Source organism: Salvia miltiorrhiza, chromosome 8, assembly GCF_028751815.1.
Source record: "Salvia miltiorrhiza cultivar Shanhuang (shh) chromosome 8, IMPLAD_Smil_shh, whole genome shotgun sequence".
Classification (NCBI taxonomy): Eukaryota; Viridiplantae; Streptophyta; class Magnoliopsida; order Lamiales; family Lamiaceae; genus Salvia; species Salvia miltiorrhiza.
The window spans coordinates 37,734,413-37,860,984 of record NC_080394.1 but is presented as its reverse complement, the minus strand read 5'-3'; the positions used below and the strand labels follow the sequence as shown (position 1 = coordinate 37,860,984).

Here is a 126,572-nt window from a genome sequence, read left to right as displayed (position 1 = left end):
GAACTTGTTCTTTGTAAGTATAGTTGGCACTCGTTCAAACCTCCCCCCATAAGAGTGTTTGAGTGGTTCGGAGTTCAGGAAGGTACTCTGAACTCTGAGTGAAAAGTCTGAGCACGAGGTGTGCTTAGCAGGGAAATCCTATGCGAGGTGTGTGGGTGCTGAAGAAGGGTTTTCTTCAGTTTACGGTTGTGTGCACCAGGCAAGCACATGGGTACGATTTGCAGTGCACCAGTGAAGCACTTGCGGAGTGGATTGTTGGTCTGATCAACCAGCCGTGGATGTAGGAAAGGGTTTTTCCGAACCACGTAAAAGTCTCTGTGTTATTTACAGCTTTCAGTTTTACATTCTTACTTGCGCTATTTCTATTGATAAAACTGAACACTGACTAATAGCAAAGAGAAACCTTAATCCAACAACCTGCTCCACCGAGGCTATTACGAAACTAAGTTTAATTTCCGCTGCGTATGATATCAATCTGACTGAACTATCCTCTGATAGTAAGGAAGAGTGATATCATCTCTATCTTTGCAAACACGACTGAAGCCCTTACTTGGATCAGTTAAGTTCCAATAACTTAACTGATAACTCATTACTGAAGAGCTTTCAGTATCAGTCGTCAACCCTGTTGGTCAAAACTTATTTCAGTAAAACAGGAGTCCTTGTTTGCATGCAAAGTTTCGTTTTGATCTCTGACTGAGATCCCTCTGATTGAGGTCAGTAGATTAAGTTAAAAATAGCCTATAGGTGTATTCCCCCCCATACACCTATTCGAGACCCTCTGGACCTAACAACATGACACTTAGATTTAGCCCATCTCTCAGGACCAACCTGCATAAGTTTGGTATATGCTCCCCCGTCTTCGTTTAATGCCTTTAAGCTTGCCATTACCTTGTCAAAATCACTCTCTTGATATGCATAAGCCGCCTTTTGGTACAAAGCAACGGCTACCTTGCCATACCGAGTAATTTTATTCAACAAATGGTAGTAGCACAAACCGTGTGCAGCGTGCGGATAAACTTCCTTAACCCCATTCTGTATACTGATATGGGCATCGAAAACAATCAACGTCTCAGATTCTGGCCATAAGCCCCCTTCAACCGATTCAAAAACCACTTCCACGATTCATCATTCTCGATCGGACCAACCCTAAAAGCCATCGAAAATATTTGTTCGTTGCCGTCCTTTGTGACGGCAACAAACAAAATACCTTTATTGCGGCCCTTCAAGTGTGTGCCGTCAACAACAATTATTGGCCTCATGCACATAGTGTACGCGACTCTGCAAGAACCAAGTGCTACAAAGAGATGCTTCAACCAATCATTCTCATCAACTTCCAAGTCGGTCAACGATCCCGGATTGCACATCCGCAACATGTGAAGATAGCCTGGTAGCAATCCATAAGATTCTTCATGTCCGCCGTATATCATCTCTACCGCCACATTACGGGCTCGGATCACCACACTATAACTGGTTTGAACACCGTACTCTCTCTGCAGATCAACAAATGGACCTCGGCTTCACTATGTCCCCATCTTCGCGCATTTTCTTTGCTATATATGCTGCGATTACACGAGCTGGGACCTTCCTCACTCCAGTATTTACGAGGTTGTTAGTGCATGTGTGGGCAGGCCCAAACTTTCGAACCATCCAAAAGTCACCATGTTGAGTAGCCCGCAACAGAAATGGGCATTGAGTCCGATATCTGCATTTGAACATAATCCTATCCAAGTCCGATCGAGGAATGACAAATTATGCACGACGTTCTAAATGCCACAACCGCACCGCTAATTTCAGCTCCTCTTTGCTTTCGAAGATAGAACCTTCGCTTAACTTGTCGGGATCTAGTATGTTGTCAAATTTACCTGCAAATAAATTGACTGAAAAATCCTTCGGAACCACCGGAACTAGCCAATTGCTCATTTCCGCAGTTTGTTTGGGTCCCAACTCTTCTTCAAGCCCTCGCGGGTTTGTCTGCATTATCATGGACATAAGCTGACCGATTCCTCCCTCCCGACGAATCCAAGCAATATGCTCAACAAATGTGCCATAATCAACTCGAGCAGACTCACGCTTCTCTACTTCTTCATCATCCTCATCCTCTTCATCATCAGACTCTGTTGATGGAACATACTCTTCATCATCATTATTATCAGCAAACCAATCAAAAACCTCTGATGTGGTTTGAGATGGGCTCATCGAATGAAGTGGGCTGAGGAGGCTGCTCATCAGTAGATGCATACGGTATCTCGATCGAAGGTCGATAAACTTCTTGTTATGATTGGGAAGTGCCACCATCATGAGTCACATAAACCTCTGGCTCGACCTCAAAAGCACAAAGTCGAGAAAGTTGATCATCGGTACTTAAAAGAGATCGGATGATCCTGCCATTTCGAGATCTCAATAGATAGTATAAATTGTGGACGGTACTTGCCATCAAGTAATAATTGATATTTTGCCTTAACTCCAAAATGCTTATGTTATTTATGTGAACATAAGCAAATGTAGCACCTCCACCACAATATAAGACATCATTCCAATATCCTCCATATCTCACAAGGACGTTTTTCCACTCCGTCATCTGTAAATTACGAATAAAATAAATTAAAATACAAATAATGTATTCTCCTATAAATTAGCTTATACCACACGATGATATTTAACAATTATGCGATGGTGTTTATCAAAATTCCGAAGGTAATTAACTACTATTCGAAGGTATTTGCAAATCATTGAAAGAACGCTTAATTACAGACACAATTGCATGGACACTATCACGATAGAAATCGGACGGTATTAAATGTGTAAGCGAAGGTATTTACCATTTCGACGAGGGTATTTACATATTCGACGACAGTATTAATTTATTAATCGAAGGTATGTTTTCCACATTCAAATATCACCTAATAATAACAACAAGTTCTATGTACACTACAATGATAAATATGCAACGGTATTAAACTATTAGGCGATAGTATTAATCAAGTATTCAACGGTATTCATCAAAATTACGGAGGTATTTATCTCCTATGCGAAGGTATTTACAATACAATGAAAGAACACTTAATTAAAAATAAAATTGCATGGACACTAACATGATAGATATGCGAAGGTATTTACATATTATATGACGATATTTTACATATTATATGACAGTAATATGCTATTACTCAAAGATATATTTTCCACAAGCAAAAAACACCTAATATTAGCAACAATTTCTATGTACACTAGAACGATAAATATGCAACAGTATTAAACTATTACTCAACGGTATTTATGAAATATGTGACAGTATTTAAAATAAAAGTAAAAATTACCTTTAGTTGATAGATGATATGCGATGGAATTTCTTTTTCTCCCGACTTTCCAATGAAATGGCAGCGGAGAACCCGAAGGCTTCCAAGAAGAAGAATTATAACTCAACAAATATGGAGGCCTTTGAGACAACTTGTTTATATTGTAGTGTGTCGTATTTACTTCATCCTTTCAACATATATGGATGCCTTTGTGTTTAATTTACCCACCCGTAAATGTACTAGGAATAACTTTATATTCACATGAGTGTACTTGGAAGAACTTTACATTCACGTGAAAGTGAAAGTAAAAGGCGTCAGACATACTTAGAATACCGTTGGAAATAAATTGAATACCGTCGTTAAGAAAAGAAAATATCGTTTGTCATAATCCTTATACCATCTGAATATTTGAGAATATCGACTGGCGGTATTCTCATTGGTTCCGGCGGTATTTTAAGTTTTTTAGACAGTATCTTCTATGGTGTAAAGTATCTTTTGCATCATTTAAATCTGTAAATATTATTTTCGTGTAATATTAGATATGCGCGAAATTTCAAACTGATATCCGTTGGTGGTATTTTAGGCACAAAAGGTGATGGGAGAATCATAAGAGAACAAATGATAGAGAATCATAGTACACTGCTTCAACTAACACGTGAACAATTATTGGAGAATTCTGACAACTATAAATAACTGTGTAGATGTGTGATGACAAAATATATTAAAAAATAAAAATGATTAAAACTTGTAGATGATTGAAAAAGTGGTTAAAAATTATAGACATTTGCTAAGAGTTGGGTACTTTTGCAAATCCCCCTAATCACAAATACTACTCACTCCGTCCCGTTAATAAAGTCCCCTTTCTTTTGGGCACGGGTATTTAGGAGAGTTAAAGTGAATGTAAAAGTAGTAGGGACCACATAATTAGTACTCCCTCCGTCCCATGAAGCATGACACACTTCTTTTTGGCACGGGAATTAAGAAATTGGTATTTTGTGTGTTAAGTGTGGTAGGTGAAAAAGTGAAAATGTGAATAAAGGGTAAATTTTTTACTATTTTTAGAAATTGTGTCATGCTTCGTGGGACAGACCAAAAAGGAAATTGTGTCATGCTTCGTGGGACGGAGGGAGTACTTTATTTAATGTTATTTTATTTACTAATTCAATTGACTAATACAACAAGGAATATAGCAAAATTAAAAAAATGGAAATTAATCAAAATCATTTCCGGTGGTCTCTCACCGGCCACCTTCTGAAAATTTTCTCTCACAGACCACCTTCTCTCTCCGGTGGTCTCTCTCCGGCGGTCTCACAGAACACACGAACACACACCCATAGCAATACCTACATCATTTCCCAGATCTAGCAAAATTGAGTCCGGCGCATGGGCAGAGAACCACCATGGCCAGAGATCTATCCGCCGCCACCACCAGCGCCCTCTTCCTTCCCTATTCTCTCCCTGTCTCTGGCGACAACCGCACCACCCTCTGTAAATATGTCACCCCACCCCAACAACCAAAACCAGAAATCCCTAAATTATTTGAGCAGATCTGCCCGCGGTGGAAGGCAGCGCAGGAGGAGGTGCGAAGCGGCGGTGGCGTTGGAGTCGGTGAAGACGGAATCGCGAGGCGGCGCGAGTTGCGTTGGCGGCGGAGACGCGAGGCGGAGCAGGAGGTGTTGGAGGCGGTGGAAGGTGGAGGGGTGAGATGAACGGTGGTGCGGAGGTGTTGGAGTCCGGCGCAGTGGTGGCTCTGTTTGTTCGGCCGAAGAAAATGGTTGTAGAGGCGGTGAAGGTGGAGAGGTGGGAAGCGGTGGAAGAGGATGGCGGTGGAGGCGGCGGAGGTGCGAGGCAGTAGAAGGCGGTGAGATAGGGGGAGATGATTTTCAGATGGAGGCGGTGAGAGGAGAGAGGGGGAGATGATTTTCAGACGATTGAGAGAGAAGATAGAGAGAGGCAGGTGGGGTTGAGACGAGAGAGAGAGAGAGAGAGAGGGGGGCAGATGGGTTGGTTGGTGGGAGGAGAGAAACTTAATTAAATGCTTAATTGAGTCCTAATTAATGCCAAAAAAGGAAAGAGGACTTGTTACGTGAGACGGCTCAAAAAGGAATACGGGACTTGAATATTGGGACGGAGGGAGTATGAGTTAAGAGCTCAATTCAAATAAATTAGTCCAGCTAACCTTAGCAAGTGCTTGAACCGCTGGAGCAATCAAACGGCAGGGACCGCACCACGTAGCGACGAACTCAACAAGGACAGGACAGGTAGAGTTCAAAACGACGTCGGAGAATTGATTCTCGTCAATCTCTAATTCTCTATTAGAAGCGGCGGCGGATTTCTCCGGTTTCGCAAGCGAATCTTGCTGCGGTTGCAGAATAAAGAAAAAGAGTATAAGAGGAGGCGGCATTGTAGGCGGTGTTGGCAAAGGCGGTGATTGCAGGGCGGGAGAGGTTTGGAAGTTGGGGCGAAAGCGATAGCCATGTTGGAGGGAGTGAGAGAGAGAGAGAGAGGAGAGGAGACGGTTTTTGTGGATTGATGATGTAGGCTTCTCGAATCTGGAGTCCTTTTGAGTGGCGCTCATTTTCTGATCCCTAAAACATTTGGAGTGTCACCGACGGAGCAACCAGCACACACGGCGGCATGTCGAGAAACACAGCCCTCAAAAGATTCTCCAAACCCCGACACCACCCTGCACCACTGCAACACCCTGACCTTTCACCCTCCATCTCCGCCCTAACCTCCCCCACCACCTCCGCCACCGCCCAAACCCAATTAACCCGCCTCACCGCCTTCCTCCAATCCTCCCTCAGAAAACCCGCCGTCGCCATCACACCACAAGACCTCCTCCACTTCTTAAAATCTCGCCTCCGCCACCACCCCACGCTCAGCCACCTCGACTTCCACCTCTTTCGCTACGCCGCCACGCTCGATTCGTTCCGCCATGATCACTTCACGCTGGAGTACATGGTGCGCACTCTCGTATCCACCTACCGTCTCGATTCTCTCTCCTCGCTCCTGGAGTTCATATCCTCCAACCCCTGCCCGTGCTCCGACGGTATATTCTCTTGCCCTAGAATTGAGCCTATGTTCAGCGTTTCAATTAGTTCATTTTGTAGGGCAGGTAGATTTGATGATGCACTCCACGCGTTTGATATAATGAAACGGTTAATCGACGGGAAACCGAATGTTGCATTGTATAATATTGTGATCCATGGTTTTGTTAAGCTCGGGAAATTGGATAGAGCTGTGGACTTCTATGGAACAATGCTTAGGAATAGGGTAAATCCAGATGCAGTCACTTTTAATATCTTGATTAGTGGGTATTGTAGGAATAATAAGTTTGGTTTAGCATTGGAGGTGTTTAGGGAGATGAAGGAAAAAGGTTGTCTTCCAAATGTGGTCAGTTTTAACACACTGATCAAGGGTTTCTTCCGGGACGGGAAGGTGGAGCAGGCGGTTGGAATGGCTCGTGAGATGACCGAGCTGGGGTGTGAGTTCTCGTGTGTAACGTGTGAGATCCTGGTTGATGGACTGGGTAGAAGAGGGAAGGTGATCGAAGCAGTTGATTTGATGATTACCTTTTTGAGGAAAGGAGTTTTGCCAAAGGGGTTTGATTATTTTGTGTTGGTTGAGATGCTTTGTGCCAATGGGAACATGGAGCGGGCGTTTGAATTGGTGAATGAGTTGTGGGACAATGGTTATGCACCGAGCTTGATAGCTTGCACGACGTTGGTTGAAGGTTTACGTGGAGCTGGTAGGACTGAGAAGTCGGTTGATCTAATGAGAAAAATGCTGAATGAGGGCATGTTACCAGATAGTGTGACGTTTAGTTGTCTTCTGGAAGATATGTGCAACATGGGAGGCGCGTTGGAAGCAAATAAGCTGAGGCTGCTGGCTTCCAAGAAGGGTTTGCATCCAGATGGTATGGTGTACAGGATTTTGATATCAGGTTACGCGAGAGAAGGGAGAAGAAAGGAGGGGGAAGCTCTGGTGAATGAGATGTTTGATAGAAGATTCATACCTGATATTGCGACTTACAATGTGTTGATGAATGGCCTTTCCAAATCTAAAGGTTCTTTCGGTTGATGCCAAGAAATCTCAACTATTGGTTTCTATATTCAAGTTTTTAGAAACCAAATCTATTGGAAGCCATAGTCTATAAGCCATGAACGAAATTGCTCGTCGCTTTAGAAGCATACATTTCCCTCATGTTAAAAGGTATGTGTTGCTAGGTTGCAATTCTTGATTGTCTGAATTTTCTTGTCCAACACCTGGAACTGCATTGAATCTATTTATGATATTATTCCAACTATAATGCAGATCATGGTTCCAAAACTACCTCACTGCTGCAGTTTTAGGCTATGGCGGAGGTTGAATGATGCAGTTTCTGGCGATTATATCTTTACTCTGATGGATTGAGTTGGAATTTCTGATTATCAATGGAGATGGACTGGTAATCGAAGATTAAAAGTTATGCAAAACTGAATTTTGGGATGGGTGTGAATCGCCAAAGGACTCGTTTTTAAGTCTATGTATTTGTTTGGTCTCTTATAAAATTTCTTGTACGCATTGTAACTAGTTTATTTTGAATTTCAAAGAAAAGCTCGAATTTTTAAGTGTACAAAGATTGTCCACGTTAAGGGACTAAATGAAGATAAAACAACTAATCCTGTCATTATTGATGGAGATATTGGGGGTTATAACCTAAATCGGTTCATGAATGAGTTAATTGTAGAAAGCTTTCATAGATGAAAAGTATCAGAAATTTGAAGCTGCTGCAAAAACAAGTAAATATGTTACAAATATGAGGGTGAAAACGTGAAATGTTAGCGACTTTGACACCAGGAAAAATAACGATCTTCATCTACGGCGCTCATACAATATATATTCCACTACAAAAAATCTCCAAAAATAAAAAATCTGTCATCCATGGCCGAAAATCCAAGCACAAGGCAGTGACAGGCGCAAAAAAACTAAGTCATTTATGGCGTCTATGTCCGCCTGCTTCTTCTCTCCAACTCCAAAAACTCGCTCCTTTACCCTCACTCACAAACCATTTAAGCCTTCAGAATTCCTCTATTTTACTCCAGCTCCCACCCGCCCGACCAAATTCCGGTGCGGCAGAGCCTCCGGTTTGGTAATTAGGGCTAGCAGTAGCAACAGCGCCGGTGTCGATGTCACCACGGTGTCGGGGATTAGGCCCGGCGGCGCCGTCGAGAGCGATAAGCTGCCGACCGACGTGCGGAAGCGAACCATGGACGCCATTGATTCCAGCGGGAGGAGAGTCACCGTTGGTGACGTGGCGAGCAAAGCCGGCCTCAAGTTGAATGAAGCTCAGCGAGCTCTTCAGGCTCTTGCCGCCGACACTGATGGATTCTTAGAGGTAATTTTTTCTTTTTCCGCGACCTTGTTTGTGGATTCTAGGTTGGGATGGGATGGGATGCTTCTAATTTGGAAGATTTTGATCATTAGTTATTTGTTTTAGGTGTCGGATGAGGGAGATGTTTTGTATGCTTTCCCCAAGGATTATCGGTCCAAGCTCGCTTCCAAGTCGATTAAGATCAAATTCGAACCTTTGCTGGAAAAGGGGAAGGTACAGTGATTTTGTTATACGAGTAATTCTGGTTCGTGGTGATATGTTTTGATTGGATTGCAATTTTGGGTGGCAGATGGCAGCTGAGTATGTAGTGAGGGTTTCCTTTGGGACGGCTTTGATTGCATCTATTGTGATTGTTTATACTACAATTATCGCTATAGTCTCCAGTAGTCGGTACATGTCTTAATCTATGCATGTGCATTACTGAGTTTCTGAATATAACTGCTTGCTTATGCAACCTTTATGACTTACTTTCTCATTCCACTTTCTGCTTTTCATGGCTATGAACAGTGAATCAGATGATCGTGGCAGACGAGGAAGATCTTATGGCTCTGGAGTCAACTTCTTTTTCAGTCCGACGGATTTATTTTGGTAATGTCTCTCATGATTTATACCAAAATATATTGTGAGAATAGGGGTTGATTTAATTTATTGAACTGAGGTCTTGGAAGCTAGTTTATAGTTGTACTTTTTGTTTAAAAATTGGTGCAATGTTTCTCTCTGAGAAAAGCTTTGCTTATGATAATGGATTCTGGTTTTAGTTACATCATGGAAACTTACTTTCTAGCGCAGCGCTAAACATTATCACATAAGAAGTTTTAAGAGATTAGTATTTTTCATTTAGTTATTGGACATTAAACTAATATGTATAACACATATTTTCTTCTTTTACTTGTTAGAAATATATGTTAGTGCTTTGTACGCTGTATGGGCTCTCAGGAACCTTGGTTCCAGTTTAAGATTCTCATATTATATAACCCTTCAGTTTCTCTATCATGAAAGAAAACCATTTGGTCCATGAAACATTATCTTTATCTTTGACATTGAGGTTTTCATTAAGTAGGGACTGTTTATAGAAATTAAAACTGGGTAGTGAAGTTGATGGAGTTCAATGCAGAAAGGGTGCGGCTAAAAAGAAACAAAGAGTTAGTCTTCTAGGTCTCTTAGATTTGGTCCAATTTTAGCTTAAGTGTTAAAGAGGCAGTCTCAATGTTATCTTCCCATTAGGTTTTGTTATGCAGATGAACAAGGCCACTGCAACACAGGGTGAAATTCTTCTCTATTCTAGGCGACAACTGAAGTTCTTCTCCGTCTGACTAACAAGCCTACATTGAACCTGGATATCATATTATTTTGCGATTCATAAAATGGAGAAGACTGTAGTCAGTCTTTTCTTCTTTAATTGGATTATATTGCATTCTTTTTTCTAGAATAACTTATCTGGATTGGCTGTAAAATAACATGCCAGCTCATATCTGTGAATTTTTGGAGGCACCTTTGTGCAGATAACCCATCTCAGTTTCTCTTTCCAGGTATTGGGATCCAAATTATTATAGAAGACGTAGAGCAAGAGATAGTGATGGTGGGATGAACTTCATTGAATCTGTAAGGAAAAGTACTTTCTGATTGTAGATTGTATGTTTTGATTCCTTCCTATATTTTATAGACTAACTGTTGGTTTTCTTGCTTTTCAGGTTTTTTCTGTCGTATTTGGGGATGGTGATCCCAATCAGGGGATTGAAGAAGAGAGGTGGAAGTTGGTAATAATTGAGCACTGGTTTCAGTGGTCCGTTGCTTTGGGTTTTTAATTGCATCTGTTGATTTTATCTGAACTTCTTTACCTCATAGCACCAAATGGATGTAATTTGTTCATATTTTTTTCTTTTATGCGCAAGGCCGCCAATGTTTAGCTACTTTAAAGGCTCAGATACCTCTCGTATAAAATTACAGCTTGGAGACGCATCCCAAGTTATGCAACTATTATTTTACTCTAAAATGTTTTCCATATTCTAATTTTGTTCAAAAAAGGTTGATGAATAAAATGACTCTAAGTTGGAAACCTACCATACTTGTTGCCAATTGTTTGTCACTTAACATTTTAACTCCTGTTTAGATCATATATAAGTTAAATATGACTTTCTCTTTGCCTGCATCTGAATAGTCTTGAGTGGCCCAATGCTTTAGAGTGTTAGGGAAATCGTCATGATCTTTAGAAGCAGGAGTAGAACTGATAATTATGAGGGCAATGGTGTAGATGAGAAATTTGACATGGGATATAGGTGTCTCCCCGGAACAGAAGGCACTCTATCCTTTTCAGAACTAGAATCTAAAACCTGTATGTCACATACCTAATAGAGGAAACTAATGTAATTGAAGCCTATCTAAAGGTTGAAAATATGATTTGCAACTGATTACACTCTCAGGAGTACAAACACCAAAATCATGTAGCTAGCTAGAATAGATGTTGATCAGTCTATTTGTTGATGAGTTTGATTATCTGCAGTCAATCCAATTCTTCTTTTTTAGTGAATTGATGAATAGTCTGATATGAGCTAAGCTTTTATCTTTTCTTTGTTAAGCTGCTTAACCTTTCCTTTGGGTTCTTTTGTTTAAGTACATTCGTTCAGCTGGCTTCATGGGTTATGATCCTTTGTTTTCAAGTACTTGTTTGTGATAATTATGTTTTGCTAATTCATGCAGATTGGTCAATATATAACTTCTAATGGCGGTGTTGTGACAGCTGAAGAACTTGCTCCATATCTTGATGTGGAGACTACTGAAAAAATGGTACTGTTTCAACTTCACTTGCAATGATATAAAAGCTGGTAGTATTTTTGGCTCTTTCATCTTAGAAGCGTGTCAGACTTTTTACCTTCCCAGTTGAGAGTTGGTAGGTGTTGAGATATAAATCAAACTTGATGTATGTCATTTCATTTAACATTGAAGATTTGAATGGTTATTATTGCAGGAAGAATCAGCTGTACATTCACATATATATATATATATATATAGGGTTAGGTTCTATGGAGAAATTAATTATTTTCTGAAAGTTAGGAACGTTGAATGTGTTAATAGTTTTTGATGAACATAGCAATAATTTTATTGAACGTTTGGGGATCGAATCCTGGGGTGCGAAATTTTAAACAAATATATCTTTTCAACAAATACGCCCGTTCATAAAAAATTACTGACATGTTCATCACAATTATTGATATGTTAATCAAAATCTAGACAAGAGATTTATTCTTAATTCTGAACCGTTTGATGGATCATGATCAATGGATGATATTGTTTCTCACTTCTTTAAATATTTGTCTTTCTCAATAGAACTTTTCCTTATATATATATATATATATATATATATATATATATATATATATATATATATAGGGGCGCGCTCCAGTGAGACCCCCTATTTTTCGTGTAACATGAGTACAATGAATAAGACAATAATACTAATGAACAAAACGTATATCTAATGAACAAGATGTATATACTGATGAAAAATAAAATTTAAAAAATTCGTAATGAATAAGACATATATACTGATGAACAAGGCCTATATACTGATGAACAATGCAGTATATACTGATGAATAACAAAATTTAAAATATTCTGCTCCCTCCAGGATTCGAACCCTGTAAAAAAAAATCACCCTCCAGATACAATATCAACAATAGGATTGATAAAATAAACGCACCAGATCGTGCCCTAGATCTCACTAAAATTAGGGGGTCTCATTGGAGCGCCCCCCCCCCCCATATATATATATATATAGGAATGAGATCATGTAATACCAAGTTTTAGATAGTATGTAGTACCAAATTTGTACACACATTTTGTTTACGTGGACATAAACACGCGACACATGGTAGAGGTCTTTCAGGATAAAAAAATACATGGAGTATAGGAATACAAATTTCAAGAAAAAAAAAAAGAAAAAAAGCGTACCCGGTGCCCTCTGGGTATCCTGCGGCCGCAGCCCTGGCGCGAGTACGCCTCTTGCCACTGGTCACCGCTCGCCATTTTGATTATGTATATAGTTGAATACAAATATGTATATATTTAAACACAAATATGCATTAATAATTCTTAATATTTGTGACCCGGCGGCCTCACGGACTCAGCAAGAGCCATGTGTGCAACATCATGCATATTTGTATTAACAACATACATATTTATGTTTAGTTATATGCATATTTACGTTGTAATCAAGGCAGCTGTTGAGTGCAGCTCTCACCGTGTCCCTACGGCCGCCGGGTGCTTTTTTCTTTTCTTTTTTTTCTGAAATTTGTATTCCTATTTTGACCCTCTACGTTTTTTGTACTAATAGGCTCTGCCACATGTCTCATTTTTAGTGTGCTACATGTACAAAATGTGTGCTCCAGATTTGGTAATATATATACCTAAGGACATGATACTATAGGGAACTGACACTTTATATACAGGGGTTGGTTGTTGTGAAAACTGAGAACATTGCATCGAACGTATAAATATCCATCAACTATGAAAATTACTGCATTCATTGTGAAATTAACTGCGCTCGAAAATACATGAAATTTTCGTCCCTAATGGGATTTGAACCCTGGTGCTGCATTTATCCATCAAGGTGTTGCATTCACCATAGATCTTGGCTATTGAAGGTCGAATGGTTCTCAAGTTCACACTTTACTTAAGGGTTGTTATTTGAACTTTCTCCAATATACCTATATATATATACATATGTGTGTGTGTGTGTGTGTGTTTAGTTCTGTAATTTTGTTCTGCTGGTATTTGTTCATGTTCGTTTCTATTTCTCTTGAGGTTTCTTTCTTGCTCACTTTGTGTTATTTGTAAATGCTCCAGGATGATGACTCTTATATACTGCCTGTTCTACTGCGGTTTGATGGTCAGCCAGAAGTAGATGAACAGGTCAGCCTGATTTTTGGTTTCCTACTTTCGCAAGTTTTTATAGATGCATGTTGACTGAAATGAACTAGTGTAACAGTAGGGGGTGATATCTAATATGCTAGTGTAAGCTTTCTTTTCTTTATCAAGACTACTGATAATAAACCACCTTTAGTTTCTTATGTGGATTGCAGAATATTAACAGTATCGCCTCCCAGATTTTATAGTGGCAAATCAAAAAACAACCTTTTGGATAATCCTTAAAAGGCTCAAAGCTATCTTATGCTGGGCCAACTTAGAGGGTGTTTGGCTAAGCTTATTTTGAAGAGCTTATAAGCTCTTGGAGCTTATAACAAGAGCTTATAAGATGTAATTTTTAAGAGCTTATAAGTTGTCAAAGTGTTTGGATAATTGAGCTTATAAGCTAAAGAGAGAATTTTTTGCCTAGAGAGAGAAAATCGAAGAAAAATAAACTTGAATGATATATGATGAAAATAATAAATTATAGTTGAAAAATATTTGTAAAAGAATTGTTGCATATAAGATTATAAAAAAATAAGTTAGAGTAGAGGAACTTATTTTTTGGGGAGCTTATAAGCTCTTGGAGCTTATTTTTGGAGCTTATAAGCTGTTTAGGAGTTTATTTTGCCAAACACTTTGAAGGAACTTATAAGCTCCTAAGCAACTTATAAGCTGTTTTGAGGAGCTTATAAGCTGAGCCAAACACCCTCTTAATCTATAGGGGAGCGTTTACTTTGCGTGATGAATAAGATGCATGATTGAGTATTTTTATTCTCAAGAGTAGGATTTCTCCAATCCAGCCTTTCAATAGGATAAGAATCAAACAACACTAGCTTTAAATGATAGAAATAATGAAGGGCCTTGGGATATCCTAAAGTTTCAATCCATCTAAGTAAACAAGTGATTAGCCTTACTATTTTTATCTATCAAGGCTAATCCTTCAAAGTAAACGCTCTCTAAGGGAACATTTATTTTTGAGGATTAGCCTAGGTAGATAAAAATGGTATAGGCTAATCTGTTGTTTAAACTTTACTAAGATGGATTAGAACTTTGGAATATTCCAATGCGCTTGGTAATTTCTATAATTTGAGCCTTGAAAGGGTAAGATTAGAGAAATTCTTGTAATGAGGATAAAATACGTAATCGTATATCTTATCAATCATGAAAAGGATAAAATACTGTACTAGTTATAGTAATTCATTAAGCAGATACTGATTGCGCTAAATCAATAGTTCTTCTTTTTCCAAATGAAATAAATGTACATTATCCATACTGCAGGGAAATATTTTATACCGTTTCCCATCACTACAACGCACTGGTACTCGACAAAGGAGTGGGCGGAAGGAATACGTTGGGAAAAAATGGGCCGATTGGGTTGGAGAAGCTGGAAAGTACTTTAAGGAAAAGAAATGGAAATTCAGGTATTCTGTTTGTTCTTACTGTTTAGCTGGTCGATACCATGCTGATATTAATATTGTGTGCCACAGCAAAACTAGTGCTTCGGAGAGGGCAATGGCGATTGGTCTTGGTGGTCTAAATCTATTTGGGGTTATTATTCTTGGTACCATGTTGAAGTAAGATTCTTCTTGGGTTTCTTTTTGTGGGAATAATTTAAAACTTTTTGTGATAGTTTTCTGAGTTACTTCATCCGGATGTTTAACTTGAAGGAATACAAATATCAGCAGCAGTGGATTCATTTCATTTGTGTCTGAGATATTTCCCCTGCTTCAGGTATGATGTTGTTGAGCTGCTTTTTTATGTGAATATAACTAAAAAACGAGTTAGGAACGTGCCATGCTTTTCGAAGTGGATGGATGATTTAGAGGTGTGACATTGTTGCACCAACCTTGCAGATATATGCTGGCTCCTTTTTCGCAATTCCATTAATTCGATGGTTTTTGCTCCAAAACAAAAATGCCAAAATTATTAAAAGAAATGAAGCAAGGGAACAACGTGCGAGGTTACTGGAATCACCGGATGTTTCTTTGAGACGGAAGGTAGAGATTTGCAAAATTGAGTATTATAAGTATAAAATCCATTTGATAGTGTAATGCAGAGGTTTGTAATTTGAATGGTCAGCTTCTAAGCGCGCGAGACATGGCGCAAAGGACGTTCATCGGGCAGGACAGGATCGTTTATAGCACTGAGAGGGATTTGAACGAACAGGATTATGATTCCCAAGATTGGGATCGACGATTTAAGGAGCTTGAAAAGTCTGACTAGGCAACTTCTGGATGGAGTCTGGACTTTGTAATAGATGAGGATGTGCCAACAACTTCACCATAATAGATGACAGTTTTGTTATTCAATGCAAACCAAGTCGCAAATGCACTTGTCTCTTTTTCCTTCTTCATACAACCAAATATGTATTGTACAATAATCTGATTAGCCCGTAATACGAAATTAAATTTCACTTCTTCATCCCCCAAGGGGCAAGGGGTTGTGTGTAGTGTGGGAAGCGCAAACTTTAATACACCAATTCGTGTCCTAATTTGTTATTTTGGTCTATCCATCAATTCGTGTCTTAATTCACTAATTAATGTATTGACTTTATTAATTGTGGGTCTTTTTTTCCACTCAACAAATAAATAATATTATATTTTTTCTTATAACTTGTGTTCTCTTTTCCTAGGACACGAATTGGTGGATGGAGGAAGTAAATGTTTTAAACAGACAAAATTACTCATCAATTTTGATGTGTTGGTCCCTTGGCGTTTCATCAATTATTGGAAGGAGACGTTAGCTCGTCTACAGGAGATCACCTTTCGTGTTTCGCATATATATCGGGAAGGGAACGTCGTGGCGGACATTATGGCAAATCCTGCTAGACAGGAGGGCTCTTGGAGCAATGGAATTGCGGTCATTGAGGAAGCGGTCACCCGAGACATCACTACTCATAGCCATATTCGTCGCATTTAATTCTCGTCAGGGGTGATGGTGTTCTTTGCTGGCGTCGTGCCTTTCTTGGCCAGCACCGTGGCTACCTTAGCTCATCTCTGGGCTGTTCTCTCGCTAGCTTTTTGTACTTGTTTGAGCCGGAATTACTTGGGGACGATGGTCAGGCCGGAGTTCCTAAAGCAATTCCTTCCGCTCGTTTGCTTCTTCTGTACTGCTTCTGTGAGTACTCTTTTTCCTTTTTACGACTGCTTTCTCGTAGAAAGGTTTTAACGAGGCTCGGTCCATAGTTGGCGTCTTTGTTTTGTTCTTCTTTTTTCTTTTTTATAAAATACCGCCTTTTAATTAATTAAATTTTATTACAGGCCTTTAAATGTGGGTGAGGTTGGACGTCTATGATTAGCGACGGCCTGCATCATTCACAATTTTCTAATTCATGATTAGAGCTGGCCTGCATCATTCACATTTTTCTAATTCACAGTTGGGCGTACTGTTGAAAGTTAGTAAATTAACATGTATTGTAAAAACTAGTCCAAAATATATAACAAATTGTGTTTTCACATTAAAATTACAGCAACTCTGCTCGATTACAATTCGGTTTAGGAATTCAATTACAACAAATTTGAACTCACATAGTCACATTACAACATAATTCTTGAAGTCTGAATATAGATATTATTCATAATTATTTTAACACAAACAAAGTCCTCTGTCCCATTTTGATACTTCCTTATTATCACTTTCTAAATTTAAAATTACATTAAAATAACTTTAATTAATATTTACAAAAAATAAGAGCATAATTTATATACTCCTTCGTTCCATTACAATTTGTTCCACTTTCTGTAATAAAATATTAAATGTCACATTTCTTTTTTGGAAAAAAAATTAAAGGAATTTAATGAATCCACCCACCGTTTTTTCTCTATACTTACTTTTAAAATAATATTTAAATAATTTTCACTACTTTATCTACTAAAGTATCTACTAATTACACATGAACATTTAAAAATGAGATATTTGTAATGGGACGAGACGAGGGAGTATAAATTATAGTACTATATTTTTGTAAAATATTAATTATATTTTCTTAACTTAAAAATGAAAATTATTAAAGTAGAACGGCGAGAGTATTTAACTTTGAAAATCAAAACTCAAGAAGCAGTTTTTCCAGCTACTACAGACTTTCTAATACTTGAACCAGTTTTGTCTCAACAATCTTTAACCAGCTAGCATGCCAAAAAAGTGTTCCTAAGGGTCAAGATTGAGCAGAACAAAAATTCAAACGAAAAAAGTAACAGAGAATCGTGTGGAAAGTGCTGCTCATCGCACAACCAGAATAACTTCCGGCAGATGCTGCGACTGCACATCATCTTCTACTTTTTAATAGAAATCAACATTCCTAAATCCTAAATACTTAAACACACACATAAAATTATACCAAGAGGCACTCATAATAAACACGATGGAAGAAGATAAGAGTGGATGGCATCTTATAGTGACTTCACCCTAATTTTAAAATGGCCGCCGCACATAATAAACGAATGGCTGATTCTATTCATAGCCCAATTTTTACTCTTCATAGCCTCTTAATTAATAAATAATAAAAAATATTTATAAATGCACTATTATAACGATAGAGTTATCTACGTAGATTCAAAAATATGAACACAATCAAACACGCATAGCCCCATTAATTTAAAAAAGATAATACTTTTTCTCAAATAAAATCACAAGCGAAATGAAGTGTACAATCACAAAATATTAAGCTTTGGCCGCCGAAAAATTGTGGGAGAAAAGCAGGCCAGGGTTGCGGTGATGACCTTTGTCTTCGCCAATGAATACAATGTCCACCCTAATATACTCAACACTAATATGATATTTGGGATGTTAGCTATTCCAATCACTCCTCTCCTGTCTATAATCAGAAAAAGCTAAAAACTCGCATACAATTAATGCATCTTGCCGTAGAATTTTTTGGGCTTCCAACCGAAGAGGGAAATTAAAAGAATCATTGGAAAAATATTATAGTGAACATCATTGCAAATATGAAGAATTCCCTCAACATAAAATGATTAGGTAAGAAGGAATTCATCTGTTTTACTTCTTGAAATTTATGTGAATTACCATTCGTCCATTTTTTGCTCCAAAAATTTGACGAGATTCGTTGAATATCACGATGTATTTAAAATTATTATTTCTTTAACATGTATTATATAAAACAACATCATTATATGCCTTATTAATCTAAAATTCAAAGGGTGAAAAATAGATTAAGGGAACAATTGATACAAAATTATAGTTCAAGATTTTTAAAAAATATTTTCAATAGTTTAGAATATAATTGATAGTGCAAAAATAGTTTGAGAGGTTTAAAGTGATATTTACCCTTTATTCTATAGCTCATAACCCTTAAATTATAATGTAATAAATAATTAGGTTAATAGTTGCTTTTACTTTTACCCATTCTCACAGATAAAAAAAGGGTAAAGGTGTCACGGCCGCGCCCGCTAAGGATAGCGAGTTCGGGGAAATCGCGACAAAAGGGGAGGGGATTTAGGAGCGGGATTAGAAAGGGGCATATCTAACCTTTTGATGACTCAACATTATAAGACAACAATTTAAGAACAACAGATATTGATGGAGGTCAAAGGGGAAACATAATATTACCCAAACGGGTATTTGAGGACATTGTTGAATAGTACATATTGTTTGACGAATATCATGATATCTAGCAAATCAGTGTATGCAGCGGAATAACAACAACTCGGGCATATGTATGAAGACATATACCCTGCTCTGATGTACTCGTCCTAGCTCGACAAAAGCTCCACTTGCACACCACATTCCCGATCATCGCTCAACCTGCACATTTAGAAATACATGCAGGGCTAAGCACGAAGGTACTTAGTGGACACATGCCGAAATATACATACATACATACATTTTATTGTCAAGCCTTTCAACAGTAGTAAGATACGAGGGTTTTCCTTTAAAGACTCGTATTTACCAAAATATCATTTCTTTAATAAATATCCCGCGCAGGCATTTTAACATCATTAATCACCATATCAGTAACTCGTGCCGAGAGGTAGGCCTCCCTCTACGGACACTATGATCGGCCAACCCGCTAGATGACTCACGATCACAAGGGTGTACACTAATTCCGAAGGGATTTGCGGTCCCATTCAGAATCCGAATTCGATTAGCATCAGATAGGTAATTAACAACAAAACATAAAGCATTTAGGCATTGACAATATCATTCAAAAATCTTAGGCATAAAGTTGTAAAAATTTTATAATATGGTTTTAGTTTTCGTAAGAAAGCCTCACCTAGTAGTGGTGACTCACGTCTAAGCCTTAAACTCTTTGCGTTCAACCTTAATTGAAAAGAATAACGCAAGGTCTTAGACCGTGGAAAATCTAACATAAATGAGGATGCGTAATGTAATTATGCATGGCTCATATTCTGTTTATTAGACTAAGGTGATACTAAGGGAAATCTTATCTCTAGTCCTTGTATTAAAGCAATTAAACCAACTAGGTTTCGTCTCGTGAGATCTAGTGATTACTATATTGATTCGTTTTCATTAGGGTGTTCTAAACGGTCATTTTAAGAAAATAGAAAATCCCTTCGTGTAAGCAAGGGGAAAAGAAGTATAACGATTCAAACACCCAAAGTTCTTTTCTCTTTCTCTCTCTGCGATCTGCTCTGCTCTGGAAGTCAGCCCTGGCTTCTAGGTCAGCTCTGGCCTCTAAAAATAGCTCTGCTCGGGCATTTCAGATCTGTTCGGACATTTTAGCTCTGCTCGGACATTTCAGCTCTGCTCGGCATTTCAGCTCTGCTCGGCATTTCAGCTCTGCTCGGCATCTCAGCTCTGCTCGGCATTTCAGCTCTGCTCGGCATTTCAGCTCAGCTCGGCATTTCAGCTCAGCTCGGCATTTCAGCTCAGCTCGGCCTTTCAGCTCTGCTCGGCCTTTCAGCTCTGCTCGGCCTTCCAGCTCAGCTCGGCCTTCTCAGCTCTGCTCGGCATTTCAGCTCTGCTCGGCATTTCAGCTCTGCTCGGCATCTCAGCTCTGCTCGGCATTTCAGCTCTGCTCGTCATTTCAGCTCTGCTCGGCATTTCAGCTCTGCTCGGCATGTCAGCTCTGCTCGGCATTTCAGCTCTGCTCGGCATCTCAGCTCTGCTCGGCTTCTCAGCTCTGCTCGGCTTCTCAGCTCTGCTCGGCATCTCAGCTCTGCTCGGCATCTCAGCTCTGCTCGGCATTTCAGCTCTGCTCGGCATTTTAGCTCTGCTCGGCATCTCAGCTCTGCTCGGCATCTCAGCTCTGCTCGGTATTTCAGCTCTGCTCGGTATCTCAGCTCTGCTCGGCATTTCAGCTCTGCTCGGTATCTCAACTCTGCTCGGCATCTCAGCTCTGCTCGGCATCTCAGCTCTGCTCGGCATCTCAGCTCAGCTCGGTCTTTCAGCTCTGCTCGGCCTTTCAGCTCTGCTCGGCCGAAAGAGAGTGAAAGGGTGGCACAAAGGGGTTGAAGGGGAGTTTAAATAGGGGAGCTCGGCTGGTGCACTCGAGTGCCTAAGGGGGAGGGCTCGGCTGGTAGCCCTGCCATGCGTGGAGTAGGGGAGACTCTTCGGTTGCTCGCCCAATGGAGGGGTTGCTGCTGCTGTCGTGCTGAGCTCGGCAGGCGTGGAGGTGGAGTGTGGCTCTTCGGCTGCTGCCCAATGGGAGGAGCTGCAGCTGGCGTGGAAGTTGAGGGGGCGCTGCTGCTGTGTAGAGCTGCAAGGACAGCCTAGTCTACTCGGCTGTGGTTGGGCAGCGCTGGCGTGGAAGTTGAGGGGGCACTGCTGCCACAGCACACGTCCCTTCTCCTTTTCCTTTGCTTCACTCTTCCTTCTTGATTGGGTGCTGGCATGTGTAGGCGTGAGTATGGGTAGGTGGAGTGTGAGGGATTAAAAGGGTGTGATTAAATAAATCCTTCAGTGTTGGTCGTCCTGTTATTTAAAATACTGGCTCCGTGTCTTGCAATATCGTATCTAACAATTAAATTAAATCCGTAGATTTAATTCGCTCATTGTTCTAATACATAAATTAAATCCGTAGATTTAATTATCCTCAAAGTCGGAATTAATTCACGACTAAGTAACAATATGAAATAAACTTCATCTTGATTAATAAATAACACAACTTTGCTAAGTTGGCTATAACTCGGATTAATCATTCATCAACTCAAAGATTTTCATCGCGGTCTTAAACGCGCGAAAAAAATAAATAAAGCATACTGTTAACTAAGTGACTTTGTCACCAAGATTCATAAATTCAGAAACATAATAGAAAACATAAGACTTCAATTACTGCAGATAGGTAAATAAACACACAATACTGTAATTAAAATATTGATAAAAGAGCGGGTTACTACAAAAGGTCACTTATGTCTCATCGTTTTAACGAATTCTAAAAAATGTCTCAACTTAACGATAATACCAAAACGATACCCAACCTACAAAAAATTATTATTTGTGTCCTATTAAATTTTTTCGGTTCCCGAAAATTGACGTGGATTGCCGTATATCCAGCATGGATTGCCAAGGTGGATTTATTAATCTACATGGAATTATTCTATGTTCTCATTTTATTTTTTGAGCAAAAAAGAGCTTGAACCGATACACATCGAATTGATAATATGAGACTCTTTGAAGTGGAAATTTTTGAAGGAATCGAATTTCACTAAGGAAAAAGGCATAACCTTAAAAACTTGTTAAAACTCCAATCTTTAAAGCTTTCATCTTGATATGTGGCGTGAGTCCGAATGAGGCTGTGAGCAGGCCCGAGGGCGGTGGTGGTTGTGGCGAGCTATTAACGAGGGGGCTGTTGGTGGTGAGAGAGTCGGCGATCGAGAGGGGGAGGTCCTGCTGGCTGCCGACTGTTTGGCGAGGGAGGTCGGCCCAACGGTGATTACTGCTATGGGTCGTGGGGAAAGAGAGAAAAAGGAAAAAGGCGGCGGATGAGAGGAAGAAATGGGAGATTTAGGGATTTAGGAAGAAGAGATTTTAGGGCTTTGACATTTTGATGGGCGAGATGGAGACGAGAAAGGAGGTGACTGTCGATGGAGACCCTCGCCGGAGATGGAGGTTGCCGGATTTTGTGAGACTGAGGAAGAGAGGGTTTCTGTGAGAGACATGGTGAAAGACGAGGGAGAAGAAGACCAGATAGAGGAACAGGACGCGAGAGAGAGGTGACCGGCTGGCGACTGTTGTTGTTGAAGAAGAGAAGGAGTGAGAGAAGGCGGCGTGTCGTGCGCTCGTGTGTGTTATGCGTGTACAGTCTGTGTGTTTTGAAGAATGCCATCTTGGCAATCCATGCTGGATATCCGGCAATCCACGTCAGTTTCGGGGAGCCGGAAAAATTTAATAGGACACAAATAACAATTTTTTGGTAGGTTGGGTATCGTTTTGGTATTATCGTTAGGTTGGGACATTTTTTAGAATTCGCTAAAATTAACGATAGGACATAACGTGACCTTTACCCTAAAAAAATAAAGAATACTCTATAAAAGAAACCTACAAAAACTACTCATTTTGAGCTTGAAATGGTAAAATTGTCTTACTTAAATTGCAAATTTTGCTGAAATCGTGAACTTTGCTCAACCAATGCAAGTCGAGCATTAGTAGTTCGGGTTGTAAACGAGCCGAGCCGAGCCGAATACTAGCAGGCTCGAGCTCGACTCGTTTAAATATTCGGGTGTTCGAGCTCGGCTCGAGCTCGATTCGAGCTTTTATCTTGATGATCGAGCTCGGCTCGTCATCCACTTACTAAGCTCGGGCTCGGTTCAAGTTCGGCTCGGGTGATGCTCGATAATATCGAATTCGAGCTTGAGCTCGAGCTCGGCTCGTTAGATGTTCTATATATGGTATTCAAGCTCGAATTTGTTATAAATTTAAGAAAATCTTCTTAATTAATATGTTACACGAGTTCGAGTTCGACTCGTTTAAGACTCGTGTACTAACTCGATTGAAGGCTCGACTGAAGGTACGTGAACAGGCTCGCGAACATGTTCGCGAACAATCGAATTCGAACATGTTCACGAGCTCAATGAGCCGAGCACTGTCAGGCTCGAGCTCGGCTCGATAAAAATTTCGAGCTCAAAATTGGGCTCGAGCTTGGCTCGTTTATTATCGAATCGAGCTTCGAACGAGCTTTTTTCGAGCCGAATCTCGATTAGCTTGCGAGTAGCTCTGTTCATTTACAGCCCTATTAGTAGTAAAGTAGAGCAATCAAACATTAGTGATCGTGCATTCTTAGAAATCACACCAATGGATTTAATTAATTAACTTTATTAAATTCAAAAGCTCTAAAATTAAAGATAAATAAAAATAAAAATAAAAATTTTCATATGAAGCCACGTGGAGTGAATTAAAGAGAATCCAAGTATCACTAATAACTATAAAAAGTGGGGCCCTTTTCAATATCTCAATTTATTCAATATTACTCGTAAAAACTGGGTTTATTTATCTAATTATAATACACTCATCTCATATTTATTACAAAATAATATCAATAAAAATAATGAACATTAATCTAATGAAACGGAGGAAATTAATATTATTTTATTTATGTAGAGGAAAGAACGTCAATTGTGCCCGGTGCAATTGCCCACATTTGCATAGATGTGCATTTTCTCACTTCTCTCTAGACTCTAGTTGCTGGAAATATTGAAGTCAATTTCCAGAAAATTAATTTATTTAAGTTCAAATATACGAGCTGAAACAGAAACCAATTCTGAACATAAATTATATGAATGAAGTTGAACTAGAAATAGTTTGGTTTGGCAGCATATATAGGCGATGTGGAAGTATCCATCTCCATCAATCAACACGTAAAATCCAAGCATTCAATTCTTGTACAAATACCCATCGTCTTCTCCTTCACCACCAACAAATTAAATTACACTCCCATAAGTAATGGCGAAGAAGGCGGCACTAGCAGCAGCTCTCCTGGTGGCCGTGGCCAGCGCCACCACCTCCGACGACGAGGAGTGCAGCCAGCACGTGCAGGGGCGGGAGTTCCGCTCGTGCCAACGCTACTTGCAGGACCCGCGCAGCCGCTTTGTTGATGACTGCTGCGAGGAGTTGAGGGGAATGGAGCGCCACCAATGCGGCTGCGAAGCCATAAGGCACGCCGTGCAACAGGCGCAGCAGGGAGGCAGCAGCGAGCACATCTACGAGAGGGCACGTGCCCTTCCCCGCACGTGCGGCTTGACCCACCAGCAATGCCGCTTTAATGTTGTCTTCCTCTACACATCTCACTCTTCATAATTTTCTACCTACTCTGCTCATGTCCATCCTAATAAATTTCATGAAAAAATGTGCTGGAATTTGATAAGATATTGAACAAGAACAACAAGAGAAATATATGGTGGAATTTCTGCTGTTACTTTATGCAGACATATATATTTGTTGTAACTTAATTGAAATGAGTACAAGACTTCTCCTTATACTACTGTAGGGATCAACAGTACCTGTACTTGGATTAAATGAAATACATGGAACTTTGACCATAGTTTCATAAATCTTATAGGAAAAGACATTAATCTTCAATAAGATCTAATACTATTTTGCCATTAATCACTACAAAAAAAACGGAGATTACCGACGGCGATTTGCCGTCGGTATTGACGGCACGATGGCCGGTAAAGTAGTTTTCGGCGGCGTTACCTGCGGCAAATCGCCGTCGGTGATTTCCTCGTCAGTAACGCCATTACCGACGACGATCAGCCGCCGCCAACATTTCCGCCGTTGAACGGCGAAGAGTTGCCGGAAAATTACCGACGACAAATGCCGTCGCTAATTAGTGGCGGCGCCACCGCCGTCGATAATGTTGACCGGACGACGGTGGCGCACTCGCCGGACTTGGCCGAGGAATTACCGACGGCAAAATGCCGTCGGTAATATTTTTTAATTTATTTATTTTATTTTATTTATTTATTCATTTATTTTATTGTATATCCACAATTTATTTTTGTATTTATACAGTATTGCATAAGTCAGACGAACTTCTCAATCGGTCACCCATCTTAGTTGTGCTCTAAGTCAAACACGCTTAACCTTGAAGTTCTTTTCGAGTGGTCACAGTACAGAACACTCGTATTATTAATATATCTAGTACATATTAATTCATTTAAATCTACTTCAATATACAATATCATATATATTCATAACCTTAGAATATGTCGAGATGATATCCAAAAAATATTGTTAATTACGGATTGGGCTCGTTTCCATCCTTATTTTTATGTCAGAAAAAATATTTATTTATTAATTTATTATTATTATTATTATTATTATTATTATTATTATTATTATTATTATTATTATTATTATTATTATTATTATTATTATTATTTTATCAATCTAGTTTATACATCATAAGTATTTTATCAATCTAGTAAGAATCTTGAATTCTTACTAGGAATATTATCTTAGATTAGTGATGAGTGAATCACCAATAAAATTAACATTTTAAGTTATAATTATAAGTTTCTTACTAAGAATCTTGAATTCTTAGTAATAATATTAGATTAGTGATGATTGATGAGTGAATCACTAATCAAATTAACATTCTTAGGGCTAGTTTGGTTGCATTGGTTACGTTAGTTTGTTTATTAAACTGGTGTGTACACGGTGTTTGGTTGCTTCGGTAAATAATCAATGCGGCCCGCATGAGCCCGCCGGCCCGCATTAATTCTCGGGAATGAGCTCGTTTAATTAACTAGCGGTAGGTGCCAGTTAAAATTAATCAGCCGCTTCTTCCCTCTTTTCCAAAAATTCAAATTTCATATTTGCCCTCTCATCAATTATATTGGGAACATAACATCATTCAATTTTCATCTTGTTCGTCGCGCAGAAGGGCTCCTCCGAATGAACTGGTACGATGGTGAATCATCTTTACCTCCTTTTCAATTTTTTTTTCTTCTCTGAAATTAATCTCCGAATCTGTATTTCATTTTGTGATTCTTGCAGTTTCCTTTTCTTGTGGTTCAAAGAAAATTTTGGTTGAAGACTCGGTATTCATCTCGAAGAAGGGCTCCGTCGAACTGGTACGAAATGCATCTTTACCTCTTTTTCATTTCTTTCTTCTCGAAATTCAACTCCGGTTGATTTCTTCCGTTTCATTTTGCTGTGATTGAAATATTTTTCTCGGTGAAGACTTGTATTAATAATAGCAAATGCGCTTGGAGATGTATTTTTCTCGGCCCGCATTAATTCTCGGGAATGAGCTCGTTTAATTAACCAGCGGTAGGTGCCAGTTAAAATTAATCAGCCGCTTCTTCCCTCTTTTCCAAAAATTCAAATTTCATATTTGCCCTCTCATCAATTATATTGGGAACATAACATCAATCATTTTTCATCTTGTTTGTCGCGCAGAAGGGCTCCTCCGAATGAACTGGTACGATGGTGAATCATCTTTACCTCATTTTCAATTTTTTTTTCTTCTCTGAAATTAATCTCCGAATCTGTATTTCATTTTGTGATTCTTGCAGTTTCCTTTTCTTGTGGTTCAAAGAAAATTTTGGTTGAAGACTCGGTATTCATCTCGAAGAAGGGCTCCATCGAACTGGTACGAAATGCATCTTTACCTCTTTTTCATTTCTTTCTTCTCGAAATTCAACTCCGGTTGATTTCTTCCGTTTCATTTTGCTGTGATTGAAATATTTTTCTCGGTGAAGACTTGTATTAATAATAGCAAATGCGCTTGGAGATGTATTAACATAATTTTTCCTCACCGTGCTCCCAATTTTTTGCTTATCTAGTTTGTGTAACTTTAGGTTTACTATGACATTTATGTGGTTCTGTAATTTCAATTGCATCTGAGTTAAACTGAACAATTTTTATGTATTTCTTCTGCAATATTGAACTTAAACTGGAGGTTCTAATACCATATGGGAGCTTTGTGATTTCTATTATCCCCTGTTTTTTAATATTTGTTTCATTGGTGATTTGTTGTGTTATTCTTTTTTCTGGAAATCCATGATTTGTATGGATATTCATTGTGCCTATAACATCTTCTCTCTTCTTACAAATTGCTGTGTTATATCGGATTGATTGCAGATTCTATATATCCATTAAACTGTTGTTGAATTTGCTGCTACACAATGAGAAACACATCAATTAACAAGAAAGTTGTGGGTTGGTTGATTGAGGAAGTTATGCGTCAATTTTACTATCAACTAGTCATGTTAGTAGATGTAATTCTTAGGCTGAAATTAAATCTCGTAAGAGAAAACGTGTGTGCGAATCCCAGCCTTACAGCCTGTTACTTCGGATTCCTGACCAAGTAAAGCACTTAAACCGGCTTACTAATGTGACTGATGTTGATTGTTTACTCAATCTAAGAATGGACCGCAACACATTCGGTCGATTATGTAATTTGTTAAGGGAATTAGGCTCTTTGAAGGACGGTACATATGTAACTGTTGAAGAACAAGTGGCGATGTTCTTGTCAATATTAGCACATCATAAAAAGAATAGGATTGTTCGGTTTGATTTTTGGAGATCCGGGCAGACAATATCACATTACGTGCATATTGTTTTGAAAGCCATTTTGAAGATCCATGTACTTTTACTGGTGAAGCCGCAACCCGTAACCGAAGAATGTAATGACTCGAGGTGGAAGTGGTTTAAGGTATCTAATTTAACAAAAAAAACTTATATTAATGTAACGGTGAATATGCTGCCATTTATAAAAGAATATGTCATAGTTGTATCTAGTTTACAAACAGCCTGTTTTGTCCTATTTACAGGGTTGCCTCGGTGCATTAGACGGCACATACATTAGTATGTTGGTGCCCAATATTGACAAGGGCCGGTATAGAACGCGTAAGGGCCAAATTGCGACCAACATGCTAGGAGTTTGTGATTGCAATATGAAGTTTGTATATGCATTGCCGGGTTGGGAGGGCTCAGCGGCTGATTCTCGCATACTACGGGATGCAATCAATAGGCCTAATGGATTTAGAGTCCCCCGGGGTACGTTTTTAATTCGAGATTTTGTGTTCTTCTTTTTAATAAATTATGAATCGGTCTTTGTGTTTTCAATTGTGTAGGGAATTATTATTTGGTAGACTGTGGATATGAAAACAGTGAAGGCTTTCTTGCACCGTATAAATGAGTCTGTTATCATTTGAAGGAGTGGGGACCTAATAATGCAAGGCCTCAAAATGCTGAGGAGTTGTTTAATCTACGACATGCCAAAGCTCGGAATGTTATTGAACGTGCATTTGGAATCTTGAAGATGCGGTGGGCTGCACTAAGAAGTTCGGCGTATTATTCCATCAAGATTCAAATTAGGCTAATGATGGCGTGTGTGCTTCTTGACAACTTCATTCGTTCCAACATGGCTATTGATCCGATTGAGCAGCAGTACGATCTACTCCTCGAAGAACTCGAGGTCACCAATGATGAGTCGGAGGATTTTGTTGATACCATTGACTCGTCTCAAGCGTGGAACGCGGAGAGGGATGCCCTCGCACAGACAATGTGGCAGCAATATTTACATGCTATGCTATGAACTAATTCTGTGTTTAGTGCTTATGAAACTGAAATTAAAAACCATCTATTTAAACTTGGATTTGTTACCAATGCTACTTTCATGATTTTGGTATTGATATGCTGCGATATACTTGCTGTTTTTTGCTTATTGTTTGGAATTGGAACGTTTCTATGTGTGTTGGAATTTATTAATGAATTTGATTGCTTGCATTTGATTTACATATATAATTTTATTGTCTTATGAAATCATCGTTTTTTGACATTGCTTTTGCAGTAGAAAATGCAGAATTGGCAGCAGTATGCAAGCAACATACCGATGTGTGAATGTGGAAATGGCCGGATGCATCTAATCCGTGCGGGGCACCAGTCGAGGAATCCGGGAAGATGCTTCTACAGATGTCCATTGAGAGGTGGTCACCCGAACGGATTCATATGGTGTGACGAATATCACATACCGGTAGAGGTAAGGAACTTCATTCAGCACGACCAGGCAGCCACCTCACAATCCACAGCCTCGTTTACTGCAGAGACACGCGACGTAGGAATGCTGCCGGTGAATCATTTCAACGCACGCCTACCGAATCTGAATGAAATTGTTATCGGCTTCATGTTCATGACTGTCGTCATTTTGTTACTTGGTGTTTTGATTGGATTTGTCGTTGCTAAGATGGCATAGTTTAGGAGTTATCTATTTTGTAGACCCATGATCCTTGGAGATTTATATTTTGTGGGAGTTTTGGTGTCTTACTTATGTTGGATTCTAGGTATAAAAAATATATCAAGAACCATAAGTTTTATGTTAAGAATCATGTGTCCGCCCGGACAAGTGTCCTTGAAAATGTGTCCGGCCGTGTGTCATTACATATTATGTAATACACGACCGGACACATTTCCTCGGAAACTTCCCCGGACGGACATATATTTTTCGAGTGTATTAACATGTTATATGTTGTATTTTTACATTTTATTCCCTTTACATCACATATTTATTTATTTATTATTTTTTCTGTAGATGAATGAATATGGGAGATACTTTGTGGTTAATTATGGAGGTGCCTTCAATGGTTATGAGTACATCGGCGGATCTTCTAAGAGTTTGCATATTTTCGGAGACACAATGGCTACTACGTTGTACATGATAAATCACCTGATGTTGGAGAATTCATTGAGCACTAATTACAGCTTGTATTATTTGACGAAGGGATTAAATGGCAGGGTATACAGTAAAAATCTTCTTGCCGATGACAATGATTTGCTTCAGTTGTTGGTGTCCCAGCCACATTTTCCTGAGATTTATGTTGTCGAAGACGAGTATAGTGGAGGAGTGTATGTTCATTCGTTCGATCTCCCTCAATCTTCCGCATATGGAGGTGAATCTAGTGCAATATTCGAAGGTGGGGACGGATTGGAAGGAATCCAAAGATATGCTTATTTAGACCTATCAGCCGGAGATTCACCGGCGCAAGAAATTGTTGAACCGTCGGTCACTTGGGGTAATCATCAGTCAACGGGTTGGCCTTCATGGGATGAGCCAAATCCGTACAATTACGATCACCTAACAACTGATCGTTGTTGGGGTCCAGCTGATGATCAATATACAGACGAGCCTTAGTTTGTAGAGAATGCTGGTAATGTAGATGAAGATTATGTTCCATCGTCTGAAGCCGAGACTGATACAAGCGCCTCTAAAGACTTGTCGGAGCTAGAGAACGTGAGAAGGGCGGGGATTGAATATGCAGGTTGGCAGAATTTGCAGATCGATGACGATGATGACGAACAGGTTCCTGGAGCAGATGAACTAACTAATTGGTTAGTTCCGGTTATCCCGTTGGACGCTGCAGCGGCACTTGTGGATATTGAAGATTATCAGCTACTACCTCGGGAGTTGTCAAAGAATTCTTATTTCAATAGCAAAGATGATCTGATCGTTGCAATCGGTCTGTGGAACATGAAGCAGGGCAAGGAATTTTCTGTCACCAAATCAGACAACAGACGAATTTACTTCAAATGCAAGCATTCAGATACGTGCCCCTTCAAGCTCAATGCATCATCTCAAGATGGATCCATTTGGGGAGTGTATAAGTTAACCAATGAGCACTCATGCGACGGTGATCTAGGGCGCATAGCGCGAATAAAGGCCCCCGCAAAAGTCGTTGCAGCATATTTAGCACAGAAAATACATGACGATTGTGAGATCTTGAAGCCGAAGGCCATCCAGCTGGAGCTGCGACGTGAGTTTGGCGTACAGATCAAGTACGATGTTGCATTGCGAGCCAGTAATCGAGCGACTGAGATGGTTTATGGTCGACATGATCAGTCCTTCGAGATGCTGCCTAAGTACTTATACATGTTGAGACAATCCAATCCCAGTTCGATGGTGGAGTGAGAAGTTGACACTGATGGCCGATTCAAACACTTATTTGTTGCTCTTGCAGCTTCGGCTAGTTGTTTCATGTTCAGCTTACGGCCAGTTGACTCAACCTAGAACACCTCTAGTTTGACTTGCAATAGGACAAGGACATTCTAGTGATGGTAAGTTGACCCAGTGTCATCTCTCAAGGAAAGTCTTAAAGGGCTTTTAGTAGTATCGTAGGAAAAAACAGTAAAGGGATTGATTATTAAACTAAAACTTAGAATTAAAAACTTAAGTAAAAACCGAACTTAAAATTAAACTAGGCAAATTGAACTATTAAACCCTAGGCAAGATTTTAAAGAACTTAAATTAAACCTACTTAAGAAATTAAATACTTGCAAATTTAAAGACTTCTAATCTAGGCATAACCTAAAGTGCATAATTTAAATTGCATAATTAAAAAGGAAGCATAAACATGAACGAAAAACGTAAACATGATTAAACAAAAATAACTTGAATTGAAATACGAAATACCGTAAACGTCTTGAACGTGTAATTGTGTCACTCAATCACAATCCAAGAAACTAAACTAAAAACTAAATTGAAATCTAACTTAGAACAATAAAAACTCGAAACTATGAAAGCAATTAAATTCCTAAGCTTCGGATGCCAACAGATCTCTAAGATGGCATCTAAAACTAGGGCAAGGGATTGATGATTACAATGAAAAGTATGGCCCTATTTATAGACTTCAAATCCTTCTGGATCACCATAAAAGTTGCCATGCAAAACCGAACTCTAAAGGCAATAGAATCGTGCAAAAGAAGGTAAGTCCAGCTGTGACGCGATCCACAAGTCATCTCCACCCTAGCGGAAATCGCGGCTCTCGCCAGCGGAATGGTTCGCCAGCGAAATGGCTTCTGCTCTGGCTTTCGCCAGCGGAATGGTGATTTGTCTGGCTATTGCCAGAGGAACGGTGATTTGTCTGGCTTCTTGATTCCGCTGTAATGGACTTCTATCCCCTCTGCTCTGACTTTTGACTCCTCTGGTGATTACTTGGCTACACTGGCTTCTTGATTTCGCTGACTCCAGAGAAATGGTGATTTCTCTGACTCCAGAGAAATGGTGATTTCTCTAGCGTTTGATTCCTCTGCACTTATGATTCCAGCAGCGAAGTGATTTCTCTGGCGCTTCCGCGCTCGCTTCGATTCCTCTGGCGCTTCCTCGCTCGCTTCGATTCCTCTGGCGCTTCCTTGCTCGCTTCGATTCCTCTGGCGCTTCCTTGCTCGCTTCGATTCCTCTGACGCTTCCTTGCTCTGGGCATTTCTCTAGCTTCCCATTTCGCTGCTCTGGCAAGCGGGGCTTTGCTTCTCTTACATGCCAGAGTATGCACAAAAACACGATTCTTAGCCCAAACTCTCCAAAATTTGCACTCTTCATCTCGAAAACCTAAATCTCCTGCAAAGCATAAAATAGACCATAAAATGCACCAATTTCCAGAAGATTTAACTTAAAATATGCACATGCAAACCCCTAAAATTAGAACAATTAAGCATAAATCAACCCCCCACACTTAGCCTTTTGCTTGTCCTCAAGCAAAATCCATATGAATCCTAGGAAGAGATTGATTTCAACAATGCTAATTTCCATCCAAACATTCTCAAAGTGAATTCAAAATTTTACAATCAACACATATCTCTCGATCATGCAAGTAACTCAAAGTTTAAGAAGCAACAAAAGAGTAATGTAAGTAATTCGATCAGACCCAATTCTCCGCTAGAAGTGAATTCCCTAATGTGATCGCCTTTATAATCAATATCACCATTTTTCACACTTTGTGTGCTTAAGATTTTCGACAGTTGAGCCATAATTCATGAAATAAAAACCATTTGGATGTAATCCAAAGTCTTTTCACGTGGTTTCCCATGCTCATAGTTAGACTAGAGGAGCAGAGACTCAGAGCTATCACATTTCAGAACAAGCCAGATGTTTCAGAGCTGGCGATTTTGAATTTTGAAGTTGGCAATTCGTCCAACATTTTCACAGATAAGATACGATCGTAGGCAATCACAATGACAACAGTCCTTCTAGCATCTATCGGACAAATCATGTTTTACTAACTTACAAACATGTTGCAACAAAACTCAAATCCTTTGCACAATCAAGAGACATATATCAAGAGTAAAACAAGAATAACCACCATTCATTCACAAACCCGAAATTCGCATTGAAAACCATCTACTCTTCCACAAATTCATAAAAATTAGCAAGATTCGAGACAAAAAACTAAGCATAGAAAGACTAATCTCGCCCAATTGAAAGCATAATCACAATAAAACACCCCCCCACACTTAAAGCATGCCATGTCCTCAGGGCACAAAAGAAATAAGAAGAGTTGAGAAAACGTCCCTGATTATCGCCATGGTAAAACTGAAGCATCGTGAGAGGTGGTGAAGAGGGGAATTCGCGTCTGTGGCAGAGTGGAGAGTTGCAGTGAGCGCGGAGTAGAAAGTGGCCATGCTGAATTAGGTCAGCGCTGGCAGAGCAGCGCGGAAAAGTGCAGCGGTGGAAAGGTGCAGCGCGGAAAAGTGCAGCGGTGGAAAGATGTAGTGCGGAAAAGTGCAGCGGTGGAAAGGTGCATCGCGGAACAGTGCAGAGACGCGCTGGCGCGGCTGCGCTGTCGACAGAGTTAGAACTGCAGCGCTAAAGTCAAAACATGAACACCACATCAAAGTATCCGCGCAAGCAACCAAAACTTAGGAAAGACACAAAACAACAACGGAAAACAAAGAAAAACAAAAACTAAAAACAAACCAACGGTGGGTTGCCTCCCACCAAGCGCTAGATTTAGAGTCGCCAGCCCGACTTCAGTTTTGATTCATCAATGAGGATCGTGCAGAGTGTGAGACTCCGCCACCATCGAAGTATTCAACTGCCCATAATCGGTTTTTATGCGATGTCCATCTCCTCTGAAATTTTCCTTAGAAGGAGTTGCACCAGGGTCAAACACGTCCTTTGGCAACACACCTTCTTTATTCAGGGACAACGCTACCGATCTGAACCTCGGCTTCTCCTTTTTCTCTTCTAAGAATACGTTCTTGAGATTGGCTGGGAGTTCCTTCAGTGCCGGCGCTGGCCTCTTGGTTCTCATCTGTTCATCAATGGGCAGCTCCGTATGGCAGGGCAGCGCTGAGCTCAGCAGAGCTGGACTGGACATGGCTGAGCTCGGCATAACTGGCTGGGCAGAGCTGGGCAGCACAGAGCTCGGCAGAGCTGGGCTGAAGGGTGCAGCGCTGGGCAGTGGAGAGCTAAAGGTTGCAGCGCTGAAGGGGGCAGAGCTGGCGAGTGCACAGCTGAACTCTTCAGCTTCCTGAGCTAGCTCTTCCATGTCTGCCGATCCAGCACAGACTTCCACACACTCCTGCTCCTGTAAAAATACCTTCTCAACCAAGCCATCAATCGGGTCTATAAAGGAGCATTCGTTGATAAAATTTGCAGAAGGCATAGCACGACTATCATGCACAGAGAAAGACACTGACTCCCCTAACACGCTCATTTTAATATTTCCATCCTTAACATCAATTAAGGTGTTAGTGGTTGCCATAAACGGTCTTCCTAACAGTAGTGTGTGCTCGACACCGTTTTCATGCACCTCTCCAATCTCGAGAACCACAAAATCTACGAGAATAATCAAGCCCCCAACATTCACCAAAACATCCTCTACGATCCCACGGGGGTATCTAACGGACCTATCGGCGAGTTGTAGACACATGCGAGTGGATTTCAAATCACCTAACTCTAATTGTTTAAAAATAGAGTAAGGCATAAGGTTAATTCCAGCACCCAAATCTAACATTTCCGTAGCATCCTTACCATTTCCTAAAGCAATTTTAATCACGAAGCTACCTGGGTCGCGTTGCTTTGGTGGCAGAGGCTGCTGTATGATCGAGTTCGCAATTTCTGAGACCAAAACCTTCTCATTGTCCTCGAACTTCCGCTTGTTGGAGACTAACTCCTTGAAAAACTTCACATACACCGGGACTTTTCTGATCACATCAAGGAGGGCCAGATTCACGTTCACCTTGGCAAGCATGTTGTAGAAGTCGGCGAACTGTTTATCCATCTTTTCATTTCACAATCTGCCCGGAAAAGGAATTGGTGGCCGATAAGGTGTAGTGGATTTGTGTAGTTTGGCCTCTTTTCCTTCTTCCATCACTCCGTCTTTTGGCTGATCTTCCTTCGCTCCTTCCTTTTTCTTCTGCTCTGGTCCTTCTTCTTCATAAGGGCTCGTCAGAGTGGAACTTGGCAGAACTGAACCTTGTGCGGCGGAATTCTGCAGAGCTGACTTCGCCAGAGGTGACTTTGGCATCTCTGGACTCGGCAGAGCTGGCTTCGCCAGAGGTGACTTCGGCATCTCTGGAATCGGCATAGCTGGATTCGCCAGAGGTGACTTCGGCATCTCTGGAATCGGCAGAGCTGGCTTCGCCAGAGGTGACTTCGGCAGCTCTAAATTTCTGGTATGCTCCGGATCCTTCACGTTGTTGTCCACCATTTTGTCGCTGCGAAGAACAGTGACAACTTGAGCCTGGTGAGTTTGCAGGGGTTGGCCATGAAATTTCCCGGGCTGCTGCTGCTGTTGAATTTGGTTCAAAGTGCCCGAAAATTGCCCCACGGTAATCTCAAGTCTTTTTATTGTGGCGGATTGAGACTCAAAATTTTGCTTAGTCATCTCCGTGTTCTGCTTGCTGATCTCCATGAAGGACTGCATAGTCTCCTCCAATGATGGCCTCTGCTGTGGAATTTGCTTTTGAAACTGCTGCGCGTTCTGTAATTGTTGAGGTTGAAAGTTCCCTTGCTGCATTGGGGACGATTGATACTGCTGTGGGTATTGTTGTGGAACGCTCGGCTGCGGTGGGAAGTATTGTTGCTGCTGTTGATATCCCATATGGGATGGTTGGCGGAATTGACTCCCTCCAGAGTTTTGATTTACCCATCCAGAGCTCGGCTGACCTCTCCATCCACCATTCACGTTTTGTTGTCCTTGATTAAAATTTTTGAAGTACGGTCTGCTCTGCCCTTGATTGTAGCCTTGAAATCCTTGTGCTGCATAGACCTCAGCTTGTCCTTCCGGAGTAAACTCTTCCATTCTATGGCATTCATTGGCCCCATGGCTGAAATCTCCACAAATACCACACGACTCTACGTACTGCATGGCTGGATTCGGCGGGGCTGACATTGACAGAGCAGGATTTGGCTGAGCTGGCATCGGCGGCGTTGTCATCGGCAGAGCTGAATTTTCCTTCTTGTCCATCGTAAGATGCTGCACTTGTCTCACAAGATCAGCTACTTGCTTCTGCAGCTCAAACTGGTTTGTCACGGCACTAGCCTCCACTCTCCGTCCACGGACTGACTTTTGTTGGGAGCTCTCGGCCAAAGTCTTGAAAATCTCTTTTAGCTCTGTTGCCGTCTTCCGAGCTATGTTACCTCCTGCCGTGCTATCCACCATAAATTGGGCAGTTTGCACTAACCCATCGTAGAAGAACTGCATCAACATAACATTGGTGAACTGATGTTGAGGGCATTGACGGATGAGTTCTTCATATCTCTCCCATGCTTCATGCAATGGCTCGTCCGCTCCTTGTGTGAACTCCATTATCCTCGTTCTCAGTTCCTGCGTTTTGTGGCTTGGGTAGTATTTCAGCACAAATTTTTCACAAGCATCTCCCCATGTAGTGATAGAGTTGGGCGGCAGAGATAACATCCATGTCGTCGCCCGGTCCTTAAGTGCATAGGGGAAGCACTTGAGCTTGAGTTGATCCTCTGTGAGAGTAAGCAGAGGAATCGTTTGCACTTGGGTGCAAAAATCCCGAATGAATTGCAGAGCGTCCTCGCTTGGCATCCCATGAAACACCGGCAGTAAACTTGAGTCATTGGGTTTGAGATTGTAGTTTCTCACAGCAGTGGGGAGCACGATTGCCGACGTGTTGGTATCTCCAATCACTGGCCTGGTAAAGTCTCCCATGTACTCCATGTTTTGGGCCATCTCCTTCTTTTCTTCGTTTAAATTCTGCTCAGGGTTGAAATTGGCGGAGCTGGCCTCTTCCTCCTTAGCTTGTTCTGTCGTGTCTGTTGTCTGCTCTGTATGGTCAGAGCTGGCTTCAGAATGCACCTCAGAATCAGTCAGAGTATAACACGTCTGCTCTGGTATGTGTGCGAGTGATATCCAGCGGGGAAGTAAGTTTTCTTTTCAGACTACGGCGTCCCTGCATACACAACACTTAACACACGGATTAAATGCACCGGGTGGGAGGAAAAGAAAAGTAAAAACGAGAAAAATGGAATTTTAAATAAAGCTAGAAAAACGACACAACTAAAACGCCTAAAACTTTCCCCGGCAACGGCGCCAAAATTTGACTCAACCTAGAACACCTCTAGTTTGACTTGCAATAGAACAAGGACATTCTAGTGATGGTAAGTTGACCCAGTGTCATCTCTCAAGGAAAGTCTTAAAGGGCTTTTAGTAGTATCGTAGGAAAAAATAGTAAAGAAAGCAGTAAAGGGATTGATTATTAAACTAAAACTTAGAATTAAAAACTTAAGTAAAAACCGAACTTAAAATTAAACTAGGCGAATTGAACTATTAAACCCTAGGCAAGATTTTAAAGAACTTAAATTAAACCTACTTAAGAAATTAAATACTTGCAAATTTAAAGACTTCTAATCTAGGCATAAACTAAAGTGCATAATTAAAAAGGAAGCATAAACATGAACGAAAAACGTAAACATGATTAAACGAAAATAACTTGAATTGAAATACGAAATACCGTAAACGTCTTGAACGTGTAATTGTGTCACTCAATCACAATCCAAGAAACTAACACTACTACAAAAATGCACATACATAACACTTCATACATAACGGTTTTTTTCAAAAACCGTTATGTATGAGCGCATTTTTTGAAAAGATAACGGTTTTGACAAAAAACCGTTATCTATGTACTGTTGTCCATGGAAATAGATAACGGTTTATGTTAAACCGTTATGTTTTTGCGTTATCTATTAATTGCATACATAACGGTACTACAAAACCGTTAAGCCGATCGTTATCTATGAGCATATTTTAAAACGGTTTATTAAACCGTTATGTATCATTCTTTAAAAACTGTTATGTGTAAAAAAAAAAAAAAAATTTTAAATTATATTATCTGAAACTCATAAATTCTCTCCCCCTTCTCTTTCAAGCTGAGCGGAGCAGCTAGGGCTCCGCCGCCGCGGTCGCCGAAGTTCCAAATCGGAATCCTCACTGCAGCGGGTGATGCCGCCGCCGACGAGCAGTTGTTGCTTCCGATTCTGGCGTCGCATCTACTTTCTCGGACCCTCTCTCTCGATTCTCCTCTCTCAATCAAAGAAATCAACTGAAACAGGAAAGGGAAGGAAGCCCTAATTTCGCCACCCCTGTCATCTGCTATCCCTAGGCGCCGCTACTGCACCGCCTGCCACGTCGCGCCGCCCTTCTTGTCTGCTAACCCTAGCCACCGCGAGCAGCGCCACCTGCTCGTACCACCTAAGTCAAAATCTGATTTTCAAGCTTCTGCACCAACACTCCTAACACACCCGCCGCTTCCCCCCAATCTCCCCCGGTGACGCTGCGTCGGATGACGCTGCACGAGCAACCGGACGCCGGTGCCAGTGAGTCAGTGACCGCCCCCACCCACCCCGCGTCGCGTCGCCTCGGACACCGCTCTCCTCCGCCGACGCCGCTATTCTCGCAGCAGCAGATCGGGCGGCGGAGCACCCTTCTCCCCTCCTCCGAGCACGAGCAGACAACCCTTCTCCTCCGCCGACGCTGCTATTCTCGCAGAAGCAGCAGCATATCGGGCTTTTTACTTCTCCGTCTGCCACCTACCTCACCCGTCTCTCTCTCCGTCTGTTAACCCTAGCAGCTACCTGCCACCGCTGTCGTCGCCGCCTTCTACAATAGCCACCACCAAGGTAGAATCCCTAATTTATTCATCCCTTGCGCAAATCTCATTCCAAATCCCTAATTTTTGAACTTTATTGGTAACAATATGATTTAGATCAGGGCTTTTGCTCGAATTTTTTAAATTATCTGAAGCTATTTTGCTCAAATTATTTAATTTTCTGAAGCTATTTTGCTCAAGTTTTTGAATTATCTCGCTGTTATTGGATTATCCGTCAATTGAAAGAATGAAACTCATTCTCATACACAATCACTTTCATTTCTTCATACTGTTACTGATACCAGGAGTATTCTGATTACAATGTTTATTCGGAGATCAAATCTAGTTTGGATGAGGTTGAAATCAAAACTTGAGAAAGAAAGGTGAGATGAAGATTATTTGGACAGTCACGTTGTCATCATAATTTTCTGGTTATTGTTATTGCTTGGTTGAACTCAAGTATCCTTCTTCATAACATTTGGCAGGCAAAGTTTTGGTAAAGGTCTCTTGAAGAGCTCAAAAGAGGTCTTGACGTGCACTAGTATACAAAAGTGAACTATTTGGATGTTGTTAATACCTTACCACTTCTCATCATTGAGACTTTAACTGAATGTATTTGCATCATTGAGCTCAAGTCGAGGTCTCTTGAACAGCAGAAAGGTATAACTATACCCTTCTGCAATTGCACTAGTTTTTTGTATATGGGATTTTAGTATTGTATTATTTTATTTCTGAGTTGCCTGAGCGAGTTTTGGTCATTCGTAGTCATTTTTATTTGATTTTTTGGGTGGAGTTTAAGTTTATGATTAATTGAGGTTTGAGATTGAGATCTACGATTGAAGGTTGCAGATGTAGGGAGTTAAGATTTTTTTAATTGAAATTTATGTTTTATTGATTGGGATCTAGATACAAGTCGACAACTTCTGTTAGTTTATGTTTCTGGGCAGTGATTGGCGTGATTCCTGTTGATGATAATCTCTGAACTGCTATATGCGAAGTATTGCTCTGAATCTCTGAATTGATAACTTCTTATCTCATTACATATGGAATAAAGATTTCTCGCAGATAAAAAATGAGATGTATAACCAAATGTGACAGATTTTTCCATTGCCTTAATGCCTTTCACAAAATTTACTATCATATTATAAACTACTATGAGAATTAGTCTCTGATAATTCGTAGCTAAAACATGAGGGCTTTTGTTAAAGACTTTGAGGTTTAACTTGCTAAATTCATTTTGCCCTGAATTCCTTTTATTTTATTCTAATATGGGTGCTAGATTGCACATTTATCCACATCTATGCTTAGTGGGTTCAATTTGTTGTGTAGGATTTGATAGAAAATTCCTATTTATTTCTAACTTTGTGATTTTTCTCACTGTCAAAAATAGGAAAAGGATTATAGCATTGGTGATGTGCATTGGGATGACTCCATGTTCTACTGTCATTGCTAGTGGTTTTCCTACTATCTAACAAAGATTGATTAATCTGAGATGATAATCAGTAGCTTCATCAATGTTCACTACATTTTGCTTCTGGTAAAACAGGTGATATTTTTCATGCGGCACCAAATATTGATCATTCACAGGATTTTGTACAGAGAGACATAAAAGAGTGGCTAAACTGGCTCCAAAATGATATTGGGTTTGACGGATGGCGCCTGGATTTTGCCAGGTGAAGAATTTCTTTTAATTGTTTCAATGTGACTGAATCTGCCACATGCCAGCTCAGTTTCTGTAGTTTAGGGGTAATTACAAAACCTAATTACAAAACCCCATCATTACTATATGAACTTTTCTTCTTAACATTTTGCCACATATGCACTTGAAAGTCTACATTTGTTAAAAATTTGAGCAGATTCCCTCATGTGCATCGAATGAATTACCTTTCTAACCTTAATTCTTTAAAAAGTGCAAGGATGTTAGCAAATTTCATAGGAAATTTCAGAAAATACATGCTTGTAGTGTTAAAAAAATACATGCTTGAGGTAGTGGGAGAAATGGTGGAGACGATAGAGAAAGTGGGGAAGTATACTGATTTCAGACTGGTATTAACAAAGATTTGCTCTTTTCTGGTATTAACATACATACTGGTATTAACAAAGATTTGCTCTTTTCTAGGCATCTAACTAATGCAGGCTCATCAAGAACACTATTTTCATCAACTCCAGAAATTTGCTTGAATTTTGCCAGAAGATCCACAACTTGCTGAGTGGCATTCTTTCCCTTCGCCTTCACGAGCTTCCTCACGGCCACACTCTCTGCTTTGAGCTCTGCGGCGGTATGCAGCTCCAGCTTCTTTGCTAGTTTTTCTATTATAGCATCATCTGCATTTCGCTCGTCGTTTCTAGTGAAAACGACCATCATGTCCATTGCCAGCTCCATATCCTGTGTTTCTGTCCTCCTTTTAGCTCGCTTAAGTTGCATATGCATTAGCTCGACCTGAGGACGTCGGTATATAAGCACAGATTGAAACAAAACCATACATATAGATCACATTACTAGATATGCAAGTGTTTTCTTCTTGAGTTAAAGTGACAAGAAAGATTCATTGCAGAGGAGCGGAAGTACCTGCTCTTTAACCTCTTCTGAGATGTCAAGCTTCTCATAAGGTATGGCGTTGAGCGCCTGGTTAATCTTGTCGTAGACTTGATGAAATCTGCTCATCACAGCGTCGCTCTCCAGGACCTTGAAAACAAGTAAACACAGAGCAATCAGAGAAGAGAGAGAGAGAGTAAGCTAGAGAAAAGAGAAGAGATGGAGGGGCCTAACAAGAAAAATCTTGCTGCCGGAGTTGCAGGTCTTGAGCAGCTTCTTTGAAGCCAACAAGGCCTTGTTCAAATCAACCAAGTGATTGAATGCGTCTGCTGAAACAGAGGTATGAAGCTCCCTAATCTCTTCGAGCAGCGGCGTCAGCAGCTTCAGCCTTCTCACCAAGTTCATACACTCTTTCCTCTGCGTTCTTCTGAAATCAGTACACTCTTTCCCTCTTTGAGTGTACTGTTGCTCTCTTGGTATTTTTTTTACCTTGGACCAAAAATCATATGCTTGTTCTTGCATCAATTTTGGGTACTTTTAGTGCTTAGTAATATTTCCTAAAAACTGTGAAATGGAGAAGTTTTTAGTGCTTAGTAACTTGATAGGTTTTGTCCATTTTACCAATCACTTTGATATGCTTTTTAAGTGTTTATCATGATGCTCTATATTGTGATTCTTGGTTGGCTCTTTGTATGATTTTGTGGCAGGTTTATGGTGGATTAAATGAGTCGTACGTTGAGCTGAAGAGGCTTGTGAATTCACAAGAAAAGTTGTATCATATGGCTAGCTAGTTGCATATTTAATATGTTTAGTATTTTTGTAAGGCATAATAGTATAGATAGAGCAGTTGTTGAATTTTGACTATATTCAAATCTTGTATGAATTCTTTTTTATGATAATAATATAAAATTAAATATTTTGGATGATATATAATATTATTATTGTTGGTTTTATCATTTATACTGTTATGTATAAATTAATAGATAACGGAGAAATAAAAATCTAATTACGGTAAAAAACGTTATACATAACGGATTACCAAACGTTATTAATATCAAAAAACCGTTATGTATAGGTGTGTACATAACAGTGAATATTAAACTTTCATGACGGTTTGAAACGTTATGTATAATACTATAGATAACGGATATAATCCGTTACGTATATATAAACAATCGTTATCTATAATAGAATAGATAACGGATATAATACTATAGATAACGGATATAATCCGTTATGTATAATAGAATAGATAACACTTAAATCTCCGTTATGTATGAAATCCACATACATTACACCATTATATATTACGGATGTTTTCGCACATAGATAACGGATAAAATCCGTTATCTATGAGCGAATCTGGCGTAGTGTAAACTAAAAACTAAATTGAAATCTAACTTAGAACAATAAAAACTCGAAACTATGAAAGCAATTAAATTCCTAAGCTTCGGATGCCAACAGATCTCTAAGATGGCGTCTAAAACTAGGGCAAGGGATTGATGATTACAATGAAAAGTATGGCCCTATTTATAGACTTCAAATCCTTCTGGATCACCATAAAAGTTGCCATGCAAAACCGAACTCTAAAGGCAATAGAATCATGCAAAAGAAGGTAAGTCCAGCTGTGACGCGCTCCACAAGTCATCTCCACCCTAGCGGAAATCGTGGCTCTCGCCAGCGGAATGGCTTTTGCTCTGGCTTTCGCCAGCGGAATGGTGATTTGTCTGGCTATTGCCAGAGGAACGGTGATTTCTCTGGCTTCTTGATTCCGCTGTAATGGACTTCTATCCCCTCTGCTCTGACTCTTGACTCCTCTGGTGATTACTTGGCTACACTGGCTTCTTGATTTCGCTGACTCTAGAGAAATGGTGATTTCTCTGGCGTTTGATTCCTCTGCACTTATGATTCCAGCAGCGAAGTGATTTCTCTGGCGCTTCCGCGCTCGCTTCGATTCCTCTGGCGCTTCCTCCCTCGCTTCGATTCCTCTGGCGCTTCCTTGCTCGCTTCGATTCCTCTGGCGCTTCCTTGCTCGCTTCGATTCCTCTGACGCTTCCTTGCTCTGGGCATTTCTCTGGCTTCCCATTTCGTTGCTCTGGCAAGCGGGGCTTTGCTTCTCTTACATGCCAGAGCCCAAACTCTCCAAAATTTGCACTCTTCATCTCGAAAACCTAAATCTCCTGCAAAGCATAAAATAGACCATAAAATGCATCAATTTCCAGAAGATTTAACTTAAAATATGCACATGCAAACCCCTAAAATTAGAACAATTAAGCATAAATCACCAGTGATTGTCGTCGACGGCACACACTTGAAGGGCAATAATAGGGGTATTTTGTTTGTTGCAGTGACGAAGGACGACAACGAGAGTTTATTCTCACTCACGTATGGTGTTGGCCCGAAAGAGAATGATGAATCGTGGATGTATTTCATGTTGCACATTCGACGTGTTTATGGCCAAGCCAATCCACTTTTGATTGTCTCTGATCAACATATCTCCATTGCCAATGCTATCAGGAATGAGTTACCAAATGCCACCCACGGCCTATGCTACTACCATTTACAAAATAACCCTAAGCATTACGGTAAGGCAGTGGTAGAGGTGTATCGACAAGATGCATTTGCGTACGAGAAATCTGACTTCACTAGGGCTATGAACGCCCTAAAGGTTATGAAGAGAGCCGCGTACGATAAACTAATGGGGATTGGGCCGGAAAAGTGGGCTCGTTCGATGTGTCCTATGCCTGTGTGACGCTACAGTTTTATGACATCAAATGCTGCTGAAGCTTTTAATGCCAGATTGTTGTGGGCAAGAAGACTTCCTATCTGCTCAATGTTAAAGGCAATCAGACTTGTTATTGAGAAATGGTTCAGCGAGCGACTAAGGGCTGCACAACAAAACGAGGAAGTCTTGTCTGCTGAGGCCGGTAAAAGGGTAGCTATTGAAGTCCAAAAAAGTCGTCGATACACTGCACAAAGGTTGAGTGGCCGGAAGTATAAGGTGCAAACTGCTGACAGAAGCTTTAAGGTGGATCTGGAGAAGAAAAAATGTGAATGTCGAGCATTTCAGCTACACCAACTGCCCTGTTCTCATTCAATCGCTGCAATAAGGTACGAGCATTATTTCTAAGGCGGGTTCATTGAAATGTAAATATGTTCTAATGTTCGTTATATCGATTATTGTCGGAGTTTGTTTTTATAGTGAGGCAGGTGATACGATCGCGGAGTATGTAGACTCTTACTACACGAATGAATTTCTTATCGATACTTACTATGGCGAAGTTAATAATCTCCCGTCGAGACACCAGTGGTTGGTTCCTGAGTACATCGCTGAGAGTGTTGTATTACCTCTGATTGTAAAGGTCAATTGGGGCGCCCAAAAGAAGGTAGACATCGAGGTGGTGGTGAAGGCAGCAACATACAAGCAGATGAGTCTTCTAGTATCAGGCGTCGTAAACCAAAGAAGTGCAGCATCTGCCATGAAGAAGGACACAACAAGAGAACGTACGCTGGCAGGGCGACTGAGCCCAGGGAGTAGTGGTTTGTATTTGTGTGTTGTAACAGTTAATGATATTGATTGAATTTACTTATTCTTCGATAAGCTGAAATGATTAACTGGAAATAAAGTTCGTTGAATAACCAAATAAACCACACATGAATATAACAATATACAACACTATGTAAAACCAAGTCTAGTGAATCGGGCCTTCGCAGTTTCACACAATCCAAATATAGATCTAGCAATCTTGCTCCTATATGCCCTCACGTTTCTATTACCCCACTCAATGGATGGAGAGCCAGATATCAGTCGTTCAGCATGCATGCAGATGAAAGGCCCGCAGCTGACAGCGTCCTGCTGCTGAAACTGAACCTCCGGTGGAGCAAACTCCGCCGTCATAAGTGGCCACTTCTCCTTTGCCACTGTCGAATAAATGGATGTGTCGTCTAGCCACTTCGACAACTGTAGGACACGCGACAACAATCTCAGAATAGGTAGTAGGTCACCAACTCGAGCACTTTAGTGTTGAACACTAAGATTGTGGAATACTGGGTCATACACCTCACAAACGGCTTCGCCCAACCGAATCCGACATAGGAGAAAATGGTGGCCAACTATGACTGGCATGAGAACCTATGACAAACCACAATGAATTGATTTGAAACTCTGATAAATCACAAATGATTAATGACAAATAATTGTTTAATATATCTTTAATCATTACCTGTGAGGCATTCATCCATCCGGTTTGACCAGGAGCAAGTGCATGGCCCGGAAGTGCTTTGCCACGTACAGCGGAGATCCAGTCTATCTCAGGCTCCCAACCATCAGCTATTCCTGTATGCGTCAATACATGCCACTCCCTGGGAGAAAACTCACTTCCTGCCCACTTCACCAATAAAGCTTCCCACTCTTTCTTGAGGTATATCTACATATCAAATAAGTAATTAATAATTTATATCCGCACCAATGAAAACATATAAATAATGAAACTTTACTTACAAACCAATCCATATCTACTATGACTGTGTTATTCATATTTACGTCATCAAGTAAATCCCCATAATCTCTAATTCTATGTCTCAAGGTCAAAAAATACAAGTCAACATCCTGCAACAAAGTTAAAATCAAAAAGTTAGTAGAAAATAATTTAACAAAGTTAAAAGCAATAGATTATTTACCCCAGTTGTGAATTCCTGTCTGACATTCTCCACCCGCGCGAAGTCGTCGTACACCCGCAAACCACCACTGGCCCTGACATACACCTCACCACCCTTACCAGCTCGACAATTAGCCACCCACTTCTCATAAGTGTCATTGCAGTGTTCTGTCACTGGACGTGGCTCTGGGCTATTAACCCAAGGCGATCTCCGTAATTTAGACGAACGTCTCACCCTCCGGCTGCGACGCGGTGGCTGCTCTGCCTGTGGCTACTCTGCCTGTGGCTGCTCTGCCTGTGGCTCAGGCTCCTCCGTCTGAGCCGGCCCTGCAGAACTAGACTGTCCCCACTCATATGGTGCAATTGAAGTGAGCGGCTCAGCAAAGTATATCGGCTGCTCTGTCCTATACTCCGGTCGCAGGAATAGGGAAGAGGCATGGGGGTAGACATAGGTCGACCAGTCAAAATTCTGCATAGCCGGTGTGTAGTCGCTCTGACCCTGTATAATGGCCTGCCACTGCTCGTTGTAATCCCGGGTCTCTGCTGGGTGAGAATCATAATCTGAAGGGCGTGGATCATAATGCTGGGTCTCTGGATGGCGTGGTTCCTCATCGCGGGGGTCGTCGTCGCAGGGACGTGAAACGCTTGGCCCTGAAGCGTCGGGCCCTGAAATGCTGGGATCGGCTCTGTTCTTTGGAGGAGACCGTCGCTGGTAATCATCAGGGGAGTCAGACCCTCGAAAATGTTTGCTCTTGCCCCTATCCTTTTGCCCTTGCCCTTCAGTTTATCCATGAATTTGCCGAAGAACTTCTTCATCTCTTGACGGATCGTCTTCTTGACCCATTTACGGTCCACCTCACCCTCGCTGGGACTGGATACAGGCCGAGATCCGCTCGACGATGAAGAAGTATACGACGCTGGGCGCTTTCCCAGATCTACTGAATGATGAGCCGGCTCGTGGGGTCGAGCATCCCTCATAGGGCCCCGAACACTCTGACTGCGAGTCATACGAGGTTGTCTACGTACATCCTCCTCGTCCCCGCGCTCGTCCACAACACGGGCTCTGGTGTGCTGTGGAAATTGGACACCCCGAGCTAATGGGTTCTCGGGGGATTTGAAGCTCACCGAGAGTTCGCCCGGTGTCAGCGCTGATATGAAGTAGTTACTCGCCATCTCGTGCTCATCGGGGTCCAGACCCAGGACACCATCCTAGAAAGCAACATAGATAATATCTTAGAACATAAGTAAAACCAGTAACGGTGAAACACTAAATCTGAAATAACTGATTACCTGTCCCTCAAATAGATCTCGCAAACCGTGAAGCCGGGGCTTACCCCTGAAATTCCATCTCAAACATCGAGGGTGCGCTGTCGGATCACCACTAGATGCTGCCACCATCTGTCCGAAGCCCGGGACGCGCTCCAATGCCCAGACATATAAAGCCCACGAAGGACCGTAGAAGTGATACTTGTCGCCGGTTCCTATCTCTGTCGTATAATGGCATAACATCTTATATGAATACGCGCCCCAGGGGAATCTATCAAATGCATCCAGATCATCCACCAACACCCAAAGCCACGACTGTACCCGCGTATCCAACCCAAGAACAATGGTATGAGCCACACACACGAGGACAACACGAAGGTACAAGCTCCCATCCTCATCATCCACTCGACGATCCAAATTGCACACGCGTTTAATGAGCGCATGTATGGTCATGGTTCACCCACCGCAGAATCATCGGTATGCCTCCACGCAACTGCAGTCGTGCTGTAATGTCGCATCGAACATCGTTGGACCGAAATTGAGCCCAGTCACTAATGCGTAGTCCGTGGGGGAAAATCTGACTCGTGCTCTGCACAGAAAGAAGCACATCTCATCGTCTTCTGACACAATCTGCCTCGATATAATCTGGTGCAATGCTCTATTGCTCTTCATGCCGGGTCTCTAATCAGTAAAATGCCCAAAACATGACTCTCTAAATCTTCCCAACAACCCTTCATTGCACTCATTGCCGACCACAATTAAAGTGCGCATCAGATCCGAAAAAGACGAATCCCTATAGTATGTGCTGATAGTGACCTCCGTCTGGTCAATAGTGTCGGGACGAAGATATGGGACATCCGCCTATTCATTTACAAAATGAAAACCATATTAAATTCAGTAAAATATTTAAAAATAATACAAATAGAAAAATGCATAAAAAACAGTAAAATATGCAGCAAAAACATGTGTCCGGCCGATGAATTAATTAACAAACACTGTTAAACAAGGCGATCAACACTTAAACAATTTAATTCATAACCAATACTAATTCAATAATTAACACTTAAACAATATAATTAAATTAAATTCAGTACAATAGTTATAATTACTATAAACATAACAGTAGATAAAGTAGACGATTTTCTGCCGATATATAATGTGTCCGGCCGGTGAAGTTGTCATAAAAATGTGTCCGGCCAGGAACATTTTTTCTAAACAATGTTCTGGTCGGACACATTTTTTCGGCCACTTAGCCTGCCGGACACATCTTTTTTATTCGTGTTTTCATGTTTTATACACAATTTCAAAGTTAAAAGTTAGAAAAAAACAAATACTATATCAAAAATGCCTAATTCGAAACTCATCTACATCAAAATGCACAAACTAACATCTCATCTATATAATTTCATAAAGCAATACTAATTCTCGAAAAAATAAACATTGTTAACTCCATATATAATTTCATACCAACCAATATATATAAAACAATTCATACCAAGCAATTATTCGTTCAAAAAATATTAATTAATTAACTACTCATATAATTATTCGTTAAACAATTATGAATTAATTAACAAACACTGTTACACAATATATATATAATTAACACTTAAACAGGAGTCTAAAAATTAAACAATATAATTCTCCAACCAATACTAATTCAATAATGAAACACTTAAACAATATAATTAAATTAAATTCAGTAAAATAGTAAATAATTAATTTGGAGATACAAATAGAAAAAATAGAAGTGTTTATGACTATAAAGTATCTGTCCGGCCGGTGAAGTGTTCGGAAAAATGTGTCCGGCCGGATACATTTTCGGTAAACAATCTACCGGCCGGACACATTTGTCCGGGCAGATCCCCGGTCGGACAGATTCTTTATAGGCATAAAATAACCTATATTTTTTAATTTCAATACCTGTTGAGAAGATGAAGCTGCCATGGATTTGTTCTCGGACAGATTCTCTCGCGTGAATGAACTCCAAATATCTCTCTCACAATGTGTCCGACCGTTCTTTCACCTCTCTCTCTCGGCTATATTGTGCTGAATATTAAAGGTTGAGGAAAGTTAATAATATTAGATGAATGAGTAGATTTGGCCGAGATATATGGACAAAAAAAAGGAGTGTATATCGGCTATTGTTTTACTTGTTTATCACAAGCGAATCTTTTTTTATTTTCAAAGATTCAATCAAGAATTGATTTGGTCGAGATACAATCTATCGCCTTGGAACTTAACAAATAAAGTGGTCAAATATTGGCTTCAAACACTCAATATTTTGTCATTTTATGGTCGGCTACATGCTACAAAGAATATACTAATAATTAAAAAAAGAAACAAAAAGATATTTATGTATACACGACCGGACAACACTAATTCAATAATTAACACTTAAACAATATAATCAAATTAAATTGAGAAAAATAGTAATAATTAATATAAAGATACAAATAGATAAAATAGAAAATTTTATGTCGATAGAGGATCTGTCCGGCCGGTGAAGTGCCCGGAGAAATGTGTCCGGCCGGATACATTTCAAGTAAACAATGAACTGGTCGGACACATTTTTCCGACCAAATTACCGGCCGGACAGATATTATTTAGGTATAAAATATTCAATTTTATTCAATTTCATAAAAAAAAACTGTGCTTTGAACAAAAATGTTGGGAACCTTATGGAATATCCTAACCCTTGTTTTGATGATACCAAAATTCATAGGACTTATTTGTAATAGACTAGAATCGTTTTGAACTCAAGTGTTAGAGTTCGTTTCTAGTTTAGTTGCGGTGTCGAAGACTGAAGACTGAAGACTGAAGAACGAAGACTGAAGACTGAAGACTGCAGATACCAACTGAAGTATCAGTTGAAGAATCAGTTGAAGACTGATTATTTAATGCGCGCAATGGACTGATACTAAAGTCAAGTATCAGTTGAACATTCCTCCTAGGACTGATCTTCCAACGTTCAGAGGAATCCACGTACGCACAAGTACAGCCGCATTAAATGCAGAGATCTCAATATCTTATCTCTGCAGAGGTCATTCCTATCTGGTGGTTACTTTTCAGAGATGTCACGTCTCCTGTCCATCAAAGAGAGCCGTTTCCACACAGACAAGGAACCTCGAAGATTGAAGCCTCAGCCCAAATTCGAATTGCTCTCCAACGGAAGAAATCTTGAGTACGATTTACGCCAACGGATCTATTCAAGAGTTCTCCTACAAATAGCGCTCGAGGATCACTTCAACCTTCACCGATTCAACGACATAAGCTGAAGCTCTGCCGAAATTGCTACTCAGCCTAAAGCTTAAACCGCCCAAAGCTTGAATCGAAGAAGAGAATTCCAAAGCCAAAATCAGTCACTGCTGATTACATACATTCTCTTAGACCCTAGGCATATATCTGTTTACCCAGAAGCCAAAGGTCAAACTTGCTTCAAAGAACTTGTTCTTTGTAAGTATAGTTGGCACTCGTTTAAACCTCTCCCCCATAAGAGTGTTTGAGTGATTCGGAGTTCAGGAAGGTACTCTGAACTCTGAGTGAAAAGTCTGAGCACGAGGTGTGCTTAGCAGGGAAATCCTACGCGAGGTGTGTGGGTGCTGAAGAGGGGTTATCTTCAGTTTACGGTTGTGTGCACCAGGCAAGCACACGGGTACGGTTTGCAGTGCACCAGGCAAGCACTTGCGGAGTGGATTGTTGGTCTGATCAACCAGCCGTGGATGTAGGAAAGGGTTTTTCCGAACCACGTAAAAGTCTCTGTGTTATTTACAGCTTTCAGTTTTACATTCATACTTGTGCTATTTCAATTGATAAAACTGAACACTGACTAACAGCAAAGAGAAACCTTAATCCAACAACTTGCTCCACCGAGGCTATTGCGAAACTAAGTTTAATTTCCGCTGCGTATGATATCAATCTGACTGAACTATCCTCTGATAGTAAGGAAGAGCGATATCATCTCTATCTTTGCAAACACGACTGAAGCCCTTATTTGAATCAGTTAAGTTCCATTAACTTAACTGATAACTCATTACTGAAGAGCTTTCAGTATCAGTCGTCAACTCTGTTGGTCAAAACTGATTTCAGTAAAACATGAGTCATTGTTTGCGTGTAAGGTTTCGTTTTAATCTCTGACTGAGATCCCTCTGATTGAGGTCAGTAGATAGTCATAAAAATAGCCTATAGGTGTATTCCCCCCCCATACACCTATTCGAGACCCCCGGACCTAACAATTGGTATCAAAGCAGGTTGTTTGCAAGAACTATCTGCATCTGACTAGGTTCTATTTGAACTAGATCCTTTTCCTTAAAGGTCTCGAAAAAGTTTTACTCTTTTCTTTTTGTGCTTGCAATTTGCTCTATCTGCCATTATCTGTTCTCTCTTTTTTGATGGAGACTAACCACAGCAGATTATCTTCTCTACCTATGTTTAGTATTGAAAAATACGACATATGGAAGTTTCGACTTGAAAGCTTCCTCACCGCCCAACATTGCCGAATGTGGGAAGTCATCACCAGCGGACCGATCACCATCACCGAAACCATCAAAAGGGTTCCTGCTGATCTCCGACAGGATCCTTACGATGAGGTCCAGCCCAAGTCAAAGGCAGACTTCACCACAGAAGAAAGGAAGCAAGATGAGTTAGACAACCTCGCCAAAAGCATCATCTCTGGCACCGTTCCCGACAAGCATGTCATGAAGATCATCAAGTGCGGAACAGCAAAAGAGATGTGGGACATTCTGGAAAGAATGTGCGTAGGTTCTGAGGAAATCAAGGAGAATAAGCTATCCATAGCCTGCCAGAAGTTCGACTCCTTCCTCATGCTCAAGAATGAATCTGTCGAGGAAATGGAACAAAGATTCAATCTTATCTTGAATGAAGTTCAATCCATTTCCAAAGACAAATACACTCAACGAGAAATCAACCTGAAGATTCTTCGAGCACTGCCACGTGGAGAATGGCAGATCTACTCAGTTGCTCATCAACATAAGCCAGGATTCAGTCAGCTCCCGACAAACAAGCTTTTCTCCGATCTCATGGCAAATGAGTTCGACCTTCTGAGAAATCTTGGTAACAAGAAGGTTGGAGGATCAGACAAAGATGGTCCATCAACCTCAAGAGGAGTTGCACTGAAGGCCTCAACCAGAGAAGGCAAGAAGCAAATCAAGGAGCCAACAGAACTAAACTCAGAGGACTTCTTCAGTCAATATGCTTTGTTGACTGAAAGATTTAACAAGATGGAGTCCAAGTTCCGGAAGTACAGAAGGTTCCACAAGCAACACTACAAAGGAAAAGAAAGAAAAGGGAACCTCAGACATTCCACAGATCGTAGCGGAGAAAGGAAGTCAGCCGCTTACGACATCAAAGACTTGGAATGCTTTGGATGTAGAAAGAAAGGGCACTTTCGACATGAATGCCCTGATCTGACTCCAGCTGAGCGCAGGGAACTGAAAGCTAAGAAAGATCGTAGCTTTTCAAAGAAGAAAGCGATGGTTGCTGACGATGCTGACTCTTCCAAAGACACATCAGAATCATCCGACCTCGACAGTTCCAGCTCAGATGATGAGAGCCGAGCCCTGATGGCCAATGAATCAGAAAGCGTGGCTGACAATAGCTACGACAATGGAATGAATGGCCCAGAGGTAAACTCTCACTCAAAAACTCCTTATACTGATAACTTCCTGATGCTTTCAGGAGACCACTCAGAATCTGGAGATAGCTCATCCGATGAAACTGACGAGTTTGATCAGCTCATAACTGATCACTGTCAGCTGAGGAAAATGTTCGAAGATCTCCTCAAGAAGAATCAGAAAATGGACAAGGAGATCAATGATGAACGAGCTAAGAATCAGACAATCATCTACTTTCCGGATGAAACGTGTCTTGATCAGCTAATCATGGAGAACAGTAGACTGGAAGAAGAGCTCAGAATCTCCAACTCAGAATGTGAAAGAGCATCTCATGAAATCAAGAGGCTCAATCACAAACTGGAAGAAACAGTCAAGAACTGCATGATGCAGTCTCCCATGATGAGCAACTTTCCATCGAAAGGGCTGGTCAACAGCATCGGAGGAAAGGTTGCAGCTACTAAATGAAATGATATCATGATCATCTCAAATGATGATCCTTCTGAAATCACAACCTCAGAAGAATCAAGGGATCATGATATGGATGAAGTTCGCAAGCGCAGACTGATGACTAGATCAAATGTTCCACCTCCACGAAGCTACAGACGAGCTAAGGAGGCCCCCAACCAGATCATTCTATTGAAAAGGCTGGAAAGCAGATTTCAGTCAAAGATCCGGGAAGGAACATCAGGAGTCAAGAAGAATCTTCCTCACCAATCCAGGGGGAAGAAAAGCCACATCAGTCAGAAACTGACATCCACCGTTCAGTTTCAGAAAGAACAACATCCGTGGAGACCAAGTAATGCTGAGTCCAGACGAAGCAAGAGCCATCCTCGACAACAAGCTACTGGACATCAGCCAAGTCTCCAAAAGTCTGCAAAGACTCGAGTATCTCAGGGAAGATACTTCGCCGAGCAAAGAAGACCTCAACCACTCATCAGACAGAACTGCTACAAGAGTGAGGCCTTCAAAAGGATTTCTCAACAGAAGAATGCTCATGTGCCACCTGAAGCGCCAACGACATCAATCAGACATTCAACAAAGCGCAAGAGATCAGCCAGACCAATTCTGAAGCAGATATGGGTTCCAAAGGGAACTCGAGCTAACATCGAAGGACCCAAAGCTTGATTGGGTGCCTGAAGCAACTCTTCCTTGCAGGTCAATGTCAGGAAACATAAAAAGAAGGAAGAGGCCAAAGCTTCAATCAGAACGTGGTATCTGGACAGTGGCTGTTCGAAGCACATGACGGGCTACAAAGAATATCTATCTCAGTATGTTGAGAAAGCTGGATCCAAAGCTGCATTCGGAGACAACTCAATTGGAGAAACAAAAGGCTACGGCGTGCTCAACATGGGTAACGCCAGTATCAGTAATGTTAGCTTTGTTTCTGGTCTTAAACATAATCTGTTGTCTGTGAGTCAATTTTGTGACAGTGGTTTCACAGTGAAGATCAAGAAGGATGAATTCACTGTTAGAAACAATCAAAAGAAGGTGGTTCTGAAAGGATTCAGAAAAGGAAGTCTCTACGTCGTTTCTTGGGAAAACAGCCCACCAGAAACGTGCCTCATCAGCAAGAGCAGCTCGGAGCTCAATTGGCTATGGCACAAGAGACTCAACCATCTCAACTTCAAGACGATCAACAAACTTGCTAAGCATCAGCTGGTAGAAGGTCTTCCTTCTATTGTATTCCAGAAGAAGCAAGAATGTGAAGCATGCCTCAGAGAAAAGCAAACGCGGATATCATTCAAGTCAAAGTTAGGACACTCCTTTGAAAGGATTCTGCATCTACTTCACATGGATCTGTTTGGCCCGATCACTCCAAGAAGCTACAACGGTAGGAAGTACACCTTAGTAGTCGTTGATGATTACTCACGATATACTTGGGTTGTATTTCTCTTCAAGAAGAAAGAGACACTGGAGGAACTGTCAAAGCTGCTGAGAAGACTAAGCGTTGAAAAGGAAGTCAACATCATCAGCATCAGATCAGATCGTGGGACTGAGTTCCTCAATACTGTCATTCGTAAGTATTGTGATGAACAAGGAATCAGTCATCAAACTTCTGCAGCAAGAACTCCACAACAGAACGGAGTTGCAGAAAGAAGAAATTGGTCTCTAAAGGAAGCAGCAAGGACGATGCTAGCCGAGTCAAAACTCCCCTTGAAGTTTTGGGCCGAAGCAGTCAACAACGCATGCTACACGCAGAATCGCTCCTTCCTCACTCAGAGACATGGAAGAACTCCATACGAGTTATGGAAGAACAGAAAGTCATCGATTGCCTACTTTCATGCTTTCGGTTCTAAGTGTTTCATACACAACAATGATCAGAAGAGGTTAAACACTTTCGATAGCAAGGCTGATCCAGGAGTTTTCCTTGGATACTCTGGAACAGAACGTTCAAGCAAAGCCTATCGAGTGTTTAATACTCAAACTCTTTGTGTTGAAGAAACACCTCATGTGATCTTTGATGAGTCTACAGATGATTTCAGGGAACAAGATGCTGAAAAGTATGTTCAGATCGCTGAAGGTTCCAAAGCTGAAATCCACAACATCGAGCCCTCTACTGTCTTGGTGTGGGGACCTGGCAAAGATGAAGATACTGAAATGCTTCAGTATCAGAAGATCAACCAAAGGTCTGAAGTTCAGACTGGAGCCAATGCAGATGACATCAGTCAAGGGGGAATTCCAGTTGCTGAAGATCGAGTTGAACGCGCAGAAGCCGCTCCAGCTCAACTCTCCCCTGCTCCAGAAGGTACTCAACACCCCAGAGCAATTCTGACCGATGAAGCCCCACTTTCCTCAGATGAAATCAAGAAGTATCGAAGATGGTTTGAACTCCACTCGAAGGAAAACATCATTGGAAAACCATTAGATGGCGTCAAGACTCGGAGATCAATGTGCAACCTCGTCTTCGACATCAATCAAAACTACATCAATGAAGATAAGAATTTCAGCTGTTTCTTATCAACTACAGAGCCCAAGGATATTGAAGAAGCTCTGAAGTCTACTGAGTGGGTCATCGCAATGCTAGAGGAACTCAATGAATTCAACCGGAATTTAGTTTGGGAGCTTGTGGATCGACCAGACGATGCAAACGTGATTGGCTTGAAATGGATTTTCAAGAACAAGGAAGACGAAGAAGCAAACATTATGAGAAACAAAGCAAGGCTAGTGGCTAAAGGATACAGTCAAGAAGAAGGAATCGACTACGACGAGACGTTCGCCCCAGTTGCCAGATTGGAAGCAGTCAGACTCTTCTTAGCCTTCGCAGCTCACAAAGGTTTCAAGGTACACCAAATGGATGTCAAGTGCGCATTTCTCAATGGAGTGCTCACAGATGAAGTCTATGTAGAACAACCTCCAGGGTTTGAGGTTGCTGGACCAGAAAAGGTGTACAAGCTGAAGAAAGCGCTCTATGGGTTGAAGCAAGCACCAAGAGCGTGGTATGATACTCTCTCGGAGTATCTGGTTGAACAAGGCTTCAAAAAGGGATCTGTGGATAGAACTCTGTTCACTCTCAAAGAAGGAGATGATCTCTTGCTTGTTCAAATTTATGTCGATGACATAATTTTCGGATCCAAATCCGAACGCATGTGCAAGAAGTTTGCTGACATCATGACCAACAAGTTTCAAATGTCCATGATGGGAGAAATGAATTTCTTTCTCGGATTGCAAGTCAAGCAGACCAACGAAGGAATACTGATCAGCCAGTCCAAGTATGCCAAGGAGCTGATAGCTAAGTTCGGTATTCAGCACATGAAGTCAGTCAAGATCCCGATGAACACAAACTGGAAAGTTGATCCAGGTTTAGAAGGAAAATCTATTTCTTCGAAGAAGTACAGAGAAATCATTGGATCTTTGCTGTATTTGACTGCGAGCAGACCAGATATCGCATTTGCAGTCGGGGTATGTGCAAGATATCAATCAGATCCTAAGGAAGCTCATCTGGATGCAGCTAAGCGGATTCTGAGATCTCAAAGGCACGCCCAATCTAGGATTGTGGTATCCAGCAGACGACGACATCAAGCTCACCGGATATTCAGATTCAGACTTCGGTGGATGCAAGCTTGATCGCAAATCAACCTCCGGAACATGTCAATTCCTAGGCAACAAGCTCATCTCTTGGTTTTCAAAGAAGCAGACTTCAGTCGCCACCTCTACAACTGAAGCTGAATATGTTGCTGCCGGAAGCTGCTGCTCACAAATCCTGTGGTTAGTCCATCAACTAAAGGACTATGGGATCGACGAAAAGGAAGTTCCTATCTTTTGCGACAGCTCCAGTGCTATTGCAATCTCCCAGAATCCAGTTCATCACACCAGAGTAAAGCACATTGAGATTCGACATCACTTCATTCGTGATCATGTCGAAAAGAAGAATGTCTCTGTGGAATGGATTCCCACTGCTATTCAGAGAGCGGACCTGCTGACCAAGGCTCTTCCAGAAGAGAGGTTCAATGATCTTTGTGCAAAGATCGGCCTCATCAACCCTGAAGAGTGATGCTGTGTTTGAAGATTTTCTCAAACAGTCATGCTGACTGGTGGTCAACCAACTGCTGCTTCTACGATCGCCGACGTGGAAAGCAATGAAGTCTGAATACTCATCTGAAGAAGAAGTCATCCTGTTGAATCAACCAGGATCTCGTGGTATCAACTGACTACTATGATCAGTTGATCAGTAAGTATTTTAAATGCTTACCTTTCAAAATCAGTTATTTCAGTTATGAGCTTTAAGTTTTTAGTTCAAAATCTTTTCTCTAACTGATCAATTTCTTTAAAAAAAAAAAAACTTTAACTGATTGTTGGATTTGTTGGAAAATGGAATATCCGTGAAGGACAAGATTTTTATAAAGTGAAAATCTGTTTTGATTGAACTTGTCCTGATCTTTTTGCCAAAAATCCTTCCAACCTTTTTGCCTCTGCAATAAAATTTCTTGAAAAGCTCATTGACATGACAATATGTAATGATGCCTTTCAACTTTTTAGAAAACACAGTCCCTCGCAGTGACGGCGGACGCGAATTTTCTCTTCAATTGTATTTTAGGCACAGTTTTCGAAAAACCTTTCATCTTCTACATGGTTCACTTTTTGTCTATTTATACCATGTTGTCTTCACGATTTTTCTGCATCAACTAACAACTCTCCATCTTCACATCTTCTTCTCTCCCATGTATGACAAGGCGCGTTTTGATCCTTTTCTTTCATCAACGCCTCGCCATGCATTTCCTTCGTTTCTCCTCCCCTCCTCTCCCACTTCTATAATTCTTCTCTCCTCGTCTGTCTCCCCGCTCTCCGGATAGTATGTATAGCTGCATCTCATGATTATCTCTAACGATGCTATGCATACTTTCCTTTCCTTCACACTGCTTCTCATCATTCCTCTGTCTCCCAGCCTTCTCCGTCCTCTCTTTTTCATTCTTCTCCACACACTCCTGACGTCCCTCTCCTTCTGCATATTCGGGACTCCTCCCTTTCTCAAGTCATCACCACAACTTGAGAATTGGAGTTGAAGCCTCATTTGATTTCAGCTTCCATGGTCATCTCTCTTTTTGATGTTGCCAAAAAGGGGGAAAGTTGGGAAAGTCAGAGTCAGTGAACAACCTTTTGAGAAGGTTACTCCTGTCCCTATTTCTTGACTGTAGATGGGATAGCTATGGATCATCAGAAGGATGACGTTTCAGATGAGACCTCAATTCAACGGAACACAAGTGAGAGTGGAACAAGCTTAGGAACATGAAGACACGAAGACAGAAGATGAAGATCAAGAAGTTCAAGGCGCAGCCAAGCAGACTGCTGGAGTCCATGGGTTTTCCATGATGTTTTTGTTTTTCTTTTTACTCCAATGTAAGTCTTGCTCTGTACCTCGACTGATGGCTTATCAGTCTTTATTAATGAAATGAACTTCTTTTTTATCTCAACCTGAAGACAATGACTCTTTGTCCAGGCTCTGATTATGGTTTTTCTGTCTTCTTTTAGTTCTGTTTTTAGAACTGTTTTCGTTCTAGCTCTAAGTACAAGTTGTTTAGGTTCTATTGTTAAGGGGGAACTGTTTTCACCCCTTGTTTAGAACTTGTGCTGTGAGTTCAGTCTTTTTGTTGTCTAGAACTGCTGTGTGGTTTTGGCATCATCAAAAAGGGGGAAATTGTTGGGAACCTTGTGGAATATCCTAACCCTTGTTTTGATGATACCAAAATTCATAGGACTTATTTGTAATAGACTAGAATCGTTTTGAACTCAAGTGTTAGAGTTCGTTTCTAGTTTAGTTGCGGTGTCGAAGACTGAAGACTGAAGACTGAAGAACGAAGACTGATGACTGAAGACTGCAGATACCAACTGAAGTATCAGTTGAAGAATCAATTGAAGACTGATTATTTAATGCGCGCAATGGACTGATACTAAAGTCACAGTTGAACATTCCTCCTAGGACTGATCTTCCAACGTTTAGAGGAATTCACGTACGCACAAGTACAGCTGTATTAAATGCAGAGATCTCAATATCTTATCTCTGCAGAGGTCATTCCTATCTGGTGGTTACTTTTCAGAGATGTCACATCTCCTGTCCATCAAATAGAGCCGTTTCCACACAGACAAGGAACCTCGAAGATTGAAGCCTCAGCCTAAATTCGAATTGCTCTCCAACAGAAGAAATCTTGAGTACGATTTACGCCAACGAATCTATTCAAGAGTTCTCCTACAAATAGCGCTCGAGGATCATTTCAACCTTCACCGATTCAACGACATAAGCTGAAGCTCTGCCGAAATTGCTACTCAGCCTAAAGCTTAAACCGCCCAAAGCTTGAATCGAAGAAGAGAATTCCAAAGCCAAAATCAGTCACTGCTGATTACATACATTCTCTTAGACCCTAGGCATATATCTATTTACCCAGAAGCCAAAGGTCAAACTTGCTTCAATGAACTTGTTCTTTGTAAGTATAGTTGGCACTCGTTTAAACCTCTCCCCCATAAGAGTGTTTGAGTGATTCGGAGTTCAGGAAGGTACTCTGAACTATGAGTGAAAAGTCTGAGCACGAGGTGTGCTTAACAGGGAAATCCTACGCGAGGTGTGTGGGTGCTGAAGAGGGGTTATCTTCAGTTTACGGTTGTGTGCACCAGGCAAGCACACGGGTACGGTTTGCAGTGCACCAGGCAAGCACTTGGGAAGTGGATTGTTGGTCTGATCAACCAGCCGTGGATGTAGGAAAGGGTTTTTCCGAACCACGTAAAAGTCTCTGTGTTATTTACAGCTTTCTGTTTTACATTCATACTTGTGCTATTTCAATTGATAAAACTGAACACTGACTAACAGCAAAGAGAAACCTTAATCCAACAACTTGCTCCACCGAGGCTATTGCGAAACTAAGTTTAATTTTCGCTGCGTATGATATCAATCTGACTGAACTATCCTCTGATAGTAAGGAAGAGCGATATCATCTCTATCTTTGCAAACACGACTGAAGCCCTTATTTGAATCAGTTAAGTTCCATTAACTTAACTGATAACTCATTACTGAAGAGCTTTCAGTATCAATCGTCAACTCTGTTGGTCAAAACTGATTTCAGTAAAACAGGAGTCATTGTTTGCGTGTAAAGTTTCGTTTTAATCTCTGACTGAGATCCCTCTGATTGAGGTCAGTAGATAGTCATAAAAATAGCCTATAGGTGTATTCCCCCCCCCATACACCTATTCGAGACCCCCGGACCTAACAAAAAATGAGGAAGCTAATAATATATTCTATCTCTCTCGGTTAAATTGGTGAGTTAAAAAAATGAGGAAGCTAATAATATATATTATATAGATTGAAGGAGTAGATTCTATAAGATATATGAACAAAAGAAATAAATAGAGTGAAGCCGATACAATCGGCTTTATGTTTATCACAAAGAGAATCAAATTTTTTCAAAGATTGTCTCAAGATACCAATAATACCTTCTTTCATTTTAAAGATATGAATATGAATATATAAATATATAGTAACGTTCAAAAATATATATACATACATACACACGCTCGGACACATACAAAGTGATAATGAATGTTGTCCCAGGAAAAGGAAAAAAAGAAAAGAAAAAAGGAAAATAAAAAAACGCATGCATGCATGCACTTAAATAAATGCATTCGGTCAACATCAGTCATTCTTGTAAAAAAATGCATTGAAAGTGATGAGTGTGTAAGAGTGTGTAAGAAGTGTGAAATGATTACATTTGATGTTGACCCAATTAAAGGTAATTTAGTCTTTTAGGGCATAGATTGCTTGCTATGATAAGAGAGGGCATTTTTCAAAATACACATAAGGGATGGGGCATTTTTGCCCATTAACCTTTAAATTAGGGACTGTTTTGCCGTCGGTAATGGGCCGATAATAGGCAAAAGCGGGTCGCCGTTTTTGCCGCCGTCACTATTTGCCGTCGCTATTCACGCGTTTTTTGTAGTTTTTTGTAGTGTAATGTGATAAATATTATACATATATTTGGTTTAGGCTTTATGTATAAAAAATATTGGACAACATAATTCATTGTCGACTCTATATTATATTAAAAAGTGAAAGTTCAATTTCAAATTAGTTTCAAACTATTAATTTTGTGATTATAATAATAAACGAGGGCAATTTATATATTTAAAATTATAAATCTTTCAACCGTTTATTTCATCTAATTCTAACAAATTTTCCTAAATTTTAGAATTTTTTGTATTTTTCTCTTTTCTTTTTTCTTCTCAATTTTTCTTTCTTTCGTCCTTCCCTAAACTCATGCAATTTGGTTAATAATAAATTATTTAATATACATATCAAATTAAAAATCGAGACAAGAGCTTTACGGGTAAGTAATAATCATATACTCCCTTCGTCCCACAAATCTTGACACGTTTGATTTCGGCACGAGAATTAAGGAGTTGTAGATTAGTGTTTTAAGTGTGTAATTAATAAAGTATAAAAATGATAAAGTATGAGAGAAAATGTAATAAAAGTAATAAAGTAGGAGATAGAATGTAATAAAAGTGATAAAGTATGAGAGATAAGTTAATAATTATTACCTTATTTGGAAACAATAAATCTATGCAGCCACATTGTGGCCACCCACACACTAGTATAGTAAAGAAAATTTTGATTTATTTTATTTATTTTTTAAAATAAAAATAGGATTTAGTTATTTTACTATATTCTCTACATTGAACTTATTTTTTTATATTTTTTTGCATTTTTTATTTTTAATTTAATTTTTAATAAAAATAAAAAAGTTACCAAAAAATTACAAAAAAATAATTACAATGTAGAGAATATGATAAAATAAATAAATCTTATTTTTATTTTAAAAAATAAGTTAAATAAATTAAATTATTTTTTATTTAAATAAATTGTGGGTGGCCACAATGTGGCTGTTTAGCATTACTCATTTGAAAATGTGTCAAGATTCGTGGGACGGTTCAAAAAGGAAAACGTGTCAAGATTTATGGGATGGAGAGAGTATTTTATTTAGAAGATTGGAAATTGGAACTTGACTTTTGTAAGAATACTTATGATATGAACTTATGAGTTGAGTTTCTCAAAAACAAAAACCTACTGTATGGAGGTCATCTAGGGAAACATAAGCAAATTTTAAAATTAATGGAATGAAATTAGAAAGACATTTTTCAAAATCTCCATGTAGATCAAGTAGTCCTCGAATTTCGTCTCTTTCATCCCAACAGCCATTGTCGCCGTCCACCACAAACCAGATCCGCCGCCCCTATGCTGCCTTTACCACCACCACCCTGCAGATCCGTTGCCTCCCTCACCACCGCCTCCGGCACCCGCACCAGATCCGCCGCCATGCCAGTCACCTCCGTCCCTCGTTCTTCTTCTTCTCCAAACATCCATCGCCGCCGTCGACTTCTCCTCCCTAAAAAAATCTTTTTCTTCCCCAGATCTTGCGCCGCCGACCTCACACCGCCCCTCTGTCTCCGCCGCCCTCCCCCACCACCTCGCAGATCCGCCGCCCCCCTCCGCAATACCAGGTGGTTAGAAGAGCTCTGCCCACGGAGACGGAAAACCTTCTTTCCGGCGAGCTCGACCACTAACACAGAGAGAGAAAGTTTTGGGCTCAAAACGACGTCGTTTTGATTCACCGCCGGTGACGCCATGTCACTTTTCAGGGTCACTTAAAAATGCCATGTCAGCACTCAATTTGGGGATTTTTGAAAATCATGGAAAAATTGATCAGCCCCTTAAGTTCATGGAAAATTGGATAAAAAAAATAGTTCATGGAAAGTTTTGAAATCGCACCAAAGTTCATGGTTTTTCACGGCATTAACCCTTTAATCAAAGTATCATATTTGAATTCAAATGTTATTTCGACGGCTAAAGTGTTATTTTCCGACGTCTATGTTAGAGAAAATCGATGTCCGGGCATAAATTAAAGAAAAATGAAAGATTATGGATCATAATAATAATAAAAAGAATAAAGTGCAATTTCAAAATTTTTGAAAATATTTTAAATTTTAAGGCATAATTTTTTTTTAATAGGACAACCTAAAAAGAAAAATAAAAGACAGTTAAAATGAAACTTGAGAAATATATAATAGAGAAAACGAAACACTCTTGAACGTACACCATGTTTTTTTTTTTTTGATAAAATGAACACTATATTTAATAGCAAGGTAATCAATTTTTTATTTTCTCTTGTAAAATCATAAAATTATACTTAGCGAAACTCGAAATTTCCGGAAAGATGGACCAAAATAGTTTGTTGTCATAGAGCACACTAGGTCCAGCTATTCCAGCTGAACACAAAATTCAATTAGAGATAATTTAAAATGTGATAAAATTAGATTATTTAGGGAATAGGAAAGCAATACGGAAATCTCTCAGTAGAAGTGAAAAAGTATACTCCTACTAAATTAATTGGTTGATACATATCTTACCCACGTGTAGGTTTGGCAGATATGCATGTAAATCGATGTGGAAGGTCGAAAACGCAAGGCCTCCCACTCCAATCCATGAATCAACACGTAAACGCCATGCAACCCTTCCCACCCCCCTACAAATACCCCCAATTCCTCCCCATCACCACACACCACACACCAACGACAAACCCTACTAGCTAATTCCCCTCACTCGATCGATGGCAATGAAGGCGGCACTCGCAGCAGCTCTCCTGGTGGGTCTGGTGGCCCTTGCCAGCGCCAGCAGCTTCACTACCACCGTGACCACCGTGTCCTTCGAAGAGGAGGCCAACCGGCCTGCGAGGCAGCAGTGCAGGCAGCAGCTTCAGGGGCGGGAGTTCCGCTCCTGCCAGCGCTACTTCTCGCAGAGGAGCAGCCCCTACGAGGAGGAGGAGGAAGTCCTCGAGATGAGCACCGACAGAGAGCAGCGCAGCCGCAGGCACTCACCCCAACTGCAGGAGTGCTGCGAGCAGCTCAGGGAGATGGACCGCTACCAATGCGGCTGCGAGGCCATCAAGCACGCCGTGCAGCAGGCGCAGCAGCAGCAGAGAGGCAGCCGCCGCTACCAAACCGGCCAGAGTGAAAGCGAGCAGATCTACCAGAAGGCGCGCTCCCTTCCCCGCATGTGTGGTCTGCGTGAGCAGCAATGCCAGTTCCGTGTTGTGCTTGTGTAGAGCGGATCGGAGAGAGGCCCATCGGCCATCTGTCTCTGAGTTTTCTGTATTTCTGTCTTCCATAAATAAGCTTCATCAATAAAGTTACTGCTGTTTATACTACTTGTTTCGTAATAATTGAGAAGAAATGAAGGTCCACGAGATATGGGTGGCCTTATAATAATCTAGTTTTTAATATGCACATAAATTTTTGACGTTTCGAAGTTGTGAATGATGGAACTTTACCGACGGCATTTTTCCGTCGTGTAACCGGACACGGCCGCCGGTGATAACCATTACCGACGGCGAAGCCGCCGGCAATTCGTCGTCGCTAATCGGCTCGTCGGTAACGGCGTTAACGACGACGACCGCACGCCGCCAGCAATTAACGACGGCGATGCCGCCGCCACCTCTCGTCGGAGAACGGCGGCGCTGTGCCGTAGGTAGTTAGCGACGGCAACTGCCGTCGGTATTTAGCGACGGCGTGGTTGCCGTCGATAAAATTGGCCGGACGGTGTCTGAGATCTCGCCAGAAACTAACGTGGCTACCGACGGCAATCGCCGTCGGTAATCAGCGACGTTGCCGTCGGTAATTTTTTATTTTTTATTTTTTATTTGTTTTTTTATTTTATTTATTTATTTATTTATTAATTCTATTTATTTATATATTGTATTTCTATAATTTTTTTCCGCATTTATACTGTATTGCATAAGTTACTCGAACTTCGGAGTCGGTCACCCAACTTCTCAGTGGGTCACCCATCTTGCTTGTGCTCTGTTTCAAGAGCGCTTAACTTTGAAATTCTTTTCGAATGGTCACCAGTACAGAACACTCGTATTATTGATATATCTACACCTATTAATTCATTTAAATGTTATATACTCACTCATATATTTATAATCTTTGAATATGTGGAGATAATACCTGAAAGATGTTGTTAATTACTAATCGAGTTCGTTTCCGTCCTTATTTTTATCATCGGTAAAATATTTAATTATTAATTAAATTTTTTATTTTTTTTAACATTAATACACCAAAAGTGTTTTAATATGGTTATTGTAATGTGATTTGAATTTATTTGTTTATGTTAAATGCAATCATCATCATCATTGCCATAAATATATAAAACATATATAGTTTTAATAAAACACTTGAAATATATAGTTCAATAAAACATAAATTTGAAAAGAAAGTGCAAATATAATTTTGTTTGAAAACATATATAAATATAAGTCTAGCATGGTCATCATCAGGGAGAGTCCTAAGCATCATCATCGGCATCAGGGGATGGAGCTTGCTGACCACTATACATCCTCATAAACTGCTCCATTTGAGCCATGCGCTCCTGCATGGCTTGTCGTTCTGCTTGCTCTGCAGCCAATCGCTCATCCAGCGTGGAGATTCGTGTCTCATAAAGCTGCTGAGACACCGCAGAAGTGCCCGTGCTACGGATAGACCCCCTACTAGCCTGGCTCTGCCCGACACTCCCGACGCTGTAGATCCGTGACCTATCCGGCTGCACCACATCCAAATACAGCTCATCTAGCCGGTGCTCTCGTCCTGTGGCAGCGGCAAGTCGATGAACCTCGGCCTAATTCATACATAACAATGCATAATTGTTAGAAAATAAATACATTCACTAAATATTTGAATAAACTTAAACACTTACGTCAATTCTTGCATATCTCTCCGACGTATAACTTTCGTCGTCGTACATGTGGAGGCGGAGGAAGGTGGCATAGTTCGGGGCATCCTGGGGAAAATCAGGCTCCAAGCTCTGTTCATGCATTTATATAAGATAAATAAGTTATATTAGTCGACTGAGAACTTAATTATTTGTTAATTACTAACCATATACTGCTGCAGGATACGAGTCGACTGAGACCCGCCCACGTGCCTACTGATCCCTGTACTCTCCCCATCGAGCTCGGACATCAGGTTGGCACGTGCTCGTGTAGAAATAGCCTGAACCTCGGGACACTGCTAGTATTCCTGGAGTCCAGTTCAGAAATCAGGAGTCATCCAGGCGGGTCTAGACATCTCTCTCCCTTGGCGGGTACACTCCTTGAGCTCTTTCTTGTAGTCGCTCATCATGTCGGAGTACCTTTTGCGGGCGTTTTTCTCCCACATGACCCTCACGTCATGCTTATCCTCGGGCTACCAATAAAACTCTTTCTGTTGAAATAAAGAGAATGAATTTAATATCAAACATTTTAACAATTTAATATGATACATATAAATTTAATTGTACCTGTAATTCACCAAAAAACGTATCCTTCGTCGCCGGGGGCGTCAACTTCCATGTGTACCCGCCTGGGTTATCAAACATCTTAAATGCTTGCGTGCAAGCTTTGGACAGGCCTACTGGCTCCAACAACACACTGTGTACAAGTAATTTTATCACTTAATCATGGTGTACGAGAAACAGTAATTTAAACTAAAATACTTACCCAGTCGTAGGATTCCTCTGAAATATAATCCTCCCTTTACTCTCCTTAGCCGATCTCTCTCTTATCACGGAAGCTGTAGGGCCCCTAGACCTTCTAGCCCGTGAACTACTATCAGAGACCTGGGGAGTCTCGGGAGTCCCAAAAATATGCGTCCCGGACCCATCAGATGTGTCTCCAGTAACTTCCGGCGCATTACCGCCAGATTGCCTCCTAAATCCCACGAAACCTCTACGGGTAGACATGATAACTGTTGCATACAATTACATTAACAAATATATAGCCAAACATAACATTAACAGTAACTAACAAACATAACAAATTTATTGACAAATTCAATCAAAATGTGCATTTACATTTATTCATAATCATCACTACTATCATCATCACTATCGTCAAATGTCAACGGAGGATCCTCGTCTTCTGGTTCATCGTCATCTTCAATCTCAACGACTCCACCGAGGGGATGAAGAAGAAGTGGTTGTTCAATGCCTACACTTGTGTGAGTAGACATAATAGTAACCACTTCTTCTTGAAATGGTTGATCTAATGTTGATGTAGATGCTGCAGTAGATACTTCAACCTTTGATCTTGCGTTCACTTTGCATGTTGACCACCAATTTTTCTTTGATTGGTTCGTACTGGGATAGGGACAGTAAAACACTTGATCTGCCTGACTCGCCAAAACAAAGGGATCATACTTCTTATATCTTCTTGTGTGGTTCACTGAAACTAACTTGAAGTCTGTATCAATAAAAGTTCCCTGAGCCGACAAATCAAACCATTCACATTTGAACAAGACTGTCTGCTTAATTGGATACCCTGGATACTCCAGCACGCAAACCTCTTGCAGATGCCCATAAAAGTCTACCACATCTCTATCACTACCGTAGACCGAGCCTTTTATGCAAACGCCACTGTTCACAGTCGCACTCTCTCTATCACGATCAGTTGTGTGAAATCTATAGCCATCCACGAAATAGCTGGAGTATGTTTCAATCTCCCTTAATGGTCCAGCTGCAAGCGACCTAGTATACGGGTTCAACTCGTCGTTACAAGGACGACAAACCTGTTACACACATTAATTTAAGTTTGCAAGCCAATTTTAGAGTAAGTAAATGTATATTTAACATAAATATATCGTCTCTTACGTAATGGCTAAACCACACAATAAACTCGTTGTCAAACGCGACCTCAAACTCTGCATCGGTCATGTAAGGATTTGCATATCGCTTTTCCTCCTCGAAGATCCTTGGATACAAAGAAAAAATTATATATATTACTACCTATGTATGATGAATACTTCTTATACATAAATTGAACGAGAATACTCACTTGCTATATGTCTCTGCAACCTCTGCACAATTGCTCAAAATATACATGTGTGCAGCAATGTATTCGCGCTCATCCATGTATCTCTTTGTCCCTCGGCCAAGTGAATGCCCAATAGGTTTGAATATGGCGAGACAAAGAGGATCATCATTTTCAGCAACAGGCATCTCAATATTGCGAGGTAAAGTTGTCCACTTTGTAGATATTTGATCTTCAAAGTAAAAAGAAGAGAAGGTTGACATTTCTGCAAGTATGTATGCATTGGAGATGGACCCCTCAACCTTGGCTTTGTTTTTTATATGATTTTTTAATGTCCTCAAATATTGTTCAAAAGGATACATCCACCGATATTGCACTGGACCAGCCAATCGTGCCTCATCTGCCAAATGAACTGGTAGGTGCTCCATTGAATCAAATAAACTAGGAGGGAAGATACGCTCAAGTTTGCAAAGAGTAACAGCTATCTTCTCACTAAGTATTCCCATATCATATATGGCCACGTTGCGGGATGTTAATTCTCTGAAGAAGAAACTTAACTCTGTAATTGCCTCCCAAACATTCTTAGGAAGAAGTTCTTTAAAGGCAACAGGCAGAAGGATTTGCATGAACACGTGACAGTCGTGACTTTTCATGTTGTGCATCTTCAGGGCGTTCATGTCAACGCATCTACTAATATTTGACACGTACCCATCGGGAAACTTAAGACTCTTGATCCATTGAAGTAAGATCTTTTTCTCTTCCCTGTCAAGCGTGTAACATGCTTTTGGATACTGTCGGGTTCCATCCACTTTCTTCAACTCTTTCCGCTTGCAGAAGGTGTTCAATTCTTCTCTGGATTTTTCTGCATCTTTTGTCTTTCCCTTCACATTCAGGACAATATTAAACACGTTATCAAACACATTTTTCTCAATGTGCATGACATCTAGATTATGTCAAATCAAAAGATGTCTCCAATATGGTAGATCCGAAAATATGTTTTTCTTTTTCCACCCAACATGTTGATATTTTGCGAGTTGAGCGTTCCTGCCATCGAAGTCTTCGGTAACCTTCACGAAGCCCAACCCCTCAATTTGATTCAAGATTTCTATTCCTGATCTTTGTTCTGGTGGACCAACATTGCAGGTCTTATTCTTCAAGAATGAAGTTTTGTTTCTCCTAAACACATGGTTAGGAGGTAAGAACTTTCGATGATTATCAAACCACGATTGTTTTCCACTCCTCGGTAAAGTGAACGCTTATGTATTCTCCATGCAGTTTGGACATGCCAATTTCCCAGCTGTACCCCACCCAGACAACATAGCGTACGCTGGAAAATCACTGATACTCCATATCAGAGCTGTTCACATCTGGAAATTTTGCTTCAACGATATGTCGTAAGTGTTCACACCAACCTCCCACAGAGATTTTAACTCTTGTATCAGTGGCTGTAAGAAAACGTCCAACTTCATCTTTGGGTTTGATGGCCTAGGCACGAGGACTGTGAGAAACATGAATTGTTCTTTCATGCACAACCACGGAGGCAAGTTATACGACATGACAATAACTGGCCAAGAAGAATATTGACGCCCTGATTGTGCAAATGGGGCAAAACCATCTGTAGAGAGGCTCAATCTCACATTTCCGATCTCCTCGGCGAATGATCACTATTTTTTTAGCAATAAAAATACCGCAACTAACACAGTGTAATCGTAGTATAAACAACAATCGAGTATCGTATCCACAGGGACTGAAAAACCGAAATCACTCTAGCTATCTCCTAAACAAACTTAAACAGTAGACAGGCAGCAGAAAGTAGAGGTTGATTGACTTAAACCAAAACGCAAATAGAAACAAATAAAAGCACGTAGAAAAAATCAAATATTAAAGACAACTGATCCTAGGGTAGTAAATTCATTAACTAAATCGACGCAATTAATCTATTAATCCTATGTACCAGTTTAATCCAGTTATGATGAGAGATCACTTAATTAATCAATCACTCTCGCTAGAGAAGCAACGATCGTAGATTAGTAAATTCTCTATCTCCGTTAGGTCTCAAGAAAATCTACTAACTCCCAATAGCTCCTAAGAATAGCTCCCTATGATCCACCTATCTCCACTAGGTCTCAAGGTTAAAATCATATCATACATTCCTGAATCCGCTAAACAGTTATCTCCGCTAGATCTCAAACCGAATAGCTAAACATGCAAATTATTGGCCAGATAATCCACAAGAAATCAAGCACCAGGAATTATGAATCATAAACTGGAAGACACAAAGGTATTAACAAAAAAAATCACATAAATTCAATCAACTATTTACAAACCCTAGAATCAGCTAAACGAAACTAGCCAGACATAATAAAAGAAGGGTTGGAATTAAATCTACCCACATTGATAAAACATCTTACAAAACTACCCACACTGAAAGTCAAAGACCGAAAAGTACACTTGATGGTGATGGCTTGCTTGGTTTTTTGTAAAAGTTCTTACACTTTTCTTACACAAGTACAATTGTGTAAGAAAATGTGTAAGATAGGTAGTTAAAAATGCACAAAACCAGATAAATGTGCAATTATTGTAAAGCCACGTGAGGTAAAATGCCCTAAGTTTGAAAATAATGAAGGTAAGTTTGTGTATAATAAAACAGTAATACGAGGATGTAAAAAATTGTACTTTAACTATATTTGGAAACAAAAAAAAATTCTGAACCTAATGCATACAATACCCGCCAGTAAAAAATAGCCGCTCGCAAAAGCCGCCGGTGTTTTATCCCGGCGGCTTTTGCGAGCGGCTATTTTTTACTGGCGGGTAATGTATGAATTAGGTTCAGAATTTTTTTTTTGTTTCCAAATATACTTAAATTACAATTTTTTACGTCCTCGTAGTACTGTTTTATTATACACAAACTTATCCTCATTTTGTATTTCTTTTTTTAAAATATATTTTATGAAGTAGAAATACATAATAGGCTTGTATTTTGACAAATTTGGATTATAGTGGTGTAATAAGTCTCGAATTTTTTATTTTATTTTATTTAACATGAATTAATATAGCTTAACACATAAAATAATAGAAAATGTTGGATAAAAAAAATATATAATCATATATTATGAAACAGTAAAATATTAGAGAGCCTACCACATACATATCCGCCAGTAAATCGTATCCGCTAGAAGTAGCCGCGTGAAAGAAACCCGGAGCGGCTACTTCTAGCGGATACTTTTTACTGGCGGGTATTATTACCATGTCATTTATAACTGATTTTTATATCACAATATATATAAATTTTATTTATTAGAGTTCATATTAATGGTTGTATTTTTTTCAATTTTGAAGAGCTAAAGCTAATTCAATTGTGATTGGACAATTCAATCGGCTAGGGGGAAGCTTTATAGGGTGGGAATCTATAGGCTTTGCAGCAAATTAACTCACGGGTATTGGAATTGAGCGGGCACGGCTTTTGTGGGATTTGTTTGAAAAAATTGAATATTTGATAAGAGAGATAAATTGGGTAGGGCCCATTTACACAATATTTTATGTTAAATTAGGGTATTGGGGTAGAGAAGCAGCCGCACTATCCATCAAAGAAGCAGCCGCTGGTCATTTTGCGTGTGAGAAGGAAAAAACGGCAATTGAGAGAGGGAAGGCATATACGCCATTTTCAAAGACAAGGTAAGGTTTCGTGTGTTTGTATGCAATTTTTTGTCGAAAACAATAGTCATGTTCTAACATGTAATATTGTGTTATGAAATTTGAAGTGTTTTTGGGGGACAATTCACGGTTATTGTTCGTCTTCTTCAACATTGTTCACGCCATGGCTTCTTCTTCAAACCAAGTAAGTATACTACGTTTTTAATTATTATTTGGTATATGTTTGGTGAATACATCGGTGTATATGTTAGATGAATTTATTTGTTCTTTGTTTTTTATATGTTAGATATATTTATATGTTTCGAATTTATGTGTTAGATATATAGTATTGAATTTTGTTTTGTACTTGTAAGAAAATGTTAGATATATATGTTAGTTATATATGTTTTGTATGTGTTAGATACATTTGTTGAATTTATTTGTTTTGTATTTGTATAGTATTGAATTTTGATTTAGATATATAGTATTTATTTTTTATTTCGTATATGTTAGAATTTTATATGTTTCGAATTTTTATATGTTTTGTATAGTATTGAATTTTTATTTAGATATCCCTCTGATTGACCAACCAGACAAGGATAAGATTATCCTTGCAATGGAAAACGATCTTAAGGTGGAAAGGTTTAAGCATGAAGTCTTGGGCTCGAGCTTACCTAAACGTGGCAGAGGGCGTCCTCCCAAAAATGATCAGAATGCTCGCAATCATAATAAGGCTCTTCTTCTTCAGCAAGAAATTATTAAGAGTCGTCTTCGGAAGGCTGCTGATGCTGGGCATCAACCACGTGACTACATTGTTGATTATCAGGAGTCGGATAGTTTGCAGGCTATGGATAACGTAGCTAACAAACGGTGGGATAAGGAAGCGGAGCTGGGGTCGTCTCAGCCCAGAATCAACCAATAATTCTTATGAATTTTCTGGTTTGGAACGTCCGGGGCTTTTCGGACGAATCTAAATCTCTTCTTAAGGAGCATTGTCGTTCCTTCTTGCCTTTACTTGTAGGCATTATTGAGCCTAAAAAAAGCCTTCATAAAGTACGCAAGAGTTATTGGAGATCGATCAATCTGGTCCCCCGCCATCAAAATTGTCGACAGCCTCGGAAGTCGAACATCTGGTTGCTCACTAGTTCGTCTGTTCAGACAACAATCTTGCTCTCTTCGGCTCAGGTCATTATTGCTGATTGTGTTTGGCAAACTTACTGCTTTAGAGTCGCGGTTGTGCATGGTGCGAATGATCACGTTGCTAGGCGTGCCTTGTGGACTGATCTTCTTTCTTTTGTTGATGGGAACATGGTTTTTATTGGCGACTTCAACGCCGTCAAGGGTGCCCATGAACGCCGTAGCTTGGTGGCGCCTTTGAGAAGCTCGTGCAGTGAGTTTTGCGACTTCATCGAGGCTTCGGATATGGTAGAGTCGCCTTCCTCTGGCATTCGTTTTACGTGGTCTGGTCGGAGATTACTTCCTCGGCATGTGGAGTCTCGTTTGGACAGGGCGTTCTTCACTATTGGCTTTGCTAATTTGTGGGCTTCGATTAACACCCATGCGCTTCCAAGGCTTACTTCTGATCACTCTCCCTTGATTTTCCAATGCAGCGATGATATGGGTAAGGGGAGACGTTTCAAGTTCTTAAATATGTGGACTTCGCACCCCAACTTTCTTGAGAGAGTGGCGTCTTCTTGGGATGCGGCGACTGATGTCTGTTGTCCTATCTTTAAAATCATGTTCAAGCTCCGTCGTCTGAGAAATGATCTCAGGGCGTGGAATAAAGAGGTGTTTGGGCAGGTTGATATGCAGATCAATTCGGAGCAAATCTCGTTGCTCGATGTTCAGAACAGGATTTCTGACCAGGGCTACACGGACATTCTTTTTTAGGAGGAGGTCATTCATCAAGCTCGGTTGTCTTCTTTGCTTGCCAGGAAAAATAGTCTTTTGCAACAAAAAAGTCGTGCGCACTGGCTTACGGACGGTGACCGTAACACTTATTTCTTCCATCGGGCTATTCGCTTCCGAAAGCAAAATCACAGGATTGAGCACTTGAAGATTGGCGATGTTGTCTCGTACGATCGGGGGAATATTCAGCAGCATATTCTTGACTTCTTTTCCTCTCTTTTTAAAGAAGAAAGCCCAGTAACGTGAATTGGGATCTGCTGGAAGGTATTATTGATCATTTTGTGTCTGAGGATCAGAATGGGAAGCTCACGCGTATTCCTGATGATGAGGAGATTATGGCTGCGGTTTTTAGCTTGGATGCGAACAGCTCGCCGGGTCCGGATGAGTTTTTTCACAACTGCTGGAGAATTATACGTTTGGATATTCTTTCTGCGGTGCGTGCTTTCTTCCTCAATTCTTATTTTCCTGCAGGTTGCAACGCTAGCATCTTAATTTTGATCCCAAAAAAAGATGTGGTGGAGACGGTGGCTGATTTTAGACCTATCATTCTGTCAAATTTCTTCTTCAAAATTATTTCCAAAATCCTCGCTACCAGATTGGGTGAAGTGGCGGCCGTTGGGGTGTCGCCAAACCAATTTGGCTTTATTGGAGGTCGTTCGATTCATGACTGTATCATGCTTGGCTCTGAAGGTTTTAGCTGCATGAATCGTACGGGCAAACGCTCGAACATGGCGTGCAAAGTGGATATTCGCAAAGCCTTTGATACTATGCGCTGGGACTTTATTATGAATTTCATGGAAAGTTCATTGAATGGATTTCCATTATCTTCAGCTCTGCCCGGATTTCCATTCTTTATAACGGGCAGTTGAGTGGCTACTTCGCTTGTTCCAGGGGGGTTAGGCAGGGTGATCCTCTCTCTCCTATTCTTTTTGGCATCGCTGAGGATGTTTTGAGTCACTTATTCCTCAATTGTGTGACCTCTCGCCACATCACTTCCATGGATTTCAGCAGAAGGGCTAGTTTTCCTTCTCATTTGCTTTATGCTGATGACATCTTGATTTTCTGTAAGGCGTCGATGAAAAATGCTCGCAAAATCAAAGAAATCTTGGATTTCTATGGTGAAATTTCAGGACAAATTTGTAACCCTGCTAAGTCTCACGTTTTCTTTGGGAGGGGCGTTTCTTGCATTATGAAGAATCGTGTGATTAGTGAGCTTGGTTTTGCGATGGGATCTTTGCCGGTTACTTACTTGGGAGTCCCGATTTTCTCTGGCCGCATGCGTGCTTCTTACTTGATTGGTATTTATGATAAGATTGTCAATAAGTTTTCAAGCTGGAAGGGGCTACAGTTATCTATGGCTGGCAGAATTTGCTTGGTTCGTTCTGTGATCCAAAGCTCGGTGACACACTCTATGATGATCTATAGATGGCCTAAATCTCTCATTTACAAACTGGACAGGAAGTGCCACAACTTTATATGGTCGGGACATGTGGACAAAAAGCCTTCGTGCCCGGTGAGCTGGTCTAGGGTCTGCGCTTCTCGGTCGGAGGCTGGCCTCGGAGTCAGGTCATTCTCGGCTATGAATAGAAGTTTCTTGATGAAGATGGCCTGGAGGCTTGTGCAAGGCCGTGATTTCGCCCCTTCGATCCTGGCTACGCGCTACTTGTCAAATTTTGGATATGCCAAGATGGGCTTGGCTTCTTCGCCGTTCTAGACTGGCGTGAGGGAGCATGTGAACTCCTTGGTGATGGATTCTTATTCCTATATTGGCACTGGAGAACACATCTATTTCTGGCATGACGATTGGCAGGGTTACAAGTTGGCGGACAAGCTTCATATTCCGCCTTTTATGAGAGACTTCCTGCAGCAAGCTGTGAGTGATTACTTCTATGATGGTGTCTGGCATTTCACTCTGGATTTTATTATTCAGTTTCCTGATCTTGTGGTGGATATTTTGTTGCTTCCGATTGGGGAGGAGAGTGACACTCGCTTCTGGAAACCTTCGGTTAGTGGGGAGGTTTCGGCCTCTCTTGCCTATGTTTAGCAGTCTCCGCACTTCCCCAAAGTCCTTTGGGGCACCTGGATTTGGGAGCGTTTTATTCCTGACAGAAGATCTCTTGTCACCTGGCGGATTCTACATTTGAAGATGCCGACTTTGGATGGTCTGATCAAAAGGGGCATGCATGGCCCCAATAGATGTGTGATGTGTGGGTTGGCTGAGGAGTCTATTGACCACTAGCTTGTTCTGGAATTGCAGTGTCATTCGGCAAAGTTGGGTGGTTTTCTTTGGTTGGTTTGACAAGGCGCACCTTCTGGACTGCTTGGATATTCATAGCATGCTGGCTGCTGCCTGGAACACGGATTTCAATCCGCTGGTTCGGTCCTATTGGAAGGCTGGGGTGATTAATTTTATTTGGAAAATCTGGGATTGCCGCAATCAAGTGACTTTTAATGATGTTAGTTTCCATGCGAATATGATTCTTGGATTCCTTAAAGTCGCGTTTTTAAGGAGATGGATTCCAATTTCCCTAAGCTTGGGCGTTCTCATAACTCTTGGCAGGATTATTTGGTGCTTAGGCGGATTGGGGTTGCTATGCGTGCGGTTCCGCCTCCTATGATGATTGAGGTTCATTGGTGGCCGCCGGCTGGGCAGTGGATTAAAGTCAATACTGACGGCTCGGCGCTTGGGAAACCTGGGAGCATTGCGGCAGGCGGTGTGTTTCGTGATAACTGGGGTGCGGTTTGCGGTTGTTATCACTATAAAGGGGGTTCGGGGTTTGCTTTTGAAGCGGAGCTTTTGGCGGTCATGCATGCCGTTAGAATTGCGAATTCTCGTGGTTGGCACTGGCTTTGGATTGAAGCGGACTCGTCTTATGTTGTCCAGCTTCTGCACTCACGTTCTCTGAATGTTCCCTGGTGCTTTTTACCGCTTTGGAAACAGATTTTAAATTGGCTTTCGAATTTTCGTCTTCAGATCTCGCATATTTATAGAGAAGGAAACAGCGCGGCAGATATTATGGCTAATCATGCCCGGATCGAAGGGTGGTGGCCCTTTGCTATTGAGGATATTAAGATTGCGGTGTCTTTAGATATGGCGACTCATAGTCGCGTTCGTATGAAGACTTCTTGACATGGGGCTGTTTAGTACCGGTTTCTCTGCTCTGGCTTTCGGTTCCGCTGCTCTGGCATTCGGTTTCGCTGCTCTGGCATTCGGTTCTGCTGCTCTGGCTGTCCAGTTTTGCTGCTCTGGCTTTCGGTTCCGCTGCTCTGACACTCGGTTCCGCTGCTCTGGTTGTCCGCTGCTCTGGCTTTCGGTTCCGCTGCTCTGGCACTCGGTTCCGCTGCTCTGGCACTCGGTTTCGCTGCTCTGGCTGTCCAGTTCCGCTGCTCTGGCTTTCGATTCCGCTGCTCTGACACTCGGTTCCGCTGCTCTGACTGTCCGCTGCTCTGGCTTTCGGTTCCGCTGCTCTGGCACCTGTCCGCTGCTCTGGCCTTTGGTTCCGCTGATCTGGCTGCTTTCTTTGACTTTTCGCTTCTCTGCTCTGACTGGCTTCTCTGGCTTCTCGGCTTTCTTTCTTGGGGTTGCTTTGGGTGAGGGCGAGAGTTTTGGCGATGGCGTATAACCGGCCAAACTTTCTTCTCACTTGGCGTCTTTTGGGACATGGGCGACTGCGTCTTACCGGCCTATGTCTCACTTTTTTGTGGTCTCTTTTGGTTTACTCAGCGACGACGTCTAACCAGCTGAGGTTTACCTGTTTTTTCTCTTAGTTGGACGATGGCAACGACATTTTTCGGCCATCGTCTTTGTTGTCTTGAGTTTTCTTGTTTCGGTTGTGACTGGTTTGAGCCGGGATTGTTTTGGGACGATGGTTAGGCCGGAGTTTCAGAAACTTTCCTTTCCGCTCTTCTGGTCGTGGTTTTTGCCTTTAGACGATGCACTCTTTTTCCTTTTCTGGTTTTTCCCACGGGGTTTTCCATGAAAAGTTTTAATGAGGCTCGGCCCTTAGCTTTGTGCTTTCAAGGGTTTCTTGTTCTTTTTTCTTTTTCTCTTTTTAATAAAATCGCATTTTAATAATGTTTCGTATATGTTAGATATAGTGTACTTGAGTGTTGTTACAAGTTTGAGTATAGTTTGAGTGTTGTTAGAATTTTTATTTAGTTGAAGCATATTTAGATATATTTAATCGTGTTTATAGATCATTAGGTTAATTTTACTGTATTACGCATAAAATAATAACGTTTTTTAGGTTATTCAGAATTTAAAAATTTATAACATATTAATAAAAAAATATAGAACCACAATTCAGCAATATCCGCCAGTAAATAATTTTTTTAAGAAGTAGCCGCTGAGCCCGGCGGCTACTTCTTAAAAAAATTATTTACTAGCGGATATTGCTGAATTGTGGTTCTGGCTACTTCTTAAAAAAATTATTTACTAGCGGATATTGCTGAATTGTGGTTCTATATTTTTTTATTTATGTTTCTAGTAATTTAATAGTTAATTATGCATTATTATTAGTTGATGTTTGTTAATTCATTATGTTTTGTAAATTGAGTTATTTTTTGTATTGAATAGGTCCGTTATTCGAGGCCCGAGACGCTCAATCGTCCAAAAATTGAGATCAGTACGTACTACAATATTAGGTACCTGTCGACAGTAGCGGGGAGACTACAGTAAATTGGCGGTTTTGCACTGGAGAATATGTTCAGGTAGGGGATCTTTGGTGTGATGTTGGATTGGGAGCCGGGCTATAAGTGCAATGCTGCATTGCACCATATTGTCTCTCGTCATCTTAAGATGACGAGAGACAATGAGGATGATGAGATCTGCTTCTACATCAACGGACGGAAGGTTGACTTGACTCCGAGAGATTTCGCTCTCGTGACAGGATTGGCCTTTGGGGATGATCCTTTTGATACTTTGGCTGAGCACGATCTGAGCGAGGCTCAGACATTTATACAATTTTGCCGCGGGAAGCAAGTGTCAGTGCAGGAGCTGGCGGCTATATATTTCGACACCGCCAGTCCAGTGGTTGACCCCGACGGCGGGTTCTACCTCCGTGTGGCCCACTTGTTGGTGCTACACGCATTTGTATTAGGAGTGGACGTGCGATGACCCGTGCAGTCCTGGACTTGGAAGCTGGTGGATGATTTGACGGCTTTTTCCAGATTTCCTTAGGGATCGTGCGCGTATAGGAGCTTGAACTACAGGCTGAAGAACACCACAATTAATGTTGATAAGCCCAAGTATCACTTCTACGGTCCTTCTTGGGCCCTATTCATTTGGGGTCTTGAGGTTATTCCCAACTTGGCAGCAGCCATAGCCATATGCAATGCGGGAGTTTACCCTAGATTCAGGAGGTGGACGTTCGTGAAGACCAAGGTCGCTGGGTTACAGAGTTTATTTGAGACAGAGGTAATAATTTAGTTGTTTATTTGTTAATATTATTTTATTTTATGAATATTAATGTTTAACTACATTTTTTTTGTTTCTAGGAGAACGGGATATGGGAGATGATCCCCGATGAGTACGAGGCCACGATGCATTACTGGCTATCGGTGGTAGGCGTCAATGCCGGGATAGGGATTCGAGTACCAGAGCCGGGAGTCTTTGGTCATAGGCAGCCTCGGGCGCGCTACAGTGGTGGGAACCGCAACGAGCCTACTATTGAGCATCAACCACGGCGTCGCAGTACGAGACAGGATACTGGCAAGCGCCCGAGACGACTAGTAGTGGACACCTCATCGAGCAGCAGCCATCACGGTCAGAGCATTGGGGGCGATCACCCCGTAGATTCTGGTCGAAGGTCTCACAGTCACAGAGCCCCGAGGCCTAGGCACGAGGATAAGAGTAGAGCTCCTGCACCATCACAGTGGAGCGAGCAGGATTGGCAGCGCATGCAGCACATGATGCGCGAGAGTGAGGGACGGATAACGAGGAATGTGGAGGACAGCCTGTTCACGAGGATTAAGAATTGGTTCGAGGAGAAGTTGGATGCTATGCGTTGCCGATGCTCGCATAGCACTGATGTTCATGTGCCCAGACCTGCTCCACGATCTCACCCTGACAGGAGACGCGAGCCCGAGCCCGAGCCCGAGTCTGATCCGCCGCAGCGTACATCCTCAGAGGCCCCATCGCATCACCGATCCCCTGCACACGAGTCTCCTGCACGAGAGGCGGGACATACTACTGGTGATGGCATGCACACCCCGCAGTGGCAGCATGATCCGTTTGGTGGCTCGACTAGTTTTGGGGATGTGCAGACTCCGCACATGGGTGTCCACCACTTGCCCACATTCGATGGCTCGAGTTCTTATGGTGGGCCACGCTACTCGTGGGCTGAGCAGGGCATGAGTTCAGCATACCCGCTTGAGCCGCCCCGTTCTTCGATGCCGATCCTTAGAGATGCCGGATATTTTCAGGCAGAGATGCACGAGTATTGGAAGCAGTATAGTGGGGTATGTTGTCGTTGAATTAAATTTACAAGTATGTTAAATTAAGTGAACATTGTTTAACTTGTGTTGTTTTAAGTGAATTATAGGGAGTTTCTGAGGGAGTTTCTGAGCCAGTAGCTGCTGTTCCCCTCAGTATTTGTGCACCAGAGGTTCCACGCAGAAGCCACCGACAACGGAACCCGTCGGCTGCACTTTGATCACCATACGTGCACAGCGCCGTGCCGAGACCCGTCGAGCAACAGTATGTTGACGGGTTTGAGCATATGATGGAAGCTGGCCGCCGTGGACACTACCAGCCGGTGGTGGTGGTAGAGAGCGAGCACCCTCTCCCATATAACTTTTGGACCCAAATGCAAAACACGAGGACTGACCTCTTGAGCAATGTCGGTTAATTTATGAAGCAGTTTTTATCATGTAAGTCTGGTTACTTATTACTAACATTTAAGTACGTGCAGGCTGTTGATATGTACATGATGACGATGAGATCGAGGTTGATGAGGGGTGCTGACTTGATAGACGGTGTTGATGAGAGGACCACTATCATATTGGATACAGAATTATTCGTAAGCATTTAATCAAACGGAATTTCCCAATGCTCTAAGGGAGGCAAGTGATTTACTGAACCGGAGTATGTTTGAACCAGTGAACTCCGCAGGTAGTAAGCTTCCACGTAATCTTCCACTGGCTCTTTCGCCTCACTGCGAAAAGAATGATTATATTTAGTAGGCATCTAATAACTGTAATTTTATAATAAAATAGATTTAGCATACGTAATGGTTGCGATCGCATGAGAACACGGCATGCCGTCCAGGTCGAATTCATTGCATTCACAGCTCTTTGCTTGAAGGTCAACCATGTAGCGCGATCACCAGCACGAACCCTGTATTTTCTCTCGGAGGTCCTCTTCGCAGTGTAACGACGACTCTTTGAGATCTCCGCACTTATCTTCTGTGTTGCCTCTGGAGTAAGAAGATCATCGCTCTCTTCCGCAGACGCAAGTCTGTCATTGAACCACTGCTCCAGAACTATCCTGATTACCTCCAGCATGGAGCATATAGGAAGGCGTCTGGCCCACAACAAACGGGCATTCAAAGCATCGGCAGCATTAGATGTAAGAAAACTATAACGGGTCACCGGACTTTGTGATCGTGCCCACTTCTCAGGGCCTACGCGCATCAACTTCCCGTACGCCGTCGGCTTCAATTGAGCCATAACCGACATTGCACGTGAAAATTCTGAGTCCTCGTAGGCGTATGCAGCCTGGCGGAAAAGCTCAACAACAGCTTGCCCGTAGCCCTTAATTTTGTTCTGCAAGTGGTAGTAGCAAAGACCGTGAGTAGCATTTGGTAACTCGCTCTTCACAGCATTAGCAATGGAGACATGCGCATCAGAGACAACTAGTAAGTTGTCGGGCTGACCAAAAGTTTGTCTCACATTTGACAGGAACCACTTCCATGACTCATCATTCTCGATCGGCCCGACACCAAATGCCAACAGAAAAACTTGCTCGTTTGTGTCTTTTGTCACGGCGACGAACAAAATACCATTGTTCTTCCCCTTCAAGTGTGTGCCGTCGACCACAATCACTGGTCGAAGCGAAAAGTAGAAAGGTGAGATGGAAGCCGCAAGAGCAAGAAACAGATGTTTGAACCGGTTGTTTTCGTCTACTTCCAAATCCATCACGGTGCCTGGATTCGCTTGACTTAGGGCATACAAATATTTGGGCAGAAGAAGGAACGAATCATCAATTCGACCGTATATCTTCTCTAAGCTGAGATTTCTTGCACGCAGCGCGGCATCATATTTGATTCTGACGCCAAATTCACGTAACAACTCCGCCATAATAGATTTCGGCTTAATGACCTCTCCGTCATCGCGTATTCTTTTTTCCACATAAGCTGCAACCACATTCGAATGTGCCTTTATTCGTTTCAAAATGCCCAATTCCCCTTGGCAAGAGTGCTCTTTAAACTTATGCACTCCCCACATCCCTCCGCCGTGACAAGATGCACGCACATCGAACTTGCACTTATCAGAGTGCTTGCACTTGTAATAGAGGCGTCCCTGATCTGAGCGTACAACTTTTGCCTCAGCCCCTTGCTTCATATTCCAGAAGCCAACAGCAAGGACCAATTCTTCTTTACTGTTGTAAAAAGAGTTATTTCCCAAATCAGCAACTCTGGACAGGTCACTCTCGCGAGCAACGAGCGAGATCGTGGCGTCCACTGGAATCAACGGAACTATCCAATTAGATAGATCACCGGTCGAGTCTGTCGGATTTCCGTGACGGGTTCTACTTTGTCGGATCCAACCTGCTCGCTCGGTCGCCGTGAACTCTATCAGATCATCATCTAATAAATCCTCAGAGGCGGTAGAATCTGTGCCCGACTCGTTCGTTGGATCGTATTCTTCGTCTTCTTCATCAGAATCGTCATCAGGTTCTTCGGCTTCGTCTTCAGGTTGTACGGCTTCATCCGTCCGCACCTGGTTGAATCTCCCGCATATTTTATTCAGATTCCATGCGGATTCGTCCAACGGTTGCCCATCCCATGAAAAGTATTGTGTTGAAGGCGCGCCCTCGCGACCATGATACGACGTCTCATACTGACTAGATTGTGCTTCATCATCTCCGTATCCCAAAGCCTGGGCAAAATCAAAAGTAGGGATGTACGCTTCTTCGGCCAGGTCGTTGTTGTGCTCAACGTACACCATGGGATATTCGGCAGTTTCCAACAAGCGTTGCACATCATCGTCGTCAGTCAAGCCACATTTCGTCTCCCTTCCAAATCGATTGGTCGCTAAATAATACAATTGATAGTTCGGGCTCAACGAATGCGTTGTCATTACATTGTTGATGCTGTATATCAAGCTCGCAACTGTTTCATTTAAGAGGGGAAGGACCTCCGTAGCCCCGCCAACATAGTATATACCATCGACGACTCTGTTGTATCTCACATATATGTATCTCACGAATTCCATCTATAAAACCACATAAAATATAGTATTAAAATACGCTTAAAAAGTTCAAAACATCACAATAAGCACGAACAATGAAGTAGCCGCCAGAATATTGTTAGCCGTCACCAGTAGCCGCTGACCTTGTGGGGTCGGCGGCTATTGGCGTCGTCTAATGAAATTCTGGCGGATACTTCATTTTTTTGGTTCAAAACATTCAATTATATTAGAAACAAGTTTAATATTTCCCTAACATGCTTTTAAATTTCAGATAATAAAGAAATTCATTAAAATAACGTAAAACATGCTCTCAACGTTAAAACCAACATACGATTAAACATGCAAACTATAATTTTTACAAACAATACAGCAGAATCACCTTTCGGGCTGAAATTCAACACAAATTGCATGCTCTCGCACAAAACCACTCAAATCTTTAGGGTATATATTCTTAAATTTCTTTTCTGAAATTCAGGGTGAGTATTTCAATTTGTGTTTTGGTCATTCACAAATGCAGCCTTATAAGGACTAAACTTGATTCCTTAGAAAAAGTTCACGTGAAGTGTAGTGTTCATTCAATACGGCTTCAATCTATTATTGCATGTCACATCACGCATGCATAAAATTAGCATTAATGCCCCACTACAACCAAAATTTTTGCAGAGTCACCTTCTCAGTGTGTACTTTTAATTTTTTACTAAAAAATTAACAAAAAAAAAACAACAAATACAAAAGAGGAATGCGTATGTTATATTGAAACATTCATAACAAGCCGAAAAATTAAAAATTATACATATTTTGACACAAAATAATATTTTCTGCCTAAAAGACCCAGTACCCGCCAGAAAATCGTACAACGGAACCAGTAGCCGCCCTATCTTTTTGTTAGCGGCTACTGATGGCGAAAAATAATTTTATGGCGGGTACTTTACTTTTTGGCTATAGAATATTATTTCATTTCCGAATATATGAATTTCCAAATAATTGGTATATATTTCTTATTATTTTATGTGCAATCAAATCATGCATAAAGTGAGTGTTATTACCCCCACTATAATCCAAATTTTGGCAGATTCACTATCTCTCATATTTCTCATCCATGTGTACTTCTTGTACTGTAGATATTTCACTATCTCTCATATTTTCCCTTGTAAAATTAAATAAAAATCTAAAAATAACGGTACATATGTAACAATAAAAATTCACGAAGGATAAAAATTCACAATCATATTAATTATGAACAATTTGTTTTTTTTAAGCGAATAACACAAGTACCCGCCAGTAATTCGTAGCCGCTGAATAGTAGCCGCCAGTCACAAAAGTGAGCGGCTACTGCGGCCGGCTACGAATTACTGGCGGGTACGTGGTTCATTGGTTTCAAAAAAAAATTTGCTTAAGAATTGACATAATCGTGATTTTTTTGGCCTTCGTATTAATGTTTGTAACACACAAACGTCCCCTAATTTATTCAAAATTTTCAAATCTATTTAATCTTATAATGCATGAAAGTGACGTGAGTTCACATTTTCTCACATTTTGTACCAATTTTAACTGTTTTCTTACACAACTCTTACACAATTTTCATCATCATCAACTTTTACACAAAAAACCAAGCAAGCCATCACCATCAAGTACACTTTTCGGTCTTTGACTTTCAATGTGGGTAGTTTTGTAAGATGTTTTATCAATGTGGGTAGATTCCCCTATTAACACATAAAAGAAAGCATAAACACATAATTAATAAGAACGCAATTGGAAGAACTGAATTATTTAAAAACTGAATAAAAACGATTGTAGCAGCTTGAATCTTCAATCTTGATCCAAGCCTTGAAAACTGGGAAATAAATGTAAAAACTAAAGCTATAAAACTGAAAAATTAAGTCTAGGAACTGAAAAACTAAAGCTGGGACTGAAAAATAAAAATTGGGAACTGAAAAAGTAAAGTTGGGAACCCTGAATAGGTCAAAAGATGACCTATATATAGGCACACGCCAATTCTTGGGTGCGACCGTCGCACAGGTGTGCGACGGGTCGACCCGGCTCCAAACCCGCCCTCCTGACCCGGAACCCTGACTCGCGTGGGTTTGATCCATACTCCTAATTATTACATTTATTTATAATAATTGTTACTTTTAATAAACATAATATATACATTTGTTCATATAAATGTATATTTATATGTATAATATTTTATATTGAATGAAGGTAAATATTTATATTAATATAAGTATATATTTGTGCGCACAAATGTATATCTTATGCTTATTAAAAGTAAATACTCATATTAGGGTTTAGTGTTCAGGCATAGGGTTTAGTTTACAGGGTTTAGGGTTTAGAAAATATAATACATTATATTAAATGAAGGTAAATACCTATATTTATATAAGTATACATTTGTGCGAACAAATGTATATTTCATGCTTATTAAAAATAATAATTATTATGAACAAATGTAATAATTTAGGATTCAGGATTTCGGATCTGGGCACGGGTCGGGTCGGGCGCGGGTCGGGGCGGACCCGTCGCACTGGAGTGCGACCGCCGCATGCAAGACCGGCCCATAGGCACAGGGGATAAATACAGTATAGAGCTCGAAAATACTGATAAAATCCGAAAATCCTGCAAAATCCCGAAAATTCGGAAATTCCCGTCGGGCACTATTCACTTCTAGGGGTGGTAATCGGTCCGGTTCGGTTATAACCGAACCGATTTTTCGGTTAACCGGAACCGATTAACATCAAAAACACTAACCGAAAACCGAACCGGTTTTTAATTCGGTTAATCGATTAATCGGTCCGGTTAACCGAATTAACCGGTTAATTACATGGCTGAGCAGAACTTAGCCTTAAACTTGGTGATTGTTGTCTCGATTGAGTGATTTGGGGCTAGGGTGAGAATCACGGCGGCAGCGGGGGTTGACGGACTTTTGCTGTCCGACCGAGTGAGAAGGGGAGGGGAGGGGGAAGTCCCGCTGGTTGCCGACTGTTCGGTGAGGGAGGTCGGCCCAACTGTGATTCCTGTTATGGGTCGTTGGCCAAGAAATTGGGGAAAGAGAGCGGGAGTTGGTAGGTGGGGAAAGAGAGAAAAGGGAAGAAGGCGACGGCCGTGGGGAGGAGAGGAGAAGGCGGCGGCGATTCTCGCTATTCGCTGAGAGAAGAGGGGGCGGTGGCTGTTCACGGCGACCGGTAGAAGAAGGAGAAAATTAGGGACTAGGGATTTGATTTAGGAAGAGCTGAAGAGGGGTTTTCTTAAATTGGTGAAATTTTAGATTTTTGGTGTTTTGAGTCAGGGTAGGAGGAGAAGGAGCCGACGCCGGGACTGAGAAGTGGCGGAGGCGGCGGCGGTCGCCGCTGTACGTGCTACGACGAGGAGACAGAGAGGGAGAGAGGCAGTTGGCGTGAGAGAGAAGAAAAGAAAGAGAGAGAAGTAGAGAGGGGGTGAGAGGCGAGGGGGGAGCCCGGGGAGGCGACACGCCGGCGGCGATGTCGCCGGAGGTGGAGGTTGCAGGCGGCTGAGAGTCTGAGAGAGAAGAATGGCTAGGGGAGAGAGAAAAAAAGTTAGAGGGAGAGAAGAAGCTGGAAGCACGAAGCACGAAGTTGTTGCCTTTTTGTTTAGGAGAGCACTAGTCACTATTCTTTTAGATTGGTGGCAGAGAGCACTATTCTTTGTTAAACTTACTAGTACAACTTAATAAAAAATATATATATATATTATTTAATTATATAAACCGGTTAATTCGGTTTAACCGGTAACCGAACCGGTTAAACCGATTAACAGGCAAACTCATAACCGATAACCGAACCGAACCGAAAAAAACCGGTTTTCGGTTAACCGAAAACCGGTTTTTTCGGTTCGGTTACGGTTAAAACCGATTAACCGGAACCGTTTTACCACCCCTATTCACTTCTGCACGCGACTTTCTTGTTTCGGCCATATCTTTTTCGTCCAAACTCCGATTTATGATTTGTTTGCGCCTACGAACTCGTATCGAGACGAACTACAACTTTTATTAAGACCAACAGTCCAAATTCGAATTCCATATTTTTGTAAAAATCATCAAAGTACGACCAAGTAACATATTTCACAAGATAAAGCAAATTAAGCACAAAACAATCATCAAACACTCAATTTCCTATAAAATTATCATCATATGAACAATAAAAACCATGGAAACATGAGTGTTATCAACTCCCCCAAACTTAAGTCGTTGTTCGTCCTCGAATAATGAGAAGAACACAATCAATAACACGAATGGGTAAGAAATCTAGCTCATCGATGCCTCCGAAAGATAAAGAATGATAGAATTCTCAAATCCTCAATAATTAAGCACAAAATTCACCAATAAACATAACCTATTGCAAAATCAACCTTAGCATTCCAAACAATTGAATCTCACAAGGTATGTGTATCACTCAACTCTCAATTTGATGGAATATATAGGACGTGTATGCTCTCATCGAATTCAATACAATATAGATCACTTACCATAAGCTTGTCAATCGTCTACAATCTCCATCGCTAATAGTGTGCCAGGACTAAGATCAAAAAAGTCTTTTTCTTAGGGTTATAATGTAGGGACATTGGTTAAGGTAGGGAAATATAGGCTAAGTGACTCAAATATATAGATTAAGAACACCAACCTTATAGCTTCACAAATCGAGCATGGAATAAATTCCATCTTTCTCCCAACTATGCCGCCATAATCAACAAAACTCAAGGGATTTAATCGTCACAAAACAGAACTAAACACTCTTTTATGCTCTCCATTTACTTCCAACAAACAAAGTCGATTTTCTAACAAATTTCTCAATAAACACTCGACTTCACACTTTTTTCTCTTTCTTTTTTTTTCTTTTTTTTTCACACAACTTTTTGGAGCTTATAAGAGTAAATAGTATCACAATATCATCCCTTCTTTTTTCATGACCCACTATGATATTCACCACACAGAGATCCCCATATACTACATCACCCCCTATCATCCGGCTAAAGAATAAAAGCTAAATAGGCTCAAAGTGGATAACAAAGGATAATTTTTTTTTCAAGGACAGTGTTTGGGATAATAATGTGGCTAACAAAAGATGGCCTAAAATCATCTTCTAATCCTGGGCACAACAGCAACCTCGACACAGAAACCATGGCAAGTTCTAGAAGATCACCACATGCATGACAAAACTCACAACAAAGAATAAACTGTGTATGATAAACAGTTATAGCTCAAAATCTCACAGGTTTATTCAACGTCTAAAAGTCAAGGTTAAAATCACTCTAGAATTATGCAAATTAGTTCCAATTATGCTCAAATCATCAAAGAAAATCAAACTCCAAATTTTTTTTCACATAAATCATCATTAGCATCTTACCAGAAATCTAATGGAGCAATAATCAACTCAAAAACAAACAACACACATCACCAACCAAGCAGGATAAAACAATAAAGCTAACAAAAAGATAAAAGTGATACACATATCTACTCTCACCTCTCTCCCCCAAACTTATTACAGAACATAAGTTCGAAAATAAGTTTGGAGGGATGATGATATGTGTGTCACTACTTACAAAAAATTTATGCTCCACGGTGGTGGTATGAACAAGGCGCGAGTTCCCGCATCTTCCAAGCTCAACACTGCACTAAAACCCCAAACAAAACAACGAAACAAAAAGAAACAAAACAAAACTAAAAGAACGAAAAACAAAACAAAGTAAAACAGTTGGGTTACCTCCCAACAAGTGCTTAATTTAACGTCTAGAGCTCGACGATACCTCATGGTCTCAATGAACATCAAACGCAGCGGGCGTGACAGACCGCCTAACACGAACAGAGACAGAGAACTCATGCGCATCAGCTGAGTGAAAGATAACGCTTCCATTCGGCACATCTATCATAGCTCGCCCCGTAGCTAAGAATGATCTACCAAGAATCAACGGCGGATTTGCATCTTCAGGAATATCGAGGACCAAGAAATCCGTAGGGAAGACGAGCTTGTCAACCTTCACAAAGATGTCTTCAAGCTTTCCTCTTGGCTTCACTCTTGATCGGTCTGCCATCTGAATCTCCATCGAGGTTGGCTTGAGATCTCCAATTCCCAACCGCTTGAAAACAGAGATGGGCATCACATTGACACTAGCCCCAAAATCACAAAGAGCCTCTGGAAAGAGCTCTCCTCCAATCTCACACTCAATGGTGAAGCTACCCGGATCTTTCTTCTTCGAAAGTAGCTTCATTGGCAGCTCAGTGCACACAGCTTTCGCCTGCGAGATTTTCTTATCCTCATCCCCCATCTTCTTGGTGTGAACAATTGCCTTTTCTTCTTTATCCTTGGGATCCTGCAATTGTGAGAGAATTTGAGGCTATGCACGTCGGTCCGATTCTTCGAGTAGTCTCTCTAGCTCATCCACTATACGTCTATGCTCTGTCTCCTCAGGATTGGCAATTTTTTTTCTCATTCTTGCAATGGGGAACCTCCAGCTTGATTTCCTTGGCATCCACATTTTTGCTCGGCTTCACAGCACATTGCTCTTCAAGCACCTCCCTCTTTATCAGCCTACGGGGGAATGGAACCTTTGGGATGTATTCCCTAAGTGGAACAGGAGCCTTGAACAGGAACCTTTGGGATGTATTCCTTGCTCATCCTCATCTCTTTTGGAGACAGAGTGCCATCGAAATAGCATTGCATTGGCCCCTAGGATTGACAGTAGTGTTGCTTGGGAATTGGCCCGGCTTGTGCTGCGCAGCTGCTTGGTTGGCCATCTGACCAACTTGAGTCTCCAACATCTGCACTTGCTTGGAAAGTGCTGAGAAATTATTTTCTATGATAGATATCTTATTTCCCACATTTGTCTCCATCCCAGTCATCTTCATGAGCATCTGCTTCATCATGTCCTCCATCGAATCTTTCTTTGGCACATTGATTACTCTCCCACTAGAAACAGAAAATCTTGGTGGAGGTTGCACAGCATTGTTTGGGTTGCCATAAGAAAGATTCGGATGTGTAGGTTTGGCAGATATGCATGTAAATTGATGTGGAAGGTCGAAAACGCAAGGCCTCCCACTCCAATCCATGAATCAACACGTAAACGCCATGCAACCCTTCCCACCCCCCTACAAATACCCCCAATTCCTCCCCATCACCACACACCACACACCAACGACAAACCCTACTAGCTAATTCCCCTCACTCGATCGATGGCAATGAAGGCGGCACTCGCAGCAGCTCTCCTGGTGGGTCTGGTGGCCCTTGCCAGCGCCAGCAGCTTCACTACCACCGTGACCACCGTGTCCTTCGAAGAGGAGGCCAACCGGCCTGCGAGGCAGCAGTGCAGGCAGCAGCTTCAGGGGCGGGAGTTCCGCTCCTGCCAGCGCTACTTCTCGCAGAGGAGCAGCCCCTACGAGGAGGAGGAGGAAGTCCTCGAGATGAGCACCGACAGAGAGCAGCGCAGCCGCAGGCACTCACCCCAACTGCAGGAGTGCTGCGAGCAGCTCAGGGAGATGGACCGCTACCAATGCGGCTGCGAGGCCATCAAGCACGCCGTGCAGCAGGCGCAGCAGCAGCAGAGAGGCAGCCGCCGCTACCAAACCGGCCAGAGTGAAAGCGAGCAGATCTACCAGAAGGCGCGCTCCCTTCCCCGCATGTGTGGTCTGCGTGAGCAGCAATGCCAGTTCCGTGTTGTGCTTGTGTAGAGCGGATCGGAGAGAGGCCCATCGGCCATCTGTCTCTGAGTTTTCTGTATTTCTGTCTTCCATAAATAAGCTTCATCAATAAAGTTACTGCTGTTTATACTACTTGTTTCGTAATAATTGAGAAGAAATGAAGGTCCACGAGATATGGGTGGCCTTATAATAATCTAGTTTTTAATATGCACATAAATTTTTGACGTTTCGAAGTTGTGAATGATGGAACTCAAAGTTTGAGAAATATATTTTAGTTTAGTCCTAAACTAAAATAGGAAAGGAGAATAAGTTGAAGCGGCAAGACTAAAGAAAAGATCGAATTGGCAAAATATTGGGATTTGTTTTAGGGGAAGAGTTGAAGTGATAATAATATTATCACATAATAAATGAAAGGATAATATTATTTTATTTTTATAGTGAAAATGAGGAATGAATAATGATTACATTTTATAAGAAAAAATAAAAAAAGAATTTTGATGATAAGTTCAATTCACCGTAGGAAGTATCGAAGAGTACAGAAAGGAAAGTCGTGTATTGTTCCGTCCTTTCCGTTCTGGAAGTGAAGTCATAAAATAGGATATGATGTCCATACCATATATATATATATATATGGATAGGGGTGTAAACAAACCAAGCCGCTCGCGAACTATTCGGAGCTCGGCTCGAAAAAAGCTCGTTCAAGTTCGATTAGAGAAGCTCGATAAATAAACAAACCAAGCTTGAGCTTAGTAGTATTCGGCTCGTTAGCTCGTGAACATGTTCGTCAAGTGATTCAGCTTGAAAAATATAAATTATTAGTGGATACAACTTATATTTATCCACTAAAATTAATAATAATTGTATTAAATCTCTAATTAATTTTATTTGTCATAAGAAAATAATTAATATATTTATTAATTTTTTTAAAATAAAATAATCAATATTTTGAATATAAATATAAATTTAGAAAGTTCGCATAGGCTCGATTAGGCTCGTGAGCCGCTCGTGAGCCTCAAAGTATTCGTTAAGTAAAGTTCGGGATTCGATTCGATACTAAACAAACCAAACTTGAGCACACCACTATTCGGTTCGCTCGATTCGATTACACCCCTATATATGGAGCATTGTAATTTACAGAAAGCAGTTGTCTTTTAACTTATTACACCTCAAATCAAATTAAGAGGGCGTTTGACTAAGCTTATTTTAAAGAGCTTATAAGCTCATTTTAAAGAGCTTATAAGTTCTTGGAGCTTATAAGCTCTTGGAGTTTATAAGATGTAATTTTTAAGAGTTTATAAATTGTCAAAGTGTTTTGATAATTGAGCTTATAAGTTAGAGAGAAATTTTTTTTGCTAGAAAGAGAATATTTTTTTAGAGATTTAAGCTTATTTTAAAGAGCTTATAAGCTCATTTTAAAGAGCTTATAAGCTCTTGAAGCTTATAAGATGTAATTTTTAAAAGTTCATAAATTGTCAAAGTGTTTTGATAATTGAGCTTATAAGTTAGAGAATAAATTTTTTTGCTAGAAAGAGAATATTTTTTTGGAGAGAGAAAATCGAAGAAAAAAAGAACTTGAATGATATATGATGAAAATAATAAATTATTGAAAAATATTTGTAAAATGATTGTTGCATATGAGATTATAAAAAAATAAGTTGGGGTGGAGGAACTTATTTTTTGAGGAGCTTATAAGTTCTTAAAACTTATTTTTAGAATGTATAAACTGTTTAATAGCTTATTTTGCCAAACACTTTAAAATAGCTTATAAGCTCCTCAAAACAACTTTCTCTAAATCACATTTACTGCCAAAACAACTCCAACTCGATTCACATCCGTTATATTTATGGGATTGCCAGTAGTCAACTATTGTGATTCATGTCCGCCTCCTGTTGTCGGGACTCGGGTACTTCAATTATATTTATGACGTCCACCGATTCAGTTTTTTCATTTTCTTTAGTATGAAAAAGAAAGTTTACATCTAAATTTCTCCATCCCCTCAATTTTTTACCCACATTTTCTTTCTTCTCTTTTATATTTTATTTATTTTAATTCTTTCAAAAAATAGTTAAACGACTTCGATTCATGAAAAAAATATTTAATATAAATATTAAATTACAAATTACGAGAAAATCTTTAATTCAAAGTAAAATATAAAAAATAAATTTAAAATAAATAAGTTAAAAATCAAAATTAATTTTATTCTCTCTTATTTATCTCAAATGTTATATTTTTTTCTTATTTTATTTTTGGTTAAGGCGGTTCTGACCAATACAGATTTTTTATGATAAATACCACAATCTGAGATCTGAGTATGGAACACCGGTTTCTTTAGCTGCTATTGACCAGAACCGAACTTTGCCTTTTCTTTTCTTGATGATAATCTTTCTATTGTTTTAGATATTTGATGATGTTGTAACGGTTGTATTTCTCAAACTAAGAGGAATATTCAAAGGAAAACTGATGAAACACTGAATTTGACATATATTTGAATGAGCGTTCCCTTTACAATATGAATTTTTCTACTATTTATTATAAGTGAAGGGCATTTTTGTAATTCTAGCTCTGAGTACAGAAGGGTATTTCCGTAATCTTCAATCTCTTCTTTCGCCTATTCAAGGGTATTGACGTCTTTCTGACTTTTCGAGGCATCCTCCACATTAGCTGACAATGTGATAGCTCAAGGTAGCGGATCCTGCAAAAGTTGAAAGTACTTCATGCAATTGAGTTACAACAACCCTCCTTAGTAGGGATGTCAATCTAGCCCGAAACCCGTGGGCTGGCCTGATTAACCCGCTACCCGAGAGGGTTAGGGTTGAATATTTTCAACCCGATAAAAGTTACAACCCGATTAGCCCATAACCGAATAGCCCGACACCCAATAGGGCTGGCCCGACTAACCCGATGGGCTAACCCGAAACCCGAATACTTAATATTAAATATTTAGATATAAAAATTAAAAAAATGACAAAATATTATAAAGTCTCATCATTTCACTTTTCTGTATTTTTGAGATGCTTTGCTTCTATGAATTCAAACTATTGTTGGATATTTTATTGGTTTTTCGTTAACAAAGTTGAACATTTTATTGTTACCAACTTATTTTATATGTTATGCAATCTTGATGTTTTTTTCAATATTTTATATTTTTGCATTTCATCTATATAATTTATATCTTTGATTTCTATGTATATTTTATACATTATACATTAGATCATTAAAAATAATAAAATACAAATGATTATTTTATTTTACGCATTTAAGCCGACTAGCCCGATGGGCTAGCCCGAAACCCAAACGTTTAGGGTTAGGGTTGATAATTTATAACCCGACAAAATCTCCAACCCGATTAACCCGAAATCCGATAGGGCTGATCCGAAACTCGGTGGACTGGCCCGATTAACATCTCTACTCCTTAGGTGCACCCCTTTTAGAGCTACAAAAAGGATCTTTCGTATCCATATTCAGACCTTTTATCTTCATTCCCAGCTTCTCTGCAAAAATAAATATTATGTTCTTCTCTGAATATTTCTCTACTCTGCATCCTTCTTACATGAACCATTTCAGTTGTGGACTTTCCGCATTTCTCCTCCTGTTGGGACTTTGGGATAGAAATTAGATGGGCTTGTATGAGATCCCTTAGAGCCCAATAGCCGCATTCATAGGTCTCAGTATTTGGGCCGCTTTGGGTTCTTTCGACAGAGAGTCAGCGACCCAAATACCATCCTCATCAGTTTTCATTTGTTGGTGAAAAACATATGTAGATGCTATTTTTTCCTTTCAAAAAGTTTACATAATTATTCAATTATAATTATTATAAATTTAAATATTTTTAAATTATAGTAATTTTTAAGAGTCATTATATAAAATTATCCAATTTCATATAATAAAAAAAAAAAATATCCACTAACATAAAAAAGTAGCCAAATTATATATATTTAGACAATTTTACCCTTATTATTAATTATTCAATATACAACTCTCTCTTCTCTCTCTTTTTCTTCTGATCTATTTATTCTCTCTACTGATCTCTCTCGCCTCTTTCCATTTTCACCTTTGTTATGCACATCCACCTGGTGACGTAGATTTATCCACTGCAAACTCTAAATTTCCACTTATCGAAAATCTCAATTGCAAAATTCAATTGGTTTTTTTAGTAGCTTACTCCCAAAAGGAGATGATGGACGTCCTATATGTAATGTTGTCTTCCACACTATTAGTGCGCCTTTAGATTTACAATTTCTCTGAAAAATGAATCCAGATTTACTGTTTGAAACTGCAAAGGATTACAATACTATACAATTATTTTTTATTAATTATTTTTACTTGCATATTCGATGTCGCCAGATTCTTTTTAGTGGAGTTAATGGTTTTGTTGACTTTCGTTGGTTGGATTGGAGAGAATGAATTGCCAGAAAGCAAGTAAAATTAATTATTAGGGTTTGACTCCAGTCCTTGATTGACAGAGCAGTGGCTACAGAACTTGTACAGCCAGCGGTTACTGGCAAAGATAAAATCGTCATTTCACATCTCCAATACACAGACGACACCATCTTTGTCCTGGAAAAATAATGAAATGAATGCAGGCGCTATCAAGATTATCCTGAGCTTGTTTGAGTTGCTGTCAGGGCTCAAAGTTAACTTTGAAAAAAGCAGCGTGATGGGGATTGGCATAGACCAAAATGAGCTTGTGAGGATGACTAGTGAACTTCATTGCACAGTGGGATCTCTCCCCTTCAAATACCTTGGAATCAAGGTAGGAGGGAAAATGAAAAGTGTGATTGACTGGAACTTCGTTGTTGATAAAGTGAAGAAGAAAGTTACAGGTTGGAGGAAGAGGAAATTGTCCTTGGATGGATGTATAAAACTGATGAAAGAGATTTTGCAAGTGATTCCTATCTATCAACTCTCCTTCTCCATCATCCCAAAATCTACTGTAAAACCTTTGTTTTCTATTTGCTGCAACTTTCTTTGAGGGGGGGGGGCAGCGGGGTGTCTAGGCCGATCCCGTGGATCAAATGGAGCGACTTATGTCTTAGTAAAAAAGAGGGGGGTTTAGGTCTTAGGAATGTTGAATTTTTTAATCATGCGTTGGTGGTGAAATGGCTATGGAGGTACTTGAGTACGAGAGAGACGCTTTAGGTTAGAGTGGTGAGATCGTTGTATGGTGAGCTTGTGTGGGGGGAGGAGGGAGTTACTTTGCCTTATAGAAGTAGGAAGAAATCTGGCTGGTGGGCGAAGATTGTGGCCTTGGGTAGGAATCAATCGGGATGGTTCGTGCAAAATACTAGGAGGAAATTAGAAAATAGGGCGGACACAAAATTTTGGCTTCAATATTGGGCTAGGGAAAAACCTTTAAAACTCGTTTTCCCTCGCCTTTTCCACCTAATTGCAAATAAAGATGCTATAGTTGAAGAGGAGAGGAAGTGGGTGGACGGGGAGTGGGTTTGGGAGCTACAATGGAGACGTGAGTTACGAGAGAGGGAGTTGGGGGCGGTTAATGTCATGATGTCTTCTTTCTCTTCTGTTGCTTTGCTTGCAGGTGAAGAAGATGGCTGGTCTTGGAAAGCATCCACAGAGGGCAATTACTCGACTAAGTCCGCCTATGACATCATGATGTCAACTAAAAACGAGGGTGCTCCGCGGCCAGACAATTCTTTACTTCTCACGAAAATTTGGAATGTGCAGGCTCCCCATAAAGCAACCGTGACAACCTGGAGATTAGTGAGGAACAGACTTGCAACGTGTGACAATTTGAGGAAGAAAATGATTCTTATGGGTGATGATGAAACAAGATGTAAGTTCTGCAATTCTCAAGAAGAGTCGGCAAATAATTTATTCTTGCTCTGTCCTATTATCGGCGAGGTCTGGGACGAAATTCAACGATGGCTGGGGTTGATTACAGTTCACCCTTGCTTGGTGGCAGGACATCTTGAGGCTTTCGTGAACTTGGGAAGAGGTAAAAAGATTGAAAAATTCTTAGAGGCAACTTGGATTTGTACTATCTGGACGCTGTGGAAATGGAGAAACAACTGCAAATTCGAAGGCGTGGCTTGGGATTTTAGAAAATTCATCACTGAAGTTAAGGTTAGACTTTAGTGTTAGAACAAAAATTTTGGGATCATTGGGGTGGATACCACCGTTGCCGAATGGTGCTCTAATGAGCTACTCTCACGTTTTTTGTAATGTTTTTTTTGGTACCTCTAGTACCTTTTATGAAATTCACCTTTTATTGATAAAAAAATACATATAATCAAATATATAATAACACAGTATAATCAAATATATAATGGTAGGAGGTTAATCTCCAGGACCTGAGATTTTGGGTTCGAATCATTCGTTGCTTTGAATTTTATTTATTTATTTATGTAATCAAACAAAATATATATTTAAATGTTATGTCGAGAGATGAGAAAAAGTAGAAAACTTTTAATATTAAATTTTGATATTATTAAATCACATTAATAAAGTTTTTCATATATATTGCACGGGATACTACGCTAGTCCCTGTGCACCGCGCACAAGTGGTATACTAGTTTCAACTACACGTTGATGCGAGTCACCTAAATTGATTATTGGCAGAGATGGATCCGTGCAAATATATGTGGTGGAGATATATGAATCGATTTTATGTTATGGGCGGTGGGTTTGAATCAACATTTTTTTTTTTTTTTTTAATATTTTGAGTGGAAGAAGGGGACGGTTCGATTGAGAAAATCTGTTAGATAAACGGGGCTTTTGTAAAATGAGGATGTATTAAGAAGACAATGTTGTAGGGTTTCAGCAGGCTGACAAACAGTACTCCCTCCGTCCATTAATTCGTCTCTTAATTTGTCATTTTAATTCGTCCATCAATTCATGTTCTAATTCATTAATTAATTTATTAATCTGTACTAATTATAGGTCTCCTTCACCACTCAACAAATAAATAATACACATTTTTTAAAAACATGTGCCCCTTCTCCTAGAACATAAATTGGTGGACGAAGGAGGTACAATTTACAGGACGCGCTGAAACGATTACCATACCTATTACTATTAGTATCATTTTGTATATATAGCCAATTAATTAAAAACAAGAAACCTGAAGTACCTACTCGATTCTTTAAAATGATTAGGATGCTAATTGTAAGTGTAGATAAATGATTTCTCAGTAAGCAGTGTTTCATCACAGTTAGCAGGATAAACTCAGAATTTAATCTCCAACAAATGAAATGAGAATAACTGAAAAAACAATAACGAATTGAAGGCACTACAGAACAGAATACATATGTATCAGAGAGCAGAAGACGTGGTTTTGGCCAAATTTGCATGTGAATCGATGTGGAAGCTCGGACGCACAAACCTCAACCCCCACCAATATTATGCATCCGCCTATTTCATTCTTCGCTATTCAATCAACACGTAAAATCACATGCAATCCTTCAAATCCTCTATATAAACCCCCCTCGCCCACGAATCACCAACAACTACTAACCTACATTGCATTCTCTCTCTCACATCCCAATGGCGATCAAGGTGGCACTCGCAGCAGCTCTCCTCGTGGCCCTGGTGGCTCTCGCCAGTGCCACCACCTTCACCACCACCTCCTTCGACGAAAACAGGCAATGCAGGCAGCAGGTGCAGAGTCGCCGGTTCCACTCCTGCCAGCGCTTCTTGCAGCAGAGGTATGCCAACGAGGAGGAGGAAGACGCCAACTTTGAGCAAGGGTCCCTTCAAGCCTGCTGCCAGGAGCTCAAGCAAATGGACCGCCAGCAATGTGGCTGTGAGGCCATCAGGCACGCCGTGAGGCAGGCACAGCAGAGCACCGGCCGCTACCAAACCGGCCAATCCGAGCATGTTTACCAGCGCGCACGCTCCCTCCCCCGCAGATGCGGCCTTCGCGAGCAACAATGCCGCTTCCGCCTTGTCGTCGTTTGAGGAAATAGCTAGATCGATGACAATGTTTTTTGTCAATGAGCTGTGTTTATTCCTTCCAAATAAATGTGTTGTGATGAATAAAAGTTCCTTCTTTTCTTCGAGGGCTTCTTTCCCCCATCAAATTTCAAGTAAAACAAAGAGACATCAACTCTCTAACCCAATTCCAACAAACAAACCAACTTAATTCTCAAGAACCAAAGTACTTCACCATCTGAATTTCCTTCTGCTTGAAACCACACCTCTCATAAAACGGTATGTTGTCACTGTTACAATCAAGAATCACCTTGTAACACCCCATCGAGCGAGCATGGTAAGACAGGAATTCGATGATCTTCTTTCCTAAATGCTTTCCTCGAACGTTAGAATCCACAACCACGTCTTCGATGTGACCAACTTTGCCACAATTCCTTATGAATTTCTTCTCTATGAACACACTCCCGGTTGCAACGATCTTCCTTGAATCTTTGTCTTCGATGACGCATATGAGATGGTCGTTCCCGTACTTGGCCACCTCCCTGAACCGTTGGTCAAATGCTTCGTCGGAGATGGAGTCGCATACGGTCAGCTGCTGAAGTAGCTCCACGAAACCCTTCTTCTTGTCCGAGATCTCTAGCTTCCTCACTTCAAATGCCTTCTCTTCTGTGGAAGACTTTGTTGTTTCCATCGTTTATATTGAAGCCAAATTTCTGAAGATTGAAAAGGATGGGGGGATATGAGGTTAGATTATGGAAATCAGCATCGTGATACGACTGAACTGATAATCATGGATTGATTTAAAATTCAATTGATCGTTATTAAAATTCACAACTGCTCGTGACTGACAGTACACGGAACTACAGAGTATTTAGCTAAATCTCAATTTGCGTGTAATTATACATGTTCGACAGAGTAAAGTTGAGGAATTTGGAGAACATAAACATATATCGCCAGAAATATCAAAATTCAATACCGATCAAGATAACGAATCAATCTGCAAATTCATAAGCACACACACCCAGAAAGATCAGACAAAATGCCTCGATCTAACAAAAAAAATGCCTTTATTTGATATCGAAATGAAGGCAAACAATTCGAATCCTATTTAAGAAATTTCAAGCATGGCAGCAGCAGCAGCACACCATTGAGACAAGTACTACAAAAATTAAAATAAAATCGAGTCCTATGACTAAAGCCCTAAGTCCTAAAATTGAGACAAAGCTTAACCGGAAGTCGGGTAAGGAACGGCGGAGGAGAGTGATCCGAGGCGGTACGACCAGCGAACGCCGACAGCGTGAGCGATGTGACAGCAGTGAGGACGGGGGACGAGGAGGCGAACTGGTCTGGCCGAGAAGTCGAGAACGGAGCTGAGTGTTACGTTGTTTTCGTTGAATCCATTTTTTTTTGGGGGGTACTATTTTAAGTAAAATCCATAATTTAGTTTCAATAAGTTAGTTTTCTTTTCCCCATTAATAATACGTTAACCTTTCTTCTACTATATTAATTTGATTTCTTTTTTATATATTTTTTATGTTTTTAAAGAAAAAATAAGTAGATATCATGTTTTGTGTTCACATATTTTTTTAATTATAATAACTTAAAATGTAATAAAGGCAAAAAAAAATTATTGATTTATTTTATAATTCTTTTTTTAAAATATTTTTTTTAAATTTCAATATAACTTTGTAGATAAATAATTAGTTATATATATTAAAATATAATTTAATATAACTTTTTTCATGTTTGTGTATGAAAATATTTATTTTATTTATTATGACACATGATACTTTATAATAAGGGAAAATTACACCTAAATACACAAACTTTGCCAAAAATTCATATTTGACGCGAAGTTAGGATTTTACATTTTAATACACCAACTTTCGTTGTCGTCCAAATTTGACACGACTTAATTCTTAAAAATTCAAAAAACAATCCATTTTTGTAAATAATTATACAAAGACCCACTTATGTTATAATTTGGGACATTTAAACCAAAACAAGATATTTCCTTATGATGTTTTCTTTTAAACCATTTTAGGCGCGGATCAAAGATTAAAAGAAAACATCATAAGGAAATATCTTATTTTGGTTTAAATGTCCCAAATAATAACATAAGTGGGTCTTTGTATAATTATTTACAAAGAGGGGTTGTTTTTTAAATTTTTAAGAATTAAGTCGTGTCAAATTTGGACAACAACGAAAGTTGGTGTATTAAAATGTAAAATCCTAACTTCGCGTCAAATATGGATTTTTGGCAAAGTTTGTGTATTTTCTCGCAATTATCCCTTATAATAATAATAATGTTTAAGATTAATATTCATTATCAAATAATTTAAAATGATTTAATAACTATAATTATCATTACATTTTGTACTATTGAAAATGTACATTTTCAAATTTGAGTTTTTATTGAGTACTTGATGTGAATTATTTATTTTATTTTCAAACATATTTTTTCTGAAACATTTTTAAAATATGTTTTGCATTTGCTTATATTTAATTTTATATATTTTTTTAATATGTAGTTTAATTTCAATATTCGACGTGCATCGCACAAACGGATATACTAGTTAAACTTTAATAAATTAGTATATCCTCCATTGCAATGTGAGACGTTCTAGATCGAGCCATATGTTCATATTCCCACTGTCTCTTAAAAATATGCATTTTTTGTACTCCATTCGTCCCAATTTTAATGACACGTATTCTATTTTAGGTTGTCTCAACCTAAATGGTACGTTTCTATTTTGGAAAATAATAAGGGCTCACTTAGGCCTTAATTTAATCACTAATTATATGTCTAAAAATAATCCGTCCCTAATGAATTAATTTACGAACTTGATGGAGTCTCTAAAATTTGTGGCCTTTTTGTTCATTTTCAGTTCCGCCGCTATGAACATTAACCCTAATTCTACCTCTCTCTCTCGAATGTTCCGTCAGAGAGAAACCGCGCCACATGCCCTCTCTTCGCCGGCCGCCGAGGAGCAAACAGTGCCTAGCGGCGCCGTCAGCCGCCTCAGTCTACTCTTTCTCTCTTGCTCTCTTCTCTTGCTCTCTTCCACAATTTTGCCTGCCGCCTCCAGCTGCATTTTTCCATCAATAATGACATAGTCGGCCCCGCCGCCCTCTCCATCTCAACTCCACCCATATGCATCGATTTGCGCGAGGAGAAGCCCCGAGTGAAACCCTAGTCGCGGTGCAGCGAAGTGCGATCGGCGGAGTTCGCCGCCTACACCGACTTCATCGCCTCCTAGGGCTCGTACCAACGGCGCGGCTGCTCCACAGACTTCATCCTACATTAGATTTGATTTTTTGGTTCATGGAATTGGGGATTTGTGGATTTGGTGATTTGGCGGCCGGAGATGAAGGGAAGTTGGCGGCCGGCCGGAGATGAGTGTGTTGTCTGTGTGTTGTCCGTGTATTAATTAAAATAACACCACATTAGTTTCTCTTAATTCTACTCTCCTTAATCTCCGTGCCCAAAAGCAATGTCTCATAAATAATGGGACGAAGGGAGTAATTTTTTGTCATTTCACAAAACATGCAATTTCTATTTTTGAGTGTTATCCCATCACAATACCTTTATTTTTTTATCCATTTTTTTCATACTTATTTACAAAAAATCATCATGGCCCACCACAATACACTCTCATCTAACGGTTTGTTCCATCTTGTACCTAGGTGCAGTGCACTCATGGACCACCGCCTCTTTGTCCTTGCCCCGAGCAGGCTCCGTCTCGCCCTCTTGTGGCTTCTTAATCTTTTTGCACTTTTCAATAGCATGTCCTGTTATCCTGCAATGACCTCTTTGTCCTTGCCCAGAGCAGGCTCCGTCTCGCCCTCTTGTGGCTTCTTAATCTTTTTGCACTTTTCAATAGCATGTCCTGTTATCCTGCAATGAGTACAATAAAGCGGTAACTATTCATAGTTAAATTCAACATGAAAAGAAACATCATCATCGGCAATATGCATCGACTCCTATAACATGAAGGAACCTAGACCTGGCAAAGCGAAGATACCGCCTTATAAGGATCGAAGTTCTTAACCCAATCACGTACCCAAAGCGACCCCTTCGATAGTTCCCACAAAGATTGTGTTTTCGCTGATCCTTTACCCTCCGAATTCTGGAACTTCAAAGTAAAGAAGTCCTTACACATAGGAATCAGTTGTCACTCCGATTTAATGCCCCATAACGCTTGAAGTTCCTATTTAATCTCAGCTGTGGGATGTGGCTTATCCTCTTTTCTGAGTAATAACCGCCCAGTAACAACATATTTGAATTTTTCCACCCTTTTTCTGGTAAAGAGCAGTAGGTATAGTTAGGGAATACCCATGAGAAGTTTTCTGGGGTTGCAGCGTCGTGAAACGATGGGCTAAAACATCCAGCCGCCACACTAACTTGGGAGAAACAGCGATCGCATAAGAGCAGCGGTTGTCTGCCACGGGAGTATGAGGCATCACCCCTCCGTCTGGCCCGCTAGGGATTTCGTCAGTTCCGCTAGGGTTAGGGTTTCTAGGGTTGCTCGTATCTCTCTTCTTGATAGCTTCAGTCACAACTCCTTCAGACGTCAGCGTGCGCTGAATATTTGCCAGGGACTGGACGACCCCAGCTTGAGTGGGGGATGCCGCGCGCAGAGAGTTATTGGAGAGAGGCGGAAAATTCATGGGCGTGTTTTCCAGCAAGGGTTGAGTGATGGACTTGGTCGTCATAGAAACATGGATATCTTGAGTGATTATTGCCATCTGAAGCGTGACAGCGGCGGTAGAATCCTCCGTCGGCGAATGCATGGTGGCGAACGTAGGGTTAGGGCATGTTTCTTTTCTTATGTTAAATAAATATTTTATTGTATTCAATTCATGTTTGGTAAGAAGTAATACGAAACACACGATCCTTTATAAATTAAAAGCCCAAATATATTATACTGATTTGAGGGATTCTGGGAGATGGTATACGTAATACAAATTTTAATTATAAGTATTATTAACTTTATATAATTTTAATACATCGTACCAAACAACATATTATATTTTACAGATATTTTAATATATTTACCAAACATAGTATTAATATGACATATAGTAAAGGATATTCTAGATAATCATATTACACCTTATCTCATACCGCATACCAAACGAGCTACATATACTAGACAAGAGTATCCAAAGTAAAATTATTCATAATTACTAATCTATATAATACATAAAAGAGGAGTTTTCTCCCTCCATTTTTTTCCACCATTTTTTCTCTCTCTTCTCCCATCAATTTTTTCATTATTTTTCATCTCTTTTTTCTTTTACTATTTTAATACTTTTCTAAATAATATTTGTAACAAAATAATATGGTACTCCCTCCGTCCCAATATTCAAGTCCCCTATTCCTTTTTGAGCCGTCCCATGTAACTAGTCCCCTTTCCTTTTTGGGTAAATTTTAAGGGAACTAATTTCTAATTAATCATGAATTCATTTTAATCCCCCCATCTACCTCACACACTATTCGTCTCTCTCTCTCTCTCTACCACCTCCCCCCTTCCCTCTCTCTCTCTCTCCTCTGTGAATCTCGTCTCCGGCGCCTCCACCGCGCCTCCATCCTCCGCCGTCGGCGACACTCACGGCTATTCGTCGGCCTCGTCGCCCTCTCCATCTCAACACCCAATTTCATCCCCACCCTCTGCTCTCTCTCTCTCTCTAGCCGAGGGGAAGCGACGAAGGTGAAGCTCCTGCTGCCTCGCCGGAAATCGAGCACAGCAGCGGCGATTCGCGGAGAGAGGAACGGCGTTGTGGACGTCGGAAATCGAAGCTTGAGGGACAGATTTAGGGATCTAGGGTTTCACCGAGATCTAAGCCCTTCCCCCTCTGTAAATCGAGATCTAAGCCCTAAATCCGCCAAGAACTATCGCGCCACCGCCTCTAACAACTTCACCTTCCACCGCCTTCTTCCACCGCCTCGCACCTCCGGCGCCTCGCGCCTTCGCCACCATCCTCACGCCTCCGCCACCATCTTCCTGCGCTGCCTCCACCTTCCTCCTGCTCCGCCTCCAACGCCTCCGTCGCCTCGCGCCTCCGTTGGCTCCAACGCCGCCTCACCACCATCTTCTTGCAGAGAGGAAATTGAAAGATTTCCATTTTTGGTTGTTTCGCCCAAAACGATTAGGGCTCGCCTTCACCCTTTCAGTTATTTTTGTTGTTTTAATTTCAGAAATTGAAAGGTTTCCATTTTTTTGATTTCTCTGTGGTGGTGTTTTGATTTCCGTTCACTGTTCTGGCGGCTACGGTGGTCCGGTGGTGTGGTTCAGAAATTGTGGTGGTGCGGTGGTGCACAGGCGGTGGCGTGGCAGTGCACAGGCGGTGGTGCGGCAGTGTTAATGAGCATGAGACCCTTAATTAAAGTAACATTAACTATTTCAAATATACCATTTAACTCTTAATTTTAGTCTCCTTATTAAATTGCGATTTTATAAAAGAAAGAAAAGCAAAAAAACCTAAGAACCCTTGAAAGCACAAGAAAGCAGACTAAGCGCCGAGCCTCGTTAAAACCTCTCTAAGGAAAACCCAAAGGGAAAAACCTTAGAAAGGAAAAAGAGTACCCGTCTAAGACAGAAACCAGCACGAGGAAAAGAGCGGAGATGGGACCGCTTCCAGAACTCCGGCCTAACCATCGTCCTGAAGCAGACCCAGCTCATTCCCCTAACCAAAAAGATCCTCAAAACAAGACCACATAAGACAAACAAGAGCAGACCATCCCCAAGACGTGAGGAAAACCAAAAAAACCGAAAAACTAAACAGCTCAGACTCAACATAAAAATAAAACAGCAGCAAAACAAACCAAAAGGCAGCTCCACCATCATCAACGAAGGAAACGGTGGAAGCAAAGACCAAACCAAAGATCTTGCCTGAAAACTCTTGTCGCTGGCGAAAACAATGCCACGACGCAACCAAACCAAAGATCTTAATTTTAGTCTCCTAAATACCCGTGCCCAAAAGAAAGGGGACTTGATTAACGGGACGGAGGGAGTATAAAATTATTAAAAATAAATTTAAAAGAAATAAGCTATTAAAATTTTAAAATATTCTATTTTCTTTCTCTTTGTTAAAATTTTACAATTCTTTTATTTATGTTTGTGTATGATAATATTATTTATATGAAAAAATTGATGGGAGAAGAGAGAGAAAAAATGGTGGGAAAAAATGGAGGGAGAAAACTCCCCTTTTATATAAATTAAAAAAATGAATTTCTTAATTTTGTGAAAGAAATTTTGTTTATGGGTTTAATTGTAGTACTTAATGAACTCTGGGGTGTTAGTTGCTATCAACGTTACGTTAGGGGCTTAAGTGTAGTTGGGGTGGTAACGTTAGGGGTGTTGGTGGAACACCCAAAATCGAAAGAGTATCACTTATAGTGGAACGGAGGGAGTACTAATTACACTGATCATTACCATACCACAGATTATATATAACATTCGTTAACATAGTACACCAATCATACAAACTTATGTACGTATTTAATTATAACATGCCAAGTTGTCAACTATTATTAAATTATGTTTAAATATAAAAGAGAAAAGAAAAATCTAGAAGAACCCTTGAAAGCACAAAAAAGTAAACTAAGGGTCGAGTATCGTTAAAACTTTTTTACGGAAAACCCAAAGGGAAAAATCGTAAAAAGGAAAAAGAGTATATTAACCCTATTTTAATAAATTATCTTGTATATTTATAAATACATCTTTGTCCAACACAATATATGGTGTGTTATTAAATTATACTCCCTCCGTCCCAATTTAAATGGTGCATATTCCTTTTTTAATTGTTCCAACGAAAATGGTGCATTTCTTTTTTTAGAAATAATAAGGGATGTTAACAATATAATTAACTTAATTAATTGGCCCTTAATAATCTGATATTTTAAAGCTAATTAGCCTTTAATTGGGATGAAAAATCGGGCCAATCCATAGGAGTGCAACAATTCTTTTCATTTTTACCTAATTCTAGAAATTTCGGACGAAACCCTACTCTCATCTCACTCTCTATGTTCGGCCGCCTCATCTCCTCTCTCTCTCTTCCGCCACCTCATCTCCTCTACCTCTCTTTCGCCTCATCTGAGATCTGTCGTCCCCTTCTTTCTTGTCTCCGACGCCGCCCCATATTCTCTCTGCCGGATATCATTTGTCCACCATGGCTAAAAACCCTACCCCACCATCGCTGCCTCCTTCCTCTTCTCCGACGCGTGCGATCTCCCAGTGGGTAGATCCTTGTCGCAGCCCGCCGCCTAGCCAGTGATAGCGTAGACCGGGTATCGATACGACTAAATGAAAGAAGGAAACAAAGGCTGGAAAACTAATCTCGTCTTTGTGCGGAAGCGAAAACAACTCATAATAACTTTAACATTCTTCTAGGTTATAAACATCGGCATTTCTATAAAAGTCAAGCATCGGAGTTTTTGTTAACATCTACAACGGTCGTAGTTCAAAAATGTACAAGGATTCAATATATACAGAGTTACACAACAAAAGGGTGATCAGACTATATGTATGGAGACATATAGCTGAGAGTGCATTTCTTAAATAAGTCTAGCACAACTCAAAACATAAAGCTGCCACCGAGGTGAAAGTGTGACAGAAGGTGATCATCCGAAACAACACTCCCCGCCAACACCACGCCATCCTCCGTCCATGCTTAACCTGCACATTTAGAAATATATGCAGGGCGTGAGTACATAATACTCAGTGGGCAGGCGCCGAAAGACAAGAAAAGTGCTCTTAGAGCTATATGTTTGAAGCTTGCCATAACATCAGCAATACACAGACATAAAGTTAACGTCAAAGAAGCTGTGTATGCAGTTTTCATAATCAATCATCATAAAGAAGTGTCTCCAGACAAATAATCAACATGTATGTACCGCGTCTACAACTCATCATCATAACCAAGGTACTGAGAAGTAGGCCTCCTTCTCAAGCACCGTGACCGGCCGACCCGAAGACGGCTCACAGTCACCTCTGTGTACACAACCCCGCTTGTGGCAGGATCCGAATTCGTCTCATCAGTAGAGGGTAACACACAAGTTCATCATCAGAAATATTGGCAAGTCAAACAGTTCATAAACATCATTTAACTCAAATCATTTGATAAGCTCATAACATCAATAAATCATTTCAGAAAAACTCGGTAATTTCATACTCAACATCTTCTCAACATACTGCCCACCTGTAGTGCTCGGCTTACTGTAGGTGGTACTCGGGAAGATCTTCACTTACGTCCTCGACTGGTCTCTGCAGTTGTAACATCGGAGTAGTGCATGTGACAAGTGAGGAATTAGTTAGAAACTTCCTCACAAAAGCTTAACCTTAATCTTATAATAACACTCATCATAAATATTCTCAGCTTATCTCCGTCTAATCACTCGACTCTATGACAATAAACTCTAATCTTATTCTCAACTTAACGCTTAAAAGGCTAGATTAAAAGCAATCAAGCACATAAGCACGCATAAACACTTAAGCATACAACTCACTTATAAACATATCACAAGTAAGCAAACACAAGTTGACTCGGAGACCAGAGCAGAGGAATGCTCGGTGGTCGGAGTGGAAAAACTCAGCCGAGCGGAGCGGAACAGCTCGGCGAAACAGTGGAAAAATACTCGCCTGGGCAGAGGAATCAACTTGCCAAGGCAGCGAAATCATGAACTCTCTGGCATAGCAACGAAGAAATGCCAGAGGAATGGCGAACTCTCGGTCGCCAGAGGGATGGCGAACCCTCTGTCGCCAGAGGAATCAAACGTCAGAGGAATCGAACTCAGAGGAATCGAACTCAGAGAAATCGATCTCAGAGGAATCGAACTCAGAGGAATCGAACTCAGAGGAATCGATCTCAGAGGAATCGATCTCAGAGGAATCGAACTCAAAGGAATCGAACTCAGAGGAATCGAACTCGCTGGCAGGGCATCGGGGAGATGAATTCTCTGGCGTGTCAGCGGAATGACTTCTCTGGCATGTCAGCGGAATGACTTCTCGGTTTCGAGAACAAGGCTCAAGGCCGAACATTGGAATCAAGAGCAACTCGAAAACTCGTCAACTTTTCATTCTCAAACATCATCGAACACTCAAAAACATCAAAAATACATAACATGCAGCATCATGACTCACTCACGAACTCTACAAACTCTAAAATCATCAAAAACACGTTAATCCTATCACAAGTTCTTACTCAACATCAAAACATCATTCAAGACATAACTACAGGTTTTTCCCCAAAATCTTATCTCAACTAAATTTTGTAAAAACTCATATCTCCAGACTCAGTTTTGTAAAACACATTTTAATCACTTCAAAACATCACGTAACATTCAAAACATCACATATAACACCTTTCTCATCTCCATTTAAGAAAAGAAAGATTTTTACAGGGCACGAACCCAAGTTTTTCGAAAATGAAGAGGAAAGGAGAAAGGAAAGTTTCTTATGCATAAAACATCTTATTACTCACACATATCACCACATACTTCTCACAGCAAGTCTAGACTCAAAAGATCAGAACACTTACTCAAAGAGTTTCAAGAAAAAGGGCGTCTTTTATCGATTTCTTCAGGTTATAACTCAACAAATCTCCTTGAAACAAGCGTGGAAAGTGTTTAAGGCTAGATTTAGCGGAGTATTTTATCTCAGTTATGACTGGTGAAGCTTTGAGCTTAGTCTCCAATGGAGGAGAGAGAGAATGTCGTGAGGGAGAGAGAAGAAGTTGAAGGGCCGAAGATGATGAGAATGACGGAGAGAGAGAGAGAGACGCTTCGGTTTTAACAAGATTCTTATTCCTTAAGATAAGTAGCATTAAATGTTCGAATAGTACCTTGTCTCCCCCTTAGCAGCAAGCCTAATCAGCCTATTTCCACATGTGGGAAAAAGGATTAAAAATTTGGTGGTGAATATAGGAGTGTACGGTGGTAATTCTCATCATGTATGCTAATTTTCGAAAAAAAATGACCATGACCAAAAATAAGTGCGCACGTAACAAGTAAATCACATAACGTCAAATAAATAAATAACTCACAAAGTTATCACATTAAAACAGATCATCACTCGTCATTACTCTAATCGTCACTCTAGATTAATCCTCTCTATAGAAATTCTCAATCACTACCTTGACTCTATCTCTCGCGCTTCGTCTCAACTCGAAAACAAATAACATCTCCATCTTAGCTCTAACATCATTCTCAATTCTCTTAACATCTCTATTTCACTCATTACAATCCATCGATAACTTCCTCTCGACTTTAGTATGTTAGTCCTTAACTCTCGATAGTATTTCGATACTATTATAAGGTAACTAAATACGGGGTGTTACATCCTACCCCCTCTTAAGAAAAATTTCGTCCCAAAATTTATGTTACTCACCTTCGGGAAAAAGCTCGGGGTATTTCTCTTTCATCTTTTCCTCAAGTTCCCATGTTGCTTCTTCTTGGTCGTGATGTCTCCTTTGTACTTTCACCAAGAAAATTACTTTGCTTCGTAGTTGTTGAACCTTCTTGTCCAGAATGGCTTCGGGTCTCTCTTCATAGCTCAAGTCTGGTTCAAGAGATACTTCTTCCTGGTGAATGACATGTCTGGGATCAAACACATACTTCCTCAATTGCGAAACATGGAAAACGTCGTGGACGTTCGCGATACTCGGTGGTAACGCAAGTCTATAGGCTACAGGGCCTACTTTCTCTAGTATATCATACGGTCCAATGTATCTCGGTTTCAGTTTCCCTTTAACTCCAAAACGGTGCACTCCTCGAGATGGGGAAACTTTGAGAAAAACTTTATCACCTACATCGAAATGAATCTCCGTCCTCCTGGTATCCGCATAAGACTTCTGACGGTCTTGCGCTTCTTTAATCCTCTGCCGAATCTGTCGGACAATGGTGATCATCTCATCTATGGCCTCAGGACCAAGTATCTTCCTTTCTCCAACTTCATCCCAATATAACGGGGATCTGCACTTTCTTCCATAAAGGGCCTCGTATTAGGGATGTCAATGCAGCCCGAAACCCGTGGGCCGACCCGAATAACCCGATAAAATTAGAGGGTTAGGGTTGAAAAATCGCAACCCGATTACAAATCGGGCTAATCGGGCTAGCCCGTTCGGGCTGTCGGGTTGAAGCGGGTCAGCCCGTCGGGCTATTGAATTTTTTAAAAAAATAAATCAAAAATGAAATATTATGATTTTAGGCTTGTAGCTTTAAGGGCTGCTTCAGAATTTCCCTATTCAGCGGCGCGCCTCCTAGTTCCAACTCTCCAAGTTCTCCAACACTTCCACCGTTCACCGCTTCCGATCATCCAACGCCGTTCATCGCCGTTCGGCGTTCACCGTTGAACCACGGTCAGCAGTTCAGCTCGCCTCTGCAGCCGCGGAGTCCTTCGTTTGCCTCTCATCTGCCGCCATTTGCCACCACCGCCTCCAGGCTCCAGCAACCGGTCCACGTCGTCGGCTCCTCCACTCGCGACAGTCGGCATTTTCGATCGACTTGTCACCACCGCAGGACAGCCCAGAAGCCGTCACATCCACCGCCGGCGAGCATCAGTAAAAAGTACGGTGAGTCTTTTTTTAATTTCACCTGATTATTTCATTAGATGTAGTCATCCTCTGGTGCGTTGAGATAGTTGTGAAGAAGATGGGTCAAACTGGAGGTCAAAGAGCCGCGTGCCAGCAGATCCTCTGCTAATTTCACCTGATTATTTCATTAATTTAATTAATTAATCTCAATCTCTCTCTCTCTCTCTCTCTCTCTCTCTATCTATTTAAAAATAGTATATATGAATGTATGATGATGATGTAATTAATTAAAAAACCTTTGCTCTGAGAGCTCCGACGTCTGATTTGAGGACTCGATTGTTGGTGGCAGCATTTTTGCACTTTATGTTAATTACATTTTCACTTATATGAATATATGTTTTCAGGGGATTATTATAATAATATTTGTGTCTTTACCCGATTCATGATTCTTCTATGTTAAGGCTTTCAATCTACAACTTTTATGTTTTTTATTATGACAAGTTATATTTATTTATTTATTTTTAAATATTTGAATGTATTCATATTTCAAAATTATACAAAATTATTCATATACAATTATTTTTATTGTAGGAATACAAAAGTTACAAAGGTGGAACTTTCGATTCAAAATCTCCAACCCGATGGGCTAGCCCGAAACCCGAACGTTTAGGGTTAGGGTTGAAGATTTACAACCCGAAAAAACCTCCAACCCGATTAGCCCGCACCCGATTAACCCGGAACCCGATAGGGCTAGCCCGAAAACCCGATGGGCTGGCCCGATTGACATCCCTACCTCGTATGGAGCCATGTTGATAGTTGATTGAAAGCTGTTGTTATACGCGAACTCAATTAGGGGCAAAACTTGCTCCCATTGGACTCCTCGGTCCAACACAACAGTTCGAAGCATATCCTCTAAGATTTGTATGGTTCTCTCGGATTGTCCATCCGTTTGCGGATGAAACGCTGTACTAAAATTCAATTTAGTACCCATCTCTTTCTGCATGCTCATCTAGAATCTCGATGTGAACTTCGAATCTCTATCCGACGTGATCGTCATCGGTACTCCATGCAATCGCACTATCTCGCGAATATAGATCTGAGCTAGCTTGTCAGATCCATATGTGATCGGGATCGGTATAAAGTGTGCACTCTTCGTCAATCTATCAATGATTACCCAAATGGCTGTATTCCCTCTTTTCGACTTCGGCAATCCCATCACGAAATCCATAGCTATATGGTCCCATTTCCATTCAGGAATCTCTAGTGGATGCAACTTTCCATAGGGTCGTTGGTGAAGTGCTTTCACCTGTTGACATGCTAAACATTTCTCAACAAAGGATGCAATCTCTCGCTTCATGCCCTCCCACCAAAACTTTGTTTTCAAGTCTTAGTACATTTTCGTACTTCCTGGGTGTGCAACGTAGGGTGTGTCATGAGCCTCGCTCATGATTTCATTCTTTAACTCTTCTACATTAGGCACACACAATCGTCCTTCGAACATGATGGCGTTATCGGCCGCTTCATGATATCCGTCCATCTTCTCAATTCGGATCTTCGATCGTAGCTTCTCAAACTTCTCATCCTCCCTCTGCGCTGTGACTATCCTCGATCGTAGGTCGGGGGTAATACTTAGTGTAGCAATCATGCTTTCTGCCGTCTGGGGTGGTATTACTACCTCCAATTTCATCTTCTCGAACTCTCTAATCAGATTCTTCTCTTGAGTAAGGAGAAATCCTAACTCCACTTGATTCTTCCTGCTCAACACATCGGAGACGACATTGGCTTTTCCCGGGTGGTAATTGATTCCACAATCGTAATCTTTTACCAACTCCAGCCACCTTCTTTGTCGCATATTCAGATCCTTTTGCTCAAAGAAATATTTGAGACTCTTGTGATCTGTGTAGATCTCACACCTAACTCCGTAGAGGTGGTGTCTCCAAATCTTCAAAGCGTGTACTACTGCTGCAAGCTCTAGATCGTGCGTTGGGTAATTCATCTCATGCGGTCTCAGTTGTCGTGAAGCATATGCTATCACTTTCCCTTCTTGCATAAGCACGCATCCTAGACCATTCTTCGACGCGTCCGTGTAAACGGCATACTCCTTATCTGCCTTGGGTACGGCTAGCACCGGGGCAGTAGTAAGTCTCTTTTTCGGCTCTTGAAAACTTCGCTCACAATCGTCCGTCCATTCGAACTTGACTTCCTTCTTTAGCAGGTGCGTCAAAGGCTTAGCAATTTTTGAAAAGCCCTCAATGAATCGTCGATAATACCCTGCTAATCCTAGGAAACTACGGATATCATGTGGCGTAGTCGGCGATCTCCATTCTTGTACTGCTTGTACTTTCGCCGGATCTACCTCAATCCCTCTCGCCGAAACGATATGGCCGAGAAAATTGACTTCTTCGAGCCAAAACTCGCATTTGCTGAACTTAGCATAAAGCTTTTCAGCTCGCAATTTCTCCAAAACAATCTTCAGATGCTCCTCATGCTCTTGTTTACCCCTCGAGTAAATTAGTATGTCGTCTATGTACACTAACACGAACTTATCCAAGTATTCGTGAAAGACTCGGTTCATAAGATCCATAAATACTGCGGGGGCATTCGTCAGTCCAAAAGGCATAACTGTGAACTCATAGTGTCTGTATCTCGTGCGAAAAGCCGTCTTCGGAATGTCTTCTGCATGCTCCTTGAAGTTGATCAAATAAATCGTCGATCCGGGGCAACGGATACTTATTCTTCAACGTCACTTTGTTTAGCTCTCGGTAGTCGATACACAACCTCAAGCTGCCATCTTTCTTCTTGACGAAAAGGACCGGCGCTCCCCACGGGGAAACACTAGGTCGAATGAAACCCAAGTCTAGAAGTTCTTGGAGTTGTAGCTTTAATTCTTGCAACTCTGCAGGGGCCATCCTATATGGCGCTTTCGACATCGGTGCGACTCCAGGTTCGAGGTCTATCATAAACTCGAGCTGTCGATCAGGTGGTAAACTTGGCAAAGTTTCAGGGAAAACGTCTTTGTATTCTCGCACAATTGGCACGTCATCAATATCCGCTTTGGATTCCTCCTTCTGGTTCAAATATACGACATACGCGGTCGTATCCTTCCTTTGTAGAAGCTTCTTGGCTTGCAAAGCCGAGATAATTGGCGTCTTCTTCCATTTTCCTTCAATGCCAATTAAGGAAGTACGCTCTTGGCCAGGTGGCTGGAATGATATTTGTCTCTCCTTGCAGTGTATCTTTGCATGGTTCTCTTCCAACCAGTCCATTCCCAAAATTATATCCAAGTGCCACATAGGCATCACCCTCAGATTTTTGGCCTCGAGCTTTAACGTTCCTAACTCGAATTCTACGTTAGGACAAACGTGTGACACCGTAGTAGTTCTGCCTATGGGTGTAAACACTTTCAGACATTGTGGAGCAGATTCTACTTCCAGTTCTAAAGTATCTACACACGTGTGAGAAATAAAAGAATGTGACGCTCCAGTGTCGAACAAAACTACTATGGATACGCCTTTCATCTCGCCTATACCTGTTAGATTTCCCCGACTCTGGCCTTGAGCTTTCTGATCGATCGCGAACATCCTTTGATGATGTTGTTGTTGATTCGCCTGCGGGCCAGCTGGTTGTCTCCCCGGCTGATGTTATCGGTGGATTGGTTGTTGGCGTGCTGGCTGTGGTAGCGGTAGGACTCCTTCCATGGCCTTGAGCTGCGGCTGGAATGGTTTCGATCTTCCACCGGTTCCACTTTGCTGTCGGTTCGGGCATTGGTTGGAGTAATGTCCGACTCTTCCACAGGTGAAACAGCTATTCGTTCCCATCTTGCACTCTCCCAAATGTAACTTATTGCATTTTGGGCAGGGAGGTATTCCCCTTCGTCCTTGCGCTGCTGCCGCTGGGGCTGCATAAGGTCGTTTATCTTTGCCTTGAGAAAATGGTGGCGCATTCTGACCTTGCCACGGCTTCTCGGGACCTTGGTTTCTCTCGTCCCACTTCCTTTTACCCTTCTGTCCTTGTCCAAAGAAGGATTGACTCCCCGATTGAGCATTCGGGTTCACTTGGGGTACAGAAGGTTGACTCGTCTTCTCTGGCTGCATTGCTAGCTCCATATCTAGTGCCATGTTCAGTGCCTCAGCATACGTAAGTGCGCTCTGACTTGCTAAGACAACTCGAATTTCCTGCTTTAAACCGGCACAAAACAACTCCGACATCTTCTCATCAGTATCTACTCGATATGGTGCATATCGAGCCAAGTCGCAGAACAAATGGTCATATTCAGCTACCGTTTTATTTCCTTGCTTCAAACTCGCAAACTCCATTTCTTTCTTTCTGCGATAGCTACGCGGTATATATTTCTCGCAGAGAGCTGTTTTGAATTGCTCCCACGTAAGTTCATCTATTTGTTCTGGGGTCAAAGTCTTCTGTTTGGCCTCCCACCAAAAACCTGCAGACCCCTTCAGCTGGTAAGTCATGCACATAAGGCGCTCAGCATCATTGCATCTAAGGAACCTAAAGATCATTTCCATACTTCTGATCCATTCTTCCGTTTCAGCGGGGTCTCCGGCTCCGCTGAAAGTAGGTGGATTTTGTCTTAGAAAGAGCTCTTCTACTCTTCTCTCCTGCTGTGGAGGAGGTGGAGGTGGTGGTGTAGGATCTCTCTGTTCTTCCTCCTCCTCTACTCGGTTTCGATTTTGTCTTCTTGGAGGCATGCTATAAGGAAAAGAAAATTCGCATCAACCTCGGAACTTAATCGCTCTATGATACAGTGCAGAGCAGAGAAACGATATATAAAAAAAAATTCAGAGGGGCATGGTCCATCAGAGAAAATCAACATATCGGAGCAGAGGAATCCCTCCTCAGAGGAATCACTCATCAGCGGAATCGCTCAACAGTGGGATCGCTCGTCAGTGCAGCGAAATCAAAAAGCCAGGAGAACGGTCTCGCCAGAGGAATCACTTGCCAGCGGATTCGCTTCGCCAGCGGAATCGCTTTCGCCAGCGGAATTGCTTCGCCAGCGGAATCGCTTCGCCAGCGGAATCGCTTCCGCTCTGGCGCAGATATCTCAGTGCTCTCATCTCATCTTACTTTTCTCTTCTAACGTAAACTCTCTTTACCTCTACTCTATTGTATTTCTCATCATCTCCTAGTTCTCGTTTATTGGTTACACAATTCTATCGTCACACATTAAGTCAAGCAACATCAACAATCAAGTCAAGCAACATCAACATCAAGTCAAACATATATATATTGAAAATTGCCTCTTTGAGGTCTTTTCACAAAAGTTGGGATCTATGTACATCAAAACAATCCCTAATTCTACAATGATGCTCCATCTATACAGGCATCATAGTTACTAGGCATTTACAAATGCGTACTACTATACTATTCCATCTATGTTCATCAACTAAGCATCACAAAAGACATACTAACATCTATGCTAACCAGCACAATCATCGCCCATCATTAGCTCCAGGCGCTCCACTCTCTTCTTCGCCCTCTTGCATGCCCTCATTCGGCTCAGCCTCTTCATCCTCGTATTCGTCGATTAAGCGATACACGCTATCATCATCCGTCTCATCTTCTACATCAGTATCCATCATTGGCCCATAGACAGGCATTTCGGGAACAGGCACCCACGTCTCTTCGCCAGTAGCGGCCGTCTTACACTGCAGTGGCCTAGTCCGACCGTAGCCAATCGTCATCGCGGGAGTTTCTTCCTCGGAATCGTCCTCATCGCTATCAAGTCGGGCAGGCCGTGATCCTCCCTCCTGGGCATCTCGAGATGGCGAAAACAGAATCGCGTGCATATAAGTCTGAAAAGCCAAAGTGCCCGGCTCTGGCAAAGGGGTGACCCTCGGATATGGATTAAAAGGCACAATCTCAATCGGCTCAGTGGAAACAATCGGCTGCTCAGTAACCACAACAGGCGGTGCTATCTCAGGGGGCGGTAATGGTAAAGGTGCCGTCACCGAAGTAAAATCCCATGACGGGAAATTGGCACTGGGAAATGGCATGAGTGATAAAGATGAAAATGGATCATGATCCCTCACAGGGGAATAAGCCTAAAAAACAATCGACTCTGAGACAACAGGCTCAGATGTAACTGGAATAGGAACAGCTGGAGGCGGAGGAATAACTGGATAAGGATCCGTTGGCAGTGGAGGTACCTCTTCTGCTCCTCCTTGCGCTGGTCCATTAAGGTTTTCATAAGGCGGTGAAGGTGGCCCATCGAAAGCGAAATAGCGATAACTAATCATCGCAATGAACCCGCGGAAGTCGGCGCCCAAGTAGCGTCTGAAGTCAGTCCGGAAGATGTAGTGGGGTACTAGCGAAGCTGCCCACTCTTGCCACTCCGAAGGGAGCTGCGGAATCAAGTGCGTAATGGCCTCAGCCTCGTCAAGGCCGCAAGAAGTAGCCTCCATCCAGCGACTATGGTAATGCGCTAGGAATTCTCCGAGCGTATCACTCTCTCGAGGTCCAGTCTCTCTGAACCATCTTCGCATTGCCTCGCAATATCGTGTTTGCATCGCTGTATCCTCTCGACTCTGCATCCTGTAATAATAACATCGTGTTTATCAAAAGTGGACGTAGCACTTGCCTGGTATTCCTCAATCAACAACATACTCGTTCTTATTTGGTACGGTGGTGCCACGGCTATACTAGCCTCAAAATCTCTCCATAACAGGAACAATCATTGTCTCATGTCATACTCCATCTCCTCAAGCAGTTCCATCATTAAACCAATTCGTTAACTCATCAGTGAAACAAGTTCAAAACTCATCATAGAAACAGTAAAGAACATCAAGAACATCAAGAACTCTTACCTCGGTAAGCAGGCGGAGATGGGGTGTTGGGGTGTTGTTTCCAAGAAAACTCTCAACTAGTCTAAGATTCAAATTTAGACTAGGACTCTATTTAAGGACAGGTGCTAGCAAAGTTCAACTTAGTTAAGAAACTTACTCAGAGCAGACGACCTGCTCTAATACCACTCTGTCGCAGCCCGCCGCCTAGCCAGTGATAGCATAGACCGGGTATCGATACGACTAAATGAAAGAAGGAAACAAAGGCTGGAAAACTAATCTCGTCTTTGTGCGGAAGCGAAAACAACTCGTAATAACTTTAACATTCTTCTAGGTTATAAACATCGGCATTTCTATAAAAGTCAAGCATCGGAGTTTTTGTTAACATCTACAACGGTCGTAGTTCAAAAATGTACAAGGATTCAATATATACAGAGTTACACAACAAAAGGGTGATCAGACTATATGTATGGAGACATATAGCTGAGAGTGCATTTCTTAAATAAGTCTAGCACAACTCAAAACATAAAGCTGCCACCGAGGTGAAAGTGTGACAGAAGGTGATCATCCGAAACAACACTCCCCGCCAACACCACGCCATCCTCCGTCCATGCTTAACCTGCACATTTAGAAATATATGCAGGGCGTGAGTACATAATACTCAGTGGGCAGGCGCCGAAAGACAAGAAAAGTGCTCTTAGAGCTATATGTTTGAAGCTTGCCATAACATCAGCAATACACAGACATAAAGTTAACGTCAAAGAAGCTGTGTATGCAGTTTTCATAATCAATCATCATAAAGAAGTGTCTGCAGACAAATAATCAACATGTATGTACCGCGTCTACAACTCATCATCATAACCAAGGTACTGAGAAGTAGGCCTCCTTCTCAAGCACCGTGACCGGCCGACCCGAAGACGGCTCACAGTCACCTCTGTGTACACAACCCCGCTTGTGGCAGGATCCGAATTCGTCTCATCAGTAGAGGGTAACACACAAGTTCATCATCAGAAATATTGGCAAGTTAAACAGTTCATAAACATCATTTAACTCAAATCATTTGATAAGCTCATAGCATCAATAAATCATTTCAGAAAAACTCGGTAATTTCATACTCAACATATTCTCAACATACTGCCCACCTGTAGTGCTCGGCTTATTGTAGGTGGTACTCGGGAAGATCTTCACTTACGTCCTCGACTGGTCTCTGCAGTTGTAACATCGGAGTAGTGCATGTGACAAGTGAGGAATTAGTTAGAAACTTCCTCACAAAAGCTTAACCTTAATCTTATAATAACACTCATCATAAATATTCTCAGCTTATCTCCGTCTAATCACTCGACTCTATGACAATAAACTCTAATCTTATTCTCAACTTAACGCTTAAAAGGCTAGATTAAAAGCAATCAAGCACATAAGCACGCATAAACACTTAAGCATACAACTCACTTATAAACATATCACAAGTAAGCAAACACAAGTTGACTCGGAGACCAGAGCAGAGGAATGCTCGGTGGTCGGAGTGGAAAAACTCAGCCGAGCGGAGCGGAACAGCTCGGCGAAACAGTGGAAAAATACTCGCCTGGGCAGAGGAATCAACTTGCCAAGGCAGCGAAATCATGAACTCTCTGGCATAGCAACGAAGAAATGCCAGAGGAATGGCGAACTCTCGGTCGCCAGAGGGATGGCGAACCCTCTGTCGCCAGAGGAATCAAACGTCAGAGGAATCGAACTCAGAGGAATCGAACTCAGAGAAATCGATCTCAGAGGAATCGAACTCAGAGGAATCGAACTCAGAGGAATCGATCTCAGAGGAATCGATCTCAGAGGAATCGAACTCAAAGGAATCGAACTCAGAGGAATCGAACTCGCTGGCAGGGCATCGGGGAGATGAATTCTCTGGCGTGTCAGCGGAATGACTTCTCTGGCATGTCAGCGGAATGACTTCTCGGTTTCGAGAACAAGGCTCAAGGCCGAACATTGGAATCAAGAGCAACTCGAAAACTCGTCAACTTTTCATTCTCAAACATCATCGAACACTCAAAAACATCAAAAATACATAACATGCAGCATCATGACTCACTCACGAACTCTACAAACTCTAAAATCATCAAAAACACGTTAATCCTATCACAAGTTCTTACTCAACATCAAAACATCATTCAAGACATAACTACAGGTTTTTCCCCAAAATCTTATCTCAACTAAATTTTGTAAAAACTCATATCTCCAGACTCAGTTTTGTAAAACACATTTTAATCACTTCAAAACATCACGTAACATTCAAAACATCACATATAACACCTTTCTCATCTCCATTTAAGAAAAGAAAGATATTTACAGGGCACGAACCCAAGTTTTTCGAAAATGAAGAGGAAAGGAGAAAGGAAAGTTTCTTATGCATAAAACATCTTATTACTCACACATATCACCACATACTTCTCACAGCAAGTCTAGACTCAAAAGATCAGAACACTTACTCAAAGAGTTTCAAGAAAAAGGGCGTCTTTTATCGATTTCTTCAGGTTATAACTCAACAAATCTCCTTGAAACAAGCGTGGAAAGTGTTTAAGGCTAGATTTAGCGGAGTAATTTATCTCAGTTATGACTGGTGAAGCTTTGAGCTTAGTCTCCAATGGAGGAGAGAGAGAATGTCGTGAGGGAGAGAGAAGAAGTTGAAGAGCCGAAGATGATGAGAATGACGGAGAGAGAGAGAGAGAGACGCTTCGGTTTTAACAAGATTCTTATTCCTTAAGATAAGTAGCATTAAATGCTCGAATAGTACCTTGTCTCCTCCTTAGCAGCAAGCCTAATCAGCCTATTTCCACATGTGGGAAAAAGGATTAAAAATTTGGTGGTGAGCATAGGAGTGTGCGGTGGTAATTCTCATCATGTATGCTAATTTTCGAAAAAAAATGACCATGACCAAAAATAAGTGCGCACGTAACAAGTAAATCACATAACGTCAAATAAATAAATAACTCACAAAGTTATCACATTAAAACAGATCATCACTCGTCATTACTCTAATCGTCACTCTAGATTAATCCTCTCTATAGAAATTCTCAATCACTACCTTGACTCTATCTCTCGCGCTTCGTCTCAACTCGAAAACAAATAACATCTCCATCTTAGCTCTAACATCATTCTCAATTCTCTTAACATCTCTATTTCACTCATTACAATCCATCGATAACTTCCTCTCGACTTTAGTATGTTAGTCCTTAACTCTCGATAGTATTTCGATACTATTATAAGGTAACTAAATACGGGGTGTTACAATCCTCACCTCTGCCTATTCCCACACCTCAAATTATTGAATAAGTTTAGATTTTGATGCTTTGTTAACTTCCATCAGTTTGAATTTATTGAATTTATTGAATTCAAAAATAGGAAATAAAATGAAAATGGGTAAAAATAAATAAAACATGAAAAAAAAACATAAAAAAGGAAAGTCTGAAAATTACTGAAAAAAGAACATTGGAGAGTAAAAAATTGAAAAAGTAAAAAAAAAAATCGTTTAATAAATTAAACACTAAATAAAAAAATAAAAGTATAATAAATTAAAATTTTGGCTTTAAATTTAAAAAATATAAATAAAATCATTAATTATTATATATCCAATTAAGAACAAAATTAAAACCACATTCAAAGTTTCAAACCACTAAACACTAACTCCTTAAATTTCGTGACAAAAAGAAATGAACCACTTGAGTGGGAACGGACGGAGTATTCCATAGTAATAGTGGATTTGGCCCAATATACCAACTCAATCAAAACATAAGTAAAGCATAATATATCAATTGTATTGAAATTTGCTACATCAAAATATGCCATCGATTTTTGTCTCAATGAGAATAAATTATATAAAACAAAATATGCCATCGATTTTTGTCTCAATAAGAATATCAAAGTACTCAAAATCCACATTAGCACCAACTAAATTAACTAATCTATGAAGAAAGTTTTTGAGTCTCACAAACCTCAGAATCATATGTTTTTGACCCCCTGCAAAAAAAATATTATAGTTAGGACGTGTTTGATATTGGCTAATACACTGTATTAGCTAATTTAGTACATATCAGTCTAGTGTTTGGTATTATTTAGTAATAATGCGGATGATCCGGTTTAATCCCACGACCCAGTATTATTAATTCAGATTTCTTAGGATTAATAATACCACCTCCCCCTTAGGATTAACTTAAACCAGGATATTATGTATTTAGCCATGGTAGCAAACACCAACTCAGTATTAATAATATGTCATTATTCATGCTAATTATCCTGGTTACAAATTATCCTACATAATCCTTTACTGAAAACCAAATGAGCCCTTACAATATAAAGCATACTACCATGGCTAGATCAAATACCGACTAAATAGAATTATTACACAAAAATTGATGTATATATACCAATATGAATATATCCTTAATTAGCAAATATAACTGGCTATATTGGAAACTTGAAGTACATTATAACACTCGAAAGGCAAACGCTGCAATGCAATGAAAATCAACTTCACTTCTCCATTTTACAATATGAATAAAGCAAATTAGCGATGCTCCTAAATGGAACGAGGAAGTCCCCGTGCATTTCAACCCTAAATGGAATGAGGTAGTCGGCAGCTCTCCCCCCTGACGGTAGGGGGCTAAACGCGATAGGGACGCCATCGATAGGGGTGAATCTGGTACTTAACCCATAAATAAATAAACTGAAAACTGAAAAATAAATAAACTGCAAATAAATAAATAAACTGAAAATTTGAAAATAAATAAACTGAAAATTCAGAAAATAAATAAATAAACTGAAAATAAATAAATGAATAAATAAACTGGAATTAAAATTTTCAGAAAATAAATAAACTGAAAACTGAAAAATAAATAAACTGGAAATAAATAAATAAACTGAAAATTTGAAAATAAATAAACTGAAAATTCAGAAAATAAATAAACTGGAAATAAATAAATGAATAAATAAATTGGAATTAAAATTTTCAGAAAATAAATAAACTGAAAATTGAAAAATAAATAAACTGGAAATAAATAAATAAACTGGAATTAAAATTTTCAGAAAATAAATAAATAAATAAACTGAAAACTGGAAAATAATTTTTTTAGAAAATAAATAAACAGAAAATTCGAAAATAAATAAATAGATATACTGAAAATTCCGAAAATAAATAAATTCAAAATAAAATTTTCAGAAAATAAATAAACTGGAAATTTACTCTATTTAATTAACATCAAAATTGGATTAAGTAGACAAGTAATGGTAGAGTGTGGTGAGTCCAATTGTAAAAGTGTAGTAATTTAAAAAGTAATGGAGGGTATATATGTCCAAAAAGCAGACTAGGTAGTTAATTGGTGGACAAAATATTTCTTAATTTGGATTTGATCATTTGAAGTGGAATAACTCAAAATAGAAATAGGGTCATTTGAAGCGGGACGGAGGGAGTACAATAACTACACTTTTTAAGGTCTTTAGCATGTATTTTTAAAAGCGTTGTGGTAAAATAACTATTTCCACACTGAAAAGACTATGGTACTAAAAAATCGTGGTCTTTTAGCATAAAAAAGTGTTAAAATACCACGATTTTATCTACGACGACGCTTTTAGAGCCTACGACCACAATTTTTCATTAAAACACTAGTATTTTAAGTGTAGTCTATCAGTATTTTTCTTGTAGTGATTGTTGTCCTGACGTCTACCATATGTAGTTCTAGCAACTCATGGGAAAAGCTGATTGAAAAATTCTGTATGTAATACTCCCTCCATCCCAATAAAAGTGACCACATTTCTATTTTGAGTTATCCCAATAAAAGTGGCCACTTTCTCAAAATGAAAATGTTTAGTATTTTAATTAACTTTAATTAGTTAATTTAATTAAAATTTGTAATTAAACTTAAACCTTCTTTAAATAAACACACACACAAAATACACACAAACACACACACACACACACACACACACACACACTTAGCCGCACACACTCACACACACTATTCTCTCTCTTGGCACCTGTCGTCGCCGTCGACGGTGGCGCCGCCCGACGGGGCCGGCGTCTGCCGCCTCCATCTCCCATTTCCTTACGTCTCTCTCTCTCTAGACCTCCATCTCTCTCCCCTCTTTCTTCCCTCTCTTTCTCACTTTCGATTGCACAGTAGCGGTGAGGCTACTGGCTTCGTCTCCTCTGGCGGAAAACAGTCGCCTCTCTGGACTTTAGATTATGAACCTTGGCCTCTCTCGGCGGCGTGCAGCGGCGTCAACGGCTAGATCTGAGGGTGGTCGGCGGTGGTTTGGGGCTAGGGCTTTGAGGCGGCTATTTGGGGGTTTAATGTTGGGTTGTTGTTTTTGTCGAGGGAGAAACTTGGCAGTTTAATGGAAGCGACGGCAGCGGCGTTGCTACCTCGGATGCGCTGCTGTTGGCGTTGACGAGCCGTGCAAGCAAGAGAGAGGTGATGAGGCGCAACGCCGGGCTGAAAAAGATGGAGCTAGCCGGCGGCATCTCGCCGAAGATGAAGGCGGCGCAAAGAGGAGATAGAGAGAGGGGTTTGATTTGCGAGTGAGTGAGTGTGCATTGAATAGAGAGGGAAAGTGAGAGATAGAGATGGGTTGAGAGACCAAAGGCGAAACGTCGGCAGATTCGCCGGAGGGGAGGTGGCCGCGACTGCACACGATGAGGAAGATAGAGAGAGAGAGAGAGAGTTGAGAGAGAAGAGGAGACCACACTTTAATTAACTCTTTAATTTTGGTGGATCACACTTAATTAAAACATAACAATCCCCTTCTTAATCTCCGTGCCAAAAAGAATGTGGCCGCTTTTAACGGGACATGAAGAGTAATTAAAATACTTAGGATCATTGTAATGTTGTGTGTTGTGACTTTGAGTTCTTGGGCTGTGACTTCCATGTATATCATTTAGCTTGATCAAGAGAGCAACCTATACAATATAATAATAAAATGTGTAATAATAAAATGTGTGATCAATAAGGGCTTTGCGTTAAAACATTAAATTAAACTCGAAAAATTGTATAGAAAGGAAAGAATCTCATTGGGGTAGTTTAAATAGTTGAGTTCATTTAAAAGTGTGATGCCAACTCAAGCATTTCTTTTTTTGATGGAATGCGAACTCAAGCATTACCACTTCTTTTTCTTTTTCTAAAATATTACCAATTCTTTTCTTTTTTACTTTTCTGAGATCCTTTTGAAGTGTGTTTTGATATTTACTAAGGAGGTGTATTCAATTTAGAATTTAAAGGATTTTTTTTGTATTTCAAAAGTCTATAGGTATTCAATTAAGATTTTAAGAAGTCTATAAAAATCTGTTGGTATTCAATTATGATTCTTAAAATAACCATCAAAATATGGTGATATTGAAAATTTGTAGGATTTTATTATGTCATGGACTTTATAGGATTCTTAATGCCCTAATATAAATACAAAACTCCTCCACAAATCTCACATCTCCGTAAGAGATTTTGACAATCTACCTCTCTTCAGTCTTCACTATCGTCTGTCATCTCTCTCTTCGATCTGGTGCCTCTCTCCACTGCCGTCTACCTCGATCGTTCGAGCAGTGGCAGCCCACTGGACCGCCGTCAACTCGACACTGCCTCACCACTCTGTCTCCAAAAATTGACAGCAAAAGCCGATCATCTACCCTCAATCTCTCAACAGTTTCGAAACTTGGGCAGCAAGTGGGAAGAAAACTAGAACAGATCCCATAAAATAAAGTTGTCGTTAAGCCTCATCAGATGTTGGAAGAACGCATTGATATAATTCACCTAAGTTTCATGTAATATGGTTTACATTTTGTTGCTTCGTTTAGTCTTTCTTGTCCTAAAGTACCGTCTTTGATTTGAATAATTGCTTAGCATATATACTCAGGCATTTAGGATTGCAGATTATGTATTTGGTGAATTTTGGTATAGTATTGATGGTTTAATTGTAGTATATAGCTTTCGATTTGAAGAATTATATATTGCAATGAAAATAC

At 40.7% G+C, this 126,572-nt stretch overlaps 10 protein-coding genes and 1 non-coding gene across 12 annotated transcripts; 8 read left to right on the top strand and 3 right to left on the bottom strand.

Annotated features, from left to right (window-relative positions):
• The first annotated feature begins 5,483 nt into the window (after positions 1-5,483).
• Positions 5,484-7,918, top strand: LOC130996642 (pentatricopeptide repeat-containing protein At2g36240-like). Of its 2 annotated transcripts, XM_057921936.1 has the most exons (3): positions 5,490-6,348; positions 6,415-7,511; positions 7,614-7,918. In XM_057921936.1, exons 1-2 carry the CDS (start codon positions 5,934-5,936, stop codon positions 7,377-7,379), a joined length of 1,380 nt encoding a protein of 459 aa, XP_057777919.1. In that variant the 5' UTR covers positions 5,490-5,933; the 3' UTR covers positions 7,380-7,511; positions 7,614-7,918. The 2 variants fall into 2 exon arrangements, with proteins under 2 accessions (XP_057777918.1, XP_057777919.1); XM_057921935.1 differs by having other exon boundaries at positions 5,484-7,511.
• A 20-nt stretch (positions 7,919-7,938) lies between these two features.
• Positions 7,939-15,999, top strand: LOC130996639 (uncharacterized protein At5g03900, chloroplastic). The gene is made up of 13 exons (XM_057921934.1): positions 7,939-8,676; positions 8,779-8,886; positions 8,963-9,063; positions 9,181-9,261; positions 10,203-10,275; positions 10,365-10,430; positions 11,371-11,457; positions 13,516-13,581; positions 14,857-14,999; positions 15,066-15,152; positions 15,246-15,309; positions 15,432-15,575; positions 15,658-15,999. Exons 1-13 carry the CDS (start codon positions 8,278-8,280, stop codon positions 15,799-15,801), a joined length of 1,563 nt encoding a protein of 520 aa, XP_057777917.1. The 5' UTR covers positions 7,939-8,277; the 3' UTR covers positions 15,802-15,999.
• An 8,319-nt stretch (positions 16,000-24,318) lies between these two features.
• Positions 24,319-24,802, top strand: LOC130996638 (2S seed storage albumin protein-like). Its single transcript, XM_057921933.1, has one exon. The coding sequence runs from the start codon at positions 24,436-24,438 to the stop codon at positions 24,787-24,789; it is 354 nt and encodes a 117-aa protein (XP_057777916.1). The 5' UTR covers positions 24,319-24,435; the 3' UTR covers positions 24,790-24,802.
• Positions 24,803-35,507: 10,705 nt separating this feature from the next.
• LOC130998438 (uncharacterized) lies at positions 35,508-36,320 on the bottom strand. Its single transcript, XM_057923853.1, has one exon. The coding sequence runs from the start codon at positions 36,318-36,320 to the stop codon at positions 35,508-35,510; it is 813 nt and encodes a 270-aa protein (XP_057779836.1).
• A 619-nt stretch (positions 36,321-36,939) lies between these two features.
• Positions 36,940-37,045, top strand: LOC131002055 (small nucleolar RNA R71). Its single transcript, XR_009094136.1, has one exon. It is a non-coding gene; the product is annotated as a small nucleolar RNA R71 (small nucleolar RNA).
• Positions 37,046-41,374: 4,329 nt separating this feature from the next.
• Positions 41,375-42,309, bottom strand: LOC130998437 (U-box domain-containing protein 15-like). The gene is made up of 3 exons (XM_057923852.1): positions 42,107-42,309; positions 41,906-42,022; positions 41,375-41,776 (listed from the first exon to the last, which is right to left on the bottom strand). The coding sequence occupies exons 1-3, from the start codon at positions 42,275-42,277 to the stop codon at positions 41,375-41,377; spliced, it is 690 nt and encodes a 229-aa protein (XP_057779835.1). The 5' UTR covers positions 42,278-42,309.
• A 2,145-nt stretch (positions 42,310-44,454) lies between these two features.
• LOC130996637 (uncharacterized) lies at positions 44,455-45,716 on the top strand. Its single transcript, XM_057921932.1, has 2 exons — positions 44,455-44,983; positions 45,075-45,716. Exons 1-2 carry the CDS (start codon positions 44,637-44,639, stop codon positions 45,451-45,453), a joined length of 726 nt encoding a protein of 241 aa, XP_057777915.1. The 5' UTR covers positions 44,455-44,636; the 3' UTR covers positions 45,454-45,716.
• An 18,753-nt stretch (positions 45,717-64,469) lies between these two features.
• Positions 64,470-65,113, top strand: LOC130996636 (2S seed storage albumin protein-like). The gene has a single exon (XM_057921931.1). The coding sequence runs from the start codon at positions 64,517-64,519 to the stop codon at positions 65,009-65,011; it is 495 nt and encodes a 164-aa protein (XP_057777914.1). The 5' UTR covers positions 64,470-64,516; the 3' UTR covers positions 65,012-65,113.
• A 25,727-nt stretch (positions 65,114-90,840) lies between these two features.
• On the top strand, positions 90,841-91,484 carry LOC130996635 (2S seed storage albumin protein-like). Its single transcript, XM_057921930.1, has one exon. It carries the CDS (start codon positions 90,888-90,890, stop codon positions 91,380-91,382), a length of 495 nt encoding a protein of 164 aa, XP_057777913.1. The 5' UTR covers positions 90,841-90,887; the 3' UTR covers positions 91,383-91,484.
• Positions 91,485-98,482: 6,998 nt separating this feature from the next.
• On the bottom strand, positions 98,483-99,933 carry LOC130996633 (glucosamine 6-phosphate N-acetyltransferase-like). Its single transcript, XM_057921928.1, has one exon. It carries the CDS (start codon positions 99,931-99,933, stop codon positions 99,457-99,459), a length of 477 nt encoding a protein of 158 aa, XP_057777911.1. The 3' UTR covers positions 98,483-99,456.
• LOC130996634 (2S seed storage albumin protein-like) lies at positions 98,856-99,818 on the top strand. Its single transcript, XM_057921929.1, has one exon. The coding sequence runs from the start codon at positions 98,856-98,858 to the stop codon at positions 99,267-99,269; it is 414 nt and encodes a 137-aa protein (XP_057777912.1). The 3' UTR covers positions 99,270-99,818.
• Positions 99,934-126,572: the final 26,639 nt, after the last annotated feature.

Excerpts from the sequence above, each read along its gene's own strand:
- LOC130996642 (XM_057921935.1), top strand. The coding sequence starts at position 5,934 with ATGTCGAGAAACACAGCCCTCAAAAGATTCTCCAAACCCCGACACCAC.
- LOC130996639 (XM_057921934.1), top strand. The coding sequence starts at position 8,278 with ATGGCGTCTATGTCCGCCTGCTTCTTCTCTCCAACTCCAAAAACTCGC. Across the intron at positions 8,887-8,962 it reads CTTTGCTGGAAAAGGGGAAG|ATGGCAGCTGAGTATGTAGT; the intron begins GTACAGTGATTT and ends TTTGGGTGGCAG. Across the intron at positions 15,153-15,245 it reads ATTCTTGGTACCATGTTGAA|GAATACAAATATCAGCAGCA; the intron begins GTAAGATTCTTC and ends TTTAACTTGAAG.
- LOC130996638 (XM_057921933.1), top strand. The coding sequence starts at position 24,436 with ATGGCGAAGAAGGCGGCACTAGCAGCAGCTCTCCTGGTGGCCGTGGCC.
- LOC130998438 (XM_057923853.1), bottom strand. The coding sequence starts at position 36,320 with ATGGGATATCAACAGCAGCAACAATACTTCCCACCGCAGCCGAGCGTT.
- LOC130998437 (XM_057923852.1), bottom strand. The coding sequence starts at position 42,277 with ATGAACTTGGTGAGAAGGCTGAAGCTGCTGACGCCGCTGCTCGAAGAG. Across the intron at positions 42,023-42,106 it reads CCGGCAGCAAGATTTTTCTT|GTCCTGGAGAGCGACGCTGT; the intron begins GTTAGGCCCCTC and ends CTTGTTTTCAAG. Across the intron at positions 41,777-41,905 it reads CAGAAGAGGTTAAAGAGCAG|GTCGAGCTAATGCATATGCA; the intron begins GTACTTCCGCTC and ends CGACGTCCTCAG.
- LOC130996637 (XM_057921932.1), top strand. The coding sequence starts at position 44,637 with ATGACATCAAATGCTGCTGAAGCTTTTAATGCCAGATTGTTGTGGGCA. Across the intron at positions 44,984-45,074 it reads CATTCAATCGCTGCAATAAG|TGAGGCAGGTGATACGATCG; the intron begins GTACGAGCATTA and ends TTGTTTTTATAG.
- LOC130996636 (XM_057921931.1), top strand. The coding sequence starts at position 64,517 with ATGGCAATGAAGGCGGCACTCGCAGCAGCTCTCCTGGTGGGTCTGGTG.
- LOC130996635 (XM_057921930.1), top strand. The coding sequence starts at position 90,888 with ATGGCAATGAAGGCGGCACTCGCAGCAGCTCTCCTGGTGGGTCTGGTG.
- LOC130996634 (XM_057921929.1), top strand. The coding sequence starts at position 98,856 with ATGGCGATCAAGGTGGCACTCGCAGCAGCTCTCCTCGTGGCCCTGGTG.
- LOC130996633 (XM_057921928.1), bottom strand. The coding sequence starts at position 99,933 with ATGGAAACAACAAAGTCTTCCACAGAAGAGAAGGCATTTGAAGTGAGG.